Consider the following 144176-nt stretch of genomic DNA (forward strand, 5'->3'; position numbering starts at 1 on the left):
GCTCTCTCAGCTTGGTTGCATTGATGATGTCACTTAGTCAGGAATGAAAATCTCCAGACAAATAACTAAGCTCAGAGAGCACCAAGTATTCTACAATATTGAACCACAAACTAACCATATAGGCTGAATTCATATAGTGCACTAATGTAAAATATGGCAGGGTAATTTGTGGTTTTGTCTTGATTCCTGGTGGAAAATCCATGCAGTTTTCTTGCAACATATTTCAAAGTGGTTTGAGGGGTCCTTGGTGCTTCTGAGCTTGCTTGGGGTGTTTTGTTTTGTTTTGTTTTGTTTTGTTTTGTTTTGTTTTGTTTTGTTTTGTTTTGTTTTGTTTTGTTTTGTTTTGTTTTGTTTTGTTTTGTTTTGTTTTGTTTTGTTTTGTTTTGTTTTACAGACTTTCATTACCCTAGCTAGGTAACATCATCAGTGCTAGCAAGGAGTGCTGTTTGCTGTCAGTTTATATTCTGGTGACTTCCTTGTCTATGTGGGTTGAGGTGGCCTAACCCATTCTTTGGTTGGGCTGTTTATTGGTGGCTCTTTGGTAGTTTCTTGATTGGGGTATTGTTTATTTGATTGTTGGTCTGACGTTAACCTTGGAGTTAATCTATGCCATCTGGTTGGTGATTACTGGTGGAGAGATGATGGAGTCTTTGTTCTCTTTTGAGCTGGTTGATTGTCTCTTTTGCATAGTCTATAGATATTGTTAATGGCTATGTGTCTATTGATGGCTGATTTATCAGGGTGCCAGGCTTCTAGAAGTGGTTTGCCATTGTCTTTGCTTTCTTGGTAAGAAAGAAATCGAATCTCGACTGTGCATTTGTCTCCCTGATCACAGTTCAATTCAAACAAACCAGACCGGACATCTAATAATGTTTTCATTCAAAAATGGCTTCAAACTCCAAAAAGATATATTATGGTATGGGGGGAAACTAATACCCCTTCCTTCTCTTTTAATGATGTTACGTTGTATTATGCAAAAGACCATAAGTGTAGCATTTTTCCAATTCTTCATATTGCCTTTCATTTTCTTGTTCTTATTCTTAAGACTGACAGGATTTTCTTGTTATTGGAAACAGCCGACTCACATAAGATCTAACATTACAAAGCCTGAAAATCAATTAGAACTAATTGTTTTGGGTTAGTCTATGAAAACAGTATGGTATATGTATGTACAGTTCTTTGCCAAAGTAAAGAACAAAAGGTAGCTTGGATAGTTTTGTTTCTAATAGAAAAATATGTTCTTAAAGTTTAATTTCTAGCAGACTTGATGAAAAGATGGCCTAGAAACATGATGTGATAATCATGCCTTCCCTTTTTGTTATATGTCAGAAGAGGAGATTCTAATGATTTTATAGCCCCAGGTTCAAAGGTCAAGATAATTTATTTCAGGTCTAGTGTAAAGCCCTATCCTAGGTTCATTCTTAATTCCACCCAGTCTGAGAATTTTTGTACTTCAAACTCAATCAATCAATCAGAATAGAGCTGGAAGGGACCTTGGAGGTCTTCTAGTCCAACCCCCTGCTCAAGCAGGACACCCACCTATGCCATTTCAGGCAAGTGGCTCTTTCTTTCAGACAACTGTTTCTTTCTGCAACATATTAATAGCAACCCATCAACACCCTTTCCAATAAGTACCACTCAACATGAGAGGAGACTTTGTCTAATGTCTAATGTACTAAAACAAGGGTAATGGTGAACCTGAAATCAGAATGATTTATTGCCTTCCTTTGAAAGCCAATATTTGCAAAAATATTTCTTCAGAATAATAACTTTATTGTCATTGTACGTGTATACACAGTATACTCATACAACGAAATTCACTTAACACCCAAAGACCAGGTCCAACACACATAACAATCCCCAAACACACTCACACCCACCACAATTCCCTACCCCTAAACCACTCAAACATCCACACAACAGACCAAGTAATACTGTCCAACGGCTCACTGATGGTGGCCCTTTAGTTCACTGTTGAGTGCAATTATAGCTCTGGGATAAAAACTATTCAGAAAATGTGTGGTCTGAGTTTTAATTGTTCTGTGTCTTCTGCCAGAAGGTAACAGCCCAAAAAGATTGTAAGCAGGATGGGAAGAGTCTCTGAGAATGTTATGCAACTTTCTCAAACAGTGAGATTTGAAGATGTTGTCCAGGCTGGTAGCTGAAGTCCGATAATATTCTGGGCAGTTTTAATGATTCTCTGTAGAGCTGTAGAGAAAAGGGTTCTCTAGACTTCAACTCCCCAGCCATTGATCTTTATTAATGTATATCACAATTTTTAAACTTACAGTTAGTTTAAGATTGATTCCTGGTAACTTCATAGACATGTAGCATTTTTGGCATGGAATGGATAGATGATAAAGACTTTAGATCAGATTGCTCTATGAAGCATTGCATGATGCATCAATCTGTCTATGGAGATTCTCAGTCATCCAGGTCATGGTTGTCCCAAAGGTGCTTTTTCAAAAGGCAATTGGACTTTCTTTGTTTTTCCCTGAAGCTGTTTCAAGTCTCATCCAAGAAGCTTCATCCTTTTTGACTGAATGGTGGAGGGGATGGAAGCATTAGTTCTGACCGGTGCATCAACCCTAGGGGGCAGGTCAGGAGGAGGGAGCTTCTTGGTTTTCCAAAGCACTCTCAAAGCAGAACTTTATTTATTTATTTGTTTGTTTGTTTGTTTATTTATTTATTTATTTATTTATTTATTTATTTATTTGTTCAACTTGTATGCCGCCTTTCTCTGAAGACTCAAGGCGGCTTACAATGCATTTAAAAACCATATATAAAAACATTAAAAATTAAAACATTAAAAACAATTAAAACCCATTCACATCATTCGTGGCCGGATCTCGCCAGATATGCCTATAATGACATTGAAAGAAAACAGTGAATCTGTCTAACCAACTTGTGATGATAAGAGAAGGAAAACATAGTTATTTCTCTGCATGTTTAGCTTGTCAACCGAGAGCCATCCAGCAACACTTTTTCAGGTAACCCGTTTGTTGTTAGGGAAGGATGGCTCTCAGAATCATCTGTTTGCCTCTGTGAAGAATATTCTAGGCATCTGTAGAAGAAAGTAACTTGAATTTGCTTGGTATTGGACTAATCAGGAACAGGAAACAATAAGAATAGCCTTGGTTAACTGGAAAAAGTTTAATCCTATTATTTCTGAGGAAGTGCATAAATGAGATCATTCTTTTAGAGAACCAATTCTAATAGTGCATGAATGTGTATATAAGTCTTATAACCAATGTAAGTAAAATACTTTGGCATTACTCATTCCTTGCTAATGCTAAAAGGTTTAGGCTGGGTTTGCTAACCTAGAATATTATAAAATTTTGTTTATTGAACAAGCCATAATACTTTGAAATATTGAAATAGAAAGAAATGCATAGCATTGTGTAATATTTAATACTTAATGCTGCTGAAAATCTTCCGCAGTTTCCTCAAAGTTGTCTTTCCTTCAGAAAGATGTTCCTGTTTTTCTACGTCATTCTCAATGTGTTTCCATTCTTTTTTTTTTAGGGGTTTTCCAAGCCTATTTTATTTGCAAAATGGAGAAGAGTGCTACACTTTCTTGATATTTAGATTTCCCATTGTTACCAAATCTCATTTCCTGAATCAATTTTCCTATTTTGGGGGGGGGGGGGGAAGGGCTTCACTGATTAAAAGAAAGAAATAAAGAAATCAGCATTTATTATGTTTCTTTGGAAATTTAATTTGAAGTTTGGGGGCAAGGAAACTGAAAACCAGTAGAAAAATGATTGACAATACCAGACAGAACACTCAAACCATATCTGGGCCATTGCAAAACCTAGGTAAATAAATATAAGAACCTACACACCACTTATGTTTTCACCAAAATTCTACCTTTTTTTAAAAAAAAAGGTCATTTTCTTTACCATAAAAATTGGATTAAAATAACTGCATAAACTGCAGAGATAATTTTTAGCACAGCATGAGTTTGATCTTTCATCCAGTGATCTCATCACCCAATGAAGTATGAAAGAGTTTTATGTTCATCTTAATTATCATTTGTTGTAGTCTGAGGGGGAGGGGATTGCAATTAAAGAACCCTGCATGTAAGAATTAAAGCTAATAGAACAGGAGCCAAAGTCTCTCAGGCCAGAAAGAATGGTTGTATAATCTTGGAAGAAGTGTCTCTATCAGAGGAGAAGAGAGAATGGAAGAAACCATTAACTCAAAATGGCAGGAGAAAGAGGAGAGGCATTTAAAACCTGGAGACGCAGAGAATGCTAATCCTGTGTACTGCATATATATGATAACATTCTTGTTTGCAGTAAAGCAATGCAGAGTTACTACTTGTCTGGAGTTTGCGGTTCTGTCTTTGACCAAAAGTAACCTGAGTTTTTGGACAGTCAATATTTATTCCTTTAAAAAAAAACCTACCTGTCATCCTTTACTTTGTGTTGCAACTCAAAAACAGAACAAAGCAATTATTGATTGCTACATTTATCAATATTTATTCCTGTGCCTGGTGAAATCAAGCACTGTATTGGTAAAATGTGCTGTACAAAACAGTGATGCTATTAAAATGTTTTCAGATGGATCAGTGAAAATAGATCCAGCCTGAACCAGACTTTTGTTGTTGTTGTTGTTTCCTGGAAGAATCCCCCAGTTCAAACAGCCAACACAAACTTATAAAACACAAATGTTTTCACCTGAACTGAAGCACAGAATTCTTTTATAAGGAGGTATGTGGATCAGATAACATGCCAGTTTGACTTGTGGAAAAAAATGGAACTATAAACAGAGCTGTGGATGCCTATTAAAGAGTAAGATACATTTTGGCACACATTCTATTGAACAAAAGCTTAATAGTTTTAGAATGGTATGTACATCTTTCACATGAGAATTCGCACTGCCAGACCTAGTTATGCAACTTAGATTATGCAACTCAAAATGAGATTTTTTAAAAAAAAAATCTTAAAGGTTATCAGACATTTTGACAAGGAGGTAAATAATACACACTATACAATTTTGTGCCTTCTTTTCACATAGAAACATTTTGTAGAGTCAAGATAATAATTGATTGTATGACTCTAAAATCCACAAGCTTTGTACTAACTTAACCAATCAGGTTAAGCTATAGGGCAATGCAGGTAAGGACTAGATTTTAATTATGGTGCCTCAGTGGCTAAGATGCTTAGCTTGTTGATCGAAAGGTCCGCAGTTCAGCAGTTTGAATCCCTAGTGCTGCATAACAGAGTGAGCTCCTGTTACTTGTCCCAGCTTCTGCCAATCTAGCAGTTCGAAAGCACATAAAAAATGCAAGTAGAAAAATAGGGACCACCTTTGGTTGGAAGGTAATAGCGTTCGGTGCACCTTTGGTGTTTAGTCATGCTGGCCACATGACCACGGAGACGTCTTCAGACAGCCCTGGCTCATTGGCTTTGAAATGGAGATGAGCACCGCCCCCTAGAGTCAGCAACGACTAGTACATATGTGCGAGGGGAACCTTTACCTTTACCTTTAAGTGTGTAGTTTGTTTAACATTCCCAACTTAAAATAAAATGCAGATTGATGGCAGAATCATGAACTATGGAAACAAGTACTACAATTTAGAAAAAAAGCTATGGATACATCATAAAGTCTAAGACAGTTTCATTAAAACTTGGCACAAATTTTCTCTCCGGGTTCCCACATGATAATATCTGTTGCCCACCACAATCCACACAACTCTTTATCTTATGGGTAATAATTATGGGTTTTCCATGTTGCTAAACTACAATTCTCAGCAACTATCTCCATTACCCATACTAGTTAATGCTCCTGGGAACTGTGAGTTAGCAACATCCAAGATCTCACAAATTACCAACTTCTGACACAGATGAATTCCAAAGTTTCATTTTTCATAGCATTGTATCATATTAGGACCAAAAATACAATAAAATAAATAGTATAGTGAAATAATTATTTTCCAGTTTTAAAAGGCATGTAGATTAGATTTGATGGGTGAATAATCCTCCTATGCTTGTATCATTATATTCAAATTAAGAAACGTCAACAGTCCCATCATCTAAATGTGGACCTGCTCCATTAGATAAAGTAAAAAAGAGTTTGGAGAGCCAAAGGGATCTGCTTTGGACGTGCATTAAATCCTTTCCTAAATTACACTTTCTGATTCATATCATAGGCATATTTCTTTGCTGGAGACTTTTCCAATCTCAAAAATCCTCGAAAGAAAAATGGTCATGGGAACAGACTGTAGAGAATGAAAACACAGGAAATTGCAAGCTTTGTTGCCATCCATTTCTGTAATCTGTTTGTGGATAGTCCTTTTAAATGTGTTTATTCTTATCACGTCTAATTTGGTCCTGGCAGAGATTTGTTGAATGAATCTGCGGTAGAAAAACCCAGAGCAAAAGGGCTTCTCTGCTTCTCTGCTTTTCTATCCAACTTCCAGTCCTGCTAGTTTTTAATTCTCTTAGCCTTTGTCAGCTATTCTTTCAAACGTCCCCCAAATGAGCTCAAGCAATCCTTTGTTTCAGCAAATGCAACTAGCCTTGGTACAAAGCCACTCCGTCTTCTAAATGCCATTGTCTTACTTTGTTTATTGTGAGCAGTACTAGGGGCTGCTTCTTCTGCTGACCAACAATAAGGCTTTCAAACTGAAACCAAAATGGCCAAGTGATTTAGCTTTTGGAGAATCTGTCTTCTTGTTTCCTTCCAATCCTCAGCTTCTCACTTATAGACAAGGCTTAGAATCAGTTCTCCATGTCAAAGAGATCATATGGTCCAACTATCCCTATTTACCAGAACAATCTAGTATCCTGTCACAGAGAAAATGGGAAAAATAAAACTTATGGGAACATATGACCCCTTATCAACAATTCAAATAAGGGCTAGACCTTCTACAAGCAAATGAGGTTGAGTGATGCTTGCTAGCTGCTCCTGCCCAGCTGAAATATTGCTATACATCAAACTAATATGGAAATGTCATCAGTTAGCTGCCCCATTGCCAGCATCCCTGGCTAAACCAGTTGCTCACTTTCTGCTGGGCTCACCATGATTCAGTCCATTTTTTTTCTTTCTTTTTGATTTTTTTTTATTTTTGAACATAACAAAACATAAAACAGCCATCATCCATTACAATCACAGAAAGTGTGTCAATCGGTTACAATTCTTTTGTGTTTAATCCCATATCCAAAATTTTCAAGTTATTTAATTTCTCTTATTTGACAATTTTTTATATCCCTTTATGCTATTATTCTCATTCAACAATTATTTAACAATGGCTTGTCTCCATAAAAAATTGCTTCATATATTTTATCATTACATTTATTTCATATTTCATACTTCATTTCCATGCTTTATTATCTAGCCATTGATAAAATAAATCCCATATCATATAATATTGTTTGTCTTCCTGTTCTCTAATTTCAAATGTCACTTTACTCATTTCAGCACATTCCATAATTTTCTTAATAACTTCATCTTCAGTAGGTATTTTCTCTTTTTTCCAATTTTTAGCAAATACAATTCTAGCAGGTTCAATCCATTTTCAAATTTGTCTGCTCACTTTATCTACAGATTTTTTTAAAAAAAATATGTAGGGTCATATGATTGTCATATATCATGGGTGTGTATGTGTATGTGTGTGTTATACTTAATATTGTGGACTTCTATTGACCTCAGTACACAATTACATTGTGATAAAAGGAAGGGAGGTTCTAATAAAAGCAGGAAACAGGATAGGGTTTTCTCAATGACAGCATGATTAATAACATCCATCTGTATGACTTAGGTATATTTGGTTTAAATATTAAATTAACACAGACATTTGTTTTAATCACCCATTATTTTGAATAATATTTGTTTTTTTAAAGAAAACCTCTGCTGATTTAATCTACAAGATTGTATTTCTATTTATCACTAAATTTTCACGGTTATCACTGCCATAAATAAATCTACCAAACACTTGAGATAGAATAACTATAATGTAAATTTCAAATGTAAGGAAGCTACAGTACTTCCATTCTGATTCCAGTGGCTGCTCTTATAATCTCCTTCAAAAGATTACTCTTCATTAAGTAATACTTATCTTCAAGTGAGTTTGCGGGACAAAGAACTTTGAGGAAATGAAAAACATCGTAAAAGCGTCTACTCTCTGCCTGAAATGTCTAAGAGTTACTTATTAGTCTCAATCCCTCAAAAGTGCACTAGACTCCTTGTTGAAAGAGAATTCACAATCTAAATTAAATATGATAGATTAAAAGATAAGGTCAACATTACACTTAAGGTTTAGAAACAAAGCCTTTTTATAATAGTTAGTATATCATGATATTACTCATTAAGGAAGTATACTCAGGACTTGATGATTCTTTGAAAATAATTATCATTCCTTTAACATAGTGATTCTAGGTCATATGGATGACAATAAGGATATTGCTGGTTTAGGGCAGGTTTTTCTTAAATACAATCTGTATGTTACAAAGGTAAATAGACACAATATCAAGTAGTCCGTAAATTTGCCAATAATAGTACGTGCATAAGACCCTATAACAGTTCATGCAATAATTCAATGAAGCAAACCATCTATTTTATAAGCCAGGATGTTGGGAAGGCAGCCATGCCAGGATTTCTTATGAACCCCTACCATATTCTGATAATTAACCTCTCTAGGAAGAAAGAGGTGTCTATGGCACACAGTAAATACTCCACTGCTACACATACCTACTGCCTACAGGTGTGGTGTGTAGGGGCACATTAGCAATCGAATTGCAGGCCCCATGGAAATGGATACCATCTTAAACAAATCCTTTGTGTCAACTCTGCAACCCTGCCCATAACTGTTCATCTGTTTAATAAATGGTTGCTTGTACCTGTGATTTTGTTTTTACTCTTCAATACATCTACCACTTCTTTTTTCTTTTTTTACCTGCTTTGATCTCTCTTAGTTATGCTGAAACTTAGTTATGTCGGAACCTTCCCAATCAAATTTTGACCTATCTCAAAAATAAAATAGTCATAGTTTTCACCTTTTTCATGACCTACCCGTCTCATAACAAGTTGGAAACCAAGATGCTTAAAAAGGATGATTCCATTACAAAAGTTTATGAGATATGAATTAGTCAAGTGGGAAGGTAGGTAGTAGCATTACCTCTATCTCTAGTGAAGAGAATATGCTAAGAGGGACAGTGTCATGGATGTCCCTGAAGCTGTCTCAGGCTTTGAGGAAGAGCCTGCTTTAGGAATTTGGGCCTGGGGCATGACAGAGCATCTGGAAGATACGGCAGACTCTGGAGCAAGAGGGGATGAGCAAGAAGAGGAGGAGAAACCAGGAACTTCAGAAGGGCCAGAGAAACAATCAAACAACTGGCCAGGGCCAATATACTGACACTTGTAAACTACTCAGAGAGTACTGTAAAGCACTATGGGGAGGTGTATACAGTATAAGTGCTGTTGCTATTGCTAAAGCAGAAATTATTTGTGGGCAATTTCAGATAAATGCTGAAATCTTTCTCAGTCCTATGTGGACTTCTGCATTGCATTAACTAACCCCTGTTGCAGAAAACATACATGCATTTACAATCAATCTTCATATGTATCCATAAGACACAAATTTGTTGGCTGGTTTTTCCACTTACTTTGAGCATTGCTTTTTTCCATAGAGGTAAGACATGCTGATTCGGTGTAAAAGTTGATGGTTGGAGTGCTTTGCTGCTTTAACTGTAATATGATTGTTCCAAGTGCTTCCAAATTACTTCATTCCTCTAAATAGTCCCACATTCTTTTGTAATGGGTGGTATTTGAGAACTCACGATAAACATTTTTACTAGCTCAGGAAATTTGAAATATGCCTAAAATAACATCAGCTATTACAGTGAACATGTTCAAACATGTCATCTTTCAGATTGTACATGATTAATTTGGAGGATGGTTTCAGAAATTCTTATGACTTAATACACCAGCAAATATATCTAGTTTACATTTAGTACAACACTTTCAGCACCTCCATTATCTGTGTGAGCTTCCCCAGCTTCCTTTTGGAGACTTTATATGAGGGTATTGCTACTACTGCAAAAGTTACTGTGTTAATACTAGCAGATATGAGTGAGAGCTTAACTAGTGCAATGGATGATGTTTCAATAGGTTGTCTATGAGGTATATTAGCTAGCAAAAGTGTAGTGTATTGTTAGATGGTGCAATATATACTGCAGAAGACCTAATTTTGAGATTGCAGTTGCAATTGAATTTTTTCACTAATTAGTGGAACCATTAATGGTTTGATTTACCACTAATATAAATATGTATACTTGAACAGCTGACAGCACAAATCTTGACCTTGCCTTCTTCTAAGCTGAAAGACCATGTCATATACTGGTAGTTACATCTTGCCTTCTTTAGCAAGCTACTATTGATTTCCACAATTACAGATCTCCATAGCAGTAATACATGATACCATTTTTTTTTCTTTCAGCCCTTGAAATCTTTTGGTATATGGCTCCAACTCTTTGTTTGGGGTTCTTCTCTTTTATCTAATATTTCATCTTCTCTCAACATGAAAACAGGCTGCAAGAAACAAACCTTTATTATGTCCTATTGCAGCTCCTATGCTCTCTGAGAGCCTTGCTATCCTATTTACTTGCCTTAGGCCTTCCTTTATCTCTCCTAAGGAATGTACAATTTGTGAGAACGTTTATCTAAGAATCTAGAAATTTCAGTTCAACACAGGCTCCTCAGACCAAAGATCTTTTAGAAAGAAAAGATGAGCAGAATTACAGAAAATCTACAGTAACTTGAACAAAGAGGTTTGAGAGACTGGACTTGGCCAAAGATCAGATTCATTGAAAGTTCAATGTAAATGTGATATGTAGACATATTTGTGTATTTTCAGATAGCGTTGCCAGTATTATATATTAGGCTGGAGCAGGGGTGAAATTCAAAAATTTTCCCTACCGGTTCTGTGGGAGTGGCTTGGTGGGCGTGACAGGAAAAGGATATTGCAAAATCTCCATTCCCACCCCACTCTGGGGCAAGCCAGAGGTGGTATTTGCTGGTTCTCCGAACTATTCAAAATTTCCACTACCAGTTTTCCAGAACCTGTTAGAACCTGCTGAATTTTACCCATGGGCTGGAAGAGATATGGCTTGATCTATCAGGGACCTTAATAATGTTTCTTAATTTGTCTGTATTCCCCCTGCCATTTTCTTTTTTTCAAAGGTGCTCTTGGTTTACACTGGAATTGGAGAGAGGCTATATTTATAATTTGGGGGGAAATTGATTTAAAGTAAAGTTGTTTCCTTCAGATGAACAGCTACCATTAGTCATCATTGGATTGAGTGGTCAAATCTAGATTTGGAACAGTTTTATCCAAAAATGAAAAGAGTAAAAATTATGCAGCCAATAAGAGTATCTGCTAAAATTAATCAAACCCTTTAGAAGTTCATAACAACTTTGTGATGAACACAGCATAAATTCACAAAGACCTAAATACTTCTATATTAATAGATTTTTTTAGGCCAGTCAAGGTCAATATGACCATAGGTTTTATTAAAGTAATGGTGTCAGTGTCAGATTAAGATTAAGTGGGATATTAATTTGTGCTACATCATTACTTACTAGGTGATCTCCAGCCAAAGATCAATTTTTTAGCCTAGTCTTATATTTAAAAAAAACAGTTGTAAAGATGAAACAGGAGTTGGCCAATAAATATTGTTTTGAATTCCTGAAAGAAAAATTCTTGGCAACTGCTATGATCTTAACAGCATTGTTTTAGCATACAAGTAAGAAAGAGAAGGTGGGTGGGTATGGGCTTGGGTGTGTGTATTCAGAATTATGGTCCTCCCACAAATGATGACAAATCAGTGTGGAATTCTGGAAAAACTAGACAAGCTAAACAGGTATGTTGAGAGGGAACACCTGAAAGTTTAATTTCTCTCAGAGATAACTTTCACATTATTTTCTACTGCATATTTCCTTTCTTGTGAACAGAATATTTACATAAATATTATATATAAACTATTATATAAAAGTCATTGTAGATTTCAGCTGCAGTGGCTCTCATATTACAGAACAAAAACCAAAAAAAATTGGCTATATTTTACTTTGATTTCTCATACTATGAAATGGAAAATATTACAGAGAAGTAAAGCTAAGGAAGGCTAAGTAGGAGAGAATGTTCAATAACAACTGCTTTACTTCATTAGTTTTAGGACAACAAAAATTGAAAATAAACACTGGACAGACTGGAAATCCTTGCCTGTGGCAAAAATAAATTGCAGGAGTCTTTACCACACAAGGTATTTCTATACTACTTTGAAAGAGATATACTCTCAAGAATGATGTATGTCACGACTGAAAATTAGTGATATATAGAAAAATCTAGGTATTTATTTATTTATTTATTAGTCATATTTCTATGCCGCCCACTCTCCGAGGACTCTGGGCAGCTCACACCAAAGACAGTATACTAAATAGCATATTGCCCCCTAACAATCTGGGTCCTCATTTTACCTACCTCGGAAGGATGGAAGGCTGAGTCAACCTTGAGCAGGTGAGATTTGATCTGCTGATCTGCTGAACTAGCAGTCAGCTGAAGTAGCTGCAGTACTGCACTCTAATCACTGCGCCACCTCAGCTCAGGTGTATAAGGGAGGTATGAGGTAATAATATAAGGTATAATCAGGTATAAGGGAGGACTTCTGTACACTAAATCTTAAATCTCAATAACAGCTCAATACTTTCATTCTCTTGCCATGATTTTCATCAGATAAGCCCCTTTTAAACAGGTTGACTAAAGTTAGTTCATTCTAAGCTACATCCTGAGGAAACAATAGAATGTCAACCACATTCATACAAATGTATATTTTCCTTATCATATCTTAGGGTTGGCTATTACCTATTTGGCAGAATCAACCAGCCTATCTATAAAGTTAGTAACATGGTCTGCATCCAGGCTGCTTTCTTCTGTCACCCATTTCAAAAATCTTCTGGTGCAAAGGCTAATTATGAATTCTACTTGAAAAAAGAAAATTGTTAAAAAAAATTCCTTCTGTGAAGAAGATAAACAAGTATTGAGTGATGAAGGTCATAAATGGGCTTTCATCACGTCTGTCAAACAAAGTGCTGAAGGATTAATGCCGTGACAACTGCCTTTGCTGCTGCATCAGGATCTTGATCAGGAAGAGGCATTGAGTACAGGCAGAAATCTGAATGACCCCTGAGCTAGTTGGTTCATTTTTGCATATCTGACCACTGCTTAATTTTGAATGATGCAGTATCACCTGATATTAAACCAAGGGTTTAGTGACCTGATCCATAGGCAATCAAGTTACAAGAGAGCCAGTCATTATGACCTGGTCATTCTCGTTCTCATAACAATGGAAGCAGGAGCTGATAGATTTATTGTCAGACTCCTCTCAGACTGATACAGTAATTTGAAGTCTTGCAGGTAGAGTAAAACTGTAGGTTCCCACATGATAGATTCCGAAGACTATTATGCAAAGATTGAGCCTTAAGCTTTTCACTGAGTCACGTTAGAAAGAGAATATCTCCATATTAATATATTGAATGCATACATACTGTATCTTAGATATAAATGATAAATATTTCAGTTTGTAAAAATCTTGTAACCTCTTTCCATTCATCAGATCTTGTTCAAGAGAATTAGTGAAAAAGTTAAATGCAAGATGAGAGAGAGAGAGAGAGAGAGAGAGAGAGAGAGAGAGAGAGAGAGAGAGAGAGAGAGAGAGAGAGAGCTCAGAAGCAAGATTCAAATTTTATCTCCCTTCCATCTGATGTAATGATTGAGATCTTTTTGCTTTTGACAAGGAGGAACAATTGACACAAGGACATTGTTATTCTATTGGATGACTTTGATCTCAGGCTTTTTGCTTCTGATCTTTGTCTGACCTAACTCTCACAATTTTTTACTGAAAGGGATACAGATATTCTACTTCTGCTATGTTTAGATAGAGCTGCAATTCCTGGAATCATTTAGAAATTCAGAAAATGGTATACAAATCAAATTCAAGATATTTAGCTTGTCTCCATAAAACAGTGTTCCTTCTTCATTTTCCTTAGGCTGGAACTGAAACAGATGGGAATCCATAGAGTACATTCTATGAAACAATTTTTTCAGTAGACTCCACTACTTGTTGGACAATTTCCAGCTGTTCCTTAGATGAATTTAATTCTAACATTTAATTCTACTAATAAACTGGCTTTGCTTTTTACCCTTTTTTTCTCTCTGTCGCCTTTAAAACTAAGTGCTTTCAATTGTAAGTTCTTGTTTTAACTGATCATATGGAAAATATTCCAAGAGTAATTTCAGCTGGAACAGTACAATAAACATGCTTTAAACCAGGCGTATCCAAACTTTTGGCTTGCCTGGGCCAGATTGAGTAAAGAGGAATTGTCTTGGGCTGCATATAAAATATATGGTATAGTAACTATCACTAAAAATCACATAATAATATTAAAAGTTTATGATCTTGTGGGGCCACATTATTAGCTGTCGAGGGCCATATGCTGCCCATGGGCTATGGGTTAGACAGGCCTGCTGTAAACAATTAAATAGCTAATAAGGGCAGATTAGCATATTAATACAGATATTGAATTTTCATCACTGATGCATTGAAATGCATGACAGGAATTGTCTGAACTAAAAAAAAGTCTAACATCATGTAAAAACATAATAAAGATCTTTTTCTGATTTATTTTGTGATAGCCACTTTACACATTCACATTATTCTTAAAACTGTACCATCAGTGAGGAACAAGCACCCATAAACACCATGGAAAATCTAAAGGAACTAGCAACTCCATGATCCAGAGCAAATAACTTGTCAATGTGTCACATTCAGATATAAAAATTAGACTTGTACTGGGTTTAAAATCGCAGTTACAGCTGGTGAACAGATGAACATTGTGCTCATTTATCATTATGTAGCTTTGAAATAATCAGCAGAATTTTCTGATCAATCAAAGAGATGTTTCACTAAGGCAAACAGATTTCTTTCGTAAACCAACCACATAGGATCCATTAGACTCCTAAAGAGATATGGATGTCATATTAAGCCATGTGTACAGATAATCTGTTGAAATGAATGCTCAATAGAATCATTCCAAATATACTGTGTTTTCCCAAAAATAAGACAGGGTCTTATTTTCTTTTGAACCCCGAAATAAGGGCTTGGTCTTATTATTGGGGCGGTCTTATTATTTTGAGAGTGGAGGAGACGGCAAGTGTGGAACTGGATGTTCCATCGTCGCTGCTGCCTCCCCTCCCTGTTCTTCATGCCGGCCGCCACTGCCCTGACATGTTCCACTGCCGCCACTGCCTCGTGTTCAGGACTCTGAAAGGCTTGTTGTGCCATTGCATGCACAAACTGCAGCACCGCCACAAGCTTCATCAAACTTGTATAGCTGGTGTCCTGCCACTTGTGGCTGCCCTGGAATGTCAAACCTCACAGCAGTGCTATCGTTTGTGCGTGCAAGGGCACAAGCCTTGCAGCGTCCTGCACCATGAGGCAGTGGCGCCACTGCAATGAGTCTCACAAAGACTCATTTCTGAAAGGTGGGGCAGGGGAGAAGCAAGACACGTAGAGCGAGATGTGGCTCCCCTTGCCGTCTCTTCTTTCCCCCCCCCCCTTGCCAGGCATGGCAGAGCTCCTACCCATTGGTGAAATCCAAAATTTGTTACTACCAGTTCTGTGGGTGTAGCTTGGTGGGGGGTAATGTGACTGGGTGGGTGTGGCCAATTTTTTTTTTTACTTTTAAAACTATTTTTTCTATAACCTCTTCGGCAAAGAGATTGTTAAAAATGCTTTCAAAAGGCTCTGACGATCCCAGCTGAATTGCCTGATTGGTAGAGGCTTTTTTTCTTTTAAATGCCGCTGCGGATCAAACAACTCAGCTTGGATTGTCAGAGGCTTTTAAAAGAAAAAATGCCTCTGCCGATCAGGCAACTCAGCTTGGATCATCAGAGGCTTTTAAAAGAAAAAATGCCTCTGCCAATCAGGCAACTCAGCTTGGATCGCCAGAAGCATTTAAAAGAAAAAAAGCCTCTTCTGATCAGGCAACTCAGCTGGGATCATCAGAGCCTTTTGAAAGCATTTTTTCTACAACCTCTGAAGAGGTTGCAGAAAAAATGCTTTTAAAAGCCTTTGACGATCCCAGCTGAGCCACGCGATCATCAGAGGCTTTTTTTTTTACTTTTAAAAGCATTTTTTTCGGCCAAAGAGATTGTAGAAAAAATGCTTTTAAAAGTAAAAAAAAAAGCCTCTGATAATTGTGCAGCTCAGCTGAGTATGGGTGGTGACAGGGATTTTTGTTACTGGTTTGCCGAACCACCCGCCTCCATCGCTACCGGATTGGGAGATCCGGTCCAAACCGGGACCATTTCACCCCTGCTCCTGCCCCTTGCTTAGCCACCCTCCTCCTTTAGGGATGCAATTTGGGGGTGGCAAGTGGGGCGGGCAAGAAACGGATCACACTTACCTTTCCATCTCCGTCGCTTTCTTTGCCATTGTGTCCAGGGAAACACATTGTAATAGAAAATCTTCTTGTGAGTTGGAGAAATTTGATTGAACTCACAAGAAGGTTTTCTTTTACAACATGTTTCCCTGGGCACAACGGCGAGGAACAGGGAGGGGAGGGCATGTTTTCCCCTTCCCCCCCATCCCCCTCTTTGACCTCGCCTCAACTCATTTTGGTTGCCCAGCAAGCAACCAGAGGAAATGGCAGGACTGGCTATGTATGCATGTAAGTAGTTGGGGGGGGCTTATTTTTGGGGGCAGCTTATTTTAATGTATTACTGAAAAGTCTGATTGGGCTTATTGTCTGGAGAGGTCTTAGTTTCGGGGAAACATAGTAGCTCCCTCTCTATTATTTAGGGTAGCTTTCTTATCCTTATTGCCTAAACTCAAGGATTTCCCATGCCAGAAAAATAGACATCATTGAAAGTAAAAATGGCAACCTGTTAAATGTGGCATGAGGATCTTTTTTTCCATGGTTTTCAATACCACCTAGGGCAGTGATGGCTAACCTTTTTGCCATTGCGTACCAGGAGGGGGGTCGCACCCATGCGTGCCCACACCCATAATTCTATGTGCCCTGCCCCCACGCATGTGCACGAGCCGCTACCCCTGCTCCTGGCAAGCGATGGCACAGTAGGCCCAACTTTGCTCTCCCCAGACCCTTTCTAGGAGTCTGGGGAGGGCAAAAATGGCCTCCCCCCCCCAGAGGCCATCCAGAGGCCGAAAATGGCCTGTTTGTCAACTTCCGGAAATTGGAGACAGCAACTTCTGTCACTGGAAGCTGGGGCCAGCAAAAAACGGCACTTCTGGTCCCACCGGAAATTGGCAAATGGGTCATTTTCAGCTTCTGGAGGGCCTCCAGGGAGGTGGAGAAGGCCGTTTTCACCCTCCCCAGACTCCTAGAAAGGTTCTGGAGGCTGAGGAAAGCAAAAAACAGATCTTCCCCACCACCCCTCTAGGTCACCCGGAGGCAGGAAACATCCTGTTTCCCTACTTCTGGTGGGCCAAGAAGGCCTGAAAATCAGCTGGCCAGCGCGCACATGCACATGGGAGCTGAGCTCACATGCCCACCAATATGGCTATGCATGCCACCTGTGGCACGTGTGCCACAGGTTCGCCATCACGGACCTAGGGTTTAAGAGAATTAGACTGCAATACAATAGAATTTGAACTTTAGGAAAGTTAGGATTGACCAGTTTATCAATCCCATCCGCATTGTAAAGATGAACCTCAGCCCATAAATCTACCTGAAAGAAAGTTGGTATTGTAATTATTATTAGTCTTCAATAATCCCAAGACTTTCCCATTTCTACAATATATTGCTTGCTGATATTTGAAAAATACAGTGTCAGATAAAGAGCACTTTATTCTGCATATTAAAGAGATTAGAAATTGGTATTTTCACCAACATAGTGCATCTTATTATTTGGACTGGATAATCTTTATAGCGACTTTAAAGAAGAAGAGTGGGTGGATGGACAGACAAATGTTTACAAGTTGTAGCAGTTTTTAACAGACAAGATGTGATTCTAATATTTCTTTCATAAAAATCTGGTTGCATCAGTGTGTGTGGGAGGTAAACTATGCAAGGTAATATTGCTGGATTAGCTGTTGTTATTGAGTTGATTGCTTAATTACTGTTTTGGATAATTTGCACACAAGTAATTTATTTTTTCAATAGTTAATGCACTCTTTATGTCTCTGGGTGAGATTATAATGTATTCTCACTGAAACATTCATCAATGTACATTTCAAAGAATGATACTAAATAATTGATTTCTCACAGGAAAAAAAAAACTTAGGGAGGATTCTACATTATTGGTAGGAAGAGAACACAGTAACTTAAAAACACAAATTTAATCATTCAAATTCAAATAGATTTATATATTGGCCATGCAACTAATGGTTAGGCAAATTCTGTAAATTTTTAAAACCTAATGTAATCTCTTTTATTTTCCATTTAAAAAAATGTATTTAATTGACACCTATAATATTAAGAAGAATGCAGTTAGCATAATATTCTGCCAGGGATATTATTTATGATCTATCATGGAAGGTGCTAAAAGCTTGCATATTTCTATCCCTTGAAATCTTGTTGTTCAGCTACAAGAGAACATGCCAGTGATGGGTTTCAAAATTTTTTACTACTGGTTCTGTGGGTGTGGCTTGGTGGGCGTGGTGTGGCATGGTGGGTGTGGCTTAGTGGGCATGGCAGGGGAAGGATACTGTAAAATCTCCATTCCCACACCACACCAGGGGAAGGATACTGTGAAATCTCCATTCCCTCTCCAATCCAGGGGAAGGTTACTGCAAAATCCCCATTTCCTCCCGATCAGCTGGGACTTGGGAGGCAGAGAATAGAATAGATGGGGGTGGGGCCAGTCAGAATTTTTACTACAGGTTCTCCGAACTACTCGAAATTTCCGCTACCGGTTCTCCAGAACTGGTCAGAACCTGCTGAAACCCACCTCTGGAACATGCCCAATAGCAGTTTCATTTGTAAATTATCTTGAATTAGAGTTTTTTTGACCACCCAGAATTCCCAGTCATCTTAGACAAATAGACATTGTAGCCTCAACACCATAAAATTGGAGAAGGCCAGCAGTTTTCAGGTAATTCTTGCTTAACAACCACTCCTTCAGTGACATTCAAAGTTATGATGACACTGAAAATTATGACCAGTTTATGAAGTTGTGGCTGTCACAGTCTACCCACAATCATGTGATTTAGATGCTTGGCAAGTAGCACACATTTACAATGGTGGCAGCATCCCACAGTCACATGATCGCCATTTGTGACCTTCATAGTTGGCTTCTGATAAACAGAGTCAATGGGGAAGCTGGCAGGAAGTCACAAGTCACTGTGACATGACATCGCATGTAACGATTCATGATTATTTGCTTAATGGCTACAGCTAGAACTGTAGCTCTAACTGATACCATAGGTTGGGCACAGTCATGTGACATTTTATTTAATTACCACATCACTTAGTGTTGGAGTTGCCAATCCAATTGGGCTTGGTAAGTGAGGGCTATCTGTATAAGCAAAGTAAGTTTTTTTTTAAGGCGATTGAGATAAAATTCCAAAAAAATAGTCCGCCAAGGATTTTAAATAAAAAGATGCCTAATTGGGTAATTAAAAGATGCTTTGCTTATTTGATTCAATTAAATTCAATTACCATCCATTGTGTATGCATGAAAATAAATATATAAACCATTCTAAACTATTGAAGTCAGAATCCTTTGTGCTGAAAGCTTTAATCTTAAGAATCAGAGTGGCATGTGAAATATTTTTAAATAAGTAAATAAATAACTTTATTGTCATTGTACGTGTATACACAGTATACCCATACACGAAATTCACTTAACACCCAAAGACCAGGTCCAACACACATAACAATCCCCAAACACACTCCCACCCACCACAATTCTCCACCCCTAAACCACCTAAACATCCACACAACAGACCAAGTAATACTGTCCAACAGATCACTGATGGTGGCCCTTTTCCCAAGATGGTGGTGCATGTATATGCAGCAGCTAGACCAGTGGTGGGTTGCTCCTGGTTCGCACCAGTTCGCAAGAACAGGTAGTAAAAATTTGTAGTAGTTCGGAGAACCGGTAATAACATTGGCAGGCCACGTCCCCAAACCGGTCCCCAGCCCGGTCACCGCTCGCTTACCCCGCCCACCTCATCAGAGGCTTTTTTTTTTAACTTTTAAAAGCATTTTTTCTACAACCTCTTCGACTGAAAAGATGCTTTTAAAAGTAAAAAAAAAAGCCTCTGATAATTGTGCGGCTCAGCTGGGATCATCAGAGGCTTTTAAAAGCTTTGTTTTGTTTTGCAACCTCTTCGGCCAAAGAGGTTGTAGGAAAAAAAAATGCCTGAGTTGCCTGATCGTCAGAGGCTTTTAAAAGCATTTTTTTTCTGCAATCTCTTAAAGTTGTAGAAAAAATGCTTTTAAAAGTAAAAAAAACAAGTTGGCCATGCCCACCCAGTCACATTACTCCCCCCACCAAGCCACGCCCACAAAATAAGCCACACCCACAGAACCGGTTGTAAAAAAATTTAGAACCCACCCCTGGGCTAGACGCTCCAAATATTAAACCTAATTTTTTCCAATTTCTTTCTTCATAGTGTGTGTTCATTCGAATTTGTTTTATTTTCATCCATTGGTTATTGTGCTTTGGGGCAGCAATACTTTGAATTGTTCTTTAAAAAAATAACCTAGCTCAAATTAAGGCACTGTTACAGTATGTTCATTTTTGAAATTGCATGAATTAATTAAATAGAACAATACTCTCAACTAGAATGAATAGACCATATGGGGTACTTCCCGTATTAAGTAGCTGCCTTAAGGAGCTTAAAGAATTTTAAGATGGACAGACATGTCTTTTCCTGAATGATAGAGATGAAAAGATACCATCATCTGAAATAAGCCCTAATGGAGCTGTGAGCTGCTTCAGATATTGGATCAAAAACCTAAAATATTGAACAAGGCAGGTTCACACTGTTTGCCTGATGCATCCCACATGGTGCTTATCAGCAACTTTTGCTTCAAAGGGTTGAAACTGAATTGACATCTCTTACAAATGCTACCTCACTTCTATCAGAATAGTGATGATAAGTCAGCTCCAATGGTGGACAGCATTGTCTTTCATAATGAAGGAATTAATTTCATTCTTGGTCCAGAATCAACAAATCGTTTAAATATGTGCATCTGCTTTATACAGGGATAAACAATCTGGAGAAGTTTGAATAGATGTACAAAGATGCCAGGAAACGATCTTAGTTTGGTGAAGCCTGTAAAAAAAAAAAATGTCCGCATACTTAGCAGCTGTTCAAATAGCAGCAATTAATTGTCCCTTGAGGTCAGCCAGCAGTATCATAACATTCTTTTCACAACTTTTTAAAAAATACACTGATACAGTGCAAATACATCCAGTTTCACAGAGGCTTCCTTGCTGTGCCCAGCAAGCTGGCTAAATCGCTCTGAAGAACCTTCAATTTATTTTTCTTTTGTTTGGCTAAGTAGATCACAGGAGGAGTCAAAGCTGACTTTGGCAGTTGTTTTGTTTTCCTGAGCTGAAGGCGCAAGCAGACTTCAGAGAGCAGGAGAAATAACCTGCATAGTTCACTTCACATTGAGGTTCAAAAGAAATTTTGTCAGTTTTCTGCAAGGTTCTTCTCCTGCTTCAGCACTGTGCTCAAGGAAGTAGTATAAAGCTCTTCAAAAGGCCCGAGTTTTTCTTTTTTCTTTTCTTTTCTTTTCTTTTCTTTTCTTTTCTTTTCTTTTTTTTTTTTTTGAAAATTAGAGGTATCAGCCTAAAATTTTATGGAACACATGAACCAGTTATTAAGGCTGCCAAGTTTCATGCTCCCACACTGATTTTGAAGTTAATGAAGATGAAGACGGGCCTGGTGGCTCAGCAGACTGATAGCATTGTGATTAACACCAGCTGTCTGCAATTACTGTAAGTTCGAATCTCACCAGGCTCAAGGTTGACTCAGCCTTCCATCCTTTCTAAGATAGGTAAAATGAGGATCCAGATTGTGGGGGCAATAAGCTGACTTTGTATAAAATATACAAAAGTATGAAGGCTATTGCTTAACGCATTGTAAGTCGGCCTGAGTCTCCGGAGAAGGGCGGCATATAAATCAAATTTAAAAAGAGAGAGAGAGAGAGAGAGAGAGAGAGAGAGAGAGAGAGAGAGAGAGAGAGAGAGAGAGAGAGAGAGAATGGTAACAACATATCATTTAGTCAGCCAGGCCTTTGTGGGAGCCACAGAGAAACAAAACATCAAAAGAATCTGTATGTAAACCTCATTATATCTAATTTTTTGCAAGAGCATTTGGATAAATAGATTAAATAGGAGGGGGGGAAGGGGGAGATAGAATCAGTTCCAACACATGAACAATGCACACACAACACACTTACACAAACCACAATTGACAACAGCAAACAATCTGAATCACACTAAAGCTTGATTACATGCTTGACATGCGTCAAGATGTTTATAAATTAGATATACTGGAAGATTTGAAATTGGCACACTATTTGCTGAAAGGGAAGCTGTAAATCATCTTACGAATCAAGAATTCTGCAGAGCCAAATTTCTCATAGATATTTCTTAAATTTACTGCTGCATTGAACAAAGCTGCATAAAAATTATGGGATCTTACATTTTTCTTTTTCCCATTTCACTCCCTCAACATCCTTTGCACAGGAACCTAAGAGATAGTTCTTTAAAACTCATTTTCTTTCTTTCCCCCTCACCTTAATTTAATCGGTGCATTTGTATATCACAATAAGCTGTAATGTGATGTGCCTGGTTTTGGCTTAATGCAATTATACAAAGCCAATTGTGGCTGATTTAGGAAACTGTGATTATGTAAATGATCTGCAAACCTTTGCTGATATTAGCAGTATCAATACTTGAATGGTTCACTTTGGCTCACATTGTAACTTATCATGGGCATCCAGATAAAGGGCAGGCAGAAAAAATACAAATGAAAAAAAAAAGGTGCATTATGTTGTCACAGTGCATATTCTCTGCTCTGTACATTATGCACTAATGTACAGAGCAGAGAAGTACGAAATGGCAGAACATGTATGGTGATGTCAACATGCCAGATTTTTAATTGTAGCATCGTCATAGCAGATACCTGTATAACTCAAACAAAGTCCTTCCTGAATAACAATGGAGAAAGTATCAGAGTAAAATCTCCCTGTCCCTCTTAAATATTTCTCCAACATTAAATTGGCAGACAAAATGTAAAAGTGTTCTAATATCTGCTGTAGATAATTTGGTTGGTGACATCACTAAAAAGTGGCATTTTTCCACAGTGATTATGTAAAATGCTTCAGTAGGAAACTTGGATTTTTGGTGAATTCAGATCTCAAATATCTGTACATTATGATTAATATTACTTTTCTGGCTATTTGAGCTTCTTTTGCCAGCAGTTCTTGAATAAGAAATGTTTTTTCCAGAAGGGAAAATGAAGCAAACAGAATAAGAAAAGAAGGAATTATTCCTTTTTGTTGATCTATTTTTATCCCACTTTCATTATTTTTATAAATAATTGGAAGCAGTCAACATACCTATAATAAACAAATAATTCCTACGAATAGAATCAGTGCCAAAATATGGAATGTTAATAGAAGCCAAATAGGAGAATACTAAGTTCAGATTTGATAACATGTATTAAGAATGTTCTATGAATAACTTTCTTAAAAGCACAAATTTCACTAAATTTACTGACGTTTTCTTAGTTCTTTATTGCCTTTTGAAGGACCAGCCAGCCTTCAAAAGAACTCAGAAACCTTCGGGATGTTACTGACATAGCAGCTGTTTTTGCGTAAGCAACAGCCAATATCTGTCACAATGATCTGTTCAAGGTTTGAATGGATTACATAGTTGCTTACCATTCGCAGTTTCACTATTGGATTATGACCCTGTCTTTCCACTGCTTTAGATCAGTCTTCCTTGAACCCTTCAACAATCTAGAATAGCAACCAACATGGGAGAGACAAAATAGCAATATACAATCTTATCAAGAAGAAACTTTCTTATTCTTCAAAAGTTATCAAGCAGATTGTTAAGCCAGCACTGAAAGTACCTGCAAACAACTAATTAATTTAGCATTCCAAATAATTTGTATGCTAAGGACCACTATACTAGTCAACTGAAAATGCATATATCTATTAATGACATTTAGCTTTTCTAAATGTGTATTTGAAATGGGATGATTGAAACACTTTAGCCTCTTAGAGAAAATGAATGTAATAAAATGCCATTAGAATCAAAAACTGTCCAAGGAACATTACAAATTTAAAAAAGAAGCAAGCTGAATTTATCAAGTACAGGTTTCTTTTCTAACAATAGCCTTAAGTCACAAAACACAACACAATTATACAATGCAAGATAATTAAAGTAAGCCTGCACTGATGGTGTATGATGATCTAACTCAGGAGTGGGTTCTACTTATCTTTACTACCAGTTCGCATCGTGCCCGCGCGCATGCACAGATCAATTTTGATGACATCCAAGTCAGTGGGCGGAGCCTCCCGCCAGTTTTACTACCGGTTCTTGTGAACCGGTCCGAATCGGGGGCAACCCACCACTGATCTAACTGATCCCACAACATAAAACATTTTTAAAAAGCCTGTCATGCATACACAACATACATGCATAATAAATACATGCACAATGCAACTTTCTTTTGGAATAAGCAATATTGTACAAAGTACAGAAAGGGAATAACAAATATTAAGCCAAATAAAGTTACAAGTAGCGAAAAGAAGTGAGTTTAGTATAGTGGTTAAGGCAGCAGGTTAGGAACTGGGAGATCGTGAGTTCTAGTCCTGCTTTAGGCACAAAGCTAGCTGGATGACCCTGAACCGTTCTCTCTCTTAGTCCTAGGAAGAAGCTAATGGAACAGTGCACTTAAGAAAAATCATGCCAAGAAAATTGCAAGGAACTTGTCCGGGAAGTTTCCGGCAGTCGACTGATTCGAAAAAGAAAAAGAAAAAAGAGCTGCATGCTATTAATTCTTCAAATCTTTTTTAACTAAATAACGCAAATTTTTTTAATAAGGAAAAGTGAAGATGATGGCGAATAGGATATGGGAACAATAGTCATAATTATTGTGTGCATAAGATTTACTATCTGTACTTAACAGAGAGTGTACCCAGACTGTCCACTGTTATTGTGAATATAGAAATTTTATATACAACCCCAAAAAATTGTACAATAAAAAATAATAATAACAAAAAAAAGAGTAACTAGGATATAATACTAATCAGATCATGGTAAAAGATTTTGCCTGATGCAGTTCTTGGCCCATGGGTTGTTTAGAAGAAGATGGTTGGATGATTTGTATGTGTCTGTGTGTGTGCATAAAGAAAGTATAGTTTTTTTCAAGATTTTGCTATCTATGCATTTGTTACTCTGAGTTGTTAGCTTGGAACACACACCCAGAAATAATGAGATCTACCTACAGACAGTTCCTGAATAAGGATCCATACATCCATAAATGCCTACAGGATGACCAACAGTCATTGAATTATACTAAATGATTAAATGGAATTTTCTTTATCAATTAGGATTCTTTTTATGTACATATTTAATGTTGTATCCAGAAACATTTGATTGCACTTTACCATCTTGAATACAAAATCTTCAGGCATACCTTATATATCAAATCTTGATATATAAGGTATGTTCTGTTTAAAAGAATTGGTCTTAGGCTTTTATTTGAGGAAAAAGATCCTTAGAAACATAATTTTGGCTCTGGACCAATTCTTACTGGCTACTGGATTTATAGTTTCAGTCATACTATTTAAAATTAGTTTCATTCATGCTACTTAAAATGAGCTTTATTTGTGCACAAGTATGCTTCATCCAAGTTAAACAAAACCTATCCTTTGATTTAAGTCAATAACTGCAGGACCACAAGAGTTATTAATGAAACATATCCCACATAAAATTGAGAAATAAAATAAATTAAGTAGGGAGAAACAACTTCAGATCAATTGTATTTCAAAGTATGTTTGAATAAAAGCATTTTAGGAGTTTCATATATCCCTTTTATCATAGTTTGATAATATTTGGCAGTCTTATGTATTTCTGAAGAATATTTGAAGAAAAATTCTGAAGAGCCCTTGATTCAGCCCAATTTCTCAAAAAGGCCACTTCTTTATCAAAGTCTAAACAAATCAAGAGGAGTCTGGGATCACTCACATCAAAAACCACCTGGCACTCAGTTATTTTTTTTGTTCAGTCAACCTTAATACAAACTTTTAGCTTTGGTGTAAAAAGAGAAACTAATTTAACAGATGTACATTTTTCCGCAACCTTCTCAAGCAAAGTTTGAAAATATTGAAGATTACTGCAATATATTTCGAATAACTGGAACCTTCTGCCTTCAACCTTATATAACTCCATGACAAGTTATTAAATCAGAACTATAGAGTTAATTCTCTTTTAAGATTAACTTTCTGTGATTTTATTAGAATAAAATGAGCTCTCTTCACAAATATAAAGATACTATTGATAGTGAATATGAAGATTCAAAGTCTAGTTTGGAGCTTACATATTCTCCTGATAAACAGTATACATTTTACTTAAGTCAATATTCTTCATTAATTTTTAGTTCATAGAATCTCATAAGAGGAGATGCTTGTCACATAAACAACTATTATGGTATTCTTACCAACCTGTGTTTTTAATAACTGCACCATATTCCCAGTATGCACCGTGGGTTTCGCTAACTTCTTTTACTTCAGATGAAATCCAATTTTTTTCATCTGTTCAGATATACATCCTATCCCAAATATACCGGTATCTACTGGACAACTTTCTATCAATCTTTTCTTTTTTCTTTTTTTTTTTTTTTTGTATAATCTACTTTGTTCTGAAAAAGCACTCCTATTTTAAATTCATATAAGGCAATCAGTTCAATGATTTGACATTAAATACTTTTTTTATGAGTTTTACAAAACAAAACAGATCAAGAACTTCTATGGAATAGAAGGAGTGGTACGAAATTCTGGAAGTGTTCATTAATCCATTACATGCTTTGGATAACATCGGAATGCTATTCTGGATCTGTGATTAAACCTTAAAAGATGATCCACGGAAAAAGCCTGAAAGGGTCTCACAAAACATAACGAATAACTCCAACCAACAATGCTAATGAACCAAGGCACCACTATCTGAATTTGAAGGAAGCATTTTATCATAAGCATTTCAAAATGGGGAAAGGAATCATGATATACCAGCATTCAGTTCTATGTTGAAAACTGCACGTGTAGGAGGCCCTTTTAAATGTATACAAGAATAATTTTCTGTTTGGAATACAATATTTTTAAGTCATGCAGTATAAAGTTATTGCATTATGTGGATTTTAGCTGAGTTACTCCATAATCATTTTATGTGTGATTTGGGTGTTGGAAGATATTAAATTTGAAGCTCATCCTGTCTATTCTATATTATTTTGAAAATGAAAACAATTTTATGCTTCTTCAGACTTATGTGCAGATTGACCACCCTTTCTCATTATCAGATCATCAGAAGATTGAGACAATTAATTCCCCAGTAATAATAGAAGGGCAGGAAAAAAAGTGAAAAATACTATTGCTAACTGAAGCCTGCCAATATGCAACATATGTTTACTTAGTTCATTTGGATCATAGTTTTGACATGCTCCATTTTCTTCAATTGCTTGTGATAAAGTTTTAATATTTATAGATCAAGCCAATTTTACTTCTTCCTGGATATGTTTGCAGCAACAAGGAAGACATAAAATTACTTGATCTGTAAATGTTATAACTTTATCATAAGCAAATGAAGAAAATGGAGCATGTCAAAGATATGTTTTTGTTCCAGCAGTTGATTTTAGTACATTTTAGAAAAATGAAAATAAAAAGTCATACAAGCGTGCAAAAATTGTGTGACTGGAACGTGGCTTACCTGAAACTAGCAATAGTGACTTTTCAGATAAAGGAAAGAGACAATATTTACTTTTACATTGGCATTTATTTACAATATTTTAATGTTTGGCTAATATGTATAGTTATTTCTTGACTTATGGCCACAATTGAGCCCAAGATTTATGTTGCTAAAGCGAGACACTTGTTAAATGATGTTTGCCCCATTTTACAACATTTCTTGCCACAGTTGTTAAGTGAATCACTGCAGTTCTTAAATTAGTAATACAATTGTTAAGTGAGTCTGGTTTCCTCATTGACTTTGCTTATCAGAAAGTTACAAAATGTGATCACATGACCCCAGGACACACCAACTGTCATAAATTTAAGTCAATTGTCAAGCATTTGAATTTTGATCAACTGACCATGGGGATGCTGCAACGGTCATAAGTGTAAAAAACTGCCATAAGTAACTTTTTTCAGTGCTATTGTATCTTCAAACAGTCACTAAATGAATGGTTGTAAGTTTAGGATAACCTATATATGGAGTTTCATTACAATCTCTGCTTATGGTAACCAAGTCAAAACTTCTACCTTTTTCTCATCATCCTTAATGAACATCATTTTCACTTTATTTATTGATTTTTTACAAATTCAGAATTTACAGTCCTGCATGAAAAATAATTATAGGTACAGAAACAAGTATAAAAAATATTGTAAAGAAAACAGAAAAAGTGTAAGAAGCAAAAAATGAAAAAGAAAAATATTATTTGTTTTAAAAATGTATTTAAAACAATTCCTACAGAATTTCTAGAAGATAGTTTATTTAACATACCTATATTATTTCATTTTTCTTTCAAATAATTTTTAAGCCTAGCATAATAATTTATATGTGACTTTGCTTCACAATTTCACAAATGGAGTGATCCAAAGGCCTAGCTCATCAAAGCTCTTATTACAGTAAGTCATTCTTATTTTTCTTTGTTGTTTTGTTTCATAAGTAATATGGCTATAGTATGAATTTTCTATAACATAATATTCATTTTTTATTTCATCTATTAGGCATAAAACGTATTTTATTCTTTTCCATCTGCCAGCCCTAAGTAGAATCTAAAACACACTGTGGTTGTTTTTAAATGTTCTAAAACCATCGTTTTAAAAAAAGTACTACAGTCCTCTATGCCTGCCTTTATGATAAAATCCAGCTTTATCTGTTAATCTAGTTCCAAAAAGGTAGAAGATGGTGCATTGCTTTGGTGGAGGCAAATGAAGTTTGATTTAGCTATTATATTGTGGCTTTATCCTTTTCTCCCATCTTTACTAAACCATCACAAAGAATCAGGCAATAAAGACACTGGAAATTCTAAGACCTTTTTTGAAGAGATTAAGCAGACTCCACATTGGATTAGATGCCTGACATTTTGAGTTTCCATTACATTTCTTATATCCCTCAGCCCACAAACCTGTTCCAAATAATGTATTCTAATGCAGATTTCCTTCCTCACTCTAGAATTCCAATGCATGTAAGCCCCTGCCAGCAGGACATTGTATTATTAAGCTATCTTCACATCTTGGGGTCAGTGTGATATCCCTAGCAGCCATCTGAGTAGAGTTGAAGTAAGAGGGCTCAAGTGGGCAGAACTTAAGACTGAATGAAAAGGCCAACTTTTATCTCAGCGTCCGAGTAAGAGAACCCCTTGAAAAGTGTTTGAGCATTCCAAAGCTTCTCCCAATTGTAGTTAAGCACACTTGTGTCAAAGAAAGGAGAAAGGGAAGAATCTCATACTAGACCACATGTGCTTATTAAGTGGGAAAGGAAAAAAAATGTACTATTTGAATTCACGTTTAGCAAAGACAAATAATATATATCCACGGTGAAATAAGCCCACAAAAATATTCCATCCCTCAGTGAAACTTTTTTTCCTAACGTAGAAAAAGGACATTTCCAACAAAAATATGTATTTTCCAACCTCTTTGTGATACCTCATGGGAAAGAGCAGGGGGGAAAAAGGGAAATGCATGAAAATTAAAAAAACTACATAGGAAAATTGCAATTGTGAGAAATTCAGTATTTCCTAAAAGGGAATACAGAGTACTGAAAAATAAAAATCTCCTCTTTTTTGGCTATAGCAAAAGGCTTACAAATGTGAAAAGAAAGATAGTTTGTGTTTAGGCTGATAACTTTCCAAAAGCAGATTAGTAAAATTCTATATATTACCATATTTCCCAAAAAATAAGACCGTCTTATATTTTTTTGAACACTGAAATAAGCGCTTGGCCTTATTGCCATGTGCTCAAAAGCCCAATTGGGCTTATTATCAGGGGATGTCTTATTTGGGGGGAAACACGGTAGACTTTATGGTCAAATGCTTTTATTGATGTGTTGGAATTGCGGCTCATGGAATTCCTAACCAGCATGTTGGTTAGGAATTTGTAGTCACAGTGAGAACACCAGTCAAAGAAAGTTACTACACACCTTAATAAAGTCTGTCCTGTTCACTCTGAGAGCTATTGTATTAATCTATGTTATATTATTGGAGGAAATAGTCACATAATTGCTAACATGCTTTCAGAAAACCACTCAGCTGAATTCCAAAAGATTGATGAGAGAAAGGCATACTTATAATTTAAGTATGTAAATTATATTACCATGCCATGTACTGAGACTAACTCAGATTGACCTTGGTCTGGTAAATGAATTGGGTATGTGACTCAGGAGAAAAGTGTGACAGATAGCTTATCCTTCTTCTGACTCTTAACTTCCTAAAGACATACCAACACTTACTTGAAATTATAGGTTCCATTGCAAGCACAGCACACCTATTTGCTATCCACTCTACAGAAGATATCTCAGTCAGTTGTTACTAATGTTCCCTTTCCCACTGGTTCTACCAAAATTTATTGAGCAGTTTTAATCCCACTTTTCTATGATGGCTTACATGCTGACAAATACAAAACACACAATAAAACATGGAACACATTCCCCAGGATTTCCCCAGCAGAGCTGCTCAACAAATGTGTGATGGAAAAAAAGTTGGATCCTCCTTGTTTAATACTAATTGGTCTCTTATTCTTCCCCAGTTGTATAGCAAGATGGATCTAGAAATGAGAGAAAGAACTGAAACAAGACGCTTCAGCCGAAGTCCTGCTGACAATGTCACCTAGCCTGGTGATAAACTGTTCAGAAGCTGAACAGCAAGCTCAGAGAACAAAACATCACCAACAAGATAGATCTCCTGAACATACTAGTTGTGGATGATAGCAATAGCACTTAGACTTATATACTACTTCACAGTGCTTTACAGTCTTCTCTAGGCGGTTTACAGAATCAGCATATTGTCCCCAACAATCTGGGTCCTCATTTTACTGAAGGATAAGGTATTTGGAAGGATGGGAGGCTGAGTAAATCTTGAGCCAGTCAGAATCGAACTGCTGAATTGCTGGCAGCTGGCAGTCAGCAGAAAGAGCCTGCAGTACTGCATTCTAACCACTGCGTCACCATAGCTCTTGATGACATCTGTAGATGTACTGTTGATACAGTACAATCAAAAGGCACCAGGTTAAGAAAGGCTTCTATACATTATTTGTGTGTATGTGAGGCTATATATCAGTAATTAATCTATTTTATTATAGTTTTTGTTATATGTATACTCTGTCTTCATTTTGTACAACTCAAGACAATATACATTATTTTCCTTTTTCCAATTTTCCCCATGACAGCAATCTTATAAGGTGGATTGGTTGAGAGAACCTGACTGATCTAAAGTCACCCAGCTGGCTTTCATGACTAAGAGCGGACTAAAACTCCCTGTTTGTAGTTCAGTACCTTGGAGAACCAAACTGGTTCTCTTAATTCAAAAAGATGATTGATTGAAAACATGTCACAGTTTCATATCGTATATATTCACACAATCATTCTCAACAAACTATCATTAATCATGCCTTTAAGTTCCAAGAACATTACTTGGACTAAACTCATTCTACACTGGCCAAACTGCTGTGAGTCTATAAACTATTGACTTTTGGAAAAAAAAAAAAAACAGAGGTATGAGGAAGTATTTAGTTGACCTGGGTCAGTTGTATCCCCAAGATCCTACTAATTTCCTGTTTCTAGTTTGACTGTTTGACTGGGCAAGTTGAAATGCATGGAGAATTTTTTTCCCAGTCTACTTAATGCACACACACCAAGCAACTGCCGTCAAAAGAACATGAACAGAACTTTTGTAACCTTTTCCATCTCCTCCACATGATATCCTGCATTGTGGAAACACCAGCCTTATGGCATCTTCTCATTTGTTCAATCTAGAGTAAGCCAATAAAAACAAATCCACTGCAAACTTCTGAGTCATACTTGAATAGAAATTGTAAGGTGCTAAGGTGCTATAGATGTCACTGGATGACAGATATGCAGATTTGGGAAGAAAAGGAGATATTGAGAATAATGAACGGGAAGATTTTGAAAGGCTACAAAAATGCTGGAGGAATTTTCCAGGTTCCCATTCTCCCAGTCCAGAAATAACAGAAATACTATTAGCATTTGAAATTGTTCCCAGCCTTATCAGAAGGTAGGTTTTGTTGTCTCTTTCAAAACATAGTCCTCAACTTAAAAGAATTCATTTAATGACTGAAATGGCAACAGCACTGAAAAAATTGACTTATGATCATTTTTCACACTTACGACCGTTGCAGCATCCCCATGGTCACATGATTTACATTCATATGCTTGACAACTGATTCACATTTATAACGCTGCAATATCCCGGAGTCCTCTTTTGCAACCTTCTGATGAGGAAATTCAATGGGGAAGCCAGATTCACTTAACAACTGTGTTACTAACTTAACAACTGCAAGTGATTCACTTAACAAACATGGTAAGAAAAGTTGTAAAATGGGGCAAAACTCACTTAACAAATTTCTCACTTAGCAACATAAATTTTGGGTTCAATTGTGGCCGTACGTTAAGGACTACCTGTATTATCTTTTGTACCTCATTAATAAAAATTGATTTCATGAAGGACTGAAAAGTGGAGACAGTTAAATATGCAGCAGAAGAGCAGATGAACTGACAGGCAATGCAAATATCCAACCCAGTTAGTTGGAGCTCAGTAACACAACTCAGACTGTCATTCCTTTGCTTTGAGCCCCCAGAGCAAAACGATACACCCCAGGCTACTTCCCGCCCAAACAAGTTGAAAACGTTACACATTCCATGTGTCAGTAGGGGAAGCCAGCTCCCCGCCACACTTATCCTTGAGGGCACTAAGCAACACGCAAGCACAAAGAGAGCTTTAGTTGAAATAGAGATCTTGACTAGCTTAGATTTACAGTGTAGGCCATATGCGCACTCTCTACTCCAGTTTTTTTAAAAAATAAATGGCCTCCTGGGAAAAGCTGGCTGCAGGTCAATTTAATTTTAACTCTCCTCACCGCAGCGCTTAACAAGCCTCCTTTTCGTGAAAGAGGCTTACTGTTCCTGACTGTTGCAATCAGTTCTGAACACATACATTCCTTGGATATTACTTTGGCAAAACTGTACTTGCAAAGCCACTCTCCTCGGAGGGAAAATCCCTTTGGCTAGTAGCAAAAGTAGCAAAAGATGTAGCAATATAAAAAGTGGTGTGTGTTTGTGTGTGTGTGTGTGTGTGTGTGTGTGTGTGAGAGAGAGAGAGAGAGAGAGAGGGAGGGAGGGAGGAGAGAGAGAGAGAGGGAGGGAGGGGGAGAGAGAGAAGGGGGAGAGTGTGTGAGAGACAGTGAGAGAGAAAGAGAGAGAAGGGGGAGAGTGTGTGTGTGTGTTTGTGTGAGACAGAGAGAGAAGGGGGAGAGAGTGTGTGTGTTTGAGAGAGAGAGAGAGAGGGAGGGAGGGAGAGAGAGAGAGAAGGGGGGAGAGTGTGTGTGTGAGAGAGTGAGAGAGAGAGAGAGAGAGAGAAGGGGGGACTGTGTGTGTGAAAGAGAGAGAGAGAGGGAGGGAGGGAGGGAGAGGGAGGGAGGGAGAGAGAGATAAATTAGATGTGCCAAATATTTTTTTATTGTTATTTGAGATGAAGATGGACAAGACAGTCCCAGAAAGACAACTCCAGGAAGTCAACCCCTTCAAGGGTAGCGTCAGTAAGATATTTTGTCGGGAAAAAAAAGCAAATGAACAAATACAACCTATTCTTCTACTCGTTTCAAATCAAAGTGTATACTACCTGGAGCCCATCAACTTACTTGAGCTCTCAGGGCAGCAAGTTCACAAGTGCTTCCCCCACTCCAGTATACAATTGCCACCACTACCATAGTCATTCATTCATTCCAAAAGTGATAGAGGTGGCTGGGTTCTTCTGCTTACTAAGGAGTTCCTTAGCTTTGTTCTGAATTTTTGCCTCTCACAAACTAGCAGCCTGAGAGCTCTTGTACATGTGACATTCAGGGCTTATCTCACTCTTTGAAGCCATATGGGCTCACAAGTGCTTGCCCAGCTGCTAGATAGTGCTGCCTAGTTTCATAGGAATCCTTTTAATAAACACTCCAGTCCTTGAACACAATCACACTAAGTTTCTCAGATTTTATTAAAGTGTGATTGACATATAAAACCAAGCACCTAAGTATGTATCAAATGTTGCTAAACTGAAAGGAATATTGAGGACGAAAAATGGGAAGAAAAACTAATCTATAAAAAGTCTTATTTTCTCAAGTATGTGACAACTTCTCCTCAGATGTAGCTTTCAAAAAATTCTGTGACCTGTAACATTATATCCTTGAAGTAGGCTACCCTTTTTTCCATTTATACAATAATCTCACACCATGTTTCACAGGGGTGAATTTCAGAACTAGCAAAAGAACTAAAACAAATACAATGCAAAAGATCTGTGACTGAGTGTCCACTTCTTAATTATTGCTTTTAGTATTTTCTTTCATAAAAAAATGAGCAAAATTTATCTTTTCTGTCCTATCGCAAATTAAGCCCACACGTCAGTTTGATTTACAAAGGCTTTACTAGTGAATCCAATACAACTGCAGGCAGAGAGCTGGTGTACAAGTGCACGCATGTCCTGTTAAATATAAAGAAGAATGAAGCCTTGCATAAGAGTTCAATCCAAAGTCACACAGCACAAGTTCAGAGAGACAAACATAGATTACAATTGTCCAAGTGGCAAAGGTCAAAAAGTTTGGTCAGCTGGTGTGAGTTAAAGAGCCACGAGTAAGGAAGCAGAGCTGGAAGCAACAGGCAGGAATGCAGATGTCAAGCTGGCAAGTTGAGGTGCTAGTTCCTATATAGACCAAGTGAAGGTTCAAATTCATTGACCACTGTTGCTCCCTCTTGCTTCTTTTTTTTTTTAATAATCCTTATTTACATTTTCCATTAAAAACAAAAGAAGAACGACACATTATATAAATAACAAACAAAATATACAAGACAACACAACAAAAACCAACAAAACTAGCATATCTATAAACAGTACCTTAATAACCTAGTACTCGGTACGGTATATCTATATTATATCTATATTATAATCCGGAGAAGACAGAACATCTTACATATCTTTATAAAACAATTAGATCTATCCGACCTCACTTTACTTGTATAATATAAATTTCTCAGTACATATAATTCCTCTTCTAATTTGGGTTATATTTTCCTTTTCTCTAGCCACCTATAGAATTTTTCCCAAGATAAACCTATTTGTGTTTGATTTCTGTCTTTTAATTTTTTGGTCTGCTTTAATTTATCTGCTTCTTGAAGAGCAGAGCAAGCATCTCTGCTTGATCCTCCAAAGCTAACATCACATCTAGACTAAATGCTCTGTCAGGATTAGGCCCCACCATCATCTGATTCCTTTCCATTGATTTTCTGCCAAATCAGCCTTCTATGGTGGGTTGTCCGCAAACTCCTGAACCTGCAACTAAACAGACCAGCCCTTAGGGCAGGGCTGTCAAACTCTCAGGCCAGATGTGTCACGTGCTAGCTATGCCCATGCCCAGTTTAGCAAAGGGGGTGGGGAAAGTCACAATATGTCACATGACGCCACCATGATGACGCAAGTTTGACACCCCTGTCTTAGGGTTAGTCTCTGGTTCTGTGGAGTCCGAGTCCATAACATTTCCCCCTAACAGTAACCCTGTGAGGTTTATAACTGAGAGGAAGTGATTGGCCCAAAGTCATCCAGTGAGCTTCTGTGGCTGAAGTTCTCCCTACTTTAATCCAACAACATAGTGACTAAATCACACTATTTTTCTTACTTCCAGACGCCAAAGCAGTACCATGGGAATAGTGAGCAGACGTGCATGGCATTTCTCCAATCAAAAACACTTTCTTGGAGCTGCTGTTAACCCTGTCGCATGGGAAAACAAAAATGAATCGTGCCTATATTTTAATCAAGTGTGATTAACTGTTTTTGTTTTTCTTTTAGTGGGGGGGGGGAGAGGGGGGAAGATGGTTATCTCAGGCCTCCCAAGTTATGTGTGCTTTGGCCTTTAGTATCATCTGTTTCTAAACATTCGGTCTAAGAAAGGTCATTATGTACAATTCACACAGTTGATTTCAAAACTGAAATGACAGTCATGGTGAAAGTACTGAGTATTTAACTCAATGTAAGATGTTTTTGCACTACCAGAAATACTGAGGTATGTTAACGTAGAATGGCCAGTTTTGTAATACTCAGATTCTTTTGCTCTGTCTGTAGTCAAACACAGTTAACAATCAGAAAAATGTGAAAATGTCAATCAAGCATTGCCAAATGTCAAGTTTGGTTCTGAATCTGAAGACATATGCATCTAATTAGACTGTTGTGTATCTTTTAACAGAAGTTTAAGCTAACTAGGAGAAAGGAAAGTTACATTTACTTACACTTCCTTGACTAATTAGCCTTTATCATTTCATTCATATTAGCATAGTCTCTTAATAAAGTACTATTCGGGGATGCAGGCTTCAGTTCAGTATCTAAAAATATCCTATTAAGGGAGTTAATGCAATGACACAAAGCAGTGAATCAAGCTCTTACAACAGGAAACAGCTCCTGAAAATGTTCTGCTAACATGTCAAGGAAATAAGGCAATCTGTGGGGAATTTTAAACTATGCAATCTACTCCTCTCTCTCTCTCTCTCTCTCTCTCTCCCTCCCTCCCCCTCCCTCCCTCCCCCCCCCCTCTCTCTCTCATTTAATAGTGATATGGCTATCAAATTAGGAATGTAAAATCAGGGTTGCCTCTAGAGACAAAGGTACAATTTTCTGCATCTTTCTGTTGCTATCTTCTGGACTTCTGGAGCTTTGCCATTCACATTTGCTAGGCATAACATCAAAAACTGGGATGTCCATATCGTCCATCTTTTAGTGTAAGATTTTCATTATGGCAATCAGGACAGTTAGATAAAAGAAAGCTTAAGGCTAACACTGTTTTTCTAAAGTGGCCCTCTTATGATTGGAATTCTCAAATAAATACTGCAATTTTATATACCTTACCACTTCAAGCAAATTAATATCTAAATAGGTACAATGATGTCAGATTTGGAGGGTCATGCCAAGACCATCGAATTATGTTGTAAATTTCAGAATTTAGTAATGTGCAAAAAAGTCAAGCTGTACATGCTTCAAAAATGATTGGAAAGAGATGCTTACATCTCATGTAACCAACTTGGAGGGAGATGGGTGGTTAAAAAGTAGGAAAATACATACATACATACATACATACATACATACATACATACATACGTGCATGCCTCTGCTAGACATTCAAGTAGCTGTACTTTTTTCCCTCAGGCTTTCACATGAGCCTAAAATGATGCGAATCTTTGAGGTATCCATTCATTAAAGAGTTAAAGTGACTCTTAAAATTGTCTTACCTTATATCAATCTTGGGAAGAAATCGGAGTAAAATAAGGGTTGCATTAATAAGTAGCAGAGAAGTGTTGTATTTGTGCATGATCATCTTCCAAATGATTTTTTTAAGTGTGAAAACCATTGAAAATACCCTCCTTCATTTTGTATTGTTTTAAAGTCCTACTTTCTTATTCCTCTGAGCCCCAAATTAACTTTTATATTGACTATAACTTGAAAAATCAACAATTACAATTTGTAAACTGTAATTTTAAGTATTGGATCAGTTGCATAAAATTATATCTAATAAAAATACCATATGAAAGCATATAGTATCGTAAAATATTTTAAAATCATTTAAGTGAGACATTATCATATGATTATTTTAACTAAACTTATAAGAACATGGAAATATTCCCAATATTGTCAAAATAACTATTTTAATCAAATAATGTTGCCCTTATATTAATTCTGTATATTTATTTTGGTAATATAAACTTAGTGAATCTATACACTGTATCATCAGGGAGAGTCATAATTTTTTGAGATTATCAAACTTCATATTATTAAAGTATGTAATATTGATAGAACACAATATTTGTATCTCAGGGTTGAAATGAGGTGTCCTTGGTGTTCTCTGAATTTGGTTGTGTTCTTGCACACATTTCATTACCGAACTAGGTAACATCATCAGTGCTAGAAAGGAGTGGGGTTTGCTCTATGTTTATATAAGGACCCCAAAGTCTGTAATATTTCCATCCAGTTAAATCCAACTAAGTTAAAATCTCTGATAGCTTCACACACAATGTCAAAGTTACAGTCAAGTATTAACCATCCATTATGTCTTCACCAAGAATAATATTATTTCACTTGGCTCATAAGGCAAGCATTAAAAAAGATAAAGACTTTATAGACGCATGCACAGATATACCTAATTTTAGAGGATACCTTATTGTAAATAAAATACAGCTAAGGAACTGAACTTTTTCCAGAGAGTATTCCACAAATCTAAGCAGTGAGCCTCCTTTTTAGCTGTATTGACCCTAAGAATATGGATGACAGCCTGAGATAATAAATGTGGTATCTTAAAACTCTCCCAGAGGCTCTTCCATTGACCTTGTCAGGGGGAATGATTTCATTTTAAAAAATAGTGAGGAAAAAAAATAAATAAACCCAAAGATAATTTAACTGACTTTGATGGTTATTTTTATATAGTCCATCCTTTAGCTCAGTCTGTCTGCTTATGTAAAACCTAATGAGGTGATATCTGTTTACTATTCGTTTTTTTCTAATGCAAATCTGAATTTCTTTTCATTTTGCTTTTTTTTTTAAAAAAAAGTGACATAGAAAATAAAATGTTTAAATGAGTAGGAAATTAATGTTTGGACTTCAGAGAAGCCCATAATTTCTACATTGGCTCCTTAACATTATTAAAGAATAGCTTTTCTTATTAAGGATCTGGAATGAAAGCACCTATATGCATCTAAGGAATATTTCTAAGTGACAATAACTGTTTCCTTGCCTGGAATTGGAAAGTGTATGTAGGCACTGGTCTTGTCTAGACTGGATTATCCAATTTCTTTGACAAGTCACATTTCTTCCAGCTGCTTAAATAGTCTTTACAAATGATTAATTCCTAATGCATTTCTGTATTATAGACAAGTTTGAATTCTGAATATATATGTTTCTGAATTTATAACAACAAGAACAACCGAACAAATTTCCCGAAACAATGCTATTTAACAAGATTAATGTGTTCAGATTAATGCACTCTAACTGTATTTCCAAACATGATTCTGCTGGATTTCCAGTGATTCTAAACACAACTACAGTTAAGTGAACCCACAAGTGATGTAAGAGTATGTCAAGAAGACTTATTGGCATAGGTGTAACTAGTGCAGAGGACATCCGGTTAAGTGTTTTCTTGAACAAATCTCGTGGGCATTGAAATCTTGAAAAGATGTTAAACACTGGAAAGAAATGTTTTACTTTTGTTCTTAATTTGTATTTGATTCTGTTATTTATTGCTTTATTTTGTTAATTTGTTTTTATGCTTAGCCCAGAATAATGGTTGCATATTAGCAGCAGAATATGAAACTCTTAAATTATATCTTACCTATTTATTTCTTAGATTCTGGCTTTTACAAGGAATCTTAGCTCAACTCTTGGTCATCCCTAAATCATTAGTCTTCTTGAGTGCTTTGTTAAAATTCTATATATTTTTCTTTCATTTTTTTAAAATAGAGAATTTGTTTCAACACTATTTGAAATAACAAAAGAATTTCAGAGAAATTTTCACAAATAGAACGGCCAAAAATGGTAATAGGTTTCCTGCCTTTCATTCAGTGGTGGGTTTCAGCAGGTTCTGACCAGTTCTGGAGAACCAGCAGTGGAAATTTTGAGTAGTTCGGAGAACCGGTATACACCACTTCTGACTGGCCCTGCTCCCATCTATTCTCTGCCTCCCATGTCCCAGCTGATCGGGAGGGAATGGGGATTTTGCAGTAACCTTCCCCTGGAATGGGGAGGGAATGGAGATTTTGCAGTATTTTTCCCCTGCCACGCCCACCAAGCCATACCCATTATGCCATGCTCACAGAACCAGTAGTAAAAAGTTTTGAATCCCACCACTGCTTTCATTGTACAATAATGTCTCCAGCAAGTATTTAAATTCCCTTAGATCCTCAAAGAAGATACCTTAAGGCAATTCCTGCCATTGCTGCCATTTTTCAGAAACTCTTTGAAAATTTCTGCTTTCTCAGAAGCAGAACAAATCTCTGAACAATTCTTCATCCAATTTCTCCTCATATTCTCCACAAATTTAGAGGGAAAACATCATAGTGGATAGCTCTAATCTTGCCAGTATATAGTTGGAATCTACATAGAAAACTTGGATATATATGATGCTAAATCTCTGTGTGTTCTGCACCAGATAAGCAAAACAAAGACCCCCTCAAGTTGCTTTCCACCCTTGATGATGTCATAGACAAGTTCATGAACTTTTGTTGGCAACAGTAGTGTGATAGTTTGTCATTGCCACTTTTTGGATTTTTCTAACCTCCATATCTGAGTTACAGATCTGATTTTTCTTGAAAGTCTCACCAGATCTGATCATAGAGCTCTGTAAGATCAACCAACAGGGATGGTAAAGTTAACATGTCTTCCATCTAATTTCCTTTGCATATTATTCATTTAATTTTGTATGTTTCCATTTTACAAGTATATTACAATCGTCCATAAAATATATGTGCTAATGCTATTTTATGTGAATATTATGCTTACTTTATTATGTGTTTTTAAATGGATTGTATCACTTAAAGTTCTAGGAAGCATGTTGCATATTGATTCATACAATATAAGATTCTGACTATTTTAATTCATCACAACAAGATTACCAATTTTAAAGGTGAAAATTTACATTGTATGTAGTTCCATATTTATTCCTTTTTTTCAAAGTTCAGATGAGTTGTTAGCTTGAGCCTAGAAGCCCACTTCTGCTTAAAATCAATTATCCACGAGCAAGTTTCCTTCCCCCCCCAAAAAAAGTATGTACTTGTGAATATAATTCCCCAATAAGGCTTTCATAAGATAAAAAAGAATTACTGTACAAATTAAGCCATTCCTTTCTTTAAACTGAAGCTTTACTTTTTGTATCATGTAAACATCTTAGTTTGAGGTGGCTATTTAATTATTGAAGTTATGATATTATCAAATGCTTAACAGTTAACAAACTCCCCAAATACAATGTGAGCACCACCCCACACATGTACCCCGGCCCCCCATGCCCTGTTTTGGGCCTCTCATGGCACCACGGCACCCCATTTTGGCCCTGGAAAGTCTCCTGAACCAACCTGGAAGCCAAAATGGGGCACAGGGGCACTGCGTGAGACCACCCCCCCCCGTGCCCTGTTTTGGGCCTGGAAAGCCTCCTGCACCAACCTGAACCCCCCCCCCCAGCTGGCTGGCAGGAGGCACTCATACTTACATGGTGGAATTGGGCTAGGGCGACAGCTGGTGTGTCATACGTTCTCCATCATGGAAGCTGAGAATATTTCATATTTCAATATTTAAAAGATTCCAAGACTTTTAGATCCTTGAGCTTTAGAAAGTAAGAAAAACAAATGAAAGGAGGAGAGCAGAATCAACTCTAGCAGGTGTGGTGACAGATACCCCAGTTAGCATTTATGTATCAGGAGGGTAGAAATAATTAATTAATTGAATAATAGGTTCCTTTCACTTTAATTCGCTGGCCACCTTCCATGGAGGAAAGCAGGGTTTATAAATTGGAAGAGAAGTGGGAAAGACTACATATCCAATACTGGTTACTCTAGCCAATCTTTTCTTTCTTTAAATCTATTGATTGTGGTTTTGGGTGCTGAATAGGAAATTGTACAGCCTTTGCTTCATTAGAGTATGAAAGACAACAGACTAATGATAACCATCTTGTTCTGGTATTCTATTTACAATGAGTAGGTTATTTTGCGGAAGTAGCATAGTCAGAGATTACTGTTGTGGTCCGCCGTCAGCCTGCGGAGCTGGCAGCAGAGTTGGACAGTGAGGAGGTTGGGGAGGAACATGGGCCAGTCCTGGAGTCTGGGGAAGGCTCAGATGAGGGCTCTGCATCAGAGGCAGAGAGGGGGCCAAGGCCATCTGGGAGTTATGTGCTGCCTCCGGAGCCTCCAGAGTCAGACATCAATGAGGCAGAGGAACAGGGGGCACCTGTTCCCAGTGCGTGCATGCGCAGAGCTGCCAGAAGGCAAGAACAGTTAAGACAAAAGGGACGACTTGGAAGTAGGGCTTGGAGATGATTGGCCCCTCCCATAAGACATAAAGACGGAACAAAGACACATGAACCTTTGCAGGAAGCAACTTTGTTTGTTCTGGTCGGTTTAAATTCTGAAGCTCTGTTTTGACTCTATGCTACATGTGGCCTTGCAAAGCTAATTGCCAATCAAGTCTTTGGCAGCATGTCAAGGGAAATAAAGGTGGATGCTTATCAGCCTTATCCCGAATTACTATGGCAGATTCTGTCAGATCTTTACAAACTATTGGTGACTCATTATGGGCTGGGAATGAACATAATTCACAGCCATTGAAATAAAAAGAGGGTCTTTGGGACTAATGGTGTGCTTTTCACTGTCTCAGGAAGCCTAGGCCAGAACAATTACACAAAAATACATGACAACACAAATTGATTTTCAGTGGTGTTACCTGGAAACAATGTTCAAAGATGGATGAGGAAGATGAGATATTTAAAATTGCTGACTTCTCTTAGAGGATTTATTTCTAGATGTTTATGACACGATACTTTTTAGGCAGATTTCAGTATTATTATTTTTTTTGCTGAACTAGTATTTGAATCTATTCATCAGGAAATGCTCAAAATGTGATCTTTGGAAAAAATTATGACTACTTTTCCTTGGCAATATTTTAGAGGAAAATTTTAGACTCTGAGTTGTCAATTAGAGAGTAAGCCATGAGGTCATAATAATTTCTTTTCTGAAGTTTTTGAAACTAGAATGATGAGTAAAGTAATATGCTGCATAGTAGCTCATTTTGGAGCATAGTTGTTCAATTTGGTAGTAATTGGCATCTGTTGTTTCCTGGCTACTGATTAAAGTTTAATTATCTATCATGCTATAAGTTATTAGTACATAGTGAATGTGGTTTTAGTCTACTGCAGGAATGAAGTCTATTGTTATACAATGCATACAATGCATACTCTATTCCATGTCTGTAATTCCTCTTCTTTCAAAAATGTGAATTACAGTGTGAAATTTAGTTGCCATTATTTTAAGCACCTAAACTGTATTTAACAATCAATCTGTTTATTTATTATTTTGACTATGGATCAAGACAAATATGGTAAAACCTGCACAAAAGTAACCAAACATTAATATAATACATTGAAATGCACAAAAATCAGTAAGGACTTTAAATTGTATTAAAAGTATAATATTTTAAAGAAAAAAATTATTCTCTTTTTTATCCGAAGAGCATTCAATACATACCGTGGAATCTCACAATTGTGTTTTAAAAATACACAAATTCTTGCCATTTTCCCATAGCCATGTAAAATAAAATTTGGCTGGAAATGTGCAGAAAATGTTGCACATACAGCCTGTTTTTCATCTTCCCTCCAAATCCCATTACTTTAAATCTGGGATGTCACAACAGCTATTCACTTCAAGAGGATTTGACACAGCCAATTTATTTGATGAACACATTTCTTACACATAGAAAATGTCATCTAGGAACTTTTTTCCTCACTTCCCTTCAGTCATGTGTGTTTTCAGAGACTGCCTGGACTCTGCAGTTTTCTTGGCAAGATTGTTCAGAAGTGGCTTGCCATTGCCTCCTTCTTAGGGCTGAGAGAAAGTGACTGGCTCGAATTCACCAAATTGGCTTCATGCCTAAGGCAGGACTAAAATTTACTGTCTTAACTACTACACCAAACTCGCTCTCATAATCAATACTGGAACTGTATTAATGATTAAATCTGTAAAAGAAAATATTCTTCTTATTAACAACTATAAATATGGATTGCATATTTTCTGAACTATAAATGCCAACCCTATGGTCGTACTAATTTTTTTTTCTATTCTCTGCAGCAAACTATCAAAAACTAATATACAAACTTTACTTATGCACTTCCATGAGTAGTAATTCAGAAAAAATATAGACAAATCTATACTATCAAATATAAGTTATCCTATTTTTGCAGTTTATTAGGAATATATAATATATATATGTTTTCCAGGGATTGAATTCTTTTAAGAATTATAATTCTTTTATAAGAATTATATAATTCTATTATATCCATTAGGATATAAGTAAAATCTTCTTTTAGAATGAATGAAGATTTTTAAAAAAATAATAATTAATTAATTAACATTACAATGCAGTAAGCATATTAATATTATAAATGGCACTAATTTTCCAAGTGTATCAAAGTTTTGAATTCAGGATCCTATAGCAAGGGCAATGCCTATGAATCAAGATTATTTTTCTCTGGGCAGGTGAACTAACCTATTGGTGGCATAACTTAGATTTATTCTTGGGGTCTTAACCTCAACCCTTTCTGTAAATTTCCTGGTGCCATAGTGGGTGGTAAAGGCATGCCCGGGTGTTACTTTTGTATTTTTTGAAATCCAGTCCCTCCTAAATTGATGAAATGACTTCATGAGACTGATATTTTGATGGATCATTTCCCTTCCCTTCTTCAATAGGACAGGGGAGAGTTGAACCAGTGACAGGTACAAGCCTTGGGGCAGAATGAGAGCCAGGAAAGGTTTGAGGCACTTCCACTGACAGTTCAGCATCTAAATGATTTGGTTAAGCTAGCCATGTCAGCATTCTCCCTCCCTCTCTTCATGACAGGCAGGTTCAAAAATCTGCAATCTAAGAAAAGCATGAAAGGCTAAGCTGAGTGCAGGATTATTCTATGGATGCTGTTTAAACAAACAGTGCATGAAAACCAAACCAAGCCAAGAGGAGATAATCAGGGAATGGGATAAAATCAGCCAAACTTGGGAGTAATTAAAAGAGAGAGTAAGAAAAAGAGGAACGAGAAAACTTTTCTTCCCGCAAGGTGGCCTCAAGTAGAAACTTGTTTTTCTGGGGGTTGTGTGCAAGCAGGCATGAAAATCTCCTTGCTGCTTTGTCAGTTGTCAAGAAGATCACTTAATGAGGCCTTAATATCCCTCCCAGGTTTTTAACTTGGTTTTTGTTTTCTTTTTTTTTCTTGCTCACCAACCTACCCTGTTAAATAAAGAGTAGTGCGGCTGAGGAAAAACCAGTCAGTAGAATCTTACATTTGTATCTTCTCACAATGCACACACACCATGCTCGCCAAAAGCTGCTTTATTTTACTTTTTTCTCCTTTGCCATTCTTTTGGCCAGTGGAAGCACCGAGAGAGGAGCAAGAAAGATAAATGTGGCCCAAAAATGTTTTCCCACAAAGTTTTTAGCCTCTTCAGGATGCTAATCCTATTGAGAATATTAATGCCAGCAAAACAATGAAGGGGGAAACTCAAACACATCCCCACTAGTCATGTTGGCTGCCCCCCAACCCCCACCCCCTGCATCACACAGGGATTTTCAACAGACCAGCTGCCTGTTGCCATGGTGACATCTCTACAGTAGGGCAGTTCCGGGCATCACTCTTAAAAAGCTCGAGATGCGCTACATGTTTCACCAAAGAAAGATGAAGTATTTCATTTGATCAATTTGGTATCCTGCTTAAACTAGATAAATTCCATCACTTGGGTTTTAATCACATTTTCCAGCACAGGATGGAGCCTTCTGCTGGTTTGGTATGATGAACACACCTTTTCTGTACATATTGTCAAATGAATTTGACAGGTAGCGATAGAAACAGGAGAATGCTATGAAAAGCAAACATTCTTATGAAAAATAGTGCTTTTTTCCAAAAGAAAAACTGCTTTAAAAGATCTTGCTGCCAGTTTTTCATGCCAGAAAAGAAAATGTCAGGTTTCTTGCACTTAATCTTAGTCACAAATGTTCTCACTAATTCAGTACATTTCAATGACATTCAAGGATAGATTTAACAAATGAATTCTTTTCTGGAACATTTTTTTTAGCTCACTGAAATTAAAAATACTCCAATAGTGATTTGTGTTCTACAGTAGTACTTGACGTACAACAATTCGTTTAGTGACTGTTCGAAGATACAATGGGACTGAAAAAAAGTGACTTATGACCGTTTTTCAGTTATGACCATAGCAGCATCGCCATGGTCATGTGATTTACATTTGGATGCTTGACAACTGGTTCATATTTATGACAGTTGCAGTGTTCCGGGGTCATGTGATCCCCTTTTGCAATCTTCTGACAAGCAAAGTCAATGAGGAAGCCAGATTCACTTAACCATGTCACTAAATTAACAACTCCAGTGATTCACTTAACAAATGGCAAGAAAAGTCATCAAATGGAGCAAAACTCACTTAACAAATTTCCCACTTAGCAATACAAATTTTGAGCTCAATTGTTGTCATCAATTGAGGACTACCTATACTTAGTAGTGACAGTAGCATCATCATGAAAGACAGTTGTCCTCTCCTTCTCATGGGATTTAATTGAAATGAGGGTAGCCAGGGAACTGCAGACCACAACAAATAACTGCCCATAAGTGTCCTATATCTTTTTATCTAAGTAAGTGCAGGCATCCCACATTCCATCCATGAAAATTTATCTCAAATTCACTTCTATTCTGGAAAAAAAAAGTATTAATTATGCTTCCTGAATGCAAGATGCAGGCTATTCTAGAGGGAAGGACGGAAAAATATAATCATAAACCAAACCAAACCATAAACCAAACCAAAACAAGTCATGCTATGTTTTTCGGTAAGTTATGAGTAGTTATAGCCAGTGTCCTATATTCAGACAATGTAGTTAATCCTAAACAAACTAGCATCACTCAGCTAGTAGCTACAGATTGCAAGTGGATACATTCAGAATTAATTCAGCCTTAAGATGTAAAATAATGTGTAAAATAGTTTGTAGAACATAAGGAAAGCATTACTGTACGTTTAGAAAACTATGCTCTCATAACATTTGCTTATTTATAGTTTTACCTTTGCATTTCCCAAACTTTCAAGAGAACAAATGTTAGGGACAAAGTCTTTCATGAAAGAAATTTGGGACTGTTGAAGGAAGAAATGAGGGCAGAGGTAGAGAAAGCATTGGATAGGAAGAATAAGAAAGAATAGACATGATATTAATAAAAGTCTGCAGAGAAGAATGATGAGAGAGAAAACATAAATTAATCCTATTATTTTTGGCTTCTAACCTTAAGGTGTAAAACCATTGCAGTGTATTTTCCTATTCTCTCCCATTCCCTAATTTATAGTTTCAATCTCAGACCACAATAAATATTGATACAAAGCCAAAAATGGATCTCATGTTTTCTTAACAGACTTAAGAATTTATTGGATTGACTTATTTTTGCATTGTTATTTTGATTTGGGTTTGGTTATTTTGGCATGAGGGACCCGTTGCAAACATTTCACATTTCACATTGCACTTTCCCTTATTCTTTGGCTTGGCAGAAATAGGCACACTCTTTGCCTTGGAGACTAATCTCTCATTTGTACATTTGTATCTAGTCCAAGGATGCTTGTGAGTTCTCCTCTCTCATAGACAAAACTTAGAAAGAAAGAAGTTAGAAGCTCAAATGTGATAAGACCATAGAGCACTGCATATGAAAGCAAATGTGCACTTAGCAATAGCAACAGCACTTAGGTTTATACAGGTGGTCCTCAACTTATTTCTACAATTGAGCCCAACATTTCTGTGGTTAAGTGAGAAATTTGTTAAGGGAGTTTTACCCCATTTTACGACTTTTCTTGCCACATTTGTTAAGTGAATCACTGAACTTGTGAAGTGAATCTGGCTTCTCCATTGTCTTTGCTTGTCAGAAGATTGCAAAAGCTGATCTCATGACCCAGGGACACTGCAAATGTCATAAATATGAGTCAGTTGTCAAGCATCTGAATTTCAATCATGTGACCATGGGGATGCTGCAATGGTCATGTGTGAAAAATGGTCATAAGTCACTTTTTTCAGTGCAGTTGTAACTTTGAATTGTTGTAAGTTGATAATTATTTGTATACTGCTCCATAGTGCTTTATAGCACTCTCTGGGCAATTTACAATGTCTGCCTATTGCCCCAGTGATCTGGGTCCTCTTTTTATTGACTTCGGAAGGATGGAAGGCTGAATCAACCTTGAGCCGGTTAGGATCAAATTCCTGGCTGTGGGCAGAGTTAGCCTGAAATACTGCATTCTAACCACTGCACCACCACTGCATTTGACCCAATGAAATACCAGAGATCTAAAGACCTATAGAGAGCATGCCAAAAATATATGTGCAGATACATAGAGGAAAAGTTCTCAACATAAATAAATGGAGAGTTAAATGCAATTGTGCAAAACTATGCAGAATGCTATAACATATAGCGGGTTGTGATGGGAGAATCCCGATACTCCCATGTAATACCTCTCCTGCGCGGCTTGCATTGGTTGCCAGTTGCCCTCCGGGTGAGATTCAAGGTGCTGGTAATGACCTATAAAGCTCTACATGGCTTAGGCCCAGGATACTTGGCGGACCATCTGGAACGAGCAACAGCTTCGCATCGCCTGGTGAGTTCCCACAGGAAGGGCCTGCTCCGGGTACCGTCAGCTAGACAATGTCGGCTGGCATCCCCCAGGGGTAGAGCTTTCTCTGTGGCCACGCCCACCCTTTGGAATCAACTCCCCCTGGGGCTCCAGCTGGCTCCTGACCTCCGCACCTTTTGCCGTGAATTAAAAACATGGCTGTTCACGGTGCCTAGCCTGGACTGAGGGGGGTTTCGATTATTTTAACGGGTTTTAATATTTGTTTATGTATGTATTTTATGTTTTTATTGGTTTGTTTTAATTGTTGTGAGCCGCCCTGAATCCTATGGAGATAGGGCGGCATATAAGTTATATTAAATAAATAAATAAATAAATAAATAAATAAATAAATAAATAAATAAATAAATATTGCTCTGCTAGTTTATAATATATAAATGAACTCTGTCATTCCTTAGGATTTGCATGGCTGTTAGCAATGTTTTGGATATGGTTTAGGCACCTTCAGACCAAACTCTATGTCACATGTCAATGAAAACTCAATCATCCAGGCCAAAGGTGTTTAAAGATTGAATCATGGCAACTGGACCAAACTTTGTTAATCTGAGACATTTCGTTGCTCATCCAAGCAACTTCATCAATCAAAGCAAAATTTAGTTAGGCAAAGTCAGAGAGTCATTGGAATATACCAACTCTTGCCAAACCAACTTCAGTGGTTTCTTCCCAAATGGCTTGCAATATGTCAATGAAGACTCAATTACCCAGGCCAAAGATGATTAAAAGGTTTAATCATGGCAACACCAAACTTTGTTAATCTGAGTTTCAGGTTGCCATGGTTCAACCTTTAAACAAAGGTTGTCCTTTCCCTATTACTCATGATACAGCACCAAAGTGTGCTGCATAATTTGTTCTGCCCCTGTAGCCTATTTCTATCCTGCTTCAGTAATGAATCCAATAAGTGGTGCTGTCCTGCCAGTTTTAATGACAAGATTCCATGCCATCAAAAAAGCACCTGCCAATCAATCTCCTAATAAAGAAGGTGGGGCTAAGGCTTGAGGAAGAGAGTTTTGATTGAGGGTTTTAACCATTGGTCAAAATTTGATTGGAGAGATATCAGGAACTGTAGCTTCCACTAAACCCATAGATGTTCTTTCTATTTATGGTCTAAGATTATACATTTTAAGAAATTTGAAATCTCTGCCAGACAATCAAACAGATTGTCAAGGCATTTATGTACACATGTAGCTAAGGAGCCCATATAGTGTTTGGCACTTTACATCTCAGTGCCTGATCATTCCTACTGACCAAGCCAAATTGCCCATGGAAGAAGTCAACACAATTAGAGAAGAGATGGCATGTTCTGAGCAGCTAGAAGCAACAATAGATGGTGGGTACCTCCCAGATCCTACCAAGTCATCAAAAGCCAATCCAACATGTTTAAACATGTTGTCACCATTATCATTTTATTTACATAGCATCATAAGATGTAGCTTTAATACATTTGTACAAGGGTTAACATACGTATTGTCTTAATATAAAAAAGGTAGGACTACTAGACTTGGCCAGCACGACATGGAAGCAATGACATACAGAAACCTAATTCTTAAGTGCCATCTACTGAACCCTTTTTAATCTGGATTCAAGACAGGGTACAATAGTGTGGCAGCACTGGTTGCCTTTGCAGGTGACCTTGGGGAGTTTGAGTGTGGAGTGGTGCTAGTGTTTTGCCTTCTTGCATCTCTCAGCAGCTTTCAATACCATGGTAATAGAATCTAATGGATCAAACAATTAAAAGTGACAGCAGGAAGTCTGTGCCATCGCACTTACAAAACTCTGTTAATGTAGCCTTACACTAAAGTAGAAACTCATCTTCTCATGTTTTGCTTTGCTTATTTATTTGTATCCCATCTTTTCTATTTTTACAAATAACTCAAGGCAACAAATTATCCAACATACCTTCCTCCTGGTGAGAGAAGAAAAGTTAAATACTGCCTGAGGGCTCGGTCTCTTTTCTTTCCTCTTTAGCATTTATATGAAACTACCAAATGAGGTTATTTACCAATATGGGTTGTGGTACCAATCAATGTGCTGATGATGCCCTTATATATCGCCAACCCTGACTGGTCATGTGATGCTATCCCAAATGACCAAGCATTTGGTCTGACTGACCAAGTGCCTGGAGATTGTGAGGGTCTGGATGGCGAGGTATCAAATTCAATTCAACCCTGGCAAGACACAGTAGCTGGGGGCTTGGGGGTTTTGGCCCTGGTGATATGCCATCTTTGACTCTGGATGTGACTGTACCTCCAAGAAAGAAATGGTGTGAAATCTGGGCTCTTCCTGGACTCACTGCTATTGCTTGATGAGAAGGTAGCACACAATAGATACAAACTTAAAGTGAACCGCTCCAAACTTGATTGCAGAAAATATGACTTCAGCAACAGAGTGGTCAATGCCTGGAATGCACTACCTGACTCTGTGGTTTCATCTCAAAACCCCACATATTTTAACCTTAGACTGTCTACTGTTGACCTCACCCCATTCCTAAGAGGTCTGTAAGGGGCGTGCATAAGAGCACCAGCGTGCCTACAGTCGCTGTCCTAATGTTCCCTTTAATTGTATTCATTTTATGTATTCAATTCATGCTTATACTTATATTATCTAATACATACTCAACAAAATAAATAAATAAAAATAAATGGTTGGGTAGTGGGGGCTTTGCACAGTTCTACATTGTGTGTTATTTGTGCCCTTTTCTATATTTACCCCCCCCAGATCAGATATACCATTACCATTTATCTTTATGTAGAGCACTCAAGACTCTTTCCCTAGGTGCTAGGATATATGCGATCAAGATAAAATGTGTTTGTATCAGGAAAGTATGGTGCAGCACCAAGTTTTTTTCCTGTTTTTTGTTTTACAATTGTATTTATTGTTTATTGATCATAAGCCACCCAGTCAATTTTAAGATGGGAAGCTATACAAAGATTTTAAATTATATAATATAAAATAAAATACTGGTAACTAGTTGCACAGGTTTTGGTATCTTTCTTAAAGTTTCATTAAAGCCAATCCTCCAAAGCTGCCATTAGAAAGAAAAGGCTCTGTAAATACAAATTGCTCTCTCCTCCAAATAAGAGGGAACGTCTCGATAACAGCCAAGTACACATTACATGTGTTCTTTGTTTATAAAAGTAAACACAGCAATGAAATCATTTGGCTTCAATTTAATGACTAGCCTAGAGAACTGCCCCAAGGGGGGATATGGAAAGCAGCCCATAAATATCAACAAACCATTTGTGGTTTTAGTTGCATCTCTTCGTATGAAGTACCGCTCAACTATAATTTTTAACTGTGTGGCCCATAAAAAGATAACATAAACTTTGGCAGCTTTGTGTACTACCTCAGTGAAAAGATGGTGGACATATTGGATTTGGTCTGCTAACATTTAGATCTATAGATAATCTAATATGCTAATCTGTTTTCAGCAAAAGGAGTCATGTTTTACAGAGATGGTAAGAGGTTGGCGGGGCTTAATTTTGCAAATAATTCATAAATTCTAACAAATAAACTTAACCTGGATGAAATATTTTTCTAAAGCGTTTTAATTTTGAGCTATTCGAGGTTCTGCTGATAAAGACTATTTTGCCACTGTGATAGTAACTAAAATGTAGGATTCTTTGCCTATCATATCTCATGGAATCTATAATATCGTACACAATACATGGACAGTCTTCAAATCCCTGCTGGACAGTCTTCAAATCCCTGCTAAAAATGTCACTTTTTCTTTTTTTCAGGCAAATAAGTCTGAGCATTGGTATAATAATTTCTAACATAATGAAGTACCGATAGCTCCCTGAAGCAGTAGAAACTTGGTGTTAGCCATAGTTTCTAAAAAGGAACTATTGATCTTGTCATTCATCTATAAGATCACTATATATAAATAAGGAGAAAGAGAAAATGAATAATGAATAATTCCAACTAAAATTGTTGAGAAATCTAAGGATTTTTTATCAATAGCTATGGCATGCAGAAATCAGTCTGCACCCTCTTCATTTTGGCTTTGGTTTTTCTGTATTTTTAATATTTATAACTGTTTTATTGATCTAGGACTATAAATATAGAAAAAGGAGGCCATCTAGACAGGAAATGCTACGAAGTACCATTACATGAATAATTTGGTCCTGTAGAGAGAAAGATTTAGATTCCAACAGCTTATTTTTAAGTAACAAAATTTGTTTTTGCTGAGTCTCCAGGGTCAGAGTCTCTCAGTTTCAGTTGTTACATATGTAAAATAAACAATGAGGATTGTAGTGTGGATAGAAAATGCTTGTTTTTATATAATCTTTTTACTTTTTGAGTGCCTGAAGAAGACTTCAGTCACTGATGGCACAGAATTGCAGAATGTAAATTCAAGACCTTTCTCAGTATGAATTGTGATAAAGAATAGATTTCCAATTATAAGCTATGAGATCTCAGCATGAACAATAAAAAACAGGAGTCCCAGATGCCCCCATTTTCATCTGACACAAATGAGACAATCTCCTCTTCCCGTTAAATAATTTGCAGTATTCTTTTCACCTGCAAAACAATTCTAACTAATTCCCTACAGGCTATAGGTCTACTGCAAGATACATCCATTCATGGTTGCTTTTCTGCTTTTTCTTCCATCTGTTATTTCATCCAATGGTAACAGTTATATTAAAATAATTTCAGTCTTGCTGTGTACATTACTCTGTCAAATGCCATAAAACGTACCAGTTTTAATATCACCAGGCCTCAGCATTCCAATCTTTCCTCATGTGAAACTGCATCCCTTATTTTAAAGTATCATTATTTATTCCTGAACATCAGATAATTCACAGAAATATCTTTATTTTTGGAAATGTATGATTCATAATATTATGTAAGAAAAGTAGCAAAATACCCCCCATTGCTTCAGGTTTTTGATTGAGTATCCCAGAAGGACCTTTCATCGAAAATTCTTTTAATATTCCAAATTCCTAATTTTTCCTAATTCCTACATTTTCCTAATTTGCAAATGGTGCTTTCAGGAACTATTATAGCATATTTCTTGTTTGTGGTATATAATGCCACATACAAATGCTACATAATTGTTAGCATTTGCTCAATTCTTACTGAACTGTTTGAGGTTTTTCTTTTTGATTTCTTGTTTTGCTCAATTAGCGTGTAAAGCATATTTTATTATTGAATCTTGCTTTACACTCACAGTTCTTCAAACAAATAAGTTTTAGAGGAAAGATGAAGAAAAAATGTAAACAATTGTATTTACTCGGCGTTTAGAAGTTGGGGATATGATGTACTTTATTATCAGTCCCAGTTATGATTTCAAGTTCACAGAAAACATTTTCACACTTTCAAGTTCCAGAGAAAGTTGCTAGTCACCATTAGAACATTTTACTCAAAATAGCACAGCTTGCTATCTAATGGATTTTCTTAAGTATCCTTGTTTTGGACATTTGTCATGATTTAGCATATTACAATTCTCTATAAGTATACATAATGATAGTAGACAATAAAATATATATCAATCCATTTATGAGTGTTTTCAGTTCCGATTTTTCTTTACTGGGACAATTTCAAATCTCACTAGGTAATTACAGATGTATAAGAATAATCTCCAAGGAACCAGAAAAAAGTGCAAATAGTATATATTTATGACTATTGTTGGTATGGAGGGAGTCCCCAAGCACATTTACTTGAAACATTTCCTTTTGACATGTGTTTTCACAAAAATTGTTTAAAATCCATATCTTAAAATATTTCTGATTGTTTGATAAATGCTTTACATTGAGAGTGAGTACTGACTATACAGTTTGAGTTTGATATTTGTGAGATGAGATTTAGAGATTAAAAACATATTACGCTATGTTATATTAGCTGTGTGCAATTTTTGACTAGATTTAGTGGAAAAGCGTTTGATATTTAACACCTACCCACATTAAATGTTTATGCAAAATTTCAAATTGATGGCTTTTTAATATTTGGAATTTACCAAAATACTGAGTATACTTGATATCTTTCTGTTTAAGACCAAGAGTGGACAAAGGTTATATTGCAACTTGAGCAACAGCTTTGATTAATAGGTAATGTGTAACCCATATTGTTTGAAAAACATTAATGGAAATGATGAACCACAAATGATATTTACAAGTCTTCACCTTCAAAGTTCTTTTTCGAAAATAACATTTAATGGGAACCTCACATATTAAATTACAATTTAGCTGACAGTTCTCATCTTTCTGTTCAAGTGAAGTAAAAATAAATAATAGCTTCTATTTAAATGTCTTGACAGGTCCTGTATCTTTTGTTAACATTAGATAAAAATAGATATTCTATTTAAGCTAGTCGTCAAGCACACACTCTCTTCACTAAACATACATCTCTCACACACTTTTAAGTATAACTCTATAATAGACTTAAAGTAGAATAAAATTTTAATTAAAACATGGAACAGTAATAATTAAAGACCCTCACCAACTAATAAAATTTGATTTTGGGAAGGGAGTAAAGCAACATGTCTACCACATATTGGAAAAAGGAAGTCTGACTTTTTTTCTTGGGAGTTTCATAGTAGCAGAATCATAATCCTGTTACATACTTTACAAGCAGGCTCATACAAGAATTAGCAGTCTTTCAGATATTCTGGCCCCTATCCAACATACTCCTGTTTATTAAGCAGTTATTTCATTTTACTTTTCAAATAGTACAAGATGTAAACATATGTGTTGTCAGCAGTTTAGTGGTGGAAATAATCCCTCAGGCCTATTTTTTGGAACAGAACAATTTTGTTCTATATTATGGCTTTATAACTAGCCTCTATCACCCCCAGCCAGCATGAATCCCTCATTTAGGTAAGGAGCAGTTTTTTAAATCATCACACCATGTTCACAGAAGCAATTCCAGTTTGCCAACAATAACCCAAAACACCACATTAATGTATAATCTCTGTTTATAAAGATACTATTGAGAATACTCTTTTTCCATTTCAGTGTTACTCCTCTAGTTGCAGAAGAGAGATGTCACCAAAAAAAATAAAAAAAAAATAACCAGCTTTCCTTTTTATCAATGGGAACTACTGTGGCACAAAACTGAAATACTTGAATGAACAAGCATAAACAAAAGCAAGAGAATGGAAGTACTATATTCATTGAATCCTAGATACATTTGACATGCTTTATTCAGTGTTCTTTTGGTGGCTCAAACATTTTTGTTGTTTTGTTCAAACAAAATAATATTTAGCTTTTATATCAATTACATATTTTTATTCTACTGACTCTCCACTATTTTATGACTGTACATGTTGACTCCAATAATGGTTTCTTTATCAAGATTTCCAGGATAAAAAAAAAAAAAAAGTGGCGGGAAACCAGATGTAGAATAATAATGAATACTGTTGAAATGGCAAACAATATATTACTGATTTTCAAGTTGGAATATGCCCCCTAGTGGCAATTGAATATGTAGTTAATTATTTTTATTGGATAAAAAATACACAGCCTAACTGTAATTATCTAATTGCTCCAAAGCATGGGTCCTTTGGTTGTTTGGGGAGAAATAAAGGGACAGTCAAATCTTCCTACCAGAAATTCTGAGTATGATATCCATGCAAGATTAATCCAGGTCAGATTACATGTTACCTTAATAATACGTATTTTGCTTCCCATATTTTACATTTAGGTATGTTATTTAAACTCTATATGCTAGATCAAATACCAGTGGTGGAATCCTACCAGTTTAACAACTGGTTCGCTGAGCGCGCATGCGCCAGACATGCACTGTGCATGCGTGCACAGTTTCAAGAAAAGTCACCTTCTGCATTGCAGCCGGAGAGGAAAACAGATGAGGCGCGGCAATCCACTCTGCCGCGCCAATCAGCTGGGCTTCGGAAACGGAAATATAGGTGAGTATAACGCAGGGGTGGGCAGGTGGGCCCACTTCAAAGTCGGAGCGAAGCGGTTCGCTCATGGCTGAAAGTCAGAGCTAATGGTTCACCCGAACTGGTGCGAACTAGTAGAATCCCACCACTGATCAAATACTATCAGATTGTATTCTGTGATCTGTAAAATAAAACAGCAATGAGATTAATGTTGTATTGATTTCAGTAAATTTATTCTACATATGACTAAGTCTGACTGAACTTCAAAAAAAAATAGATCTTATTTTAGACACAGCTGAAAAGCATTCAAAATAATTATAAGAGACAAATAATTTGTTCTGGGTAAAATCTGCATGTATAAAAATAACTATGTAGGGAAAAAAAGAAATGTTACTTTCAAAGGAAAGAATAATCATATAGGGCATCCATACTTTCATGGATCACACTGCTACTGGCTGGTACTAGGTTCAATGATCATGCCAAACCTTGTGTGGATGCAGAAATAAAATTAAGAAAATGTGTGATATTTCTCCTTCCCAAAATAATGGCTGATAATGTTAAAACTACAACCTGACAAGTTATCAGTATATTTAACTAAACATGTATGCATTTCAGTAAACATACAGCATTCACTACTGCATGCTTGCAAGAATCTCTGAATGAAGGCTGTTTCCATGCATACTATTATTTCATCCCAAACTAGAGGAAAAATCTAAGCACATAACTGGGTTTTTACGTTCTGCTGTCCTGCTGTATTAGATAATGAGACAAATATTGATCAAAGTTGTCTGAAAAACATCAACTGAGCGCAGAATGTTGAATTTCATAGCCTTCTATTTTACATCTTAAAATACAGAATGGATAACATCAAAAGTTCTGAATACTTAGTTAAAACATTGCTCAGTGTGAAATGAAGGATTTTTAATGGTGTATTGCAAACTTATTCTCTGAGTACTACAATCGATATAAACATTAAAAATATAAAACAAAACAAAAAATGGGATGTACTTCAATGGAGTTTTAATCTACATTTTTAAATTAATTTCTTTGGTAATTTGATAAACATTTCAATTTCAACCTTTCCCAAAGCATCAATTACAAAAAAGAACCCTAAATCATCAAACTTCCTGGTTATTTCAATACAATTATATGTTATTTAAAGCAAACATTTAAAAGATTGCAGTGAATAATTTGAAAGATGCAGTGCATAGATACACATTAGATGGCTTTATATTATATGATATAATAGCAATCCTAGGCACCAACTCTACTAGACAGAGGTTGGGTTTTCCCACTGAAGCATAGTGCAAAACATTTGCTTACTTACAAGTATCTGGTTAACTGAATTCTGAAATAATACTAGAACAAAATATTTAATTATCTGACAGTAGTCAAAGAAAATATAAAATTTCTGAAATATTTATACATTTCACAGCAACTTATATTTCATCACCCAGTTGATTTTAAATATTATCTTTACCAAATACCTACAAAATGCTACTCCCCCCACCCTTCAAAAGTTCCACTCAATTTTATACTCATCCCATTCACTTATTTGAAAATGTAAGGACTTTAATCTCATGAACTCAGTCATTGTAATATTCTAACAAACCCTTAATATAAAGACTCAAAATCAATGTTTTATGCTAAAGTTTGTCAATATGTTCATTCCCAGGCAGAAAAAGGTACACAGTGCGTATTCAATAGGCATAACAACAGAAAACAGCAGAGATATGTAATCTTGCATTAGTGTGATAAAAAGTCATTCTGGAACATCTACAGAATGATATTCAGCTCCGAAAAAGCAACATCCTGTCTGAACATGCCTGTCCCACAAGACCTGCATATTGCTGTACAGTTTCTTCATCGCTTGGTCCTTTTCGATTTCTCTTATACATCCTGTAAGGCATAACTGATCTCTTATGGAGAACCTTAACTTGATCAAGTTCCTTTATCATCCCTTCATCAGCTGAAAAAGAAAACAGAAATATTAACAAACTGCAATGGCTAAATGAAAATGAACATGTTAGATTTTTTTTTTTTTTTTGAGATGACATCAAACTGTGCAGGGCAGCAATTTTATGTTTAGAAAGTGCATCATATGGAAGAAACTTAAAATACCGGACCTGTGAATTAATCTTGGTTTTCAGCTTCAAGCCTGATTTTCGTAAGCAGTGTGATCACAGCCTTATGGACTTCTCAAAATTAGTTCTATTCAGTATAAGTATAGGAAACCACACACATTACAAAATATAGTAATGTATACTTAAACTCTACTTTATATAGTTACAAAGTATAGTTTAAATATAGGAAGCCATATAACATCCTGAAAATAGCCTGAAAATGGCCTCCCAAAAAGCTTGAAATTGGCCCAAAAAATGGCCCCAAAAAGCTGGCTGCGAGAGGAAGGGAAGCTGGGTGAGCCGGACCCAGATGGGAAGCGTCTGGGTCCAGCTTACCCAGCTTCTATTCCTCTCACAGCCAGCTTTCCCAGTCTAGTTTGATGCAGTTTCTCTCTCTCACACACACACATTCACACATATGCACACACACAAGAAGGTTGGTTTTTTCTTTCCTCACCCCCCACCGGAGACTCCTGGATTCCCTCCCCAATCCTGCCTGTCCCATACAGGTATCACCCACACAAGTGCCGTAGAGGTGGCCATGCCCACTCAGTCACATGACCCCACCCCGCCCAGCCACACCCAGTCAGTCATTAGGGCAGAGAACTGGTTGTTAAAAAATTTGGAGCCCACTACTGGTGATATCCCATTACCCTGTGACATAAAACCTTCCCATTTGGAGTTAGTCTTATTTTACCTTTACTATAAAACCATAGTAGGCTTGCACTTTTTATGTCAAAACATTATTTATTATTACTGAATAAAGTAATTATAGTATCAGTGCCATTTTACAATTGTTTATAAAATGGATTATAATGCAGAACAAAATTTAAATAGTTGTATAAGAGATTTAAAGAAACAAGCAATAACCGAAAACATGATGTTTTCCATTGTTAAATTTAACACTAAACATCTGTTACTAAGATATATTTATATATTTGATTAAGAAAAAAATAGATTTTTAAACAAATTATAACTAGGATTTTAAGACCTTTGAAACTCATTGCACAATTTATCTGGAGACATTTTTATAAAATAGGCTGAATTGATGCAATAATATAAAGCATGAATGGAAAGGCCTCCTACTTTTAAGCCATGTTTTTATAAAACCACACAAATCAACAGAAAGTGGACTGAATCCAAACACTTGATAATCTCAAGTTATTGTACAAGTTTGTTATGGGAAACTGGCAGCCTATATCAGTAGGAAAAGTTTTGTCTCAAAACAATGCCAACTTTCTCTAGCCTCTTCATTATAGCACTAGAATTGAGACTCCTTTCTCCTTGAGAATGCTTCAGGATATGGATATATATGTGCAAAGCACAGCATCCTTTAATCACTACTTATTCATTTTGTTTCAAACATAACAAAACATAAAGGAACATAAGGCTCCATGTTGTGTGTTGTTCAACAAGTCCAAATTTACTTTTTCTTTAATATTGACCAATGCAATCAAATCCTCAACAGTGACTCTACTTGTTAGTGGCTTTTTGAACCATTAGCCATTTGTGAAGACAATATTTTTCTAATGTTCTATCAGGTTTATGTATTTCTACTCCTTTGGTTAAAAATTTTGGGGGACATTCTGCAAAGAATTTCAGTTTCAAGTTCAATTCTGGAATATAGGTTCATCATAGAATGAGTTTAAGTTCTTAGAAAGAATCAGAAGAGTTATTTAACCTTAGGTAAAATATGAGCTGCAACCTGAATACTTCTGGTACACCCACAAAGTCCCACCCTAATTCAAGACTCATATTTTCCAATCCTACTACTTTTACCAAACATTGAAATTGGAGATTGGAGAAGCATTTCTTTCTTATTTTAACTGCTCCTTGATCCAGATTTTGTTGACTTTATTAGATTCTGCCATATAACTATTTTTTAGAATTTGCCCGTGTTCTTCAAACTTGCATGTCTGCCTTTCATCAGAAGCAAGAGAAATTATGTCTACTACAATAAAATCTGATTTAACTATGGTCTGTATGTCATACAATTTTCATAGTTGTCTTTAATTGAATTCTGGATACCTCTCTGAATAATAAGTAGAAATCTTTTAAATAAGTATTATCAAATAAATTAAGAAAACAAACAAAAACCATTGAAATGAACAAAGATAAAATGAAAATGAGATTGCTAAATCTGCAATCCACATCTATCCAGTTGCAAAAACTCTAATCCCAATTCCACCTGCCTATTTTTTTTTAGTTTCCACTATTTTCTGGTGTAAATGTTATTTTTATTTATTTATTAATTAAATTTATGTTATACTCAGTTAATATCAGTATAAATTGGCTTATACGCTCCAAATCCTTAAGAAATTGTTTTTGATGCAGGTAGTGTTCTCTCTCTCTTTCTCCCTCTTCCCCCCCCTCTCTCGTGTGTTACAACCTCTAAAGAACAGACTGTGTCAAATTAAAATTGCACAAATTATAATTTCAATTCAGGTTCAGGTGTCTTAATTATTTATGGATCATGTACAAGGTAATTACAAATATACATTAACCGCATGAAGGAAGTATTACTTATTTAAATTTGTCCATGCAAGACTTTGCCAGAAAATGCTTTTCTGAAAGTAATTAATTATCGCCTTAATACTTCATCACCAGGATTTATATGGCAAACAAAGACAGAAAGAAGTATAAATATGAGCTAGTAGCTTATATCAAGTAAGCAAGATACTGTAAAGAACAGCAAGCATCTCGTTTGAGTTGGTTGATGGATTAATAGTAGATCCCCCCACTGCTTCCTTCAATCTTTTAATCATAATTTTGTATTCTTATTGTTAAGATAGATATTTAGTCACAACTGTGTAACTAGACCAGAGCCTTGACCATATGGCTCCTCATTAGCCATACTTAAGCAACTAACTAATCATCAGGCTTGCTACCTCATAAGAAACTATCTGAGAAGGGAGTCAGAACACTACCCCGGAGGGTTGCACGAGATTGCATACTATGTCAAGAGCCACACTTTAAAATATTACTCATTTTTGTGTGTTTTTCAAGAATAAAATACACTTGACGTCCAATCCAAATATATACAGTAGGAAAACTCAACATTATATGGGAGCTCCGATAATCACACAATAGCCACTGGCAGGCTATATATGCCCACAGGATACACTTTTTAAATTCTAGAACTGAAATGCAAAGTCCATTCAAGTTGAGACTGGCTGACTACACAAAGAGTCAGTATTATAACACAACCCATTTCTATATTATGTAATTTATTTGGGTTTAGTTAAAATAATGGATTAACTCCCCATTGTGGCTTTGCATTATGTTTGCACTATTAGCATAAACGATTTGTTCCAGCAACCATAATTTAAAGGATTATGTCAGCATTATGGGTAAATGCAGCCACTCTGAGTATAATACCATCACTTAATAAAGATCATACAGATAGTAGCTAAGACCACAAATAGTTCACACTAGAAGGTCCTCAGTGATAGCCTCTGGCTTCATTTTTTCAAAAAATGTTTTATGCTGCTCTCACAAAATTATCCTTTGTTAAAGCCGCAATTGTAATAGGTGAATAATAGTTGAAATAAACATTAAAAATAGAGATGTATAAAACATTTTGTGCTTTAACTATTTAGTGCCAGTTCATTCTTTAAAAAAATGTTTTATGCTGTTCTCACAAAGATATCCTTTGTTAAAGCCGCAATTGTAATAGGTGAATAGTTAAAATACTAAAATAAACATTAAAAATAGAGATGTACAAAACATTTTGTGCTTTAACTATTTAGTGCCAGATCATTCTGCTCTCCTTGAATTGTTCCAGGAGTCATATGTGCATTTCAAGAAGTAATTTGTGTTCTCCATTCAACATACCCAGTGCAACATTTATTTGTTTGTTTATGTATGTATATCACTTACAGGTAGTTCTAGTTTAACAACCAGTCACTTAGCGATTGTATAAAGTATACAACCCCACTCCCCGGGTTACTTAAAACCCAATTTTGAAGTTTCAATGGCTGCATACTTCCTATGGTCATGTGATCACATATTGTCCATGTGATAATTTGCTCTCATTTATGGCCTTTTGCAGCATCCTGCAGTTACATGATTGTGATTTATACATTTTTTACAGGTTTTTGACATTTACTTTTGTTTTCTGGCAAAAAAAAAAAAACTCTTTGGATACAATTGATTCATTTAATGACTGCCTATTTCATTTAACCATTACTGGAAAAAAAAAAAAGAGTGGTAAAATCAGGCACAGTCATGTGGTGTTACATTTGGAATTTAATTATTGGATCTTGAAATTCCAGGAAAAGAACCAAGTAGATCCATAATAATAAAAAACAGACTAATAGAAATCATGTCGAAGGTTTTGGAACATCTGCAATTAGTAGATAACATATATACATATATACAAAAGTAATAATTTTAATCCAGAATTTTAACAGATTATTCCCTTTTTAAAAGACTGCTATCTAGCTCGTCTTTAAAAAACTATACATTTCAGAATAAAAAGCAATCAAAAAGTACTAAACCACCCCCCTCAAGTTAAATAATGCTACCACACTCTTTTAATATAGATTTATGTATAAACTAATCTCAAAAAACCAAATAAGAGTTCCTGTCACAGCAACAGTACTAGTTATTTAGTCAGTTTGAATTCAGTTATTGTTTTAATGCCAAGAACCAGTCGAAAGAAAAAAAATCACTTTATTGTAACCCTTAAACAGAATGGCTTTAACTGAATATAACGGAATCTAAAAACCCTTTACAGCTGTTAAAGAATGACACATCAAAATGATATAATTCTTGATTACTGTATAAATGGTTCTGGCATTTCCAGGCAATAATACTGATCTGTCAGGATCAATTTTACAAGTACATACCATGAAGTATATATACAGCATACTATACTACTTTTTAAATTCAGATTAATCATTTTTCATAATAGATGTTTTGTACAATATATATATTTTAATAATATGAAAGTTAACATTGTCTGGATAAATCTCTGTCCAGGGAAAAAGAGTTAGAACAGGGAAAGAGTAAGGAATGTTAAGATCTGGTGGCACCAAAGCCTAACCTTGAGACATCAGTAATTTATCTTCCACTGTCCTCATCTGTCCAATCCCGGAGAAGTTCAAGGTTAACAAGCTGGGACAGTAAAAGATGGTTTCTTAAATTTGGGGGAACTTTGACACTACGGCATATAGAGCAAAGGATAGAAACAAAGAAATACTTAACTGCTTGGAAGAACCCCTTTGGATGAAGGTACTATAGAATATAACTAATGAAGAGTCCAATATTTGAACTTGCAACAATTAGGCCTCTGTCTGGAAGCAGTCAAATCCTGAAACAATTTTGTTATTTTATTCCAAACCTTACTTAAAATTGTTGCAAACTCTTGACTCTTCTCTGAGCCTGACTAGTTTGTATATTGCACTTTGTTGACTGAACTCTAAGCTATGCTGTTGTCTGCTTTTAAGCATTATTGGCTGATTTTTTAATCTGAGTTGTTGGTTCATTCCTTTTGCCTTACTATGTGGACTCAGGATAGGATAATATGCTTTAGACCAGGGGTGTAAAACTCGATTTCATTGAGGGCCACATCAGGGTTGTGTTTGACCTTGGGGGGTCAGGGTAGGCATGGCCAGAGTGGGTGTGGCCAGCTCGACATAACTTGTGTCAGGGGCACCTTTGGTGGCCCGAGCGCTCTGCCAGAAAACGAGCTCCCAAGCTCCATTTTTGAATGGCCTTCTGCAACCTTCTGCCAGCAAAAACGGAGCTTGCAAGGGCCACACATGGCCCTTCAAAGCTCCGTTTTCACTGGCAGAGGCACCACGGGCCAGTCCTTTGCTGTGTCCAGGGTGTCCCTGCAGGCCAGATCTAAGCGCCCCGTGGGCTGGATATGGATATGTAATAAGTACTGTTTTTCTTCAAAAATACAACTGGGTATTATTTTCTTTTGACCCCCGAAAAAATGGCTAGACCTTCTTTCAAGGGATGTCTTACATTTTTTCCCATGCGCTCGTCTGGCCACTTCTTTCGCGGCCGAAAAGAGCAAACAACGCGACACACGCCTCACACACCCTTGCCTACCTGTAACGGTCACTCTAGCTACCGTCTACACGAAAACCCCTGCCGTCATCCACTCCGGCAAGCCTGACCACGCATGCACTTAATTAGGGCCAAATTTTGGGGGTAGGGCTTAATTTTAATGCATGGGCACAAAACAGTGCTGGCCCTTCTTTTTGGGGTGGGTTATGTTTAAAGAGAAACATGGTACTACATTATTGAATATAGCTTCTGGATAGCAGATTATGAGGCTCATGACAAGTCAGCAAGGAGCAAAATATAGAGCACTGTTGAGAAACCCATCCTGCACGATCAGTACTGTATATGCAAAACACAATATAGGTAGTTCCAGCACCACTTTTGTGTAATACGTCTTTAAAGAATGCCTTTTCAAGAATATACATTAGGAGCATTAGGCTAAAGTCAGTCATCTATCATCCCGTGGAATATATAGCATTGTAATGTTGAAGTGGCATTTAGACTTTCGATATAGTTTTGTTTCCTAAGAAATGGTTTTAGACTTCATCCTATGAACACAATAAATGTTACTCTAAAACTAATTCCATTCCCCCCCCCACCCTTCTAGTTGATGGGAAACTGAAATCTTACAAAATTATAATCATCATAAACATGCTTCCATTTATTTGGAGAAGAATTATCTATTAGCAAAGATTAACATGTTTCTGCTTACATAACAAACATTCTTTGTTCAGATAAAAATGTTTTCTTTTTTTAATATCACAGCATAGCTAGAATTATTGAACATCAGTGATTCATCTACTTATTAGGGTTTCCTTGCATATACTAAAATTCAGTTGACAAATTTGGATACAGCTCATTAGCACTATCTGTACTGTTTAAACATATTTTATGATCAAGAATCATGTTGGACTGTGAACTTCAAATGCCTTCAAGTGTTTATAAAGTTAATTAAGAACAGATGCAAGATCCAAAATGTAAGAAGCTAAAGCAATTCTGGGAATAAATCAACACATTTTCTGTCTTCTGTAACTCATGGAACAATAACCTTCTACGTTTTGTTAACAACTATGAGAAAATAAGTCTGCTTCATAACTTTCAAAGCGTTGCTTCAAACCTATCCATTACAAATACAGTATCAATATATTGTTTATTAAAATTTGTTTATTAAAAATAAAATTTATTTACAATAAATTCTTAAGTACTTTGGGATATACCTTGGCTTATTAAAGGGCGTGTAAAATCTTGCTGGTTACATCAATATATATGAACATATATGTTTTATTATTATATTATAACTATAGTAACAATCATGCAGCCTATATTATCTTTTCAATGGACAACTGTAATTTGCTTCTTTATAAAAGAGAAGCAAATAAAACAATGCTAGAAAATCATAACCAATCTTTTACAAGCATATAGAACTATTTGTTCTGTAGATCTTATTCCTGCATTATGCTCATGTCTGCTTCACAATCACATAAGCTTTAAAAGGTTAAGTACCACTATATGATAATTATTTTCATCTTAAAAGTCTGAGAAACATTGCACAGTCTGTTCAGTACTAGCTGGGACTACAAAATTATTTTATTTATTTGGCTTCTATGCATATATGTCTTGCAATTTGCAAAGTAAAAAGCAAAATACAATTAGTACCAATTGGCTACATTTATGTTAAAATAACTGGTGTTTAAATCCAAACTAGTGAGGATGATGTTTGCTTTGTGTTATAGAGAGAATCCTTTCATTTTTTCCCAGCACGTAGCTGTTTAAAAGGTATTTTAATACTAGAACAAGGAAGTGTATGTGAACTGCTTAAACAAGAAGTCTACTATCTCTAGTTGCATGATACCTCTGAAAATTATAAGGCAGTAGAACTCTCTAAAATGTATTTCGAGATGGTTGGTTTTAGGTTGATAGAAGGAGCCAATTATTCAACATGAACTTAAGCGAGTTATCATATTAATTATCTTTAATTTTTAAAAAGTTTAATTAAAGAGAGAGAGAAAGAAAGAGAGACAGTCAGTCAGCCAGCCAGCCAGCCAGTCCTTGGCTTCACTCACTAGCTCTTATGTCCCACTAAAAAGCCAAATCAATTTCCAATCTGAAAAAAGTGAGAAGATCCGTGCTAGCCATTACAGCAATAGATTTTCATCACTATCTGCTCTACTGATACACATTCATAAAATCAAGTTTTTGCATGATAGATTATGGTGTGATAGGTCTGAAGAAATGATCACCAATAAATGAATATTGCTAAAGAATTCTTCCAAAGGTAGCTAACAAGTATCACTATTAGAATAAATAATATTTTTATCTCACCAGATTCAGTAAAAGATGTCAGCGTTCCAAATTAGGCTCTCTTCCAGTGCTGACAGATACATTATTTTTGAAACAAAGTAAGCTGGTGGTCATTTACATTTACAGCTATTGATAATAGGAACATATGAACTCTGTCCTCTTACATTGTTCAATTCTGGCAACTATTTTATGAATTGGGTGGTCTAGCGAACTCTGTTATGCAAACTCAATTGCATAACACAAATTGTTATAGCAAACTATAGCATGTGAAACAGAGCATATCACTGTCTGTCTAAGCCAATATTCATTAAATTGTAATTAAAGGCCTTTTTTAAAAACTGATGTCTGTAAAGAAGGTATTCTGCAGGAAACAAGCTCTGGAATGGTGAACTGCTTCCTTCATGCTAGTAGCTGCACAAACCTTGATGACTCTCATTCACAGCAGGCATTATATTTTAATTTCCTTAAGCCACAGGACCCAAGCTTGAATTCATATTGTATCTGGATTTATGTATTCACTATGGATAAAGAGGCAGACTTTTATATTTATTATATTGAAGTGGAATTGGTACAAACATTCAAATTCTTTAAACTAAGGTCACTATTGTTATTTGGGTATTAGTTCCTTCATTTTAGCAATCTTTTCTAGAGCACCTATTCAAAGCAGCATTTTGTCTGTCTCATAGTCAGATGGTTTTGTTTGAATTCAATTTATAAAGCAGTGTAATCTTCTTCTTACATGCAAGGCGTATTTTGGCATTGTTTTAATCTCAGACTCAATTCAGGCTTTACAGATCAGCCAAAGTCAGAAAGCTCCTCATAACATGCTGTACTGTTCAAGGAAAACAGCATGAAAAACAACTCTGACCAATTATAAATTGATTTACTTTGTTCTGGATAAAGTATTCGGACACAAATAAGCACTTTTATATTTATAAAAAGAACCATTTACTTCTATAACAAAATAATCTAGAAAGCAATAGGTTTTTGCCTAAAGATCAATGCCAGGAAAAGCCTCACATTTTAAAGAAGCATAAAACTATTGTGTAGGACACAAACAGGGCCTTTCAAAGAGAAGCCTATTTTTCTTTAGATCTATAATACCATATAATGTGAGACTGTACCCTAATTCATATATTCCTCAGGAACAGATAATGAAATAGTGCAATAGTGGAAAGCATAAATTCTTCCCACTTCCTCACACTACCTCTTACAAATATTTTATCTTTACACAAAATGTCACATTGCATAGGATACAAATATTTCACAGGGCATTCCTATGGAAGGGTTTGCTCGCCGAGACTATATGTATATGTTTCCATTACTTCATTACCATCATGTTATTTGAGCACTTGACACCGGTGAATACATGAAATGGACCACAGGATTTTTTCTTAAGTAACATAAAAGCTTGTGAAAAATTCTAAAGGAATTTTAAACATTATAGACTGATAATAGACACTCTGAAGGTGTCTGCAAAAGTTCCAATGAACTTAAGTTAAGTACCTACCTATTTTTAAGTCTTGATTGAGGCGAGAATATTTTGAACGCTCAAGAGAAGGTAGACACTGCTCAAGGGGTATCCAAGTATATGTCTCTGGACATAGTAAATCAGAAGGTCTATACTGTCCCTGCAAAGTAAAGAAAATAACAGCATGCCATTTATCAAATTCAAATATCTCTTTGTCCAAAATGCCTCCTGCCTAATATAGATATGAAATAAAACAATCCTGCTACAGTATGTATAGACCAATGTAAATTTCTCTAAGTATGTAGATTTTCTGTGGGATGTCCAGCTTTGGCCAATCTAAAAAAACCCAAAACCAATATTTGGTTTATTCTTGGATATGAAAGTGCCAAGAATCACCCAGGAAGTTTGAAGACATTTACGAAGAATGGCATGTGCATTTGAAAGAAGACAAAATGAAAATATCTATATGAACACTGGATGATCTCTTTATCTTTTACTGCATCTCCTTTTTAAAAACAATTAGTATTACAACGGTAACATTAATTACAATTATCTTAATTTGACTGGCAACTGCTGTAAGCAAAGAGATATTGCACATTAAGAACAATTTGTCTGACAGTTTATTGTTTTGAGAAGATAAAACGGAATTAAACCCAATACTAAATAAAATACACATTGAGCCCTCACCTACAAGTCACAGAATGTCTGCCAGCTTCACCATGCTGGCTGGGAATTTTAGCATCTGCAACTCCAACCCAACTGGTGGGTACCAAGTTGGGGAAAGAAAATCTGGAGAATGAATGAACAATCAAGTCTGCTCCTTTACATCACCTGTCTTAACCAAATGGAAACTAATTCTAGCTGAAGGTCTTAAAACAAACAAAAAATCAGGGTATGTATATAAAATAAAAATAGCAATCACCTATATCAACAACATATACTTCAACCACATAGTCATCTGCAAGATGAGTAAAGGTAATGAAATTAATAGGACTGGGCACAGGTTTGGATTCAAAGACAAAAGGGTGTTTTGGAGTGCCGAGGGTGCAGGCTTAGCACCTATAGACAAGTTCTTAAACCAAATGAGTCTTTTCTGAGGATGGTGCTGCAACAGTGCGATCTTAGGAAAAGATGCAGCTTCTTTAAAAGGAGAGATGCTACATCTGGACTACTACTTGCTCCAAACCCACTGTGTCCCTTCAAAACTAAAGCTCCAAACTTCTCTAGAAACCAACATCTTCAGTGATACATAATCTGTTAATGAAAGTAAATCTTAAAGCAGTTCTGTAAAATTAAGTCTTTTCTGACAGATCACAGACATTGCCACTTTAATGGAAATGAGGTTGGTAGCAGCTTTTCTGACTTTAACACATTATATTGTATAAAAGCTGTATTAGCCATTCCATGTAGTAGATGAAGCAAGGTGAAGCTCATGAAAGCTTATGCCTTTTAATAAAATTTGTTATCTGGAAAAGAAGCTTCTGCTCTTGATTTTTTTTTCCTACCAGGATTAGGATGGCTCTCTTTCTACAATGCCACCTCAACGTTAAACATTTGGAACATTTTTCTTTGTATAAAATAAAATCTGAAATAGCCCATATTTTACCAATCAAGTTAGTCATTAAATCTGGAGGAGAAAATCTCTGAGCCAAATAAATATCTTCAGGATAATCATTTATACAGAATCTATGAAAAAAATATTTTGAAGAAAATCAAACTACAATGCCAAATTTTAGGTGATATATATATCCTTTCAGCACAGAAGATTTCAACTTTAGGCACAGACAAATCTAACAGATGCTGAGGCTAGGCAAATCAAGCAAACAAACTTAAGTGCAGCAAGAACTAAATATGGAATAAATATTAACTTCATTATTGTATAGTGAATCAAAGACAACTTCTATTGACAGGTAATCCTTTATTTATGAGTAGTCACTTTATGAGTGTTTGGAATTACAATGGACTCTTTAAAAAGATTTGTCTGCCACCTCAACGCTCTCACACAATTGCATTTCAGGCATTTGGCAACCAACTTGCATTTATGATCAGTTGCAGAGTTCTGCAGTTATGTAACCATGATTTGCAACTGTTTTGTCATTTTCTGGCAAGAAATGCCCATTGGATATATTCATTTAATGATTACAATTCACTTTACGAAAGCAACCATTGTAAAAAGTGTTGCAGAATTGAATCTGGCCACGTGATGACCCAACTACTGATTACAATGACTTGTGACCAAAATTCCAGGCTCCATTATAATGATAAGTCAAGTACTGTCTGTATTTTATAATAGTTTTAATTTAAGTTTGGCCCTGGAGAGCTGGCTATTTTTACAGCAGATGCAAACAAATACTAAGCAATGACCTTACATATGGTTTGAATTCCATATCCACATATCTAGTGGGGAAGGAAAGAAACAAGAAAAAGAATTGAAGGAAACTATCACCTGCCAATCATCATATTTTAATATTAAGATTTTCATATTAAGAACATGTGGACTTAACACATGAGATACTTTAAGTCCCATTAAACTGTTAAATTATTTTTTCAAAGAAAAATATCAGTAACATATTTATTACATTTTTATCTGATCAATGAAAATTTTGCTTTCTACATTTTAGGAATTTTTTTCAGGTGGTTTCACATGAAGACTAACATTTAAACAATGTTTATACTATTAAAAAAACAAGCTATTTTCATTAGCCCCACAAAATCATAATGGGTATGAAAATTTTCATTCATACTTTTAACCACAGCTCCTTATTACATCTAGCTATGATGTAACAATGTAGCTTATGCAGCTGGCTTATTTCAACAAACCACAGTTAGTAAAAATTAGTTTGCCTTACATTCAGCAATAATGAACTGTAATTTTTATAGGTATTAAACCCCTTCTCTGAACCAAGTTGGAGGAAGAGGCTGGGGTAGAAGCCTTGCTAACCACAGTTCAGCTGTTCTTTTCTCTCATGATAGAAAATAAAGTCATGTTACATTGAAGGCCCATTGCCACGGTTTCAATTTATGATGACAATCATAAAACTCCTCTTTATGTGCCACTCGGTCCATATGTGTTCACTTAGAGAAAATCATAGTGGTGCACCAAATCACAATTCTGCTTTTGGCAGACGGAACAGCTTATCATGTGGCCAAGCAGCAGAATGGAAACAGAACACCATGTCTCCACAATTATCTGGCATAATGTGTGCATCTTACTGTTTATGAGATATCCTCTGACTATAAAATTGTCTCTTTCTAAATGGCTTTTTTGAAGTATGCAAAACATTTGCATTAGTTTTTGTTTCATCCCACACATTCCACTATGAGGAGACAAAGACGACAAAATATTCCCGATGAAGAGGAAGAATATCTCACACAGATTTATTCTAGAGGCAAATTTTAGCTGTATTAATTATTTTGTCTCTTCTTTATTTCTCTTTTTTAGTCTTCAGCCAAAAAGACATTCAACCAACCTCTCGTCACTAGTTTCCTCTTGTAAAAGATACACTGAAAGAAAACCTTACATATGACATTCATTCAGGCATGGCTGGATATTTAATTGGAAACTTCTGGAAGCAAACTTGGCAGTTCTGCCTTAAGGTGTCTTTAATTGAAGTATTCTCACTTTGCCAGCCTTTGTATTCTAGTTCCTGCGCTAAAAGCATCTCTGGACTTCTGTTCCAATACAAGGCCAAAGATTTTAATGAAACTTAAGTCTGAAGATTTACTTTTAAAATATTTTGGAAAATCTAAAGGATTTGGTGAGTATTTGAGATGAGGGTATGTTAGTGGGGTTTGTTTTTACAGACTAAGCCAAATATGAAAAGTAAAAGCTCCAGAGAAAGATAATAGTTCCAAAAAAACAAAGGAGGTCAAGTACCAGTAGCACAAAACAAACAGAGAAGGTTAAACACACATTTAATTCTTTTATCAGGTACAGTGTACATCTGTGTTCTATTTTTCCACAATAAACCCATTGATCTTTTATTAAAAGTGAATTAAAGCGTTCATCTCAGTTTCCAGACAGCTGCTTTATAAAGGAATTTTAACATTACATAAACAAAATACCCTAAAATTATCAACAGCAATGTATTAAGGCAAAGGCATGAGAAAATGTGAGCCAATCCAAAGGTTTATTAAATTCAGTCTTTTCCTTGAAAGAGGACACCAGCAGAATCCCATCAGCCCAATACAACAGCAGACCCTTGCTCCCTGATTTAATTACATAAACAGAGATATGCATTATCCACTCCAAGAGAGGTCTTTGCAACTAAGTTCAGCTACTCTGTTTTCACAAACTCTGTTTAGATAGCATCACACAGGATAAAGCAATGCTGAAGTAGGAAGGGAAAAAACCCAACTATTTGGGGTGTATCTTGGCTGTTGCATGGTCAAAGTTCCAGAGTGCAGGGAGAGTTTCCATGCATTGGATCTTCTTTGTGGATGCCCATACCTTATACAGTGACGCTAGGAAATAGTGCTAGGCAGTCTTAAGGACAAGGCCTAGTATGATTCTGCAGCCTCTTTTTACATATAATTTATTCTCACATGTCAAGGGGCAAAAGAGCTACAGTATCTGGCTTCACATTCAACATTCCAGAACTTATATTTTTGGAAAGCCCGGCCACACTTAAACTTGGGCCTAGAACAACAAAAAAAAAAACCCTGTCTAATATTTCTATTTTGATGACTTAGGATGTTTTTATTGTTTCAAAATATCAGGAATGAGAACAGATCCTTTTGCTGATCATTTTTTATTTGGAAAGCTAGCACTACATTCATTCTAGTGAAATATTTCAGACTAGACTTCTATACAAATGTATATGCACAGATACATACTTGTGATTAAGACAGAGGCCAACAGCTACTTCAAAGAGGGAGCTTGGCAACAAGTCACTAAAAACCAACTTCTATACTGACAGTGGTATTGGTTTGCTTACCAAAGATTTCTCTGAGCCCCATGTAGGTATCCTGAGATTATTGTGGCATTGCTACCATTTTGCCAATCTCTGTTAAAAGCGTGTATAAACATTTTCTTTATTTTGATTATGTAGTGCTTATAGGACCAACTAATTCAATTCTTCAGAACAACTGGATATGATACAAACTTTCATGCCTCTTTATTGTAAAATCTTATTGATCAACATTTGTTAAAAATGATAGGTGAAATCTATCGGAAACCTTTTTTTTCTTCTCCCCCAGGTATTTGTGTTCCTTTTCAGGCCCATCTTTAATGATTAAACCATCTTTAATCTTTGGTTAACATTAATGTCTGAATTCATATAATTGACTAAAGAAGAAAAGGAGAAATTTGCAGGGGAAGAGAAGAAAGTCCTTTGTATAGTTCCAAATAGCCAACTTGGATTATATTCCTACTTCATCAACATACAAATCAGGTTTCTGGTACATTCTGGTATTTTCCAAGCTCCTGTTTCAAAAACCTCAAATATTTTAAGTGGTAAGTTCTTTTTAAAGCATGAATAATTCAAGTTGTCAGATGGCTCCTAGTCTACACAAGTGAATGGAAGCCTGAAAGTGGCAGACAAAAATATTCAGCCTATTCTCTTCCAGGCTATTTCTAGTCTCTAACAGTTATAACAGATATAACAGAATAACAGAGGTCTTCTAGTCCAACCCCCTGCTCTCCTTGATTAAGTTTTCTTTCATACTTCATGCAATGAGTACAAAGGCTCAGAATGTGGTTCTGGCAAATTATCAAATCTGATCTGCTGGAAATGGAAATCTATGCAGTTGTACAATAAACTATTGTTAAAAATAATTCCACACATAAAGTATAGTTTAATGTGAAATAAACTTATCACAATTAATATTACATTTGTTCAATATTACATTACAATCTTGCCTTACTCAGATAATTTACTTTTAAAAATCCACTCTAACCCATATATCCACTTAATAACCCAGAAATCAGTCAAACGTATTTTAAAAATTTTGTTATAGCAGCAGTGAGTTGATAAAGGATTATATTTACAGATGCTGAAAGGGGTAGATTGAAAATATATAATTCCAGATTTTTTTTAAAAAAAAGAAAAACGAAAATAGTATACTAAATATAATATTGTAAATGGGTTATGTTAGTGGAGATGCTACCAATTGGGAACCAGAGAAATTATTGTACATCCTTCAATTCCTTTAATCTGCTTAAGGATGTAAATATTTAAAGGTACACTCTGCTCCCAGCACTGATTAACTATTATTCTGACGAAGATGCTATTAATTTTGATTCGGTCAAACTGAACTCTTATTGACAGAAATGTGATAATGAAATTCTCATTTTCTCTTTTCAATAGCTCAGTAGATTCTCTCTCTGTGTGTGTTTTGTTTTCATCCATTCATTTGTGTCTGATTCTCAGAGACTGCTTATGCAATTCCCTGCAATTTTTTTGGCAAGCTTTCAAAAGTGGTTTTGCCATTGCCTGCTTCCTAGGGCTGAGATCCAAGATCACCCAGCTGGTTTTGTGCCCAAGGCAGGGGTAAAACTCACACCCTTAACCACTACATTAAACTGGTTTTTTAGAGACCCTAACAAACTTGTGCCCTCCCCCAAAAAGAAATAGGGCAGATTAAAACATAGGGGTTCTTTTATTGTCAATCAAATGGCACTGCAAGATGTGCAGACCATTTGTTTAGCAATCTGTAAAAATCCCTATTTTTAACTGAACAGTACAAGAACTACCATTCTTATAATGGTGATTGTATTTTTCCAAATATCCTCTAATTGTATGCAACTTAAAGCATCTTTTAATATATTTTACGTTATCTGACACTGATTTTCTAGTGACAGAAACATATTTTCTACATTAGAAAATCAGCACAGAACAAAGGAGAGCCAAAAATTGGTTGCCGATTATTATTCTCTGTATAAAAAATAAATAATTCATTCATTATAGATGCATATTTAACTGCAGGAGTGAATTCTCAGGCGTATATGCATGAACTCAATACAATTCCCATAGAAGAGAATATATGTAGCTTAGGGTTGAACTGTGAAATCCTTGATGTTCTGTGAGCTTATTTGTTTGGTTGTAGACATTTCATTACCCAAGTAGGTAACATTATCCATTTAGGTAATAGGTAAGAAGAACAACTTATCTTAGGTAACAGGTAAGAACAGGTAACGAGCTAAGAACAAGTCCCATAAATTCTTGATTTAGAACAAAATCCAAAAAGAACAAAATTCATAGCCAGGCAATGCAATTATTACAACTATAATTTACCGTATAGGAACATTTTAGTTCTTTAATATAAATTCTGAAAATTAACCTAGACAGACTGGTTGGAAATAATTAACTACAGTTACTTATGGTTTTCATTTCTGATTGGCCGCAAAACCTGAATGAAAAAGATTAGGAGTTTTAGGTTCATTCAATTCAGAACACACCTTCCAACTACAAGTTTGATCTGGTATGAAGAAAGCAATCTTAAATTTACATTTTTGACTATCAAGAAAATTCTCACTTTTTTAGATAAAAGTATTCATTAATATTCCAAAATTTTCTAAGGCGAGAATTTATCAACATTGTTCAGCAACTTCACTGTGCAAGAGTAATAAACACAACATATGATAATAAAACATTACTGAATGAATTACAAGGCCCTGAAAAGGGTCACAGTTCTCAGAAGACTCTTTAGTATTTCATCCTATGCTAAAACCGTGTAATAAAAAGATTATGTAATTAGCCTTTCAAGACCAATAAATACTATTTAGTCTACAGCAGTTTTTGTACTTTGGCTCCAGACTGCTGATGACAGAAATACGTTTTATGGTTTCTCTACTGAGGTACGATCTCTGAATGTTTATTTATAACTAAAATAATAATATCCCAGTGATTTCATGTATAGACACAATTCTAAACAGCCGAACAGTAAAAGCATGGATAATAAAAATAAAGAAAAATAATCAGTATTATTCTAAACATTTTGTATGTTTATTATCTTTAACTGCTTTTTTTTACCATTGCAAAATTGATCTAATGACTCTGAAAATGGAGCTTTTAAAAACATTGGAGTACAAATTTTTAGCACAAAAAATAAGACACACTTCCAAAGAAGTATATGTGTCCTTTTCAGTACTTCTCCTTACATTTATAGATTCTATATGTTGCACCATTTTCATATTATCTAAGGTAATTAAATTAAATTGTATTATATAAAAACTATTTTTTATATGAGAGATGAGAATCAAATTGTTGATGTGAAAAAGGAAATATTTAGTTGAATAGGTTCATAAGGAAGTGCATTACAGCTTTAATAAAAGCATACTGTATACTAACTACAAGATCATAGGTTAGTTAAAAAAACATCTATTGAGATGTGAAAGCATGAAGAATTAGTTCAGTTCACAGTAAATAACAGAATTGCATCTTCTTTGCATTTTCTTACAAAATAGATTCTAAGATATAATGGAAAATGGATTCATACAGAATACTTTGGGTGTTCCCAAAGCTAAATCGTAATTATACAGTGTATATGACAAGTTTCCAGGAATCATCTCTCTTCGTGTTTTAGTAATGTAAATCATACCAATCACAAGCATTATAGCAGGTCTTCACTGTTTTGATATAATTCACAACTAACTTCTTTGCATTTTGCCTTGATTAGCTTAGTTTAGTAGGGCATGAATTAGTCATGATAAATGTCTCCCTAGTGTATCATTCTAGAATAGTTCATTTCTAGCATGTTATGTGAATCTGGAATTAATCTTTCTGGCAGCTCTCTTTTTGACAGCAGCAGTCAAATTTCCCATAACAAGTCAGGGACTGTTAACTTCCTTTGCTTTTCTCTCAATTGCCCTGGAATTCAAACTTTGAAATAAATAATATTTAAGTGGTCAAAATAAAAGGCCAATTTATTATTTCTATGTTTTATGTTATCTTAGTAAGAAAATATCACACATTTGAAATGAAAGATGTTTGCTAAATTGTATAACCTTTTATAAGGATGTGTCCAAACTGACCTAAACAGGAATTGTCTGCCGAAAAAAATAGAAACAGCATTTACATTCCGAAGCTAATCAGAAGTACATGTTGACATATTTTTACGGAAGACAAATACTTCTGTCTTCTTTACAGCTATCTTAAGATAGTGCAGATTCTACTCATAAATGTCAGAAAACTGAAGTTTTCATCCTATAATTCCAGGTCAACCAAACAAGCCATCTTAAGCAATCTTGACCTAATACTTGGTATTATATTACACAAAGCTGCCAAGAATTTGGTTCAGGCATTCACAGACCAGAAATATTCATCATACAAACACTCTCAATTAACTTTATTTTTTATCTTAAGTGATATTACCCTCAGGACATTCACATATAAAACATGAATAATAGCATGGCTACATATTTTTCATGTAAGCAAGAATCAGATTTCAAGATCTTTGCTCCTATAGATATACATACTGCATAGATATTTCCCAGGGGCATTAAGATGCGTTATGTATATTTCCACAATTAAACCAAAAGTAACTGCATAGATAAGTTGGACTAAAAGATAATGAATGATCCAGAATGACCCACTAGGCTTCCATGCCTGAAATTGACCATAAATCTAGATCTCTATAGTCCTAGTCCAAAACACTATATATTACATTCTCCCCCCCCCACCCCAGAAGTGATGCAAGCACAATTCATGTGACCATACTGCTTAGCAACAGCAATCCTGGCAGTCCCAGTTGCCATTGTTAGCCGAATCACCATCAGTTGGCTAGGTAGGGACCCAGCCCAATCCAAATCAATTCTGACCTAGTCCTCCCAGATCCAAGCTTTAGTAAAGTACGGGACTGACTCCTCTTGAACTCCACCCATCCACAGCAGTCTCAACCGGCTGCTTCTACCCCAACCTCTACTTCAATCCAAGCGGCACTGGCGCTGCCACTCTCTAGTGCTGCGTCAAGGTTTGCATCATGGCCAGCCACCCCAGCACAGTCCTTTGGGAAGAGAGTTTGGCATGGCAGTTTCTGTTTAGTTTTATAGTTTTAATATGGTTTTGTATGTTGTTTTAACTTTGATTGGGAGCCACCCAATGTTGATTAGAAGATGGGAGTCTACATCAATGTTTTAAACAAACAAACAAACAAATAAATTTGAGGAAAAAATATGCAATAGTCTGGCTTTGGCAAGAAATGTTATCATTATAGGGTTTTTATAGATATATGGTGTTATTTGCATGGAATTAAACCTGGCACCACTATTAACTGTTAGACTGCAACACTCAAAATAAAAATAAGCTGTGATCAGTAGCACAAGAGGAAATTTTGCTGCCACGTGGCAACACTATATCTCACATGTATTCTAACAGACAACTACAGTCATTCCATGCAATTTACATTCTACTACGTGCAACTTCCCATCTTTTCTCAAAAGAAAAGGAATACTTTGGAGAGGGCATATGTTTATCTCAAATAAGCAAAAAGGACTTTCAGGATCTGATTGAAGAGACAAAGTTTTCTCATCCAGGCTTTAGAAGCTTATCTGTGATTCACAGAAGTGTATAATTAATGGTAAAAATTATGATAAGTAAATACAGGTAACAAAAAGGGATACCTTCAGGATTATTTTCCTGGTTCATGTATTAAAATATGCCAATTGTATCTAAAGTTATGTGGTGGAAGCATCACTTTTCATTTACTCTTCATATGTAAAAGAATTCAAGCCATGTCAGTTTAAGGGTCAGGCAAAATTTCTACTGCACTTACCCTGCAGTTTGTTTGTCTATGGAGATTCTCAGTCATCCAGTTCATGGTTGTCTCGAGGTGCCATTGAAAAGGCAACAGGACTTTCTTGGTGTTTTTCCTTGAAAGCATTTCACTTCCAATCCAAGAAGCTTTTTGGATGAGAAGCTTAACGTTTTTAAGGGAAAAAAACAAGAGAGTGCGGTTGCCTTTCAAACAGCACCTTTGGGATTACAATTTGCTTACCTATTTATTCAATTTATATGACACACTTCTCTCTATGATCGGTTGGACAGATCATAGCCATTTTAACTAAAAATGCATGCGAGAAATATTACAAAACACGGACTTGATTGCATTGCCAAAATAATTTCCTGTTCAAAACAATGACTTCTAGCAGACCACAGGGCCACACTCACTTTCTCCACACCCAGATTATCAATTAGTTGGACACTGGGATATTGTTCCTTTGCTGTAATTTAAGACTTTATTTTTTATAATTGTAATTTTTAAGTCTGTAAGGTTTGGGTTGTACAACAGAATAGTTGTATATTTGAGTCTTCTCACCCACCCGATTGTGTGATTCAAGAACAATTTCAAAACAATTATTGTAGTTTTTCATTTAAAAAATGTTTGTGCAGTCCAATAATAGGTCATTGCTGCCACAGGACTCTGGCACTGCTAGTACGTATCAGTGTATCAGCCAAGCAGTTGATTTTCATCTTAAATCAGCTAAAATATAAAATGCAATTATGCTGACCAAATAATCCTTCAGGAAGATACAAAGTGAAAGCTGTATTGTGTTAGGGCTTGCAAAAGATTTGCAATCTTTTCAGTGTTACAATGGCAAGCTCACAATTGTAGGTTTGAGCAGAAGATCGTAGGTAAACAACATCCTGTATGGATTCTGTTCTGCTGTGGTTTTCCATTTCTGCTTAGGCAGCAAAGCTAATTTACTGAAAAAGGTTAACTAAATTCCACACTCATGGAACTATGAAGGAGCCAGGGCTCAAGAGATTAAAACTGCTAAAATTCCTTTGTACAACCTTTCAAGCTGCTGAATCTCCCAAAGCTCTAATCACCAAAATTGATTCTCAAGCACTATCAAAAAGTACATTCTGCTTATGACAACAGCCTATCCAAAGTAATATAATAATTAATCACAGATGAATTGGCCTTTTATTTCTTCGTTAATCTTTTGGAATCCATTCTCTCCATCTGATATCAAGCTATCTCATGACAATAACCTGGGTTTATCTGTTAAACTAATTACATTTTCTATTGTCTTTCTACAACTCTAAATTAAGCTCATTTAAATCGTTCTGTTGAAGAGATATCATTTTTTAAGAATGCTGAAATATATTTTCAAAAATTTTAATTCTACTATATTCATGTAAGCTATAATTTGTTCTAAAAATACAAAACTAATGTAAAAATTTTTTAAAAGATAAACAGTTGGTTAAACGAAAGCAACACTGGGAATGAAACTGAAATGTATTTGCATGAAAATGTACAAAATGCTAATAAATCTTGGAAAATTCCTTGACCATAAAAATCTAGTCTGGTCGGTGTTATGCTGTGCTGTCATTGTCCAGAGATCCAATTTAAAGACCTCAAAATTGCTTTTAATTTTCAAAAGATGCTTTATAACTATTCTAAGTAAATAAACAAAAGTGTAAGTTACTTGGTGCTGTTATCTGCCTACTTCTCTATTACAGAGCTATGGATTATTTCTATTAATACAAGATATTTATATTCCCAAAATTTGTTTTTCGAAAGGACAAGAAAGTAATTTATGTTTTATAAAATACTTTGAATCTATTGAATTGTATTAACAAAGTAAAACTTAGAGGAGAAAAGGACACTAAAGAAAAATTTGTATTCCTGAATTAGATTGAGAACTAGCACGGTATGTCATAAATATGTTTTAAAAAATTTTGGGAAGAGTATTTATGAATATGTGAATTAAAGAACAGAGTAGGCAATGTGGACCTAGTTAGATAAATAGTTTAATCTACTAAAAGCATCTTCCTGCAGAGTAGGGAATCCAACAGAAATCCCTTGGACTTAACTAATATACACTATGTTTCAATACCTCACCAACATTTTATTAGTTTTAATAATTTCAGTAGACTCATGGAAATCAAAACTAGGAAGACTGTATTCCAACTAACAATATTTGCCAAAAACTGGGTCATCAGATCTTTACAACAATTACATAAAAATATATTTGTAGATGGAAAGAATAGAGAGCCACTTAAATCCATTTTGTCAGGGCAATATTCTGTCTTGCTCAGCAGATGCTAACCCATTTTTAAACAGCACTGTATTTTAGCAACTGAAGAAAAGCTCAGTTAACACTAAAAGGATGTGGGTTTTTTAGCCAAACCAAAGAGCTCTCAAAGGACATTAACCCTAGGATCTGTGAAAGAAAAGAGAGTCTACACTAATAAAATAATGTAATTGCCATCCTTACTTTATTCAACATTCAAATGTTACTTATAAAAACATGTCCCTGTTAGATTAGGCTGAAGACCTATCAAATCCAGAATCCAAATAATTATTTTAAGTATGCTGAATATATATGGTGTTCATGATTTCTTTTTCTTTTTCATTTGAATAGGATATCCTTATCCATTATTATGATCTGTTTTGAAAATTCCCTCATGTAAAAAAAAGAAAAGTTTGATAGGTGGCATGGGACAACTATTTGGGAAACATAAAGTCTTTATTCTCCATTTATCCAGCACGAGCCAATTTATAGATAACTAGGTAGACAGTAGTTCTCTCTTTTTGACCAAGCAAAGCAGGAAAGATTGAGAATATACAAATCTGTCCTAATTGTATTGAAAAATCAAATATCAGGCTGAATTCTAATAATTAAAATTGTATCTTACCTTGTATCGCATTTTAGGACATGAATAAATATAAAATCCCATGTAATAATAACTTAGATCAGAGGCCTTTTCATGAAGTTGCCTGGTAAAAGCTATTTCCCTGTAAAATAAAAATACATTTTAATAAATGTATCAAAATATAATACCAGGCTGTGTTCAGAAATACAAATAAATCTACAATAAACTTACATATAATAAAATAAAATGACCTAATTTTTTTCTTTCTGTTAAGAACTTATTACATTTAAGTAAGGGATTCTACATTAAAAATCCCAAATATTTTACTTTAAAAACAAAACAAAACAATTTTGCATGTTGTCCTGGCAAGATGTTAATATGAAACTTAAATGTGAAGTAATTAACAGGAAACTTTTGAAAGTTTAAAAAATAAAATATCAATAAAAGTTACTTTTATTCATAAAACTATGGATGTTTAACCCAATCCTTGTATTCAATAAGATTTAAATAATTTAATAATTTACTATTGTCTGTATTAACTTATTTTTCATCCTTTTATTTGATGAAAAATGTGCAGTATTTCCTTTTTTTCTTATTCAACCTGGAGGCCATTCTGCAGTTTTGCCAATTACATTAGTCACTTGCAGAGAGCTGCTTTTATTCTGCTTAAAAGGACAAAAGATGGACAATTGTGTTCTGACTTCCTGAGTCAGTAAAACACATTAGTCCCAAAAACTTCTTTTATTGCAACAGCTGTGAATTCTGTTCATTCACAGATGAGTCCCAAATAATTGTAAAGAGTCCTTCGGGATAAGGCTGATAATCAGTCACTTTTATCTCCCTTAACACGCTGCCAAAGACCTAATTGGCAAAGCCACACGGAGTCCAGAATCCAGAGCTTCAGACTTTAAACTGAACAGAATTAACAACATTGCTTCCTGCAAAGGCTCATGTGCCTTTGCTCCTCCTTTATGTCTTATGGGAGGGGCCAATCATCTCCAAGCCCTACTCCCAAGTCGTCCCTTTTGTCTTAACTGTTCTTGCCTTCTGGCAGCTCTGCGCATGCATGCACTCGGAACAGTGCCTCGCTGAGGTCCGACTCTGGAGGCTCCGGAGGCAGCATGTACATCCCAGATGGCCTTTTCTCTGCCTTCGACGCAGAGCCCTCGTCCAATCCTTCCCCAGACTCCAGGACTGGCCCATGTTCCTCCCCAGCCTCCTCACTGTCTGACTCTGCTGCCAGTTCCGCAGGTCGCTGGCAGACCAGAACAAATTACCAAATTCTGTCCTCTTTGTACTAGAAAGCCATTTAGCTTTCTAACCTTCATCTAAATTGTTCCAACAAACATAAGGGTTAAGAATCTAACATCTTCATACAGGCACTATAAAGAAATGGAGAACTGAAGCGATTATGAAAGTAAGTTGATATAAGTGGTATCTCCTAATGGAAATAAGAATCAGCTGGCAAGATGATAAACATTTTATAGGGGTGTTATAAATGTTCCTGAATATAAGATCGAAGGCTCAACCATATTCCCATGAAATATAGTTCTTTATCACAGACAGACTCAGATTATCTAGCCTCACCCTCTGCTGGAGGGAAAAAAAACCCTTGATATGTTTAAAACAAAAGAGAAAATTCTGGAAAGAGGTTGAATAAGAAACAGAGGTTTTCAATATTAGATCTTCTGAGAAAAGTATGGAACCTCCAAGAAGCTGGAGAAGTCCAAGAACCCTAAAGGAAAAGATCATTGTTCAGAAAGTCTAACATACAAAACCAGGATTTTTGCTAGGTTTTTTTATTTCTGTTTTCAACATTATGTAAGTCTCTTTATATTTAAATTCTCTATATACATTAAGGAATATATAATTTCAATTTTATCCATATTATAGGTAATATGATGTAAGAAGATATAATTTTTTTTCTCAGAATCTTCTTGTAACGTTCTGAACTCTCTTCTTCTGATCTATAATATTCCAGGTAAACTAGCTCTTCATCTGTAGCAGATCAGCTCTCTACCGCCTGCTCTTCTCTTGTCTCCACTGTAATTTCTGAGCTGCTATATACTGTGATCTGCTAAACTCTGTAATTTATCTTCCTCTCCACTGAATATTTAAATTTTTATTATTAAAGTCCAAAGGGGGGGAGTAATTCTGGAGGTTTTTAAAAGAGGTTTGATGCTACACAGTCAGAAGCAGATACATTGACATTATCTGATTTTGAATTTTTAATCTCCTTAAGAGACAGCATTGTGTATGAGAACCTTAATTTTTTTACCCATTAAGATTACAGGATGGACATAAGGTGAAGCCACCTTAAATTTAAGTGGTAGCAGGAACTACCAACCACATTCCCAAAGAAAAGGCAGGACTAATACATAAGGTCCCAGAGGGATACATAGAAAGGAGAGCAGGCTCTCTAGCTTTTTATCCTGAGGGTCTTAGCAATTCTGTACAAAAAAAAAAAAAAAAAAAAGCAAGTATTTCCCTTCCACACCTATGTTTATTAGATACAAAGAATAGAAAAAAGTGGATTTTTCATACCGATTCCAACTGACTACTTAAATTAGAAGATATAGATATCTAATCTGTTGTAGATCATTGTTCTTCAGTAATAAACTATTTTGCTTCATGTTTAAAATTAAGAGAAATTTACATACAGATTTGGCATAAATTCAGTCCAAGACCCAAACTAAAATTCACAGCAAGGAATAAGTAAATGTTTCACATATATTCTGAATGTTACACATCAAATTCACATAATAGCTTTTAACTATGCAACCTGAGTTATTGTACTATTTACAACTTCTTATAGTATTCAAATGTAAGAAATCAATAGCTATCATATCAATATTACTATTTATTACAGATTTTATTGCCAGCAACACTCAGAAATGGGAATGAACCAGGGGTGAAATGCTCCCTGTTCATACCGGCTCGGGCAAGTAGGTAGCGATGGCGGTAGGCAGATCGGAGAACCAGTAGCAAAAATCCCTGCCCCTGCCCCCCATGCCCAGCTGAGCCGCGCGATCATCAGAGCCTTTTTTTTTCTTTTAAATGGCTCTGACGAGCCAAGCTCTGACAATCCCAGCTGAGTTACCTGCTAATCGGTAGCAAAAATCCTTCCCCCCCTCCTCAGCTTGGTTACCTTAGCTGCTGGTCGCAACGTCTTGCTGTAATCCCTGCAATCCATTGCATCAGCAAGCAACTGAATCTCCCTGCCTGCAATCAAGCAGGCAGGAAGCTGTGGAGTTCAACTCCCAGAATTCCTCAGCCAGCAAAGCAAAGCAAGTGGAGGAATTCTGGGAGTTGAAGTCTACAAGTCTTAAAGTTGCCAAGGTTGGCGACCCCTGTTCTATTGGGTAAGTTTTTTTCCCCTTTGAGAGCTTTAAAAAAATAGTTAATTGGGGTTTCTTTTAGTTCTTCTTTTTTTAGACCTAGCCATTTAAAGTTTAGGAAGTTTTAAATTTAGCTGCTTTTATATAAAAATAAAAATAAATTAAAATAAAATAATATTTGTGCAGCTTTCTGAGATTTAGTGTGTTTCTGTAGTGTTTCACTCTAACTACACAAATACACAAAATTTCACAAGGTTGTATGTGGAATTTTTTTGTGTGTGTAAAGTGTGAAAGTTGGTTTTTTGGGCTTTTTGTGGCTGTGTGAGGTTCCTACATGTTGCAGGGGCCATTTTGGGTCTAGCACAGCTGCTTTTATATTGTGGGTGAGCCAGCTGTGTTGTGTTGTATTGTGTGTGTGTAAAGTGTGAAAGTTGTTTTTTTGGGCTTTTTGTGGCTGTGTGGGGTTCTTGCTTGTTGCAGGGGCCATTTTCGGTCTAGCACATCTGCTTTTATATTGTGGGTGAGCCAGTTGTGTTGTGTTTTGTAGGTTAAAAAAGGGCAAAGAAGTGACATTGACTTGGCCACGCCCACCTGACCAACAAGCCACGCCCTCCCAGTCACCTTACCACCAAGCCCCACCCATTAATTAAGCCACGCCCACAGAACCGGTAGCAAAAATTTTTAGATTTCATCCCTGGAATGAACCCAAACTATAAGGCATAATCATTCTAATTCTCCTTAGCAATATTCAAACACTGAAATTTAAGCAGTTAGATGATTTTAATAAAAAAATCTGACTGGTATATTGTAAACAATATCATAGTTCTTTGTGTGAGTCAATCAAATTGTTACAGAAAATAACCTTAATTATTGTTTCCCAAAGACAAATTATTTCCAATTCATTTCTCATTGCCCACAAAGTAATGTATAAAGTCTAATGACATTTCAGAGTGCCACAAAACTAGTTAATCTAGTTTACTATTTCTTTTGCCCTGTTTTCCTGTATTGAAAAATAACTCTTAAATTCAATGCCATTATAAATCAGATCATGTTTTCAAGCTATTAAATAGCAAGCACAGGAGCAGAAAGCCACATGAAGCCACAGTTAACTATAATGGCCTGGAGTGAGATATAATGAAAGTGAGCTTGATCAAACAAAAGGCCCATTAAATACAGCATCTTACAAAGAACTAGCTCTTTCTTAGTGCTACCATATATAGATTGGATTAGAGAAGTTTTATACCTAATTACATGGCCTCTAACTCTGTTATAACATTGTGAAGAGGCTATGTTGTTCTTCACTAGTAAAACATCTTCAATGTAGTGATTGAACACAGCAGTACAAGGAAGGCTACTATTATCATATCCAATATTATACAAAGATGTGGGTCTGGTTGGGAAACTTTGGTAGATCTTTACTGAGTTCAACAGTTGCATCAAAGGAAAACAGTAACAGTGAAAATCTGTGAGATGGTTCTGCAGGAGGTAAAATAATTTCCCTTGGATCAAATATGTTAAGGTTATAAGCTTTCATGTATTCCTGCAAATGGAAATAGTGTCATTTCTGTTTCCAAGAACACTGTTCAGAAAATAAACAATTCATTTAGCCCACATCAACTTCTATACACTTGTCCCTAGAAAAAGAAAATAAACAGATGCATTCTCAGAGGCACAAGTGACTTTAAAACTAAGCATATAGCAGGAAGTAAGATCCAAATTGACTACTTATTTGATTACTGATCAATTTAGTCAAGAACTGCCAATCAATCTTTGACAGACCATATTAATCTTTAAAAGTTTACTGATATTTTTATATAGCATTCTTTAAATCCTTAGCAAAAAATAACAACAATGCCAATGTAGAATTAAGGCTCATTCAAAAATCATGGAATAAAGCTGGTAACAACTTGTATGTATCCAATGCCTTCTTTGCTTCCTAAGAGTTTGTTAATCCTAGCAACTTCAATTAGTTTATGTGTGCAATTCTACATAAGAATTACTAATCCTCAAATGAATTCACCCTTATATATTGATGGTTTAACAAGCTGACTTCTTAAGTAACTTAGACATAAAAGCACACTGAGCTTAGCTAAACTTTATAGCTTATTATTAAACACAGAGAGACATCAGATACTCCAAATATTGCTTATCAGCAAATAATACATTCTTTCCATTAGGGGAAAAAAGTATTGCAACTGTTAACAGCTATTAGCTACATTAAATGAACTTGATATTGCAACTGACATTTATTGATTTATTGATTGTCTGCCTAAATATCACCAAATACTTCATAATTTGTTGTATCAACCTGTAGTGTTATCTATATAGATGAACACATCTGATTTTTTTTTAATGAGAAACTGAAAGAAACAGAAGAGCATCTTTCAAAGAAGGGGGAAAAAGCCCTTCTGCATCTGTGGAAGAAAGCTGGTCAGGAAAATTAAGATGATAGGCACAACTATAGAAATCAAAGTCTTACCCTTTTGTATATGTGTCAATATCATATACAAATAGAAAAGGGATTGATTGATTCACCGGGGTAAGGCTCCCCCAGCCTTTTTATGCTTATGCAAACTGGCCACTTACACATCTTCACACTTTCCTGGCTTTCATCACAGCTCCTTTGCAACCTCTGTGACTTGTACGTACCTTCCCCAACCCTCTCTTGCTTCTTCATGCTCTTCCCCCAACTTGTGCTTTTCGCAACCTCCTTGTACCTTTTCCAACCTCTGTGTCTTGCTCTTCTTCTGTAACCCCCCTGTCCTGCACACCTTTCATGACCCCTTTGGAGCACAAACACCCATTCATGCCACACCTCTCTCACACCCTGTTGGGGCCTCCCTGATTTATGTTATGTTTTGGTTGTGGGAAGCCTGCAGGAAACTGCATCTCAGTCATGTTTTCACCATAACACTCATGTGTTCTCTAACTGGCCTCTCTCCTCCCACAGAGTGGAGAGCTTGCCTAAACAAGTGATCTCTTCTGAGTGATTTTTTCCAAAGCTCCAGATTTCTAAAATGTGTGAAGTCCAAATTAACAAGTTCATGAACCTGATTAGTCCACTGGCAACTGCTGCCTGTAACTGAAAAGAGTTTAATCAGTTTCACAACTTTGCTTTTTGTTTTCCTTCTAAGAGACTCAGGGTTTGAAGCCCAAAACCCACTAGGCTGGGGGGATCAAACTTGATTTCATGGAGGGCCACATCAGGGTTGTGTTTGACCTGGGTGGGCGTGGCCAGGGTGGTTATAGCCAGCTCAATGTCACTTGTGTCGGGGGCGCCCGTGGTGGCCCAAGTGCTCTACGAGCAAAAACAGGCTCCCGAGCTCCATTTTCAGCTGTGACAGCCTCCTGCAACCCTCTGCCAGCGAAAACGGAGCTCGGGAGACTGCGTGCGGGCCAGATCTAAGCCCCGCATGGGCCGGATCTGGCCCTTGAGTTTGACACCCCTGGACTAAGCAAACAAACAGGACCAGCACATTCCTCTTAATGTGTATTCCTCACTTTACACTATGCCCTGCTTACTCTCTTGTAATCCTTTCCTGTCCAATAAAAGTAAATACAAACATTATTTTTCCCCCTTGCTCTCTAATTTTCCCAGTGCTGGATGAGCATTCCAAAGGCTAGGGGAGTAGGGAAAAAGTGTTATAACATGTGCCCTTTTACCCAGTTTGCTCTTAGTTGAATTCAAGAAACCTTCCCTGCCATTTAGGCTCATTCAGCTGCCTGAGATTGTATCCTTCTGTCACTCTAAAACAAAGGAAAACTGAAATAAATCTGTAAGCACAGTCACTAGGACGTGATTTTTCCACTTTGCGACTACATCACTTAGCAATTGATTTGCTGATTGTGGTCATAAAATGAAGACTATCTGCATTAGAAATATCATTAGATTAGACTTGAATACTTTTAAGTGCAAAAATATGACAAGTGTCTTGTACATATGTCCTTACCTTAAAGCAGAGTAGACACCCAAAGACAGAGAAGAAAAATCAGGATCATAGTAGAGATACACGGAGGATACACACTTCGGAAGAATGTCAATTACACCAACAGCAAGTAGTTTTCCCTCAAGCCAATATTGCTGGTGGAAAGAACCATAGCCACAATCTGGACCATTTGGTAAATGTTCAGCCTAGGAAATTAAGATCATGATAGACGGATCTTGTTTTTATTCAGTACGACTTTTTAAAATTGGTGTTAGCAAGTAGGGGGAAAAAAGTTTTATCAGACAAGAAAACAATGATACTTAAAAAGGCAAATATTTTGAAAAACACATAAATACATATTGAGAAAAAGACTCCTAATCAATAATAAAGGCTATAGTGAGTTCTTTCACAAAAACCTGCAGTAGTAGTGCAGTATGTGAATCAATTTCTGACCCTTTTTTTGCTACTTCTTGTTTGTTTTAAAAAATTAACATTCAAGGCAATCACCTTGAATAATCATCTGCAGTTAATAAGTTTATCTCACAAATGTATTAAGGTTGGGTTTAATGGCTTAAATCAGGGCTGTCAAACTGGATTTCTTTGAGGGCCAAATCAGCACTGTAGTTCTTCATGGGCCGGCCAGGGGGGAGATGGAATGAATGTCTCCTGCAGCACCCTGCCAACAAAAATGCCCCCCCCCGTACCCGATTTTCAGCCTGGACAGCCTCCTGCAGCAGACGGCCTCCTGCGTTTTGACCGGCAGAGTGCTGCAGGAGGCCGCCCAGGCCAAAAAGGGAGCACGGGGGAGTCGCACACGTTCCCCCCCCCCGCTCCATTTTGACTGCCAGAGGCTCCACTGGCCGGTCCTTTACTATTTCCAGGCTGGCCCCACGGGCCAGATTTAAGCATCCCATGGGATGATTGGCTCACGGGCCTGGAGTTTGACACCCCTGGCTTAAATGAACTTGATGAATCTAACATTGTAAATCCTATTTATATTATAATTACGCTTATCTAAATTGTTTTGAGTGTACTGTGATTGGACCAATGTTGAAAAATCAGTATGCTCATTTAATTAATTGGATTTAATTAATCCAGCAAGTATATTCAAATAATTTGAATTTTCTTAGCTTCATCACCAAATAATGATCAGAAGTTTTTCAGAAACCATACTTCAGGGGATATATGGACATACTTGTTGTACCTACTGGCTCCTCCTTAAAAATGCATTCCAGGAAAATATGTGTTTATTCCAAAGCAGCTTGCAATCCAGGAAAATGTGTTCACAATAATCTTTTAGTTTATTATGCCAATTAAACCAGTTGCAGGGATGCCTCTACTAAGCCATCAGCCAACTCCTGGGAATCACACTCACCGCCCTCTAGTCTGGGGTATCTGAATGTGGCTCTTCTTCACTTAGACAGTTATCCTACTACCACTGTTGTCATATGAAGAGATGCCCCTTTACCTAGAAGCTGGGTGTATCAGAATAACATATCTCTCTTCCATCAGAATAAACTTTTAAATAGACGGCTCCAATTTTAACCAGGGTTACCAGATCTAAATTGTCTTGGATTATACAGTGCTAGATATAGTGCCCATTACTAGAGTAGAAAAATGATGCTTTTTTAAAAATAAAAGGTAACAAAATAAGGATTGGAGAGAATTTGGTTGTAACAAGTTCCATAAGGTTGAGATCTGCCCCAAAGCTAGCACTCAGAAATCTGTAAGTAGTCTGAGGAAACAAAGAGGTAAGAATTGCAGAATTGGAACAGATTAAAAAAAAAACAGCCACCACTGAGCCAACAGCACATAAAAGAAATAAATGATCCCTCACATGACTAAATGAACCCTGACAACTGTACTAGTTCCAGTTCCCCTGGGGATTTTTAGGCACAAACATATGAAATCCTTTTCTCCAGATTCTTGCTTCTTGCAGACCTCCAACTAAGACACAATGAGAATAAAAAAATTCAAGTTCTCCTTTGAATTCCTCTATCCCTCCACTATTACTTATTGCAGAGAGTCACTGTCTTTAGAGAGCCTTTAAGAATCATCAGCAAGCCATTCTTTTAAAAATCCAATTACACTTAAGATACTATTCTACCGAAAAATTCCTTACTTATTAAATCAGGCAATATCTTTACAATTTGAATTATATCTGATTATTTATTTATTTATTTATTTATTTATTTATTTATTTATTTATTTATTTATTTATTTTTCAAATTTATATGCTGCCCTTCTCCCGTAGGACTTGGGGCAGCTCACAAAATAAAAACAACACAACAATCCAAATACTAAAATTAGTCAATTTAAAATCCCCAGACAATTAAAAACCCCGCGGCAGATCAGGGAATTCGTTGAAAAAGCCATGTCTTCAGCTCAGCGCGGAAAGTGCAGAGGTCAGGGGCCATCCGGAGTCTGGTGGGTAACCCATTCCAGAAGGTCGGTGTGGCCACAGAGAACGCCCTCATCCTGGGGGCCGCCGGTCGACATTGTCTGGACGACGGCACCCAGAGGAGGGCAGTCCTATGTAAGCGCACTGGGCAGTGGGAGGCCAGTAGGAGATGGTCCTGCAAGTATCCTGGGCCCATGCCATGAAGGGCTTTATAGGTAAGTACCAGCACCTTGAAGCGGATCCAGAGGGCCACTGGCAGCCAGTGCAGCTCGCGCAGGAGAGGTGTTACACGGGAGTAGCGGGAAGCTCCTGTAACAACCCGCGCGGCCGCATTCTGGACCAGCTGGAGCCTCCGGGTGCACCCCAAGGGCAGCACCATGTAGAGGGCATTGCAGTAATCCAACCGAGTTACTAAAGGCAGTTAGGCTATTGAATCCAACTCATGGAATCTAACTCCATACTTAACAAAATGGTCCAAATTAAGGAATGTCCAACAAATGGGTGGTCAGTATTTATTTGAATGTATCCAACTATTGGTGACCTCACCACTTTTTCTTGGGAATTGGTTCTGTTGTCCAACTGTTTTTAACATTAAAAAGTTTCCTTTAACATTCAACTGAAATCTGCCTTTCTATAACTTTTAAGACTTGTGAAAATTGTTTGTTTCAGAACCTAGAGCAACCATTCAGTCTGCCAATTTGGTGGAAACTAAAACTTGGAACATTCTGATTTGAGGTTTCATATAAAATAAAATCTGGACAGGGATGTTGAGCAAAGCTGTTATGTGTTTCCAGTGCAATATATTCCAACAGCTTACCCACAACCAAGTAGCTTTTTCTCCTTCCTTCAGCAACTGTCAACTGATTCAGCACAGTATATACAATCATTTCAGCCCCTTTCTTCCATACTTAGTCACTGATATAAACATATTTTACCAAGCCACTGTCCTCAATCCTCCCAACACTTTCCTTTCCTCCACTAATCTTAGAAGGCTTCTGTCTTTCTTTTGATATTATCGTCCTTTGGTCTCCTATTAAAGTCTGCTTACATCTCTATCAGACGGTGAAACTCTAGCCTGTCTTAACTAAATCTTGGATGCAAGCTCTAAGAAATGCTGAAGAGCTTACTTCCAAGGCTACAATACATAGCATTATATTGGCCACTTGATAATTGTTAAGAAGGTAATATGCATTTGTTTAAAACAATTTTTGACCAGCTTTCAATTAAATTGAAGAAAGGAGGACAGTAAAAATACCCTTCAGTTAATTAACACTTTGGAATTTTCCTGTCCCATAAACACATAATTGGTACAATTGTACATGACAAACAATGCTACAGTATGTGACACTACCCTGAATGTCATAATGTAAAATGATCACAAGTCAATATATTCCATTAAAGGTAAGAAAACTAATCTGTTGAAATATAATTCCAATGATTATTTTTATTTTGGATTTCCCCACAATGTCCCAAAGGCTTCTGGGTTACTGACAACTAAAAACAATAATCCTAACAGGGAATGCAGTAAGAAAATAGGATGTATATAAAGGAGGCTCAAATTAATATTTTGACACTGTACCTCCCAAAGTCTTCAAATCTGCTTTTATTTTGGGGAATATGCGTACATGTATTATACTGAAAAAGAGGGAGATGTACTCTTTTTAACTGGCATATGTAGTTTGTTCAAAAGGTTTTATGGCCTTGAATATGCAACCCTTTTTTATTTAGTCATCTAATCAGAAACATATGCAAGCAGTGCCACACAAAATTTAATTCAAGATTCATAAGTTAAAAACACACATAGAGCAAAGTATAAACAAGCAAGCATACAGCTATACAAAAGAAGAAAAATAATGGGGATCTGCTGTTTTACTTGATGAGTGATAAAAACTTTTTTCCTATTAAGTCTAATGATTCTGACTAGCGTTCATAGCTTGGAGAAATGTAAAAAAAAAAGGTAAGGGTAGATCCAGCAAAGGAAAACAACAAACTCTTCACACATGGCTTCATTCAAAATGCAAAATCTCAAATTACTGGTGCAATTACTGTAACTTGACAATTTCATTATACTCATGTGGTAGTTAACTCTTTAAAGTCTGAAAAAAAGTTATTTTAACCACTAGATATTAAGTCATCAGGAACCTTGGCCTTAAGCTAGCTTTAACTCTCCAGGCTGGGCTCTCTGTTTTTAAGAAGCAAAAAACAATGTTGAAACTGTTAGCTTTCTTTGATTTATATATTTGTGTTTTAAAAAAAAGAAAAGTGCTCAAGCATAAGATTCTTTTAGGCTTTGTGAATTTCAGATTTATCTTTTGCAAAACAGAACAAAATGTATTCCTTATTTATTCTTTATTCTTTGCTGTGTATATGCCTCCAAGTATTTTGGTCACAACATTATAAAAACAGTTACAATGCTTTTTAAACAGAGTCCACAACTTGCCCCCGAAGCAGATCCAGACAGCCTTTTAATGCCTAGAGAATTGCACTTTGGTATTTTTGGCTGTTCAGATACTTCAGTTAGTAGAGTGATAATGAAGAATGGCTAACCCAAGATTTTAAGGATTTGGGGAAATCTTTTTTTTTTTTTTTATGATGTGACCCTCTGGAAGGAGGTCCCCCATTATCTTCTCAACTCCCATTGTAATGATATTCTGGAAAGCCTTACTAATGTAGCTGTTTATCCAGTCATTGAGCTAGGCTGGATCAGACATTGTGATGTTTTAGGTATGTTTTACTTAGTTGCTAGATTGCTATTATTTTGTGTAATTTTTACACTTTTTTTGGCTAATATTCTATATTCTTTTTTATGTGTTTATTGTTGTGAACTGCCCAGAGTTGGTTGGAATCAGAAGCATTCAAATGGAAATAAATAAATAAAATTTTGGCAGAGACCGGCATAGGGGGATTGAGAAAGTCAAAATGGCAGCTGTGACTGCATTTCCTCCATTTCCTCTTTTTTGCATATTTCTTGATACATGTATAAAATGGGTAGAGCTTTGATCACATAGATGCAAACAGCATATTGAACCCCTCTTTCCATAAATACCTCTGTACATGTTTTTGAATTTCTACCAAAACATGGCAGGCAACTATGGTTCCAAAGACTTCAAAGACAGATCCTGAAGGTCATCTGCAAAATTACATTCCATTTCTGCTCCCAAAGATTATTCCCAATAAAGTAATACAAAGACTGTGCCATCTGAATATATGTATATATTCTTATAAACAGTTGAGAGCTAAATCACTGTAATATGTAGATACAATGAAACCCCTAAGTGTTCCCTTTTTATAAATATAAGCTACTTTTCCTACTAATACATGTGTGAGAGTGTGTGTGTGTGTGTGTGTGTGTGTGTCCACAAGAAATCTCACCACAGCCCTAAGAATTCTCATTTTGCTTTGCCTTGTAAATTCATTCCACTATCATTTATCACATATAGCCATCTGTACCATTTATTCCATAGCAATGAATCCTGGGATGGATTAAATTGCTACTCAGCTCAATTCATTTGCGGTCATTAACCGATATAACCTATTCAGTTTTATCTGAAAAAATAAGTAAAGGTCTTGAGGCTTTAAGAAGCTCAATTTATTCCCAAACTTTAAATTAGCCACTTATGGTTGTATAGGAATGTTAGGTAGCTAAGAAAACATCAGCAAAAGATCAGCAAAAGATCAGCCATCAACTGAACCCATGTTAGGGTTAATTATAGAGATCAGAGAGACTAAACTTGAACAGGAAGCCAAATACTCTGTATGTATGTGTGTGTGTGTGTGTGTGTGTGCGTGTGTGTGTGTGCGTGCGTGCGTGCGTGTGTGTGTGTGTGTGTGTGTGTGTCAAAGACCTGGGATAGGCAGATGTTGTGGTTTGAGGGTGTAAAAGTATTGTCCCAGGATGTAAGCTGTTCCAAATAAAGCTCTTTTTTCCAATTAACTGATGGTGATTTTGTCAATGCCAATGATGCTCCTTATGTTTCGGATTGCATCCATGGTGCCTACTCTTTTTGCTTTATTTTGCCACTGTTATTCTACTTAAATTTGTAGATCTTCGTATTTTGTGATTTTCTCCAGTTCTTTCTCTTCTCTTCTACAGTCTCCAACTATTGCAATGTCCAATATCTAGGCTTATCTGTTTGAATTCTAAAGTCCCAGAGCACTTTCTATATTTGTATTACCGTATTTTTCGGAGTATAACCTTAATTTTTGGGGAGGAAAATAAGAAAAAAAGATTCTGCCTCTGCCTACAAGCATCCATCGGTATTCATCTGGCTAGTGGCTTGTCAGTGTGTGAGAGAGTTCATGACTTGGAAGACATGGTAACCAAGGTGAGTCAATGAATAGGCGTAGCAACTAAGTCAGCCAATGAGGGCTATTTGGAAACAGTATTTGCTGTGTGAGCAACAAGGAGACTGTTTATCTATTCTGTACTAAAGCTGCATATTGTGCTGAGCTCTGAAACTAAAACTAAAACTAAAACTCCTCTCCTCTGCTTGTGTTTTGCTTGTATTTATTACCACATTGGAAAACCTGCTTTTGGTATTGTATATTTACTTCATGGGTTATATTATATATAAAGAGAAGTTATTGAATCCTGATGAATTAGTTACTTGCATGTGCTTTCTGGATGTGATTGCTGCTGCAAACTCTGACACGTCCTTGCAGCAAATAGTGAACAGCCAGGTCAGCTGCCAGATCAGCCTGAATCAGGCTGCACATTATTGTAGCCTGATTCAACACAAGCAGTTGATTGACGGGTGGATCAGCTTCCTGGAATTCCCCCAATCAGCTGTTCCAGGCTGCAGGAATTGCCACAGACCATCGCTGCTTCCGTGCCTCGTGTTTTTGGCCTCTGTGCCTTGTGTGTTCAGTCTCCGAACCAGGGGTGAAATGTAAAATTTGCTACTATCGGTTCTGTTGGTGTGGTTTGGTGGCGGTGGGGGTAATGTGACTGGGTGGGCGTGGCCAACTTTTTTTTTTTTTTTAAAAAAAAGCTTTGAAAAGCTTCTGCCGATCAGGCAACTCAGGTGAGATCGTCAGAGAGACTTTTTAAAAAATGCTTTGAAAAGCCTCTCTGATGATGAGGCAACTCAGCTGGGATCGTCAGAGACTTTTCAAAGCATTTGTTTTACCACCTCTTCAGCTAAGAGGTTGCAGAAAAAAATGCTTTGAAAAGCCTCTGACAATCCCAGCTGAGCCGGGATATTCATTTTGACATTCCCTCACTTGCACATGCCATAGAATTCTGTTTACAGTTCCTAGTAATCACGTATATCACATATCGGACAAAAAAACCCAAATGTTGCTTAACTTTGAAGTGAGATTAACATATCACTAGCCTGTATTTGTAAGCTGTCCAGAGTTGTTTGGCACTAAGATGGATGACATATAAATTATATAAATAAATATAAATATTTTCGTTAAAACATGCTGCTTAATAGATCTTCGTATATGAAGATCTATTAAGTACCAAAAAGCTCATCAACTGTTTACAGATAGACAGAAATATCAAGCTAAAGAATGTGCACTTCAATTTTAAGTAATGTATTCATAAAATAAACAAAAATATAAAACTTATCAATCCTTTTCTAGTGAAACTCAAAGAATTAAATCAACAATAACAAAATTAATTCAATGCTAAATTAGTGGAACTGAGAACATTTCATTTTCTCTATTATAAATATAGTAGCAAACTTTAGATACTGAAAAGAAACTATATGTTGTATTTAAATAATACAAAGATGTAGTGTTAAAGGTAATTTCATACCTCAAGTGGTGAATCACAGAGAAATCGCGTAAACTGTATTTGATGTATTTATCAGAAGTTCAGATCACCAGAAGTGTCAGATCAACATGAAACAATGAAACACACAAATAGAGTAAAATAAGTTAATATTATTTGCAATGCATTATTATACAATATTATTGAAAAGAGTATCTTAATGCTTAGTGATTTTCTATTATTAACTGTGAACTGATGGAATAAATCAACAATTTATTTCAAGTCTTGTATCAATACAGAGAATAGCAATAATAGAGACAGTTCATGTCTTAATATTAATAGGAAGAGTTACTTGTTGAGATAGGCAAATATATAAATAAATATTTTTGTAAATTTAGCTCTTGAAAATCTATAACTGTTACTATGTTGCCTGCCTGTGTGATTCATGTATAATGAACTAGATTATGTTTTATTTTTTTACTTTAACAAATGCATCTAAAAGCATTCAAGTGGCTTTTATTTCATACAGTGGATAGATTTTAAGATACTAATATTACAAATTTAAAACTGTAGGGCAGGGGTGTCAAACTCAAGGCCCGGGGGCCGGATTCAGCCCTCGGGGTGCTTAGATCTGGCCCATGGGGCCACCCTTGAAACAGCAAAGGACTGGCCCGCAATGCCTCTGCCAGTGAAAATGGAGCTTAGGAGGGCCGCAGATGGCTCTCCTGACCTCTGTTTTTGCTGGCAGAGGATTTCAGGAGGTTGTCGCAGCCGAAAACAGAGCTCTGGAGCCCGTTTTCTCTGGAAGAGCACTCGGGCCACCACAGGCACCCTCTACACAAGTGACATTGAGCTAGCCACACCCAACCTAGCTCCCCCAAGGTCAAACACAACCTTGATGCGGACCTCAATGAAATCGATTTTGACACCCCTGCTGTAGGGCAATCAGATGGACAAACTAGGACCATATAAAATCTATAAGGGCTATTGTCAAGATAAGATATTTAGGCAGTTGTAGCTTTGAGATGGAACATATCAGTAAGTAGCACTTTAAAAGTCCACCGTAAATGTAGACAGTTGTTAAACAACTATGGTATCTGTACTAATTAAAATGCTCTTGCCTTGATCTTAATAGCTTATTTATCCTGCTTTCTTTGTTTTTTATTTGTATCCTACTTTTATTACTTTTACAAATAAGGTGGTGAACATGTCCAACATACCTTCCTCCTCCCATTTCCCCCACAACAACAGTCCTGTGAGGTGGGTTGGCTGAAGGAAAGTCACTGGCCCAAAATTTCCCAGATGGCTTTCATGGCTAAGGGGGAACTTGAACTCAGTCTCCTGCTTTCTAACCTGGTGCCTTAATCACTAGGCCAAAGTGGCTCTCTACACAGAAGCAATGTAAGACAGAAGCAATATAATCCACTCAGAAACATATTTTTTTTTAAAAAAAAGATGAAGTTTCAAATTTAACTTGAGTACAGAAATAGTTCTGAAGAATTTATGAGAACACAAAGAAAACAAAGTTACAGATATGTTCAAGAAAGCTACTTCAGCAAAATATTCTTATAGCAGCCATGTGCATTCATGAAGATTAGGATATAGCATATAATAACCTAAAATTTTTCTGTTTGTATGTGAGTGTATATATTGTTATAACAAAATAATGTCCAATTCAATGTCACATTGCATGTGTGCGTATATAGTTGTATGTGTGTATATATATATTGTTATAACAAAAGAATGTCCAATTCAAATGTCGCATTGTCGGATAAATTGATGGTGATGTGTCTTTATAGAAAAGGTTTTTTAAAAAATCTGGAAAATCCCATTTGTTTATTCACTTTTATTTATGGCAGTACTGTGAGCAGAAGGCAGTAATCATATGAAGCCAAGGTACACAACTGTTCATACTACAGAAATTGTAACTAGGTAAGCAAAAGAAGACTAGCTATCAAAGTCATGATACAAAACAGACAAAAGAAATGGGGGGGGGGAATCAAAGGAAGCCTAACTATGCAGGTAAATACTCCCCCCCCCCAAAGATATACTAAAAGACAGATACAAACATGGCTAAAAGTACCGGTGTCACTCCACTTTTTCTGAAAGAATCCCAATTGCCATGAAATCAGTTGGAACTAACACAAGTGCATGGCATCCATCATTCTTTATTGCACTGCAAGACAGATTTTAAAGAATCAAATTCTCCCTTGAACAGTACAGGTAGTCCCCGATTTACAACCGTTCATTTAGTGACTGTTCAAAGTTACAACACCACTGAAAAAGTGGTGGTTTCACAGTTAACAACCTTTGTAGCATCCCATGATCATGTGATCAAAATTCAGATGCCTGGGAACTGGTTCATACTTATGACTGTTGCTATATCTCGGGGTCATGTGATCACCTTTCCCAACTTTCTGCCAAGCAAAGTCAATGGGGAAGCCAGATTCACTTAAGAACCGGGTATTAACTGATCAACTGCAGTGGTTCACTTAACAATTGAGGCAAGAAAAAAAAGAACTGAGGTCATAAAAACAGGACAAAACTCACTTAATTCATGTCTCATTTAATAACAGAAATCTTGGTCTCAATTGTGGTCATTAAGTCGAGGACTACCTGTATTTTTTTTTCTGATGCCATTTTTTATTTTTAATTCAACCCAAAGAAAGTATAATTAATCCACAAAAGAACAGTAAATATTTACAATCTATTTAGCAATTAAAGGAAAAACTTCTATAAACTTAAATCAGTCCTGAAGACAATGAAACAATGTAGCATTCACTTATTCACAACCAAGCTGTTCCAAAGACTGAATAAATTGAAGCTGTTTATAAACCTTAGGAGAAAATTGTTGGTTTCATTATTCTAATTATACTCCTGAATTTGAAAGTAGTTAAGTAGCTTGCTGAAAATCCATTCAGATCTGAGAAACAGTCTTTTGTAATAGGAACTGCCTGTTTGGCTTTTATGTAAACTTGCTAATTCCTTAATTATACATAAGATCAATTGGTAAATAGAGTGTAATTAAATACAATTTTTTTTCCATTAGAAATATTTTTCACACTGTAGGACTTCCAAAATTTTAATTCTAGATTTCTATTGGTCAAGAAATATTACGACATTACCTAAATATTTGTTCATATTCAAGATTATACACTATATTCTTTCCTTTAAGAGTATTTTCACTATTTATTATTAAGATAACTATATGAAAGCTATAACAACCAATCACTGTTCTGTGGTTCTTGAGAGCACACAAATGATTTAATACTATGATTAGATCTGTCTCCTAAAGAGAGATTCCTTAACTACAACTACTTATCTAAGTAACTATTAATTGGTTTTGTGATATCATTATATCTTATATACCATCATTAACCTGCTATGAATCTAGCAGAATCAAAGCATAGTAAATAAATATCTGGACCAATTGCTAATAGTTCACAAAGCATGTTTTAAACTGCAGATTTGTTTCAGATATTTATGCTCTAAGGGGGAGGGGGGGGAAATCTGTTCTTATTCCCAACTACTTTCTTTTCCTTTACGTTCCATTTCCCTTTTTAAACACTCAACTGTATGTTGGGGGTGGGGGTAGAGTAATGAAGAAAGGAAAAGACTATTCATAACCAGTTCAGTCACACTGGTGCAGCATTTTCGGCAGAGAATATTTTTCAGGTCTTTAAATAAATTTCCTTCCAAAACAAATATTTGACTAAGCTCAAGGTAAGGAGCTTGTCCAGTTTTGCAGTGGAAACTGAGCTACGTAGTATTTTTTTTTCCTATAAACTTGTCATTTTGAAATATACCAAAAGTAATGGTGAAAATGTTTGCTCCATTAAGTAAGTATTGCAATAAAATAGTTTGCTGTAGCTATTTAAGAGAACTACCCACCAACTTATGATCATGTATGGAAATGTTTTCTAACTGGTGCAATTGCCATTTGGTTTGCTTTGGTTACCTTGCAGATGTAAACTGTTTCTTCAGAAGACCTGGAACACCATAAAGGGTCTTAATAACCAGCCCCATTATAGGAGCTGTGCATGGTAGGCCCAAAATAGTAACACTATATTATCAAATGCAGTTAAAGAAGACAGAAATTTATTTTAAGGTTAAAAAAAAAACTGTAATCAGATACAAGTTTTCAGCACACATAATTAGCTCAAGCAGGAACCCAATTTTCATCCCATATTAAAAATCTCATTAAGAAACAGCACTACAATATAGCAATATGGATACTAAATATATTCTGTTTATATGCACCAGCTAAAGTTTTGTCTGAAGATGGAATTACAAACAGTCGTAGCAAATTGTAGAGTATTCTTTAATAAGCATTCGGGCTTTCTGAGAACGAACGTGGTTGGTGGTGTCAGAACTTTCAGTTGACTTGCCAGAATGAAACAAACATTTAAAATTAAGGTCATACTTACTTCCCCTGGCCAGCTGCAGGGGAATATCTTTATTAATCTTTATTAAATTTATATGACACTCTTATTGCCTAGCCCAGTGATGGCTAACCTTTTTGCCATCACTTGCCAAAAGCGAGGTATGTGCAGGGGGGTTACGCACGTGTGTGCCCGCACCCGTAATTCTACGCCCCCTGCCCCCCGTGCATGCACACATGACTGCTCCCCCCGCTTTTGGCACGCGATGGCACAGTGGGCCCAGTAGGCCCGTTTTTTGCTCTCCCCAGGTTTCAGAGCCTTTCTAGGAGCCTGGGGAGGGTGAAAACGTCCTTCCCCACCTCCCCGGAGGCCCTCTGGAGGCCGGAAACAGCATGTTTTTTGGCTTCCGGTAGGCCCAGAAGGCCCGAAAATCAGCTGGCCAGAGCTGAGCTCACACGTGCCATAGGTTCACCATCACGGGCCTAGGCCCTAGGCAGTTTACAGCATAATAAAAATAGCAAGATAAAACATGAAACAGTTAAGATCATAAATATTAAAATTAACAAAGGTGGCAAGGAAGGTACACAATATTAATCCAAACTTGTAAGAATTCAAATTTTCTATCTGCCCAACTCCTTTAATGTTAATTCCTTGATCATATTTTCATTGAAAAAGTAAAAGGGCGGGGAGAAAGAGAAGGAAAGGTGAGCTCATTTCAGATACCGGAAATCTTCAATGTTTGCCCCAAAATACCTTAAATGCATTTTCCTTTTGGAAGCCTATGGTAAATTATCATCATCTAGAGGTCCAACAGAGGTGATGCACTTAGCAGTGCGACCTTAATGTTCTTTGAATACTACCAAGGATCTCTATGGTGTTAATGAACCATTCAGAATAGTAAAGTAGTAAACCACAGAACAATACACCTACCTTTGGTAAAATGTATAGCATTCAGTACAATCCTTTCAAACATGAATAGTAAATAATTGTAAAAAACACCAAGCACTGTGCAGTAACCCTGGATTGCTTGCAGTACCATCTCAGAGGAAATTCCATTCTATTAAAATACTATAATAAAGACTAGAAGTTTACCTGGGAGAAACTCTGTGTTATTTGCAGAATAGATCTGATCAAGGAGCCTGGACAGTATAAAGGTTTTTGCTGATACTCACTTAGTACATGAATTCCAAGATCAATGAACAGAAAGACTAGGGACAACATGCAGGTAGCTAAAATAGGCATGGGTTGCCTAAGAAAACAGGGAAGGTATTTGGATACGTAACAGTAGAACTATTTCAAAATTCTGATGTACTGTAGCTGTTCATGTGTACTTTATAAACGTTCCTATTAATTCAATTACCTCCCTCTCTATTCGGGGTTGAATAGGTGTGACTGGATGGAGTTGTTCCTATTAATTCAATTAATTTCTAATAATGATATGAAACAGCTATGAACAACAATCTAACCGGTCTTCAGCTGTCAGTTCTTAAAATAAGTGCATTACAGGTGGTCTTCGCTCAATACTTGTTCAGCAATCAAACTTGCAAGGTGCTGAACAAGTGGTATTTACACAACGGGTCCTCTGAGTTCTGGCTTCTGCAACATGTGATTGCCATCTGCAATCTTCTTTGCTGGCTTCCGACAAGCAAAATCAATGAGGAAGCTGACAAGAGATCACAAATGATGACCATATGATGTCCTCACTTAATGACTCACAATGATTTGCTTAACAGCAACCAGGAGTGCCAGAATTTCCACTGCTAAACAGCACAGTCATGTGGTGTCATGCTCTACCACATCACTTAGTGACAGCAATTCCAAACCCAATTTTGGTCATTAACCAAGGACTTCCTATATGGAACAATTCTGGTCTATTTATCACCCATGGTAGAAGTTTCTTAATAATTTATTGTTTCAGCTACACGTAAAATCCACATAGGATTATCATGTCCTTGCAGCTTACTTTTCCAGATTCCAGTTTACTAAAAAAGTGATATAGTTACATTTAAATTCCATTGAAATATAAAATTAGCTTAACTTAAATTGCATAAATTTTATTGAAATCTCAGAGCATCTCATTTAATTTGAATCTAACCACAGAGTATAGGAATCACCATTCTACTTCTTGCAATTAGAATTGTTATTCAGAGTTACCTGCTTGCTTTAACCATCTGGGCCAGTACAATTTTCCTCAATCATCTTTATGACTATTCAGAAATAATTTCTATTAATTCCATGGGACCACAAGTAATCTCTTGAATAGATCTACCCCAGCTGCAATCTGAATATTTGTTTTATTTCCTTCTTTAGTTCATGTGCATGCAGATTCAGGGGTTCATATATCTAATTTAACTGATTTGAACATTTACAGTTGTTGATGTATGACATGTATTAATGTTTTTGCTAAAAATAATTCAGATGTTGTCATATATTATTTTAGGTAAAGAACACTTAAATTCAGCTTCTAATGATTTCATGGAGACAACCATAATTTTTATTAGTAGCAGTAAGGAAAATACTGTGACACTGTTCCCTTCTGAGTTATTTTTCTAACTTAGAATCCTGGGTTTCCCTGTCAATCTTCCATCCAGGTGTTAACCAAAGTATTTCTGATTAGCTCCAACAAGGTGGGACTGATGGACTGACTCTTGGAAACTCTACGGACTCTTTCTTTTATCAGGATTTATTTGGGCTCCTGTTTTTAGTTTAAACAAGATTGGGAAAAATATTGCTTTGAAAGATTAGATCGATCTGAATGACTGGAAATAAGTCCATTCATGTTTATTTATAACATTAATAATATGGACAAAAAAAATACATGCAATAAACTGTACCTGGTCCTCGTCACATTCAAGAGGAGTGTCCTTGTGTATCGTCATCTGATACTTGGCAAATAAAGTGGCAGACTGAGTAAAAGATGAACTGAACTGTGGGTCCTCAAAAGAAACTGGTACTAACCTCACCTTCAGAGCAAGGGAAAATACAATATTTTATTTAAATTTGTCCTAATACTCCTGAAGGGTAGGCCAGGCTATCATCTCCTCAGATCCATTTCAAAGCCTCTGCCAAGAAGACACACAAGGAACCCATATCAACCACACACAACCCCCCCCCACCATTTTACATGCTAACTTGTTTCTACCATGTTAATAGTCTATGCTGAGACTCCACAGAATAGGCAGCATACAAATATCTGTGTAAATGTAAATAAATACTACACAGAAATGATAAAATACAATTTGTACATAGATGAAACTGTAAAACTTTGTGGCATTTAATAATCTACACTTCTGAGGAAGCCAAGAGTTTTAGTATTTGAAGTTTACTTTGATACTTCCGTTTTCAAGTTGTGATCTGAATTCACTCTGATCAGTATTCTCTACCTGCATCAATGAGTGGTAAATATGTTCTAAGGAAAATCTTCTGTTCACACACAGAACAACATCTACCAAAGGGTACTTTCTCCATGAATTGATTCTCCCTTTAAGGAGTCTGTTACTATTGATATACTGAGGTTATCTGAAATTTTCCAACAATCAAAGCTGCTATCATAAAAAGTTTCTCAAAAAAGATTTTTTTCTTTTTCCAAAGGAAAATGAATGTTTCAATCTTAATTGAGCAAAACAAAAGACATAATCCTTATTTCTTAATTTGTAGAGCTGTACAGTATGAACAAACTATAAGCAAAAGTATGAAATGTAACTGGGGCAGCAGTCCAAATTCTAATTATCAGAGCCAATTTCTAGTAATTTCTGAACCTCTGCCATTATTCCATTCATGTGCCAAAATAAGAGCTGATAATGAATGCTCTTAATGCCAAAGGAGTTATCCATAATCTGTGACACATCTTTAATAACCAGTCATTCTAGCAGACCCTCGCCTATCACACAATTAACACAATACCAATCATTACCTTAAAAGGGTTTTAATTCAACTAACATTAAAAAGCACTAACATTTTCCAAATAATTTCCACACGCTATAAAATGTTTACTAGGTCACTTTTTAAAAAAGTTTTTTTTGTCTGTACTGAATTTACATATTCTGCCACATGAGAGAAGATAAGAGAGATGAAAATGGGCTGAAAACTGAGAAGTGAGGGGGAAAAAAGACTGAAAGTTTTACTAAGAAGAAGAAACAGTTAAAGAACGAAAGAAACACAATAATAAATGGCATTATGGGCAAACCAGCATCATTTAGTACCAGCAGGATTCTTAAGAATGAATACAGGTAGTCCTCAATTTGTGGCAATAATATCAGAATTTCCATTGCTAATCAAGGGGATTATTCATTGAGTCATGCTTGATTTTACAACCCTTTTTGTAATGTTTGTAAAGCAAATCACTGCAATTGCCAACACCCAAATTTTGATCATGCGACCACGGAGATGCTGCATAAGTGCAAGGACCAATGGTCATAAGTCACTTTTACAGTGCCCTTGTTAATTTTGAACAGTCACTAAAGGAATGGTTATAACTCAGGGACAACAGGTACTGAATACTAACTATAGATACTAAACTTTGCCTGGCTTAATTTGTGACTTTTATGAAACATTTAGAGCACCCACGAAAAACTAGCAAAATAGCATTTGAATGAAAAATCAAATGCAGGCAACCAGAAAAATCAAGTGTGTACCAATTGCACCCTTTAGTAGATGAAAAGGCTCTCCTAATAATCACTCACATTTTAGTCACCTCAGATGGACTATTCCAATGCATTCTATACAAGGCTGCCCTTGAATAATATCTAGAAGCTGCAACTGGTACAAAATGCAGCAGTGTAGAGATTTATAGATGCTTTTCCATAAGTTACATTATTTCCAGTATCTTTCTGAGTCAAATTCAACATCCTGGTGGTTATCTATAAAATTCTCCATGATATGGGGACAGGTTGTATGCAGGATTTTCTCTCCTCAATCATGACTACCTCTGACAGAAGAGGTACGCTATGAAAGAGTGCTACCTGGTAGGATCCAGAAAGCTTTTCCTTTCACAGCATTTGTCTTGGAGATCAGATTGTCCCCAACTTGTTTAATCTTTCACAAGTCATGGGCTTGAACTTGGGGTCGAAATGTCTGCTAGAGCCTAATGAGTTAGTTTTATTGAAATATTTGGACAGGTAGCCCTCGACTTACAACCACAATTGAGCCCAACATTTCTGTTGTTAAGTGAGACATTTGTTAGTAGTTTTGCCCGCAGTTTACAATCTTTCTTGACACAGTTGTTAAGCGAATCACTCCAGTTGTTAAGGTAATAACACGGTTGTTAAGTGAATCTGGCTTTCCCATTGATTTTGCTTGTCAAAAAGTTGCAAAGGGGGATCATGTGACCTTGAGACACAGCAACAGTCATAAATATGAACCCGTTGCCAGGCATCGGAATTTTGATCACATAGGGATGCTACAAAGATCATAAGTGTGAAAAATGTCATGTCGCTTTTTTCAGTGCCGTTGTGACTTTGAACAGTCACTAAATGAATGTTATAAGTCTAGGACAACCTGTACTGTATTTGTATTGGTGGTTGGATATGTTGTTGTTTATAATCACAGCTGTCAACTATCTATTTATTTTTGCATTTTTATGGGAGAGATTTTTTTGCTGTTTTTTTAATTGTTGTTATCCACCCAGAGTCAGTTCTTTGAGATTAGATAGACAGACAGACAGACAGACAGATAGATATAGATATAAAAGAAAAGAAAGAACAATAATACTTCAGACATTGCTGCCCCACTTTGTCTAACGATTTCCTTATCCATCTCATTCCACTGTGAAATGTACTTTATGAATAGGACCTTCATCACAACTTTAATCCGAGGAAACTTTCCAATGGTAGGATTCTGCATTTGTATTAATGTTGTTAAAATATAATTCCAGCTCACAGTAGTGACATAAATACTGTTTAGAAAATCTTAGATTCCCTGTTTAGTAAATCTACAGTGTACTATACTTAAGCATTACTAATATTTATGACAAATTAATTATTGCTTTTCTTTTTCCTTCGAAATGTATTTTGTGGCACTCATGAGTTTGGAAGGCTGCTTGTGTTTTCTGGATATTCAATTTAGTATAATTGAGATAGTTTTCATAATTTCTATGATTAAGATACTTTTAAAAAATAGCTTTTGATTTTCAGAGTAGACTAAAACAATACACTGCCTGACCTGACTGACGGATGGTTTACCAGGAGGGTCCTTGTGAATAATCATCTGGTAACGCTTATAAACCTGGTAAGACTCCTGAAATGTGGCTTTGAACTGGGAACTTTGTGGAGATGATCGCACCAGCCTCACCTTCCAAAGAATTAAAGACAATTGTAGCAATAATATACATCAGAAATCTAAAAGTTTGAAAACAATACAGATAACATTTAAACAATTCTTCTTCATATTTTAACCCAATATTGTGTACATATTTTTCACAAAGAGAACATTTAGCTTTCTTTTGTTTCACTATTCAAACCCCAAGTTCCAATCACATTGCCCTACATTTCAATGTTTTCAAAAGACTATAGGCAAAATCTGATTTGAAGCAGTCATGTGATGTTCAAATGTAAAGTAAATGTAACATAGGTTCATGCATACATACATACGCACAGTCGTATTAGCATTAGTTTGGACTTTGGTGGTCAATTAAGATTTACAAGCTATTCTGAAACACTTAAAAGATTTTTTTAGGTTTTATTAAATCTAATTGTATGTTATATTTGTGATGATTTATTTTAAGGATACCTACTCAACTCTTAATGTAGTAAAATATAATATTGGTGAATTCCTTAACATGTTTAATCTGAAGTGTCACCAAGTTCAGTGGTAAGTAAACATAAATTTGTTTAGGTCTGTATTAGCTAATTCAGGACTCTCAAACTCCCAACCCATGGCTGGTTTAGCGAAGGTGGGGGGAAAGCCCCGATATGTTACTTGATGCCGCCATGACGACATGAGTTTGACACTCCTGAGCTAATTCATGTGCTTAGGTTTGTGTTATCCTAGAAGCACAAAAAAAAAACCCCTCATGCTTGGAATCAGCTATTCCTAAAACATTATTTTAAAAATAATAATAATATATTTTTTAAAAAATTTAACCAATGTGCCCTTTGGATTATCTGCACTCTATCAAAAGCAGTGTTTTGATACTGGAAAACATGGCACTGGCTATGGATGATGAAGGTTCAAAAGATCAAGCAAACATGTTACTGTTGCCATGTACTACACTGAACAGTGAGTCCCAATGCCCTGGAAGATAGAAATCAACACAGCAAGTAACACAGAGGTCACATTAATGCTTGGCAGCAATCAAGAAGCTCAGGTTAAGCATCCTTTTGGTTCAGAGACAGAATAAACAACAAGAATAGGTTAAATCCAGGAAGCAGCACACGGTAATGGAATTGTGTCAGAAAATAATGTGGCAAGGAAGAAGTTCCTGGAAGGAACAGAAGACTAAAAATGGAAGAAAGGACACTCAATATGGTAAAGATGCCATGACTTTTTGTACAGTTTTATGTCAGTTTATTTTTGGTTTGAGGCAGTTACTTGGTTTTAATGTTTTTAATGCCACCCATGGTTGTTGTTACAATATGGGTGGCTATATAAATCTTTTAAAAGAAAATAAGAATTAAATTGAGACTGAAAGTTAAAAAGACACTCTTTTTAAGCCAGAGTCTTAAAAGCTACGTTCTTTGAACATTTATTGCTTTGGCATAACTGCTAAGGAAACTTCACTTTAAAAAGTTCTTTAAATAAAGCACATTTAACATTAATGAATGCCTGCCATATTAGTAAAAATGGATAATTTCCCTTAGGTACTGGTCACATCTCTTTCTTTACAATTAGATTACCTCTTTTTATCAGTATTATATTTATGTTTGGGTATAATCACTAATAGAAAGTAGAAAGTCTTTCTCCCACAATTGTTTTTCTGGCATTCAAAGAAATAACAAAACAGCTGCGATCAAAAAAAATGCCTCTTAGCTATAACTTGGCACCTGACCAAAAATTAATTAAATAAGCAGGATGATTAACAATTGCTTCAAAAGTAATGGATATACAATACACAGAATTTACACATCTAGTTGAGCTAGGACATTATCACCTAAAAAAATGCCTACATTCATAAGCAAATGTTTCATTCCAGGCTTTATCAAATAGTTGAAAATATACTTCTATTCCTTTCTTCGGCTCTCTAAAAATCTAAACATCTACAGTCATTTTTATAATTTTGTTCCAAGGATGCTGCATTTTAGGTTCTCATTAAAGTTATACACATCAATATCTTTGTTCATTTAGATGGAACCATAGCACCCCCTTGTGTTTCTGCAAAGAACATGAAACTTTTCAAGTGCAGGTAGTCCTTGATTTACAACAGTTCATTTAATGACTTTTGAAGTTATGAAGTGACATGATCATTTTTCACACTTACAACTATTCAGCATGCCCGTGGTCATGTGATCAAAATTCTGATGCTTAGCAACTGACTCATATTTATGACGGTTGCAGTGTCCTGGGGACATCTTTACAACTTTCTGACACGCAAAGTCAATGGGGAAGCCAGATTCACTTAACAACTTTGTTACTAACTTAACAACTGCAGTGATTTACTTAACAACTGTGGCCAGAAAGGTCATAAAATAGAGGAAAATTCACTTAATAACTGTCTTCCTTAGCAAAGAAATTTTAGGCTCAATTGTGGTTGTAAGTTGAGGACTACCTGTACAAGTAACACTATGTTTTTCTAATTCAAGAAAGCTTTTGCATTTAAAAAAAATCATATTTTGTTTACTGTATTGCTTAACATTAGGAAACAAGGCAAAAATACTTTGCCATAAGCAATAGAAATATCTTCATACCTCTATCTGGTGCAAAGCTTCAGGAGGTAAGGTGGCAAAAATGAAGTCTTCAATTGATTTTGGTTGGTTTGTTTTAGGAGAACAGTTCTGACTGGTCAAACTCCGAGACCCTGATTCAACTGAAACTGGCCGTGTCTGGCACTGAAGTTTTTTCTGCAACTTTTGTTCCTTCCGTATGACTTTTGCTTTACGACATGGTGGTTTATTCAAGTCAGCTCCTCTGCCTAGAATGCCAATATATTATTCAATAATATATTGGAAAAGCATATATTGAAGGAAGCCACATTCATTTATTTTTTTTACTTTTAATATGACTGTCTATAAAGCAAGTGTTATTTTTAAAAAGTTAAGCTTTCTGTAACATTTTGATTGTTGCGATTCCACCTATCCATTGAAATGTAAATGTTCTAGTGTCCTCTTATTTATTATTATATTTGCAAGTTACTGTAAGTGACGTAACTATACAAAAAATGGACTATATAGCAGTGGTGAAATGTAAAATTTGTTACTACCGGTTCTGTGGGTGGGGCTTGGTGGTGGTGGGGTAATATGACTGAGTGGGCGTGGCCAACTTGGTTTTTTTTTTACTTTTACCTACTTCGGTTGAAGAGGTTGTAAAAATGCTTTTAAAAGCCTCTGACGATCCCAGCTGACTTGCTTGATCGGCAGAAGCTTTTTTTTTTTTTAAGCCTCTGATGATCCCAGCTGAGCCGCGCGATCATCAGAGGCTTTTTTTTTTACTTTTAAAAGCATTTTTTCGGCCAAAGAGGTTGTAGAAAAAATGTTTTTAAAAATAAAAAAAAAAAAGCCTCTGATGATTGCGCGGCTCAGCTGGGCAATGGGGGCGGAGGGATTTTTGCTACCGGTTTCCAAACCACCTGCCCATCACTACTGGATCAGGCGATCCGGTCCGAACCGGGAGCATTTCACCCCTGCTATATAGTGATTGTGACTTAGATGCAACAGAAAGTTTGCCTTCTATCATCCAGAAAAAAGGACCTTATGAACAAGATTATATTGAAACTTTGATAGAGGATGAGAATTTTTTTCTTCTCTAAGTTATTTCATTAATTAGCCAGGTTTATGTTCAAAAACGCATACACCAGATTAAATGAACTACATAACTGTTGAATAATAAAATCCCTATTCCTAAAAAAAGGAGGAATTGAAAGAAGCAACACCACAGCCATCAGAAGAACTAAAAAAAAATAACATCAGTGTTTTTCTACGCCAGCTGAAAAAAAAAATAAGCACTCCTGGGGCAGGCTCAAAAATTATTTTGCAAATGAAAACGTTCCTCCTTTCTCTAGTAAAGCGATTCTCAATTTTTGGCCTTGGAAGCTATGCAGACCTCAACTCCCAGAATTCCCCACCAGCATTGGAACTGAATTCTACGCATCTCTAAGTGCTGAGGTTAAGAAACACTGCTTTAGCAGAACTTCTGCTGAACACAAGTAAAGAAACACAAAGTTTACTTATTGAACCAAGACAAAGATGCTAATTTATGTATCCAATATAGTGAAATAAATCTGAGAATTGTGAACTAACAAGCTTACAAGTACCATTACCATGAAGGAGTTAATAAAATGGAGAAGATAGCCAGCTATACTGTAACTTTTTTACCGTTATCTTTAGCAAGTTTCTTGATAAATAAAAGCGTCATAATACATTTAATGTTAGAACTTAGTTAAGCAGAGCTTAAGTTAGTCTAAGAAGACACTATTTCTAGTGTCTTTTTATCTTGCAAAAAGAAAAACCTGCCCAAAAAGGAGAAAAAATGAATTAAAAAATGAAATACATTTTCTTATGTTTGGCTGAGAGCGAGCTACCATAAATTAAAGTTAGTTAATACTGGGTAAAAATGTAAAATAACAATGTCAATACATCCTTTTGGAAAAAGAGGATTTTCTAAGCCTGTCCTTTTAGACAACTTTGGCAAAAAAATCATTGGAATGAAAGGGTTGTGCAGTTATTTGATTCTGGTTTTCTCAGATGGCTCTCACAATCATAAGAGAGATACAATGCACACAGATATAAATCTAGTTTGCTGAGTTAAAGAAAAAGAAAACAAAAACATTACCAGGTTTAGGAGTAACATGTCCAATATGAGCTATCTGTAATAGCTTGCTGGAATCGGTATTCAATTTTTCATTACACAATTCAGAATTTTTGGAGTCTACTTCCTTTACATTTATTTCTTCTGTCATTTCTTCCTCTTCTGTGGGATCAGTACTGAGGGGTAGCAATTCAGATTGGCTTCTGATAGGTGGGTTTTTTAAGGAAAAACTACAGCCATCAGCCTCTTTGGTGTGAGACTCCACAGGATCTACTACAAATAATAATACAGAGAACACACATAAAAAATGGGAAAATGCAAACTTCATGTCAATAAAAGGTTAATATTTCTACTTTAACATGAACAAATTATGTTTTTAACCACAATTCTAGCATACATAGATAATCCCACAATATTTAAATAATTGAGCTTTCAAAATAAATTAATTAAATTTATGTATCAAATGACCCCCAAGACTCTAAGTAGAATATACTGTTGTCAAGAGAAATTATACAATCATTTCACCCATGCTACGTACACAAAGAATGGATTTAGGTAACACCTCATACATTTCATTAGTAGACTGAACTATAACCTGATGTAACAAACAAAGGAGCCACCTTTAAAGTGGAATTCCACAAACATATTCATATATATGCCTTCTTAACATGGCAACATTTTGAATACAGCAACTGAGATAGCAAAATGGACTCTAATTTTCTTTTAAAAAACAGGAAGCAGCAAAAGTTCTTTTAAAGCCCCAACTGGAAAAATAAGGAGATATCTTAATTTCTACATTAGGAAAATATTTCTGATACAAAGGTTTTAAAAAAATAGTTGGCAAGAAGTGTATCAGTCGGTGGGTGGACAGAGGAATTGCTTAGGATCAACCATCAACAGTAAAGGAACAAGCAGCCAAGAAATATGCCAAAGATTAATAGTTGGTAGAAAGCCACGAAGGCCTTGGAAAAGGCTACCTAGAGTAGCTCCATGGCGAGATAGGCAACAAATAAATTTAATAAATAAAAATAATAATAAAAGATATTCAACAAAAAAGAAAAAATAGAAAAAAATCATCTATATGGTCGCTAGGAATTGAAATATAGTAAATCGGCATATTGGCATATAGTAAATCAGGATTTGTGTGTATACACTATTACTTAGATATGACACAGAGACAGAACGCATAAAAACTGCAAATGGATGGAAATATTAAAGAAACAGTCACAACAATAGAAGAATTATGGAATAAATTTATAAAATTTTCCCCAAATTCTAACTTGAAACTGATACAAAAATTTATATTAGTGAATCAATTAGAACTACCTACTTTTTTAAAAAAAATTCCAGAATACACCAACAAATAATTCTTAAAGGGCTCTTAAACAATTACCTTCGATATCTGCTTTTGAATGTTCTCCTTTTATTAAAAATTTCAACATCTTCTTCAAAACTTTTTTATGTGATTTGGAAGGTTGGAAGTGTAATGCCTGGCACCTCAAAAGAAAAAAAGAATAACTGCAGTCAAGGTTTGTCCTAAGTAATTAAGTATGCTTCATTTTGTATTAATTAATAATTTAGTTCTAGAATGTAAAAAGCTATATGGATATAGTTATTAGTAATACATGTCATATGATTTAGTAATTTCCTGTACATAATTTGAAATTATGAGTCCTGTTTAAACAACTGCATTTTTTCTGGAATTAAAATCCAGTGAAATATGCACATTCTTTCAGTAAGTTTTTTATTCCATCTCCCCAAAATGAAATGCAATATGTAATTGAAGACACAATCATCCAGGCCAAAACCTTCTAAAAATCTAGAAATTGTGTACACTTCAAGATAGATACCCCTCCTCTGCTCTGAGCATCAAAATGTAATGCACTGTTGAAGAGGGGCAGAGTACAGCATCTTCAACAAAGACCAGTAAATATAAGAAAAGTTATTAGTATGAAAAAATGAGGCTGGAAAAGACAGTTCCACCCAAGGAGTAAAAAATGCTACTTTTCTGATATTTCTTCCTATATCTAGTCAAGCTCCCTCAATGTGGATGCTATGGGAAGTAGTAAAGATCATGCTGTTCTAGAGAGCCTTGGGGATTGATTGAGCACCATTTAAACCAGTTTTTATTTCTAACTTTTTTAATTAGCTACTTAATACAGTAGTTGATTTACTGTAGTTTATTTTGCATTGCTTTTATTCATTTAATGTTCTGTAACTCTCACAATTCAAAGGCATATAAATCTGATAAATAATTAAATATTTTTTCTTGACTAGCTAGGTCAACAATAAATATGTCTTTATAAAGATTTTAATGCAAACTTTCATTGTACAGCAAGTCTTTGATAACCATCCTATAGACTAACACAGCCACTTGTCCTAACATGAAATCTGCTGAACCCCCGTTTTAAATAAAATTTATCTTAATTAAAACAGTTATAACCGCACAACATCACCAAATCTAACAATATTCCAGTTAGTCCTCCTTGAAATCTTGCAAGGTTTTAGTCAAGAATGTAGGCATTTCTATAAGAAATGCACTCTATGGTAATTATTAATTAGAAACCACTCTGCTATATAATTGCTGACTCTCATTTACAAAGCAAATTAGGCTGGGACATGCTAAACACTTAAACAGACATTTGAATCTGTCAATTGCATAACAGAGGCACTAAATTAGAAAAAAAAAAATTAAATACTGCACAAGACTTACCTTAATGTATATTGAGGACAACATGTCTGATTCATAGTGGGCTTATAAACATACTTTCCACTTCTGTGAATTAAAAAGATGAACATATTTTGATAAATTCTTAGAATGCTCTTAAGCTAAAATATATAATAAATATCACATCTTAAGAGCAGAAAAAGCTCTATATAAACAATCAAATTATATAATCAATTATATAATCTATAAGTTTTACAGAATTCATTCAAATCTTTGCTGTGTTAATATACCGTACATAATATAAATCTTCTGAGCTTTATAATGTTAAGCAATCTCATCATCCCTTTGATGGAAACAATTTTTTCATTGTCATTTTCCTGATACCTTTATAACTAGTATTATAATATTTTGGATGACTATACAAATATCAGCTAGTTATGCTAGACCCTAGCAATTTAGCCCCTGTAAGTTTAATGGACCTTTTACAAACTATATAGAGAAAGATGCGGGTGACAAGTTCAGCATATTCAAATTCTTACTCCCTTTAACTTAAATCCCTTGGAATTAAAGATGAATGCAGCAATAAATATAGGATACAGAGTGGTAAACTAATCTAGATAGGATTTCGTTCCAAACTTTCATTCTCTGATAACCAAAGATACAGAATGCCAGTGTACCATATCTTAAAAAGCCCCCAAATTTTATTTATTGGTACATTCTTGCAGGAGCTAAAGGCAGCTATAAGTATTCTCTCCTCTAATTTTAACACAATCACAACCTTGTGACTTCTTTTGCTCAGAGGGAATGTCCATTTTCCATAGCTGAGTAGACCTGAACCTGGGTCTCCAAGTTGTGGTTAAATGTTTAACCAGCAATTAAAAAGACCCTGTATTTGTAATACCCACACCTGTGGAGGTGGGTCAGGTGGGTCAGGTTGATCTATCAAGCATTCCCTCTTCATTCTGTTAGAAAACACTGGAAATAAGAAGCAGTAGATTTACATGTGGATCTATCCAGAGTGTTAATTGTTTATATTACTATGAATACTTAAAATACATGGTGGTATAATTTCTTAACTCTCATTTTATACTGCATTTTATACTAAAATTCTTGCAATTATGCAGGTAATATTTGGAGAATTATTTTATGTAGCAAGATGACAATTGGTGTCATCACTTCAAGTAATGTCTAAGACTCTAAATATATGGGGGTACTTAATGATTTTATGTATTTTATAGGACATGAATAATAGTTGACTGCTTATGATCTCATGTTTTTTATACTAGACTTTGCCCTGGAATATTCAATTAATCGCTTACCTTCGCCATCCTCGATCTATAAGATCCTGGTAGTCTTGAACAGTCAGTGAATGAGCCCACATGCCTGGCACAAATATTCATATAGAAAATATTTATACAAAATATTGGGAGAACTTTGCTTCAAACAATGAAAAAATGCTTTATGGAAACTTCCCTACATATGTCTTAATAACACAAATGATTTTTTAAAAATACTATTGAAACTTTTCAAAATCATAGTTAAAACACATAATTAACATTAAAGCAATGCTTCTGTAGAGTCTGCTACAAGCATATATGGCTTCCTCAACATCTTGTACTTAATTTCATTCATTAGATTATTTTTTATGATGTCTGGCTTCATATAAGCCATATAAGCCGTTGTTATGCAACGCTAGGTCCGTGGTAAATAAGGCCCCCCTCATTCACAATCTTATACAAGAGGGAGGAGCGGACCTGGCAGGTATTACGGAGACCTGGTTGGGCCCGGAGGGCGGTGTCCCTCTGGTTGAAATGTGCCCACCAGGCTTCAGAGCATTCCATCAGCTGAGAGCCCAGGGGAGGGGCGGGGGGGGTGGCGGTTATTATTAACGAGGATCTGGGTCCTAGGGAGACCACTGTGCCTCAGATAGCCGGATGTGAGTCCCTCTTGTGAGGTGGGTTCGTGGGGTTCAGATGGGCTTGTTGCTTATGTACCTGGCTCCCTGCCGCGTGGCAACAGCCCTACCTGAGCTACTCGACGTGATAGCCACGGTGGCAGTAGATACACCCAGGCTTTTAGTCATGGGTGATTTCAACTTGCCATCCGTTGGTGAAACGTCTGAGGTGGCTCGGGAGTTCATGGCTTCCGTGATGGCCATGGACCTGACCCAGTTAGTTCATGGCCCTACGCACAGGGGAGGTCACACTCTGGATCTGATTTTTGTCTCTGGCCAGTGGTTGAGTGGTCTTGTTATTGGGGATATAGACGTGGAACCCTTGTCATGGACAGACCACTCACTCCTTCGCCTGGATCTTCGAACCACTGCCCCCCGCCGCAGGGAGGCGGATCCAATTAGATGAATCCGCCCCAGGTGCCTGATGGATCCTGAGAGGTTCCAGATGGAGCTTCGGCCATTTCTTGAGGTTCTAGCACATGACTCGGCCGAGGAGCTGGTAGCCGCCTGGGACCAGGCGGCTGGTGGGGCCTTGGACCGAGTCGTGCCTTTGCGGCCTCTGACCCGGTGCCGATCCCGTGCGGCTCCTTGGTTCACTGAGGAGCTGAGGGAAATGAAGCGCCGGAAAAGACGCCTGGAGAGCGGTTGGAGGGCCAGTCTCGCTGAATCTGATCGAACACGGGTAAGGTTGCATATTAAGGCCTACCTAATGGCGATAAAGACGGCAAAGTTTAATTACTTTTCCGCCTCTATTGCATCATCAGAGAATCGTCCGGCCGCCCTGTTCAGGGTAACCCGCTCCCTGCTCCATCCGGGAGTGCGGGAGGATCCCTTGGAAGGCAGGGCGGAGGATTTCGGACAATACCTGTATGACAAAATCGCTCAGATCCGGGGGGATTTGGACTCTGACTGGGTAGATCAGGGCAGGGTGACAAGGAATAGTTTTTTAATTCTGGCTGTACACCGCCCTGAATCCTCAGAGGGAAGGGCGGTATAGAAATTCAATAATAAATAAATAAACAAACAAACAAACAAACAAACAAACAAATAAATAATACATCGGATCAATATGTTCTATGATTTCAGCCAGTGAATTTATAGTCCAGGATGTTAGATGACCCAGGAAATTGGATCTATTAAATAAGCCATCGATTAGTATGCTGCAAAAGTCCTCAAATCAGCCTTCCTAAAGCAGGGCACTTCCCAGATGTGACAGTTATAACTCCCAGAATTTGCCAACCAGCTTGAACAAAATGTGGGTTAATGCTTTAATATCTGAAGCAGGGTGGATTTGATTTAAACCAAGTCGATTTAAATCACTAGTAAAAAGGATTGATTTAAATCAACTCGATATTATAATTTTTAAAGAGCAACTGTCATCTCTGTCCCACAGCAGCTCCACCTCTGATCCACTGTTGACTCACCAACAATCCCATTCACTCTAATGGCATGGCTGGTGATGCAGCAGTAACACAACAAGGTGAGGGATGTGGCAGGCAGCAGGTGAATGGATGCCCGCTAACAGGCGCTGCCATGATGGATCTGAAATGACAGGTACTCTTTAATATTATAAGCTGCTTAGAAGGTTTCACTTTCATTTTTACTGCTTGCACTTCCTCCTCACACTTAGAGCCGGCTGGTACAGATGCATTTCTCTGCAAACAATCATACAGTACATAGATTTGCAAAACAATGGGATAAAGGAATATTCCTGAACTTTGTTTTATGATTTATCTCATGGTTACTGTGAAATTGTGTGAATGTATCAATGCAGGGCATGTTATCTCAGCTTGCAGAGCTTGGATTCATTGAATGAGTTTACCAAAAATGTAAATATTGCAGAATATAGAGCCTCATGCTACATAACTATCTCCATTTCAGGCTGAATATACTAAATTATTAATGTATCTTAAATAGAAAACTATCTTTAGATAGATTTTCACTCCAAAAGCATTTTATTTAAATAAATTTGATAAAAAATTTAAAAATTCCGATTTAAATTTTAAAAAAATCCAATTTAAATCAAGAATCCAATTTTTGTATTCTTTTTTTAAAAAATCATTGATTTTTATCCACCCTGATATGAAGAGGACTTTTGTGACAGAAGACTCTGTCAGTGGATCCCCACAATGACGTTCAGCTCAATCCCCTATCTACTTTAACAGTATTTCCCATAAGACCTCCTTTGACTCCTTTAAATTTAATTTAAAACAATTACATTATTTTAAATCTCTGTCATAAGTTTATTTATTCTGTTATTCTCTATTCTCCTGTTATCTTGTCTCCATACAACAAATTTCTATTTCTTTTCTTAAAAAGAAAAGAAATAAAATCTACTATTCTCTTTAATAACTGGGGATTGCACAAAACAACGAAGCATAAAGTACAATAAATGCAATATGATTGAGTGCATATAGTGATTGGCTAGTTTATGGTTCCAAGTAGGGTGGGAATCCTATACATTTCTATTAATTTGCACTTGATTTCTTGCCCATCTCTGTTGTGGGTGTATAATAATAATAACAAATATTTAAAATATATGCCCAACCCATTCTATATCTGTTTCCATGCGCCTGAGAAAATGTGCTGGGGCTTACAAAGGCTTATGGGTTTTAATAAAATGTGCTTATAGACTTTTTCTGAGTACAGATAGTCCACTTACAACAGAAGTTACAGCGGCCACTGAAAAAAAGTGACTTATGACCATTCTTCACACTTACGACTGTTGCACCACCCCTATGATCAAAATGCAGAAGCTTGGCAACTGACTCATATTTATAATAGTCAGGGTCCCGGGGTCATGTGATCACCTTTTGTGACCTTCTGACAAGCAACGTCAACGGGAAAACCAAATTTACTTAACAGTTGTGTTACTAACTTAACAACTGCAATGATTCGCTTAACAACGATGTCAAGAAAGGTTGTAAAACAGGGCAAAACTCACTTAAATGTCTCACTTAACAACGGAAAGTGTGGGCTCAGTTGTGGTTGTAAGTGGAGGACTAACTGTCCTTTGGTAGCCAAGAAAGGGGCTATGTTGGGAGGAAGAGGGCAAAAAATGAAGACAGAAAAGCATCAGATAATAACGTGTAAAGCAGTGTTTCTCAACCTTGAAAGCTTAAAGATGGGTGGACTTCAACTCCCAGAATCCCCCAGCCAGCGCTGCTGGCTGGGGAATTCTGGGAGTTGAAGTCCACCCATCTTCAAGCTACCAAGGTTGAAAAACACTGGTGTAAAGGGATCCTTGTCAGAAGCGAACAGGTGCTTCATTCCCTCTTTCAGTTTTTAATTCCCTCTCTGGTCATTTAAACGGCAGAGAAGGGCTCGAATTAGAGATGGGGCTTTTGCGACTTGTGGCATGCCCCATTAAGTGTTTTTAAAGGATAACTTCGAGAGGCGCTCGGAAACCGGCTGTGGGAGGCACCGAGCGCCGCCTGCCTGCCTGCCTGCCTCTACCCTCGGCTGAAGCCCAACATGGCCCGAAGTTGTCCCGCTTCGACTCCTCTCCTTCACCCTAAGCGCGGCCTACCGTTTAAAAAAGGCATATCCCTGCAACCGAAAGACTCGCCATTGAGGCAAATAATGGAAAGGCTCGGCTTCCCTCGCCTCTCCCGCGCTGGCTTCTGCTCTGCTCCCGCGTCCGATTCGTACCGTGGGAGAAGTTGCCGGTGTCGTTCTTGCAATAGCCGCAGCGGTAGCCGCCGTCTCCCCCCAAGTACTCCACGATGCTCAAGAAACCGCCTCCCATCATCGCCATCTTGGCCGCCCGGCCGGCTACCTCCGCCTTCCGATAACCCCGTGTCCGCCGTCCAGCCGAGGGAATCTCCCGGGCGCCCTAAGCAGCGGCGGCCGCAGCCGCCATTTTAACCCAGGGCAGAAGGCAGCTCGATTGAGCAACGGAGGGCCTCCGCTTGCGAGCGTATCTTCCGGTTGCCAAAGGCAGAACGCGGAGCCTCCATTTGCGGGGCCGAATAGGACTATTTGAAGCCAGAAAAGAGGGGAAACCTCATTAAAGGCTTACCTACTTTTATCCCTGTGTTTTGGTGTGACGGCCTCCAGAAGCTTCGTATCCTAATTCAAGATAACTAGACAGATTTCATTTAGTTTTGATTTATTAAATTAATTTGTCGCCTATCTCCTTCCAAGGTGAAGCTATAGTAAAAGTGTTAGCCTTTATCAGATTGATACTGGTACCTTACTGGCCTTTGCTTTCAAAAACGTTCTGACGGGCAGAATTCCACAGAAACAAGTGCAAGCTATTTTTTTTTTAAATGTGACAATATAGAATATAGATGTATTCTATACATATACATACATGTACATACATAATCAATACATGCATACATACATAATATATATATTAGTTCAGGAATTACTAGTTCTTCGTATCTCTTCCTTGCAGTGTTTTGGAAACAACAGGGTCCCATGGTCCAGAAAGTAAAATGTTGCAGGGTTATAGTAGGTCAACTTTATCTTCAGACAAATAAATGTAACAAAAGGTAATGTTACTGCTCTACTTCTAAAGACCAGGAAGAGCTTGAGGAATTTTCTTTCAGGTGCCAAGGATACTCTGAAGAGATGCCATGTCTTGTGTTTTGGGCACACACAAAAAAGGCTGCCCAAAAGGCAGAGATTAAAAGTGAATATCTGAAAAAGCCTGCCAGTCGGTTCAGGAAAGCACCCTAGGTCCTGAGAGTAAGTCTAATTTTATGGTAATAGACAGTGCATATTAGAGTGATGGGCTTTTGTAGTGTTAAATTGCCTACTCTGCTCTGTTGGTAGCACATCTCTCTAAACTTCCTCTTTATTGATAAGGATCATCGTCTTATTGGGAATTGGGTGGCTTTTTTTAAATGAAGTGGTGTGGAGGAAGAATTCAACTAGCAGATGGGCAATTAATGTAGCTTTTGCCATGCTTCTTTTGGGCTACATTAACTAACCAAGAGACAATTGTTTGGTACATGCTCCACTAGTCACTGCTGATTGTTACATAGCTGAGACCCAACAATGGCTATTTGAGAGTTCTTGTTTGCACCCTCATATATAGATCCAATGTGGAGCTTTCCTCATCCCTAGGAAATAAATAGTCATTGCCACCCAGCTGCCTAATTCTCTGTCCTCAGAGGGAGTGTTTTTTCACAGCTTACACATTTTATGTAGGGTAGATTCTTCTGCATTTTCAACAGATCCACAAAAATAAACATACTTCATTCCCCACAACATTCATCCTGCTTTAGCTCACAGTTGAGGACTGATTCCCTCATTGTACAAGTGCTTTTTTCCCCTATTTCTGAAATTCATCCAGCACTAAATATATTTCTTAAGATCTTTTCAGGGCAATGAATTATCTTTGATATACAATCAGGTCCAGAAATATTGGGACATCGACACAATTCTAACATCTTTGGCTCTATACACCACCACAATGGAGTTGGAATGAAACAAACACAATGTGCTTTAACTGCAGACTGTCAACTTTAATTTGAAGGTATGTACATCCAACTCAGGTGAACGGTGTAGGACTTACAGCAGTTTGCATATGTGCCTCCCACTTGTTAAGGGACCAAAGGTAATGGAACAGAATAATAATCATAAATCAAACTTTCTCTTCTTAATACTTGGTTGCAAATCCTTTGCAGTCAATCACAGCCTTTGCAGTCAATCACAGTCTGAGGTGGCTCAGGAGTTCATGGCTTCCATGACAGCCATGGACCTGACCCAGTTAATTCATGGCCCTACCCACACGGGGGGAAACACGCTGGATCTGATTTTTGTCTCTGGACAGTGGTTGAGTGATCTCGAGATAGGGGATATAGTCACCGAGCCCTTGTCATGGTCTGATCACTCTCTCGTTCGTCTCGACCTTTGAACTGCTACACTCCGCCGCAGGGAGGCGGAGCCGGTAAGATGGTTCTGCCCCAGGCGCCTGATGGAACCTGACAGGTTCCAGATGGAGCTTGGGCCATTCCCTGAGGCTCTGGCACACGCCTCGACTGGAGACCTAGTGGCCGCCTGGGATAGGGCAGCCGCTGGAGCTCTGGACCGGGTCGTGCCTTTGCGGCCTCTGACCCGGCGCCAATCTCATTTAGCTCCTTGGTTCACTGAGGAGCTGAGGGAGTTGAAGCACCGGAAAAGACGCCTAGAGAGTAGTTGGAGGGCCAGTCTTTCTGAATCTGACCGGACACTGGTAAGATCTCATATTAGGAATTACCTAGTGGCAATAAAAGCAGCGAAATGTAGCTATTTTGCTGCTCTTATTGCATCATCAGATAATCGCCCGGCCGCCCTGTTTAGGGTGACCCGCTCCCTGCTCCACCAGGAAGCGTGGGAGGACCCCTTGGAGGGTAGAGCCGAGGATTTTGTTCAATATCTGTATGACAAAATCACTCAGATTCGGGAAGATCTGGACTCCGACTGAGTAGTCTCAGGGGGAGGGACTGGGGCAGGTCTTGAGAATGTTATCTGGGATGAGTTTGATCCTGTGACCCCTGAGGACGTGGACAGGATTCTGGTTAGACTGAACGTGACTTGTTTATTGGACCCGTGTCCCTCCTGGTTAGTGCTGGCTACTCGGGAGGTGACATGAGGCTGGTTCCAGGGGATTATAAATGCTTCGTTGGGTGAGGGTGTCTTTCCTGCCGCTTTGAAAGAGGCGGTGGTGAGGCCTCTCCTCAAGAAGCCTTCCCTGGACCCGGCAATGTTGGTAAATTATCGTCCGGTCTCCAACCTTCGTTTTGTGGTGAAGGTTGTTGAGAGAGTGGTTGCGCAACAGCTCCCCCAGCACCTGGATAAAACGACGTATCTGGATCCGTTCCAGTCGGGCTTCAGGCCTGGGTACAGCACGGAAACGGCATTGGTCACGTTGGTTGATGATCTCTGGAGGGCTCGGGACAGGGGGTGTTCCTCTGTCCTGGTCCTGTTAGATCTCTCAGCGGCTTTTGATACCATCGACCATGGTATCATGCTGCACCAGTTGGAAGAGTTAGGGGTGGGAGGCACTGTGTTGCGGTGGCTCTCCTCCTTTCTCTCTGACCGGTCGCAGTCTGTGTTGACAGAAGGACAGAGGTCGACCCCGAGGCCCCTCATATGTGGGGTGCTGCAAGAGTCAGTCCTCTCGCCTCTCCTGTTCAACATTTATGTGAAGCCGCTGGGCGAGATCATCCGTGGTTTCGGGGTGGAGTACCATCAGTACGCTGACGACACCCAGCTGTACATCTCCACCCCGGATCACCCCAACGATGCCCTTGAAGTGATGTCCCGGTGCCTGGAGGCCGTACAGATCTGGATGGAGAGGAACAGGCTCAGGCTCAACCCATCCAAGACCGAGTGGCTGTGGTTTCCGACGTCCCGATATAGTCAGTTGACGCCATCACTGACTATTGGGGGCAAATCATTGGCCCCCACGGAGAGGGCTCGCAACTTGGGCGTCCTCCTGGATTCACAGCTGTCTTTAGAAGAGCACTTGACGGCCGTGACCGGGAGGATTTTTCATCAGGTTCGCCTGATTCGCCAGTTGCGTCCCTTTCTGGATCGGGACTCGTTACGCACGGTCACTCATGCCCTCGTCACCTCCCGCCTGGACTATTGCAATGCTCTCTACATGGGGCTCCCCTTGAGGACCACCTGGAGGCTCCAACTGGCGCAGAGTGCGGCCGTGCGGGTGGTAATGGGAGCGACATGGCGCTTCCATGTAACACCTCTCCTGCGCGAGCTGCACTGGCTCCCGGTGGTCTTCCGGGTGCGCTTCAAGGTTTTGATTACCACCTTTAAAGTGTTCCATGGCTTAGGACCTGGTTATCTACGGGACCGCCTACTACCACCAATAGCCTCCCACCAGCCAGTACGCTCTCATAGAGAGGGACTCCTCCGGGTGCCGTCAGCCAAACAGTGTTGACTGGCGGCCCCTAGGGGGAGAGCCTTCTCTGTGGGGGCACCTACCGTCTGGAATGAGCTCCCCTCGGAGATACGGAGGATCCCGGATCTGCGCACCTTCCACCGTGCTGTGAAGACCTTTTTATTCCATCAGGCGGGCTTGGCCTAATCTCTTCTTTTTTAAATATGTAAATTTTAATCTTTTTTTAAATTATCGGGTTGTTTTAATCTGTCTGGGCCAAAATGATTTAATTTGATTTTATCTGGTTTTTAAATTTTTTGTATCTATGTATTTTATTGTTTGGCTGTTCACCGCCCTGAGTCCTTCGGGAGTAGGGCGGTATACAAATCAAATAAACTACAAATCAAATAAACTAAACTAAACAGCCTGAAGTCTGGAACGCATAGACATCACCAGACGCTGGGTTTCATCTCTGGTGATGCTCTGCCAGGCCTCTACTGCAACTGTCTTCAGTTCCTGCTTGTTCTTGGGGCATTTTCCCTTCAGTTTTGTCTTCAGCAAGTGAAATGCATGCTCAATGGGATTCAGGTCAGGTGATTGACTTGGCCATTGCATAACATTCCACTTCTGTCCCTTCAAAAACTCTTTGGTTGCTTTTGCAGAATGCTTTGGGTCATTGTCCATCTGCACTATGAAGCGCCGTCCAATGAGTTCTGCAGCATTTGGCTGAATGTGAGCAGATAATATTGCCCGAAACACTTTAGAATTCACCCTGCTGATTTTGTCAGCAGTCACATCATCAATAAATACAAGAGAACCAGTTCCATTGGCAGCCATACATGCCCACGCCATGACACTACCACCACGCTTCACTGATGAGGTGGTATGCTTAGGATCATGAGCAGTTCCTTTCCTTCTCCATGCTCTTCTCTTCCCATCACTCTGGTACAAGTTGATCTTGGTCTCATCTGTCCATAGGATCTTGTTCCAGAACTGTGAAGGCTTTGTTATATGTTGTTTGGCAAAGTCTAATCTGGCCTTCTCATTTTTGAGACTCACCAATGGTTTACATCTTGTGGTGAACCCTCTGTATTCACTCTGGTGAAGTCTTCTCTTAATTGTTGACTTTGACACACATACACCTACCTCCTGGAGAGTGTTCTTGATCTGGCCAACTGTTGTGAAGGGTGTTTTCTTCACCAGGGAAAGAATTCTTCGGTCATCCACCACAGTTGTTTTACGTGGTCTCCCGGGTCTTTTGGTGTTGCTGAGCTCACTGGTGCATTCCTTCTTTTTGAGAATGTTCCAAACAGTTGTTTTGGCCACACCTAATGTTCTTGCTATCTCTCTGATGGGTTTGTTTTGTTTCTTCAGCCTAATGATGGCTTGCTTCACTGATAGTGACAGCTCTTTGGATCTCATCTTGAGAGTTGACAGCAAGATTCCAAATGCAAATAGCACACTTGAAATGAACTCTGGGCCTTTTATCTGCACATTGTAATTGGGGTAATGAGGGAACATCACACACCTGGCCATGGAACAGCTGAGAAGCCAATTGTCCCATTACCTTTGGTCCTTTAACATATGCAAACTGCTGTAAGTCCTACACCGTTCACCTGATTTGGATGTACATACACTCAAATTAAAGCTGACAGTCTGCAGTTAAAGCACAGTGTTTGTTTGTTTCATTCCAACTCCATTGTGGTGGTGTATAGAGCCAAAGATGTTGAAATTGTGTCGATGTCCCAATATTTCTGGACCTGACTGTATGTGCTGCTACTGTTTTAAATTTAACAATATTATCCATTTCAGTATAGCAGCAATAAATCATAATAAATGGCACTGTCTGGTTGATTTCTACCAATTTTTTTTTCCCCATCCTTTCAGAGATATGTTCATATAAAAGCAATGAAAAGCAAGAAACTAGAAAACCTTACGTTTGTGTCAGGGGCCTGGGAACTGCACATTTTTCCCAAATGATTTCCCATTTCCCAAATCATTATTTTTCTTGCTATATACATATATGTTATGTGTGCATAGTGAGCTGATTTTTTTGCATCTATTCTTTTCTGAATGCATTAGTATTCATATAATTTGAACCCGACACTCAGACTCCTATGTGTTCTGTTAATTTTTATTAAGCACAAAAAGTGACAGCATATCTACTTCCAAGACATGCTGCAGAAGCTGGACATGGCCAGATCAGAAGTACATATTCTCATTTTGTCATAGAATGCAATCAGAATGCAATTACAGACACAAAGAGAATGAGAAATACAGGTAGTCCTTGCTTAACCATCTTTCATTCAGCATGTATTCAGTTATGATGGCGCTGAACAAAATGCCTTATGAGCAGACCTCTAGCTTCTGGCCTTTGCGGTTGCCCAAGGTCATGTGAAAATTCAGTCCTGTCATGTTTACAACTGCAGTGGACCTTTGTTCTCTTTGCCTCCCTCCCTTCCACTAGGTTCATCATCCTGAACACGCAAGGGGAGATGCTGTGGAAATGTCCAATAGACCAGCGATCCCCAATCTTTCCAGCTTGGTGGGCCGGCGGGGGTGGCAGAGGGGTTGGTTCTGTGAGAGTGATAGGCATGTGCATGCAAGCACACACAACTTCATTTGTATGAGTGGCCCGGGGATTACGGATCCCTGAAGGTAGTATAGTCCACCAGGTAAGAACTATGGGCAGGTGTGTGCTGTGCCACATCAAACTACTGATCAGGGCCTCATTTCAGGTACCTGCCAAGTCCTCCTTTCACAAAACAGTCAGCAAAAAGGAGCTGTCCAAATGGCAGTCCTGGATGCACCAGTTATGAAAGGAAACCCTGGCCAGCAAACAAAAGGACCCAGGTGGTAGTGGTGGGCAGTGCAACCACTGGCCAGAGCACAGGGTAATTGGTGGATCAGAAGGAAGCCAAAAGTAGGGAGATGGAGAGAGGTTGCTGGAAAGAATTGGACGCAGTCCCATGCCTTCTTCTAAGAAGCCAGGTGAGTACTTGCTTAACGACCATGTGGATTCATTCAAAGATTCCCAGAACTGCTCTCCCTAAGTTGAGCAATCACGTGACATTTCGCTTAACAACCGGGTCACTTGGCATCAAGTGAAGGCTACTTGTACTTCAATAATTACTGGTTTTTTGATTATGTGCCATTAAATTGCGGATTGCCTTTAGTTAATCCACTATTTAGTCCTTATTTAAATTGTTCCACTCATAGGTGTGGAATACTTTTCTAGATGTGAAGAAATAACATTGCAGATTCAAAGTTATTTAAGACATGTGTTCAACATTTACAAAAGGCGATGAAATATACTTTGTACTTTGAATTCATAAGATGCTGGCATCAATCATATTGTAACATCTATACTAAAGACTGAGATGAAATGTATATACCACCTAACCTGGCACATTACAAGTAGTCCTCGACTTACAACCAAAGTTTACAGGCTCCACTCCCAAAGATATTTACAATCCGTTCTGACTGCCCCATCCCCCAGGTTATTTTGGGTGCATGGCAATTGGCCTGCATTTATAGCTGTTTGCAGAACCCCACTCATGACCAGTTTACATTTTTTGCTGTTAACTGGTGTTTACTTCCAGTTTCCAGCAAAATAAAGACTATTCACTTAAAGACCATGCAAAAAAGGTTGTAAAATCAGGCATGATCACGTGATGACCCACTTAATGACTGGTACAACTTACGATCGTAATTCCTTGTTCAATTAGTCATAAATTGAGGACAATCTATATTTATTAAAAAACAGCAGTATATGATCCAAAGGTATTTTTTCAAGGGGCAACTGGACTCTTGTTTTTCTTTGAAAATGTTTCACTTCTCATCCAAGAAGCTTCTTCAGCTCTGACTGGATGGATTGTCAGCAGCATCAACTCCGTCACCTACAACACTGCAAAATATCTAACCACCTAATCAGTTCTTCTGATCAGCAACACCAGCCATCACATCAACAATTCACAGGACTTTGCCAGCAAGGTTTGCAAACTAAAACTGGACCCTAAAATTAGTTTGACAAGACTGCATGTTCTCTGACATTGATGCAGTCCAACTATAATTGTCTAAAATCTGCTCATTTGGCTTCAAAAACAAATCTCCTTAGTGCATTTATTATGTATGATTTGTATGATGCCCATATGCATATTAGAAATCTAGTGATGGAACAATATATGCTAGGAATGGAGGAACACCATAGAATTTTATAAATTAACAACTAATCCAGCTTCACCTATTTTTTGTATCAGCTATAATACCACTACACTTTGTTATCGCATGCAACTTTCCAAGAAAATACTTACAAAAGAGTAATTTATAAGGTGCAGGGCAGCTTCCCAGCATCTACTAGACTGCACCTTTAGTCCAAAAAATAGTATTTTCAAAGCCAAAGTTTCCATGTTATGATCTGTATTTAATATTTATATTTATTATTCTGTAAAGGTTAACAAGTTGCTTACGCAACTAAAAATGACTACAGAAACATTTGAAATTATTAATCTTGAACACACAGCCCATTGCAAAAGTGTATCAAAGTCTTTAATTCCAAATGGTTGTTTCTGCTGAAGTTTTAATAATATGGAGTGACATCCACAAGTTACTTTGTTCTTATAAGCCATTTCTCAAAGACATTCTACTTCATCCTTATTTTCACCATAAACATTTGAATGCTTATGTTAAATGCAGAATTACACCCAAATGGTATGATGGAAGAAAACAAAATATTTCAACTAGGTAAGTACATTCTATGATGTAGAGAGCCTGATACACTTTTCTTCTCAGCCTTTCTTCTTGGTCTTGCATTTCCACTCCCCATTTTTCTTCTCTACATCATCATTCACAAATAATGAGGTTCAAAATCTATAGAACTATAAATAAGATCTATAAAAGTGCATATTCTCCTAAACTAAGATATAATTAAGACATACTGCTGCAACATAAAGGAATTGAGAGTGTACCATCCTTTAACATTTAAATGGTTTTTTTAAGCACAACTATCTATGTCTCTCAATATGAATCTCCTTGGACATTAAAGATTAATAGAAAAGGATCCTTAAAGCAATCTTTTTCAGGCACATAAAAGAAGGCATGTTCTGCATCACTCCAAAAATACAGAGCAAACTCCCTTGGGAACTCTTTCCATGTCTGAAGATTGATCAAATGTCTTCTGTTACTGAGATGTATCGTATTTTGTTTGTATTGTTAACTTTTTGCTTTATGAAAAAGTGAAATACAAATTGAAACAACATAATGTTGACCAAATGAATGTGTAATAAGACAAAGCACATTCAGAATATAAAAGCTACAACAAGACTAATTTGCTGTTACAGCAAATAAATAATGTACAATATGTTGTAAAATACAACATTGTTATTTAGAAAACCTGCAGGCACTCCTCTTATTCAAGCAAATATGCAATACTTAAAACAGGAAAGTTTAGCTCATTTCCATCCAAGATCAGGCTGGTTCTTATAGAACTATAGATACCTGTGTAAAAGAATGAGATTGAAATCTGCAAAAGATAGATAGAATTCAAGTTAGCCCAACTAACATTTATTGTGCTTGAATATCAACAACAAAAAATGATATTAAAAAAAAATAAACAAAAATAGTACCTTACATTCAGATCAGCTTCATCTCATTTCTGTGACTGTGAAAGAGGTGGAATCATTGGCTCTGAAATTTCAAATATCTCCACAATATTCTATGTGAAAATAAAAAATTTATGTCTTTTAATCTATAGTATTATAAATAATGTGCATTAATAAACATATCTACCTTTTCAGCCACCACTAGTTAAAATATTAAGCTGTTAAATGCAAAGTTATGTATATTACAAGTTAACAGAACTTCTGATTAGCATTTATTTTTACAATACTTTTACAATGAAAATTCTGGATATGTGCTGCAATTTTTTTTAAGATGGGAAACTACAGAATACATGAATGAAATGCATTGCTACTTTGATCAACAGTCTGTCTTATTGTGATACACATTGAAGGAAGAATATATATTTTTCCCCTTCCAAATTTACAGAACCAGGACCTTGCCTTTCCATATTTTTAAGATCTAAATAATATAGGTATGCTAATCTTAGTTATAGCATTTTAGATACAGAAATGCAGTACAGGAATATTTAAAATAACTTTTGGAAATAAAATATTTAACTATACCATCCAGTCTTGATAGCTCATTGATATGACGGCTTGCTTCCGTGCTTGAGTATCCTCATAATTTTCTACTCCTTGTGGACGTAAAGGTTCTAGCAAAATATTTTATTTTTGGGACACATGTTTTTATTTAAAGAAATGAAAATGCAATTTCTCTAAAACAATATAAACGCAAGTATATGTCAAATTAAGAGACAAAGACATTTGTTTAAAACAACTCCTAGTATTAGAAATATTGCAACATTAATTTAATTTAATTAATTTAATTAATCATATTTCTATGCCGCCCAACTCTCAAGGGACCCAAGGGACATTACCTATTATAGGAAGCTTATCTTGATCCAGTTTTATTCTTGCAAGTCCATCCTAGGGGAAAAAATAGTTCAATTTACCCCCAAGATAGCAAATCTGTCAGAAACAGGTTATGAAATCTGAAATACATTTACTGGGCTGAACGCTCAACAGCAATAAGAATGATAAACAAATTTAACCACATATTAGTTGCTTGACTTTGATTAAATGAATTGTATGATTACATTGTTATATGAAATAAACCACGGTTCAATTATGGTTTAGTACAAAAAGCAAACCCAGTCATTCAAGAATTAGTTTTCCAGTTTTAATCTTTTAAACAGTAGATAGATGTAGGACTTAAAACCAACTTATTTCCAGTAAGAAAAAACCCAATCAGATTTTTTAACAAAAACAAAGCATGATCCATATTTCAAGTGTCTAAATATCATACCATATTGTTTATAATTATCAAGCTTGTTTCAAAATCAATTTGAATATATCAAACTGGAAAGAAATCTGGTTTATAAAAGGGAGGTTAGTAAATTATAAACATACATCAAATTATTTCTATTACATAAGAGATGAAAAGAATTAGTCAACTAGCAACCCTCCAACATGGATGGTTCAAATCTTGTGCATAGATTTGTGGCACAGTACATTTGTTTTTTGTAATTAAAGGAGCAAATTAAGGGAGCAAAGAGCCTTGGTAGTACAGTGGTCTAAGGCACCCTGTTATTAAGCTGGTTATTAAGACCAGCTGCCTGCAATTACTGCAGGTTCGAATCTCGCCAAGGCTCAAGATTGACTCAGCCTTCCATCCTTTCTAAGGTAGGTAAATTGAGGACCCAGTTGTGGGGGCAATAAGCAGACTTTGTATAAATATACAAAAGAATGAAAGCTATTGCTTAGCGCATTGTAAGCCACCCTGAGTCTCCGGAGAAGGGCGGCATATAAATCAAATTTAAAAAAAATTGTTTTTCCTTACCCTTATTAAGAATGAGACATGAAACATGTTTTCCACAGTTCGTGAAAAAGAATTTGGGTCTGTCACAAACTCAAGGAAGGATATTGGTGTAGAAGCTATAATGTAAAAACAACGTAATTTTAATATCGATACATTCATTTAGCTATTCAGCCTATTTCTAGTTTACTTTCTGTGTTCAACATCATTTAACTATCATTCATCTATGAATGGAAAAAAATTCCTAAACCCACATTTAATATTTTTCACTATTCCTTTTTTTTCAATTTAAAGGCAGATCTAATCATGGTCTGCAGCAGAATGAGAAATGTAAACTGAATTTTCTTAACAAATCCTAGATATATGCTGTCTGAATGATTCTTCCTACACAAAAGTATTATCATAACATCAGATTGAGAAATATGTAATTATGGAGCCAAATTAATATAATTGAGAATTTCCAGTACAAATATCACCATGAAAATTAAGCTAATTGCCTGTGTGTGGGTGTGGGTGTGGGTGTGGGTGTGTGTGTGTGTGGTTTTTTTTTTCTTTCTTTTTCGTAGGTTTTATGTGTATTTCTCTTTAGCCAAGTTCTACCTATGTAAACCAAGATATTATGCAGTCCTAGTTCAGTGAAATCACAATTCACTAGTTTTAGGGCTTTTTTTTTTTCCTTCTGGCAGCCAGCAGTCTCCCAATGGGCAGCAAAGGGTCTGCTGGCTGCCAGAAGAAAAAAAGAAAAAGAAAAAAAAAAGCCCAAAAACTAGTGAATTGTGATTTCACTGAACTAGGGCTGCATAATATCTTGGTTTACGTAGGTAGAACCTGGCTAAAGAGAAATATATATCTATATATATACACACACACATACACATATATATATACAGCTAAATGTTTGAAGCTTACAACCTCTTTATAACTTCAACTGAACTTTTCTGCTCAGATATTTTTGTTCTGACATAGCATCCTTGATTTTATACTCTTCGTATCCTAGCCACCATAACAATACTTAAAGAAAAGAGAGGAAACTCTGTGAATGCTGAATTCCATTAACTTACGCTCTTCTGCGTAATAGGCTTGTAAGAATCCCAAAATCCTTTCTACTTCCTTTTCAGTAGCTTCTTGATGAGATTCTTCCATTTTCTTTAACTAAAAAAGGAATTAATTTAACAAGCTATTGTCAATATAGCTATATTTTATGACAATGTTACAGCAGTCTTCCCCTTCCATTATAATATTCTTAGATTAATTTCTTTTTAAAATATTGCAGTTTTCCTTAAAGCATACTTTATTATGGTGCCTCATAATCAGCAATACTTTCATAAATGTAAACTTGATTTCAGGGACAAATGAAATGTATTTTTTAAAAGAGTAAATATCTGAAGACGAGGTAAACATTTTCTTTCTGTTTCCTAATAGATATGTGATGTATGCAAACATTCTCCTATCTAACAGATAGGAGAATGTGCAAAAATAGAACTGACCTCAAATAATTCTACTGATATGAAGAATAAGCTTTTAAAGTTGACTTTAAAATTTTATGTACCATTTACAAATTACAATAATCAGCTTCTTCAAAAGTATATTTTTTTCCATGTATGTATATTAGAAGCTTATTGGGCAAATATCACACCCTCCTTCAGTACAAGTCAGTGTCATGTCTGGAAGCCATATTATCTGTGTGCCTTGAGGATCCAGGCCTGCCACAATCATACCGTGGGAAGTTGGGAGGGGGGATGCATGAGTGAAGTAGAGATAGCCATAACAAACTTCTCTAAGAGAAGTTCAAGGCCATGGTGTCTGGCAACTGTGCAAAGAAGAAATTGGAAGATGTCTTCTGTTCAGGAAAGAACTGATTGAAGCTATGTGGACATGTGGGAGATGTGGGCAAGGTCTTGAACTTTCTTGTGGGTGAGGAAAACCCAGAAGCTTTCAGATTCGGGTTTTCCCAGATGTGCCAATATGACATTCCTAATAAAAGTTAGCTTTGAGGAACTTCAAGCCTCGGAGTTTGATTTCGTTGGGGATGTTACTTGGAACCCTGACAGTAGAACCAAACATCTGCTTTCGTTGGGGGTGCTACTTGGAACCCTGACAGTCAGAACCAACATCTGCAGGAAAATCATTGTTCATCGTAAAGCTTTGTTAAAACAAAAAATCTATTCTATGTGTCCTCTTCTGTTACTGTGCTATCAATTTCAGTTGGAAGTTTCTCATCCCCAAAGTAACGTTAGACTTTACTTCTCATATGTAACTCACTTGTGCAGGCATTGCTCTGTTTCCATCTGAAGTTGCCTTCTTTCGTTGCCTTTCAATTCGTGGCCTTTCAACAGGAGGATCAGGAGTAAATGTGCCTAACCTAAGACAACGAAAACATTGTCAATTCCTTATGTAACATTCCAAATAATTTGATGACATAACACTGTTATTCTATTTTGCAAACATGGCTAACAAACTAGAAGGATGTAGCAATAGAAGCCTCAAAAAAAAAAAAAAAAAAAAAAAAGAACCTGGTGTTTGAATTGCTGAGAGATTAGAATTTCTTTCAGTTTCATGCCTTCAGACCTAATAAAGTTTTGATGTTAGAGTCATGTTGGAATAATATATATGAATGCAAAATCCTAGTCTGGTTGCTCTCAACTATACACATTTTTTGCTCTTATTTCAAATTTTAAAACGTTATTACCTAAGAGCAACAAAAGGAAACATTTATAGAACACCTTTAAAGCACTGTTGGAAAGAATATCTTGTTCCAATTATGGAATAAATTAGGGTCAACAGCATTTTCTATCAAGAAACCTCCTTGCCCCAAACCCATTTGATGTATGCCACATGGAAGCTAAGAATGACAACATAATAAAAAGTCTTTGGTTTCTTTATCTGCAGAAATCTTACAGATAAAATCAGATAAAAACATAGAAGCTAGGTATCTTGCTCACTTCAACAAGTGTTCAGGCATTGCAGAAAACTTCCAGAAAATATATGCAAGGCTTTCCAAAGTGCTGAGAACAAAGCTCAAAGAGAACAGTAGACAAATTATAATGTGTAAGATTCTTTAATTGTTATTCAAGTCCCAAGTAACAAGAAATCTATAGCATAATTCCTGTGAAAGTTATCACACCAGACTGAATGATGGATACTATAAATAAACTCACATGAAATGGAAAACTGGTGCCCTCCTAAAGTATTTTTTTGCTTCTTCACCAAGTTTATGCCAAGCATTATTAGGTAAGAATCCACTAGCAACCTGTTCTTCTTCACTATCACTTTCTTCTATTTCCAAACGATTTAGACCCATAAGTGATAACTGTAGAAGAAATATATGGTTTCAATTTGCATTTTATACAAAATACACAACAATATGAAATTAGAATTTAATTCAAGAAGAAATATGATGTTAAGGTACATAATATTTTGAAGGTATTAGTAATATTATGCTTATTGAGTTAAGATTTATGTCTAAATCTATACTGAATGATACTGAATGCATATGTAAATAATTCAAAATACAGTGTTTTGGAACTTTGATCTGAAATTAGAATATCTTAATCAATTTATCTAGTTTTTTTAAACAGGGAATTCCATTTGAAATATGTGGTGTATGTTATCTCTTTGCACAAACCGTTCTCCCCTCACCACCATCTCCAAAAATGCAGAATTATTTACATAACTGAAATTGTGGAGCCACACAATTCTCTCTTTGAAGTGGTACAAAGAACTACTTGAATTGCCTTAGCTACTATAATATGTGATTTCAGACAAGACAAGCAGACAAATATGTTTTTTTCCAAACCCAAACTACCAGCAAGCCTGGTCTGTGATGCCAGGTTAAAAAAAATGGAAATATAAAGAAACCTGAGCAATAATTTTTAATTTTCTTTGGTTCATGATTGAAGATGGGGCAAAAATGAACTGTGACACATGGCTTACAATTCTAACTATCCAGTACAGCAAAATAATTCTACAGGACAAAAAAAATTTTAGATCACTACATTTTTGGTACCAAATAGTTTCATTTTCAATATTGCAAGAATTCACTAATTTGAAGTTAGTGTGAGAAAACCAGAGAAGAGGTTATAAAGCATGACAGCCCAAGAGTTACAGCCTACATTTAAACTAAGCAATGGGGTTCTAATGTCTATTAAAATATATGATTAATGCAACAGCAAGCTAACTGTCTGGTTCCCATGAACTGAAGGACCTCAAGTGCACTGCATACTTTTTTTTGATTTCAGACTCTAAAACTTATATTTCAGCTTATACGAGTGAAATATTTACGTATACTTTTAAATATTGCTATTAGCTTTGCTAAAAAAATTGTTTCCCATATTCTATTTAATAAAACATAAACGCCTTATATTACTATAGAGTTCATCATTGCAAACTTACTAAATCTTCAGCAAATGCAGATGGATCAAATATTGTCATATCTGAGTGTAACTGGCTTGCTTTTTCTTTTCCTAGATTTGATGCCAAAACTAGGAACTGGGCATCCAAAGCGGCCTCTCTTGCCCAGGACACTGTTTTGAAAGAAGAAAAATATTTTGCTAGATTCAAAGGGAATTGAAGGCAAGAACATAATTTTCATTAATATTCAGTTTCTGATGAATGCTTGTTTCCATGAATCGCAAGTTAACTAAATAAGAGTAAGTTAACAATTCAATGTGATGGACTAGAAGAAGAAAAATGAATATTTTGGAGAGAATTCTAAGCAAGATATGCATTCAAATTATTTGCTGTATGATCTGATAAAAGAATAGGGTATATCTATAATTGGAAAACTAGGTAGTCCTCGATATATGACAATTGAGCTCGAAATTTTTGTTGTTAAGCAAGACAGTTGTTAAGTTTTGCTCCATTTTATGACCTTTCTTGCCACAGCTATTAAATGAATCACTGTAGTTGTCAATAACAGTTGTTAAGTGAACCTTTGCTTCTAAAGATTAACCATTGACTTTGCTCCTCAGATGACAAAATGTGATCACATGACCCCGGGATACTGCAACTATCATAAATACATGCCAGTTGCCAAATATCCAAATTCGGATCACATGACTATGGAGGTGCTACAAAAGTATTAAGTACAAAAAATAGTCATAAGACATATTTTTCTACCTTAGAATGGTCTCTGAATGAATGGTTGTAAATTGAGGACTACCTACATACAGATAATAATCTGTGAAAAAAATACTGATTTAGTATGGGTCAACTAGTTGCATATTTTAGTTGGTGACTATTTTAATAATGCTAACAGCTTAACAGTATAAAAACATTGAACACTGTGGCAATGACAATGCAGCATTGACTCTTTACAAGATTTGTTTAAAAAATCTTGGATAAATTTAGAATCAGGCCTCAGATTCACAAACACCGAGCTCTATATTTTTTTTTAAATTTCTTAAACTTCAGAAATTAAGTTTTAAACCTTTCAAGATAACAAGGTAAATCAATGAAGAGCAGTGTCAAGAACGACAATTACATTTCACAATCGTGTTTATAGTATTTTATTAGCAACACAGTTGCTAACTGGCTATAAACAAAAACATGCAGGTGTACTAGAAGCTGCCATTTTTCTCCAAATGAAATAAATATTAAGAGATAGAATCACAGAGCCCCAACCACCTCTGAAAAATTACAGATTTGTATCTCTTGACAATTTATCTCAAAACAGTACTGGATTTCAACAAGAAATAAGATTAAATTCCCTTACCCTCACTTATTCTGAAAATTAATAAAAGTTCTTCCTTGAAGCTTAAGCTTTGAGGTTTACCAATCAAGGGTTGTCTTCAAAGTGCACTAAATGTCATTAAAAAAGGGACCAAAACAAAGCCCACTATCAATCCGAACTAGGTAGCCTGAAACGGTGACAAAGATTACCAGTATGTCTTTATTGATATTACTTGTAACATTTTTTTTCATTTATATCACTTACCATATTCCTTGCTTAATATATGTGTGATTAGTATGTTCATTATTACATTATTCTCTTGTAAAAGCATGCTATGGGTTTCTGTTGATACTTAAAACAATAAGAACTATTCCTCCTGCTGAGTTTCATACTTTATCATTTATATTCATATCACTTGATGTAACATTTACTGCCCACCAAACATGAAGTATTAATAAAAACGACATATACCTATCAATCAAAAAGAAAGTAGCATATCATTAAGAAAGAAACCACAAGAGAGAGAGAGAAGAGATTGCATTTTTAATTGCTTTTAATTACAGGGAAATAATTTTAGGGAAATAAAATAATTTTCTTCTCTGCTGGCCTCTTCTAGTTCCTTCAGGCCCATAGAAAATTAATCTTCTTCAAGCTTTTTGAAGAATACAGATGGCTACTATTTGTAATCAAAATGATTTATATTTTCCTCACCAGAATAAGTTGAATGTATTAAATAAAAGTGGCAATGAGACACATATTCTTTCCTTTTTTATTTTATTTGAAGCTTCTAGAAATTTCTAGAAAGAAATCAAGCACTGAAAAATTGTGAAGTAATTCTCATCTTACCTCCAGAGAACAGTTTATCAGCATCTTCTAGAGCTTCTGTCAATTTATCGTTATTGGTGCTCAGCATCAGCTCATGGTTTTCTAGTCAAAGAGGAAAAAAAAACAAAACCAATATTTAATCGTTGAGATACCTAAACCAAAAAGGCCACCCCGTTAAAACCATTATATACACCAATTTGCAAGATAAGAGTTCCACTTCTTGAAGTACAAGATGCCCAAAGATTCCAATTAAGATTTAGATTTAGAATACATTTTATATATGGTTTTTTTTTTTAAAAAATAAAGATTGTGACACATACACCCCATCCCCAACTGAGGCATTTAGACTTCATTCATTTAGAAGAATGAATGTTTGGGAAAGGAATCTCAGAATGGCCTGAGCTCTCAAACTCCACCACCTCCAAACCACAGCAAAGTGGGGACGGAAAAGATGCTCCCCATCCATCTTCCCCATCGACAGGAAAAAGGATCCCGAAGCAGGAGAAGAGCAGGTATCTACGTACTGCACCCCTGTCTCGCCCGATCCTAAGACACATCAGTCTAATACTGCTGATGTTACCTAGTTTGGGTAAAGAACAAGCAAGCTCGACAGCCTGCAGCGCCACTCCCTTCCCTCTTTATATCCCCACGCATCACCGCCCCCATGGAGACAGGGGTGGGCGGCAGCGACCGATCCAAGGACACCCAAACCGGCTTCCTGGATCAACCAGGATTACTTCGCGCCATTTTTCTCCTTAATTGGGTGGTGGGGAAGGGAGGAACTTACGCTGAACGGTAGAAATTAGTTCTCGGTACTGTTGGCGGATAATGCGGCGCGTCGTCATTTCGTCAAATTCCTCCCCGGAAGTTTTCACCTTGAAATGGAACCGGCAGACCCTTTGGGGCCCAATCCCCGGTTTTTAGAACAGCCCGGCAGGGCATTAGAAACTCAGCGAGCGCCAAGATGAGGCAGCGCTCCCGGTTCCGGCCGGGCCTCTAACCTCGAACTCCGCCCTCCCTTCTTTCCCTCCCTCTTGCTCTCTCTCTCTCTCTCTCACACCAGCTGTTCTTCCTCGCGCATTGAACGCCGGGAAAAGGAGGCTGGAAGAGGCGTTGCGAACATAGAGATAAATAACGAAGAGAGAACTCTCAACGCCAAGAGGGAAGTCGCTGTTGTCACAATAGATTTTAGAACGAGGCGGAATCATGTCGCCGTCTTCAATTAGAATGGAATAGGAATGGAAATGGAATGGAGGGGTGGGCAAATGTGGCTCTTTTACAACCTGTGGACTTCAACTCCCAGAATTCCTGAGACAGCCAAGCTGGCTCAGGGATTCTGGGAGTTGAAGTCCACAGGTTGTAAAAGAGCCACATTTGCCCACCCCTAGAATAGACCGTTTATTGTCGCTTTAAATGTACACTAATCGGCATTAAAATGAAATTTCGTTGCATACGGCTCTCAAAGGGTCACCACCTCCAACATGCACTACCTAAACATGACAAAATAAAGAAAAATATGTATATACCCACGTATATTATAATGACACGGATAAACAACACAGTCTAGTTCGGATGTATATATGGAACATGGCGAAAGAAACGACGTTTGCCAGACGGATGGCGAAGGGAACAGAGCTGTTACAGAATCTGGAAGTCCTGCTAGAAATACTTGGAAACCTCCTCTCAGAGGGGAGCAACAGAAACAAACCGTGAAGTGTGTGTGTGGGGGGGGGCTCTCTAAGAAATGCTTTGATAACGATAATTGATAACGACGTGGCGAGCAGCCCTCGAAAACGTCGGCTTTAAATCTTTCTATAGCAGGGGTCTCCAACCTTGGCAACTTTAAGACTTGTGAACTTCAACTCCCAGAGTTCCTCAGCCAGCTTTGCTGGCTTTGCTGGCTGAGGAACTCTGGGAGTTGAAGTCCACAAGTCTTAAAGTTGCCAAGGTTGGAGATCCCTGTTCTATAATATTATTTCTTGCGATGATAGGTAATAAAAGTTAGGAGAGCTCTAAATTAACGAAAAAGTGGGCTTCTATAACTGTAGTAGGCCGAGATATCTAAGGCCATGGATCTGATCTTCAACGTTTCTGAACGTTGACGGCAAGCCGGAAGGTTCAAGTCAGAACGCGAAGGTTGCAATTTCCAATGTTTGATAATAGTGGGTCTTTTCTCCATTCACCTATCAGTTACTTAGCCGTTTTCAGATACGTGAATTTCAACATGCTGGCTGAGAAATTCTGGGAGCTGAAGTCCACACATTTTATAGCTGAGTTGGAGAAACGCTCATCTGGAAGAGTGAAGGAAGGAGTTGTGTGTCTTTTCCCAACGTGCCAGTTTGGGGCTGTTGTCCCCATAAATACTGGTGGATGATACAGGTCGTTATTGGATATATAAATAAACTTTTTTTTCAGGGTGATGGTGCTCAGTTGCTTAAATGCCTGCCTTTCAAAACGAAGATAATTATTAATGGCATTGGTTCTCAGCACCACATAGTGGCAGGCTTTTAAGTCGCATCCTTTTCAACAAGAAACGCTATTTAATGCTTTTTTTAAAATAGATTTTTCCATTTCGGTAAAAAAAGCAATTACATGTATTAACTCAATTTGGTATTTTCAGATATTTATATTTTTTTTGAAGTTTATCTCTTCGCCACATGGCAATTGACTTCTGTACCAAAGAAACTGACTTGCAGTACAATCAAAAGACTGTTCAGCATGGGAAAGGCAAACATACTTTAACTATTCACTGATTATAAATCAGCTACAGATGATTCCTGAATCATGGCATCCATTGTAAATAAACACGTTTTTGTTTTTTTAGCTTTTTTTTTTCATTTATAATTTTATGTATTTTTATTTTGTCTCTCTGTATGTATATATAAACTTAATATTAAAACATGCAGTAGAAAATTAAGGATATCTAGAAAAGAAATTTGCTCTTGTTTTCCTAATTTAGTTCTAGCTAAGTTTCAGGTAATACTGCTGAATGAAAGTACACAATACCTGAATTCTGTTATTATTCTATTGTAGGAAGTTTGCACCCACCCTCTCCTAGGAAAATGAAATATTCTAGGAAATATTAAAAAGGCAGAATATTCTATTTCCCTGGATGAGAAATGGATAAACACGTTTTTAGGCAGGCAGACTCACTCTTAATAGCCCCAACCATCCTCAATAGCCCACAGCAGATGTCCACACTTAAGAGATAAAGAGATAGCTAGGTCTGTTCATAGGCAAATGCCCTCACCCAAGAGCCAACAAAGATAGGATTAGCCCTCTACCTATCTAGCAACAGAACTCATCACATGGCACCTGGGAAGATTGCATCATCCAGCAAGGCTCAACCAAGTTTGGGACTCAGGACAGACTACAGAGTTGCCCCTGTATGGCCCCATATGGAGTCTGACAACCAATCAGAATACAAGCTCAAAGTCAAAGCCCAACAGAGGGCATAAAACCAAGGCACTCTCAGCATCTCAGCCCTTTTTCTGTTCAGGAACTCAAGCTATGTGATCCTGTTCATCAATAAACCTTCTTTCCAATGATGATTGGAATCATCTTTCAAATGATTCCATGAATCCAGTGTCTTTTTCCCCACTTGGAACTGCACCCAAAAGGATATTTCTTCCAACACTATTTTTTTTTTTAGGAGAACTGATGTCTTGTTTAGATCTTGGCAGTGAAAAAACTTAGGTTACCTCCTCCAATGGCGACATAACAGTTGTGCTGTATTTTGCTTTGTTTCTACACTAAGATATGACTAAGATATGAACTGTTTACCCCACATATAAATTTGACAAAAAATAATAACGGAAGAATGAACCATTACTGTATGCTTAGTATTTCTACTCGTAGTAGATAGAAATATGCTTATTTGTGAGAACTTGGGGGAGGACATTATAAAAACAGAACAATGTTAGTCTATGGTGGCCAAAAAAAAAAAAAAATCAGATTGTATCCTTCATCAATCTAGTTCTTCCATTAATCTGATAAAGTGACCTACAGCTCCTGAAAATTTATGCCAGTACATAAAATGTGTTAGTCAAAAAGACTGATTATGTTTGATTGAGGTTTATTTGGAGTCACTTTTTTAGTACAATTTACAGATTTTAAATTCATATTTCTTCAAGCTTCAGGATGGTCAATTGTATTTTAAAGTGCATAAAACACATTTTCTTATTTAAAATGTATCAAACAGCAATTATCTAGTTAAAACTGCTAACATATTTTCGTAATAAGATTTTTCCTAACTTCTATAAGTACTGGTCTACTGTTGGATGCTATACTGTATATGTACAGTAAATATGTAGAAGTCACTATCAAAATATTATTTTCAGATGGCAATAACAACCAAACTACAGACAACTTAGAGATACAAAGCAATTTTTTTTCTGTATAGGAATTAACAACTGGCTTTGTTTCCTATGATTATTCTGCCCTTGTGATGCATAGAGCCATAATCTAACCATTTTCCCAGCAAGCCAGGCTACATAAACTACATGTACACATATAGAGTAACTGGCTAATTTTTTGTTCCTATTTATTTATATTTATGTTTATTTATTTTCCTATTTTTTTATTTATCACATGTGATTTTATGCAATTTCACGAATTCAGCAGTTAAAATAACAATAACCAGCACCAGCACACATAATCCATTAACTCTCAATCTCAATTTTATCAGGGTTTAAGCTTTTTAAATTAAAATGTTAATTCAAAAATTAAATAATTTTTCTAGTACCCTGTTTTCCCGAAAATAAGACCTCCCTGGATAATAAACCCAATCGGGCTTTTGAGTGCAGGTGCTAAAATAAGCCCCCCCTGAAAATAAGCCCTCCCCAAAAATAAGCCCTCCCCAAAAATATTTAAATGCATGTGCAGCCGGTCCCCGCCATTTCCTCTG

At 36.6% G+C, this 144176-nt stretch overlaps 2 protein-coding genes across 7 annotated transcripts; both read right to left on the reverse strand.

Annotated features, from left to right (window-relative positions):
- Positions 1-57768: 57768 nt before the first annotated feature.
- ATE1 (arginyltransferase 1) lies at positions 57769-121345 on the reverse strand. Of its 5 annotated transcripts, none has more exons than XM_070946545.1 (12): positions 121158-121345; positions 116872-116935; positions 115598-115660; positions 114278-114381; positions 112909-113157; positions 110829-111052; positions 104823-104951; positions 97652-97684; positions 89511-89692; positions 82265-82364; positions 68718-68838; positions 57769-58734 (listed from the first exon to the last, which is right to left on the reverse strand). In XM_070946545.1, exons 1-12 carry the CDS (start codon positions 121261-121263, stop codon positions 58556-58558), a joined length of 1554 nt encoding a protein of 517 aa, XP_070802646.1. In that variant the 5' UTR covers positions 121264-121345; the 3' UTR covers positions 57769-58555. The 5 variants fall into 5 exon arrangements, with proteins under 5 accessions (XP_070802646.1, XP_070802645.1, XP_070802647.1 ...); XM_070946544.1 differs by lacking the exon at positions 104823-104951 and adding an exon at positions 108148-108276; XM_070946546.1 differs by lacking the exon at positions 104823-104951 and adding an exon at positions 108148-108276 and having other exon boundaries at positions 121036-121239.
- Positions 121346-127456: 6111 nt separating this feature from the next.
- Positions 127457-140309, reverse strand: NSMCE4A (NSE4 homolog A, SMC5-SMC6 complex component). Of its 2 annotated transcripts, none has more exons than XM_070946051.1 (11): positions 140058-140309; positions 139292-139372; positions 137167-137297; positions 135933-136084; positions 135037-135136; positions 133836-133926; positions 132799-132893; positions 131837-131885; positions 131523-131611; positions 130970-131053; positions 127457-130861 (listed from the first exon to the last, which is right to left on the reverse strand). In XM_070946051.1, the coding sequence occupies exons 1-10, from the start codon at positions 140113-140115 to the stop codon at positions 130988-130990; spliced, it is 912 nt and encodes a 303-aa protein (XP_070802152.1). In that variant the 5' UTR covers positions 140116-140309; the 3' UTR covers positions 127457-130861; positions 130970-130987. The 2 variants fall into 2 exon arrangements, with proteins under 2 accessions (XP_070802152.1, XP_070802153.1); XM_070946052.1 differs by having other exon boundaries at positions 130965-131053.
- Positions 140310-144176: the final 3867 nt, after the last annotated feature.

Source organism: Pituophis catenifer, unplaced genomic scaffold, assembly GCF_029215685.1.
Source record: "Pituophis catenifer annectens isolate HBS135680 unplaced genomic scaffold, rPitCat1.0.hap2 SCAF_6, whole genome shotgun sequence".
In the NCBI taxonomy this organism is placed as follows: domain Eukaryota; kingdom Metazoa; phylum Chordata; class Lepidosauria; order Squamata; family Colubridae; genus Pituophis; species Pituophis catenifer.

Coding starts and splice junctions, on each gene's coding strand:
- ATE1 (XM_070946545.1), bottom strand. CDS start 121,263: ATGGCGATGATGGGAGGCGGTTTCTTGAGCATCGTGGAGTACTTGGGG. Junction 116,936..121,157: donor CACCGGCAACTTCTCCCACG/GTACGAATCGGA, acceptor TATTTGTGCCAG/GCATGTGGGCTCATTCACTG. Junction 89,693..97,651: donor TCTGTGATTCACCACTTGAG/GTATGAAATTAC, acceptor TTAATTTCCTAG/GCTGAACATTTACCAAATGG.
- NSMCE4A (XM_070946051.1), bottom strand. CDS start 140,115: ATGACGACGCGCCGCATTATCCGCCAACAGTACCGAGAACTAATTTCT. Junction 136,085..137,166: donor CTGCATTTGCTGAAGATTTA/GTAAGTTTGCAA, acceptor TTTCTTCTACAG/TTATCACTTATGGGTCTAAA. Junction 131,054..131,522: donor TGAGCTATCAAGACTGGATG/GTATAGTTAAAT, acceptor ATTTTCACATAG/AATATTGTGGAGATATTTGA.